This window comes from Xenia sp. Carnegie-2017, unplaced genomic scaffold (assembly GCF_021976095.1).
Source record: "Xenia sp. Carnegie-2017 unplaced genomic scaffold, XeniaSp_v1 HiC_scaffold_20, whole genome shotgun sequence".
In the NCBI taxonomy this organism is placed as follows: domain Eukaryota; kingdom Metazoa; phylum Cnidaria; class Anthozoa; order Malacalcyonacea; family Xeniidae; genus Xenia; species Xenia sp. Carnegie-2017.
The window spans coordinates 7747947-7869842 of NW_025813483.1; the positions used below are offsets into that span (position 1 = coordinate 7747947).

General features: G+C 34.8%; 3 protein-coding genes and 5 long non-coding RNA genes across 11 annotated transcripts in view; 4 read left to right on the plus strand and 4 right to left on the minus strand.

Annotated features, from left to right (window-relative positions):
* Nucleotides 1-927, plus strand: part of LOC124440962 (syntaxin-binding protein 5-like) — a 79483-nt gene extending 78556 nt beyond the window's left edge. Inside the window, exon 27 of the mRNA XM_046991387.1 lies at nucleotides 613-927. Coding sequence (XP_046847343.1) covers nucleotides 613-750 — 138 coding nt within the window. The 3' untranslated portion in view covers nucleotides 751-927. The remainder of the gene's footprint in view (nucleotides 1-612) is intronic.
* Nucleotides 928-4545: 3618 nt separating this feature from the next.
* On the minus strand, nucleotides 4546-5630 carry LOC124440964. Its single transcript, XR_006946831.1, has 4 exons — nucleotides 5546-5630; nucleotides 5012-5061; nucleotides 4777-4945; nucleotides 4546-4691 (listed from the first exon to the last, which is right to left on the minus strand). It is a non-coding gene; the product is annotated as an uncharacterized LOC124440964 (long non-coding RNA).
* Nucleotides 5631-39799: 34169 nt separating this feature from the next.
* Nucleotides 39800-103016, plus strand: LOC124441186. Of its 4 annotated transcripts, none has more exons than XM_046991617.1 (19): nucleotides 39807-40170; nucleotides 42606-42673; nucleotides 43591-43663; nucleotides 54516-54662; nucleotides 55537-55632; nucleotides 55905-55970; nucleotides 58396-58457; nucleotides 58672-58723; nucleotides 58828-58962; nucleotides 61910-62040; nucleotides 62624-62770; nucleotides 63103-63196; nucleotides 63431-63566; nucleotides 77315-77387; nucleotides 77596-77710; nucleotides 78622-78766; nucleotides 96144-96253; nucleotides 101738-101790; nucleotides 102408-103016. In XM_046991617.1, the coding sequence occupies exons 1-19, from the start codon at nucleotides 39987-39989 to the stop codon at nucleotides 102486-102488; spliced, it is 1968 nt and encodes a 655-aa protein (XP_046847573.1). In that variant the 5' UTR covers nucleotides 39807-39986; the 3' UTR covers nucleotides 102489-103016. The 4 variants fall into 4 exon arrangements, with proteins under 4 accessions (XP_046847574.1, XP_046847573.1, XP_046847575.1 ...); XM_046991620.1 differs by having other exon boundaries at nucleotides 39998-40142; XM_046991618.1 differs by lacking the exon at nucleotides 101738-101790 and having other exon boundaries at nucleotides 39800-40170.
* LOC124441189 lies at nucleotides 79352-79674 on the minus strand. Its single transcript, XR_006946900.1, has 2 exons — nucleotides 79644-79674; nucleotides 79352-79539 (listed from the first exon to the last, which is right to left on the minus strand). It is a non-coding gene; the product is annotated as an uncharacterized LOC124441189 (long non-coding RNA).
* LOC124441187 lies at nucleotides 80105-80635 on the minus strand. The gene is made up of 3 exons (XR_006946899.1): nucleotides 80557-80635; nucleotides 80203-80395; nucleotides 80105-80133 (listed from the first exon to the last, which is right to left on the minus strand). It is a non-coding gene; the product is annotated as an uncharacterized LOC124441187 (long non-coding RNA).
* A 2481-nt stretch (nucleotides 103017-105497) lies between the features above and the next one.
* LOC124442528 lies at nucleotides 105498-107016 on the plus strand. Its single transcript, XR_006947276.1, has 3 exons — nucleotides 105498-105987; nucleotides 106158-106352; nucleotides 106937-107016. It is a non-coding gene; the product is annotated as an uncharacterized LOC124442528 (long non-coding RNA).
* A 32-nt stretch (nucleotides 107017-107048) lies between these two features.
* Nucleotides 107049-109615, plus strand: LOC124442529. Its single transcript, XR_006947277.1, has 4 exons — nucleotides 107049-107080; nucleotides 107329-107397; nucleotides 107775-107846; nucleotides 109541-109615. It is a non-coding gene; the product is annotated as an uncharacterized LOC124442529 (long non-coding RNA).
* On the minus strand, nucleotides 108153-120222 carry LOC124442527. The gene is made up of 5 exons (XM_046993030.1): nucleotides 120159-120222; nucleotides 119919-120003; nucleotides 119547-119723; nucleotides 119445-119448; nucleotides 108153-108245 (listed from the first exon to the last, which is right to left on the minus strand). Coding segments are annotated over exons 1-5 (309 nt in total). The 5' UTR covers nucleotides 120200-120222; the 3' UTR covers nucleotides 108153-108243.
* Nucleotides 120223-121896: the final 1674 nt, after the last annotated feature.

Consider the following 121896-nt stretch of genomic DNA (forward strand, 5'->3'; position numbering starts at 1 on the left):
ATTTAGGTATCCAATAAAGTAACCAATCAATATCAGATAAGATAACCAATCCTATGTAAAATTGTGTCAAATACTTGTAATGTGTAGTAAAAGATTCACTATTTTTTAACCGAAGAAATGACAGCCGACATTCTGAAGAAGTCATTATTTCAAGTTAAAGTTGCAAAACATCGAACAACATTTTGAGGCATTTAACTACATAGTAGACTCATCATGAGCAGGCTGAGTTTGAGTGGAAGTGTTTAAAGTGTTTAAAGTTAATGTTACCACAGTATACAAACAAACAGTAGTCTCACTCCACTGTGCAACTTGGTGCTGTATATTCAATTATATTACTGGCTGACACCAGCATGCTACTAAGTGCTCCTATTAGTCAGAAAATGCAATTTACTGGCTGCTACTATGCTAATCACATGCTTAATAAGATATGCACTACCCGAAAATTTGGGTGGGACTACTGTTTGTTTCCATACTGTGATATTACTTTAGTTAATAGATCATCGATCACGTGGCAATCATATGTTTATCTAGATCTGCCTTGCTTTTATCAGTTCTTGTTGAGTAATCTAACAATATTTTCCCACATTGTTGTTATTTTATTTTGTCCTTTAGGCGGTAAAAGAGCGTGGGGAAAAACTAGAAGACTTAGATCTCAAGACGCAGCATATGCGGGATCAAGCCAATCAGTATTCAAGAAATGCCCGTGCATTAGCACATAAATTTAAAGAAAAAAAATGGTATCAATGGTAGGACAATAGGGAATTTTAGAAATGTTGCCGCTGAATTTGTCGACAATTTTAATTTACTGAACTATCTGAGCGTTATAAATTACAAATACAATTTTGCATGCAATGCTGTTGTATCATTGTACAATTATGTATTGTGAATTGCTATGTGAAATAATTCATTTGTTCTTTAGAGAGTAAATGGCTTTTTCAAGACATGTACCCTACGTCATAGGTTCATACATATCGTATAGGTCTATGCGATATTTAAGAAAAGCTTGCTCCTGCATACATCACATTCGTTTGAGCTTTCGCATAACTCATTTTGCAAATCGTAGAATCTTTTCCAGTCATGTATTTGCCACTCAAACTTGCAAAGTGATTTAGTTTGGAATAAAGCTGTATAATTTATGCGACAGCTTCATTGAACTAAACATAATTTAAATTAAACAAGACTTACCTGTAAGTTGAAGTTTAAGTATGATTTTATGAGTCGCCGTTGGGAGTGCGGAGTCACATCAGAATTGAAAGACTGAAGAGATGGCCACCAACAATGTACCTGGGTGGGCCAAATAACCTTACAATGGGTTGGGCATATGACTCCACTCCCACCTGCGACTCATAAAATCATACTTAAACTTAAACTTACAGGTATTTCCTTTAATTTAAATTATATTTCGTCACTGGTGACGTCGTGACGAAGTCACATGAGATTTGAAAGCTGTGGCCATGATTCAGTAAGCGCATGGATAGCTAAATATCTAATACATTATATCTGTTTGTACCAGTACAGTATAAAACAAAACAAGGTTATTAAAGCCCAACAGTTGTAAAGTCTATGCAACTACACATGTGCCACAATTATTCATGGCACTGGTTTCCAAATGTTTTCCACCAAAGTTTTCAGTAATAATGAGTTTGTTATAATACTTAGCAAATGTGGATCTAGAATGCCATGTGGCAGCTTTCATGATAACGTCAATAGGCAGTCCCTTGGCCTTGGCACAGGATACAGCAGCAACTCTCGTGCTAGCAGTAACTCTCGTGCTATGTGCCTTGAAAATTGCCGTGTCGATTCCAGCTAATTCAAAACCGACTTCATCCATCTCGAAATTGTATCACGTGAAACAGGCTTGAATGGTTTGTGAAGACTAAGAAATAGCTGAGAGCATCCTCCATGATGTGTCTCTATTTTTCGCCAATAAACTTTCAAACAACTAACCACACATAAATCAGGATCGTTGGGAAAATCCAGAAATTCTAAATGCGATAAGTGACGGCTTGGAGCAGACGTCTTTAAGAGATTGGTGAGCATGAAAACGCATGTACTGTCATTACAAACGATATTATCCAAACGAAAATTATGCAAAGTTTGACATCGTTGTCCTGAAAGAAGTCCAAGTAATATGACAAGTTTAGTTTCAGGGATAGTTGGGTACTTCACTCTAGAATCTTCAACCGTTTCAGAACTAAGTCCACATCCCATACACAGGTATAACGTGGAAGAGCTGGTTTGACTCGAATACTTCTTTTAATAACCGTTTTACATATGGATGCTGCGCAAATAGTCAGAGTCAATGTTGTGCTTTATGATTCGGTGATGTTCGGCAATGTGATTAGCTTTGTCTTGTTTCTTTGTAGCTCGTTTGTGTTCAGTAAGTCTTATGTTTAAGTTCCTGCCAGTTTCCCGATTTAGGAGGCGTGGCAGTCGGAGCAATTTAGTTTGTAAACTGCACCTTGTCATTCGTTGAGTTGCTCTCTGTCTTTTATGTTCGTTAGTACTTGTCGTAACGTTGTGATTGGTTTATGTGCGACACGTATGTTGTATGGTCGTAAGATACGCGAGATAGTCTCAGACGTACCTTTGAGGTAAGGTATCGTTGCTGTTGTTACTGAGTTCTTCGTTTCGTTGGGTTCGTTGGGTTTGTAAGTGTTGCGTTTGATAAAGTCAGAGTTATAGTTGTTTTTGTCAAAAACACGTTTGAGATATGTAAGACTTGTTTTCGTTGTGCAGAGTCTTACATTTTTCGTAAAATTGTGCACAATACATAATTTTAATGTTATTAGAATATTTTGAACTTTTATAGGTATTTTTTAAGACACTAAGTTTTTTTAATAAAAGCCTCAATTTTTTAAGTTTTTGTCTTCACCTTTATTAAGGCAAATAATTCTAAATAAAAAATGTTAATCCAATTTTTTTGTTAAAGTTGTTCAAAAATCATTGTTTTAACGTGATTAGATTTTTTTGTTATAACATCACTTATTTTTAAAACAATAGTATTTTTTAATAAAATGCTAGTTTTAACTTTTTCATCCTTTTTATTGTAAATTTATTAAAACCAAGCAATTTCAAAAAAAAAGTTCTAGTCTTACGCTTTTCGTAAATTGTGCACAATTCATGATTTTAATGTTATTACAATATGAACTTTATAGGTATTTTTAAGACACTAATTTTTTAATAAAAGCCTCAATTTTTAAGTTTTGTCTTCAATTTTATTAAGGCAATTAATTCTAAATAAAAATGCTAATACAATTTTTTGGTTAAAGTTGTTAAAAAATCATTATTTTAACGTTATTATATTATTCTGCAATAATATCACTTATTTTAAAAAGAAGAGAGTTTTTATAATAAATGCTAGTTTTTAAACTATTTCATTCCTTTTATTGTAAATTTATTAAAACCGAGCAATTTCGAAAAAAATTTAGTCTTACATTTTCGTAAAATTGTGCACAATTCATGATTTTAATGTTATTAGAATATTTTGAACTTTTATAGGTATTTTTTAAGACACTAACTTTTAATAAAAGCGTCTATTTTTTAAGTTTTTGTTTTCAATTTTATTAAGGCAATTAATTCTAAATAAAATTGTTAATCCAATTTTTTTATCGTATTTCAAAATTTTCATCAAAAGACTATAATTTATGCATTTGAACAGATTTTCCATAAAAAAAAGAACTTTTACAAAATAGAGAATCCACCCCTGAAAATGAATTTTATCATTTTTGAAAATTTTCTTCAAAACATTATAACTTATGCATTTGAACACATTTACAATTCCTGAAAATGAATTTTATCATATTTTCCACAACAAAAAGAACTTTTACAAAAATAGGAATTCAACCCCCTGAAAATTAATTTTATCATATTTCAAAATTTTCATCAAAAGACAAAATTTATGCATTTCAACATATTTTTCACACAAAAGAACTTTTACAAAATAAGAATTCCACCCCTGAAAATGAATTTTATCATATTTTCCACAACAAAAAGAACTTTTACAAAAATAGGAATTAAAGCCCCTGAAAATTACTTTTATCATATTTTAAAATTTTCATCAAAAGACAAAATTTATGCTTTCAACATATTTTCCACAACAAAAGAACTTTTACAAAAATAGGAATTCCAACCCCTGAAATTGAATTTCATCATATTTCAAAATTTTAATCAAAACACTATAACTTATGCATTTGAACACATTTTCCACAACAAAAAGAACTTATACAAAAATAGGAATTCCACCCCCTGAAAATGAATTTTATTGTTTTTTAAAATTTTCATCAAAAGACAAAATTTATGCATTTCAACATATTTTCCACAACAAAAAGAACTTTTACAAAAATAGGAAATCCACCCTGAAAATGAATTTTATCATATTTCAAAATTTTCATCAAAACACTGTAACTTATGCATTTGAACAGATTTTCCATAACAAAAAGAACTTAACAAAATAGGAATTCCACACCCCCTGAAAATGAATTTTATCATATTTCAAAATTTTCATCAAATGACTATAATTGATGCATTTAACACATTTTCCACAACAAAAAGAACTTTTACAAAAATAAGAATTTTAACCCCCCTCCCTGGAAATGAATTTTATCATACTTTGAGCCATGCACTTCAACACCAGATTCCACGGCAGCCACGAAAAAGTAATCAATGTTCATTCCTTTCAAAGCATCCAACTAAACAATAGCACCGATAGCATTAATAAAAATTGAACTGATCACAAAATAATTTTGTGCGTTTATTTTGACCCATTCAATATACCTTCTTCAAAATTTTTTCAACTCTCGTTTCTTGCGCGTTTCGTGGTCTAAAACAGAGCAATCTGTCTTTGCCCTATTTATATAGCCTTCTCGTTGGCTTTTATCCACGCAGCGCCATCGTTGTCCCAATTCAACATTTCTAGCGTGAAATGACAAAGACTTTAAGGAGTCTAAAAAAAGAATAAAAATGTGCATAATGTTAATAGAGACAACTTTGTGTACGTAGCTATTCTCACCATCGTTAGAAGCTTCTTCTTTACAAAATAATTGGTATCCATTCATTCCACTAAAAAGTAAATGAATTTTATTTTTTATTTGAAAATTTTGTAAAACTTGCAGTCTTTTGAAATGATTTCCTTTGGCTGACTATTGATGGACAATTCTACCGTTTTGAAAAGCTGAAAAGTGAGTGAAGAGTAAAGAAAATTTTTAATTCGTTATTGCAACCATGTGGAACTATCTTTTTCTTGAGTATTGAAATACTCAGGAAAGCCCTGCATAATTTCCGTGATTTAAGGAAAATCCGTATGCGAACAAACCACAATATTTACAACATTACTACGGTTTGTAGGTCTAAATTTGGCACAAATTATAGCACAGAGATATGCATGCTCACCATAAGGTGAGATTAACGAGCAGATATGGAAAAGTTATAAAACAGCGATGTAGACAAATAAGCTTTATAAAATAGATTTATATAGAACTAGAATACATCTTGGAATGAAAATGAACTTGTTGATAAATTATCACAATGGATAGCATTATTTTACCTTGACATGATTCCTATCCTGCTTAAAATGAACCAGAAGAGTCTATTTGGTGTGCAATATAGTCAGTGGCGTAGCTAGGAAAATAGTCTCTCCGCCATCCATCTCGCGCCGGAGGCGACCCCACTAGGGGTCCGGGGCATGCTCCCCGGAAAATTTGAAATCCAGAGCCTTGGAAACAGCATTTCCTGCGATTTCGAGGGCGAATTATTTGTTGTACAATAATTTATAAAACCCATTTTGTTAGCTGCATTCTTAATGTGGCAATCGTTGAAACTGCAACTAGTTAAAAGGTACTAAAGGTGGCTCAGAGAAACGTTACGCAGGAGACAATTGTCCCTAAAACATAATTTACTCATCACTGCCCTTGCATAAACAGAAGAAATTTGTATTAGCACAAAAATAATATAGTATACGACACTTCTAAAGTGCATAGAGAGAGATTTTTCTTAGCATTCTACTTGTTAGTTTAAACTTCTTTAGATTGGGGCAAGTAGACAGGGGCTTTATTCTTTAAAGTTATGCTTAATTTTCTCAATGAAGTACCATGTATTATACGAACAAATATCAAAACACATACTATACTCATCATTTATAAAGAAAGGCCAGCCTCCTGGTTTTTCTACAAATTTTCAACCACCTCGTTATGCAACACCTCTGATTCCTCTTTCTTTTCAATGATATCTTTGTGAATAGATATTCTACACAAAGAGCTAAGCCGACCTTGACCCATTCTATTTCTTAAATAGCTTTTACCCTTTTAAGCAAGAAAACGACCTCTCTACTGAAGCACTTGCCACTGCCAACACACCATTCAATTTTAACAAATTTACCACTTGACCTAAACTCGACTGAGATTAAATTTGAAGATGTATTTAAGAACGTCATTACTGCACTCTTTGTGAAAGTCCTTGTCGTTGTAAATGAAGGAAAGTTGACTCTCCAAAGTTTGGATGTCAAAAGAGGACTATACTTATCTTTGAGAAGATTGATCTTCTCCTGTGGAACTATGCCCTTCCATGTAGTAAATAGTTTAGGATTTACAAGGTCTAAAACTCGAACTGATTAATATCTTGAAATCGTTCACTTAACATGCCTTTAATGGAATCAATAATCTCAAAATAAAGCTGTTTGTAATTGTATCTACTATCTGCTCTGGTTGCTGGTGGGCCTACTTTTTCTAGTGCAGTTTGGTAAAACTCGGTGAAAGCTTGATCTGTGCGAAGTGACACAATAAACTGCTTGAAATTGTCAATCTTGCTTATGCCATAGTTAAAATGGGTTTCCTATTTTGAAGAATGGAATACAAAATTGTGGACTGTTCTAAAATCCTGTAAAAAACACACACTAGAAAACAAAAGAGAAAGCTATCAAGATAATGCAGTAAGCCACTTATTTTACTTAATGACTTATCATCCCACCCAGCTGGTTGTTCAAGTACCCTCAAAAATATCTAAAAGTTTTTCATAGTTTTTGTGCAATACATTGATTAATCTAGAGCGATAATACCATCTTGTTTCACCAGGGGCAGGAAACTCAAGGTTGTTAGATGTGAGAAAAGCTTTTCTTTTTGGGGCATTGTTTGTAAATGTGCTGAATGTAGCTATATTAATAAAAAAGATTTTAACAGGAGAAATTGATGAGGCTGACTGGCATAGGCCAGGTTCAATCTATGAGCTGCACAATGAACAAAATGAGCAAAAGGATATTTTGTCAACCAATGCTTGAACACCATTGATATGGCCAGACACGAAGCAATTCATCATATGTTTGTAAAACCAGTTTTTCTTTTATATTAGAATACTCACTAAGTTTATCTTTGACAACTTGTGATACTGTGGCATTTCTGTTCATACTTACATCCACAAATCCTAATTGCTCTCCATAATTTCACTTGCTTTGTCAAACCGAGCAATAACTTAGCTGCTCTTTTGTGAGACATCAGATGCTTCATCAACCTGAATACTATAAATGTGCAATCTATTTATTTCTGATTTCATCTTCAATAATTGAATCAAGACAGCTAAGACCATTTTGAATTTCTGGGGAGACTCCAGTAAATCTTCTGTCACCAACTATATCAGATTCTGCTAGTCTACTGTGCAGTCGACGCTCAAATACAGAATCAAACTTAGCAAAACATTCGAGCAAACTCTATAATTACCTTTGTTCAAGCTACCTTCGACTCATGACCTCTAAATGGCAACTCTTGCTTTGACAAATACAGCACGGCCTCAGTAACAGTTTTAAAATTTCTGATTTTGTCTTACCTCCTCATTATGACGCTGAATCTCATTTCTTCTAGAAGGACATAAGACAATCAATTTGTTCACTAGCTCCACGTTTTCCATGTTTTAAATGCAGTCAAATGCGATTTAGATTTTCATGCTTCTTAGCATCAGACATAATACTCCGCATATCGTAGCCATTCTTAGTCCACGATGGCGATGTTTTGGGGAAAACTTGCAGCTAAATCGAGAGATCGGAGCCAATGACTTATACCCAATCATCTAGATATCTAACTGCGTTGTCACGGTGAGGCAAATTTTATTCGCGGGCGCCATCTTGAAAGGTGGCAAAACATAACACGCAATATACGGTAGTATAGTTTACATGTCAAACTGACTCAAATATATGGTTGAAAACGTTGAAAAATCAATATTAAAAACAAACACAGGTATAACATCCTCAACTCTAAAACAACGCTCAAGAAGCACATTTTAGCTGCAAGCGCAATTTTCGATTTTTCATGGTCAAATCGTGCGCCGCGTATGGATGTACAAATCGCTTTTCAAAAGAGAGTAACATAGCTTCTCACAAATTCCCATTGAAAATAAGGACCTCTGTAAAAGATGGGTCATTGCTATGAAACGAAAAACTTTACCCCAAACGCAAGCAGCTTTTGCAGCGATCATTTTTGCACGATGATTATAACACTGAAAATGCCTATAAACGCAAGTTAAAGTTCAGTGTTCGCTTTTCCGAGAGACTACTATCTAAAAGTCAAAAAGAAAGCCCTGCTAGAAGAGAGACAGAAACATCATCACCAAGCGCTGAAAAGTTAAAATAGATTTGCTCGAGGAAAGTCTAATAGAAGAGACAATACCAACGCAAAATGCTGTAGCAAGTAGTCCCAGGAAAAATTGCGAAGAAAAATAAAAACTCTTAAGCAAAAGTTACGACGTAAGGAAACGAAAATTCAGTCGCTAAGTAGTTTGGGAAAAGCTTGAAAAGAGAAATTTATTTCGTCAGACGCAGCTTCAATTCTCGATAACAACCTTTCAGGAGTAGGTGGGGAAATTTTAAAATCAGACCTAAAGAACAAAAATCGTGCTACAGGCCGTCGATACTCAGACGAAGTTAAAAAGTTTGCGTTAACACTTAATTTTACTCCACGAGCGTACATTTTGTACGCACGATTTTACATTGCTGTCCAAGCGCTATCTGAAACTGGACTTCCAGTGTAAACTGTGAACCAGGGTTTTGATGATGTGTTTTCATTTCTACAAGAAAGCAAGAAATAATCCGGAGTATAGGGACTGCGCTCTTCTTTTTGATGGTATGTACATCAAGTCAGGGGTTGTTTACAACAGAAGTAAAGGAAATTATGAATTGTCAATTTTGGTGCGGATGTTGTTGCTTTGATCCAGACAAGGTTGCTACTGAAGCTTTGTGTTTATGTTAGTTATTTTACGAGGACATTGGAAATGTCCTATTGGTTACGTGTTATGAAGTGGAATAAATTCTTCAAATTTGAGTGCACTGGTTAGCAAATCGTTTCGCTTAGCATCTTCACATGGGCTAAATATTTACAGTGTGACTTGTGACGATACTGCCACCAATTTTTATTTCATGAAAGCCCTTGGTTGTGAGTTTGATCAAATTTGTCTGACATTAAATACTCTTTTAACTATGAGTCATATGAACACCCACTGTTTTTTGTTCCTGATGCTTGTCACATGCTAAAACTGGCAAGAAATGCATTGTCCGATCTTAAAGTACTGGTTTCGAGTGAAGGTAGTTTGATCAAATGGGAGCATATTGAAGTGCTGCATAAAGTTCAAGAGGGAGAAGGGTTAAAATTTGCAAATAAGCTGTCCACGGGGCACATTGAGTTCCATAGGCACAAGATGAATGTGAAAGTTGCAGCACAAACATTCAGCAGTTCAGTTGCAGATGCCATTGAATACCTGATGCTTTCTGGTCATCCAGCTCTTAGTGATGCGAGTGCAACAATAGAACTCATAAGGATTGTTGATCAACTTTTTTGACATATTAAACATACGAAGTCCATTTGGCAAATGTTTTAAAAAACCACTTTTTTTATGTGATCACAACACATGGAAAAAAACTTTGGAAAAGTCAATTGAATACCTTTTTTCCCCTTAAAACAAACTCTGGTGTTCCTCTGATCAAACATAGAAGAAAAACATTTGTTCTCGGTTTTGTAGTAGCAGCATCGAGCATTAAAGAGTTGGCTCACATTCTCCTTACAAGGGAACATGATCCTTTCAAATACATTCTGACATACAAAATGTCCCAAGACCACCTTGAGCTGCTGTTTGCATGAATACGTGGTAAGAATGGCTTCAACAAAAATCCAGATATTGTACAATTTAAGTCCAGTCTACGAAAAATTCTTTTAAGAAATTCCATCATTGGTTCCAAGCATGCAAACTGTTTGACTTTCGAAAATGAATCTGCTGGTTCTATTTTTTCATTAAAATGGAATAAAAGAAATGCTCCAGCCTTTGAAGTAGAAGAGATGACACCAAAGGACACACAATATGTCAGTAGTTTAGTTTCTGGATTAGAATCATGTTCACTGTCATCATACAAAGAAGCAATACTTGGATATATTGCTGGGTTTGTTGTAAAAAAGATAATCAATAGAATCACCTGTACTGAATGTGCAAGAGCTCTTTTGCTTAAGTCAAAAAAATCATCATCAGTTCATGATCATAATTATTCACACTTCCAAACTACTACATCTTTATCTTTAATCAGTTTGAAGAATCGTGGTGGTCTTGTTCTCCTTCTAATGGTGTGACCAAAATAATATTTGCATCTGAAAGAGCTTTTCAAGTCCTCATTCATGAAACTCGTTCAAAACAAAAATTTCCAGCAGGAGAAACTTGAAGACTATAATGGTTCATCTTATTAACCAAGAGCTTGCAGAAAAGAGCTTGTTTCCTGAACTCAACGAGCATGATGTTGATCACGAAGCAATAACTGAAGATCTACATTCATCACAGCTTATCAAACAGATCATTGAAAATACATCAATTTACGACTTTCGACCTATGGTAAGCAATATAATAAAGATATTCTCCACAAAACAAAATTGGTGTTCGCCAGCAATCTACGAAGCTTGTTTTATTTCAAGGAATCTAGTCGACTTCGATGAACATCTACACCACAATCAAGGAAATGTAAATCCTAAAAAAAAATAATTAATGGTTTATTGTAAATAGTGAAAATAAGCGCATTTTTACAACGATGCAGTCATATTGTTAATAGATGGGTTCCACTCAGGGTTCACAAATCACTAGTGATATGGGTTTCCCTATACTTGTTCCCATTCCTACGCTTGTTTCAGGGTTTCCCTACTGTGGATTAAAGGATTTCCTGACTTAGCGGGAACAACACAATTTTGCGAAACAAAACCAAATTTCAGTATTTCAAAATTCGTGATGGATCCAACAAAATATAAAAATCTACTTTAGTATGTTAAACATTCCGTGTATCCCGAGTGTTTTACCAAGCAAGACAAACTTGTTTTGCGCAAATTTTCAAAAAAATTTGAATACGATAAAAAATTAGACTCGTTGTTGTACTTGGAGAAGACAAAAGCAGGCACAGTTAAACGCTTAGTTATAAAGATCAAAAGTCAGGGTTTTCGAAGAATGCCATTCGGCAACTTACGCACCACAGTGGAAGAGACAATACCTTCAAGAAGATACGAGATGGATATTATTGGCCAGATTGTTACAAAGACACAGTTGAAATTGTAAACTATAAATCTATTACAAAATAACCAAATTGAAGAATGTTATAAATGTAATGAAAATATATTAACAAGTGCAACAGTAATAACATGAAAATTTTAAAATGACAATCATATTTTACAAATCTTTGATGTTTTCCTAGATAAAACAATGGTAGATGTCAGCGTAATGCAGCAGAAAAAGTACGTGTGACGTTCTTCACTCAGTCAAAGTGGTTCCTCGAGTATGGTACCTGATTGGTATTGATCTCATTGATGCACATACAAAATCAAAAGGGAAACAAATTCCTATTGGCACAAACAGACTATTTCACAAAATATGTCGAGGCAATTCCAATTCCAGATAAAACAGCTACCAGTGTGGCCAAAGGTCTCTATTCCACTTTCTGCAGACATGGTTCTCCTGCCCACATTATTACAGACCAAGGACGAGAGTTTGTGAACCAGGTAATGAAATACAATAGTTATTAGCTAATATATTTTCAATAATTGACTAGTACTCTTATTACTTTCATGGATCTGTCTGGTGAGTGTGATTAACACTCTAAAAGGGCTATAAAAGGTTTACATTTAGGACTTATTTCCTGAAAAATCAACAGTAAATTTGATTTACCAAAATTCTGTTACTTCTTACAATAACAAACTCTTTTTAATTATTGAGAATGACATTGGTTAGCTTGTTTACTTAAAAATATATGTTTTAGGTGAATGAGGAATTATCCACAGTTTTTAAAATCCATCATCGCATTACTTCAGCATACCACCCTCAATCAAATGGCCAAGATGAAAGAACTAATGAGACGATTAAAAGTATTTTTAAATTAACATGTATACTTAACTTGTATTCTTATAGACCAATTCTGTTATTTTTCTATTAAGAACTCTCAAGAAAGTTATGGATAGTAAAACCGACATATGGGATGAATATATAGAAGGAGCACTCTTCGCAATTAATACAAATCACTCTGCTACCACTAAATACAGTCCATTCTATTTAATGTTTGGAAGAAATCCAAGATTTCCCTTTGAAGCTGAGAAATGTGAGACAGACCTCACTGAGGAAAATGACATTGCAGAGCTGATGCAGGTTGTGAACAGTGAAGTAGCCATAGAAAAAAACATGAGCAAATGTCTCAAATGAGGGATAACATATTCCCATTGTTGACTCCAACATCAAAAAGCCCAGAAAAACAACAAGCATAGTATCAGAAAAAGGGTAAACCTGTATGCCAAATCAAGGATGGAGATACTGTCTTGCTTCGTAACATGCCAGAAAACAAAGAAAGGGCATAAACTGGAAGATCAATGGAATGGCCTGTATAAAGTTATGGAGGTTGATGTAAATAGGGGTGTTGGCAGGTTGTTAAATCCATTAACAAACAAAGCTGGAAGACAGCAATCAATTAAAAACCTGAAGCTCTACAAACAGGAGTACAATAAAAAGCTCACAAACCAAACAACTTCTGCTGTTTGTGCACAGGTAGAAGAAAATTACACAAAGGTTGAAAACAGAAGAAACTGACAAAAAGGGAAGAGAATGGAAAAGAAACTGGAAGAGTTTGATGAAGAAAACTGGATGAAGAAGAAATAAAGAATGAAGAAAAAGAAGAGGTGGAAAGAAATTGAAAATGGAATTAAAGAAGAAAGAAGATGGAAGAGTTGAAGGAAATGAAGAAAGAAGAAAAGAAGGAAAGAAAATGAAGAAAAGAAAGGAAGAAGAAGGAAGGATGGAAGATAAGAAAGAAGGAAAATGAGGAGAAAAAGAAAGAAGCAAGCACAGAAGAAATCAAGAAAGAAAAAAAAAGATGATAGAGGAAGAGATGATAGAAGAAGATAATAGAAGAAAAGATGATAGAAGAAGGAATGATGGAAGAAAAGATGAAAGAAAAAGCACAAAAGAAAAAAAACAGCAGACGCAAACAACCAAGAATCAATGTCTTGAGCAAACAGGCCTACAAAAATTTGATGAAAAATAAAAGTATGGAAAAAGTGCCCTATTACACCTTTCATGCATTAAGAATGATTTAATAAACAAATTAGAATGCAAGAAAATGCTGGCGTTGTGAAGTTTTCAAATCAGGTTTCAGCAAGAGTGCTCCAAACCTAAAAAGAGAGACCTATCAGTAAATGTCTTTTTGGAGGATTTACTGAGAAGCAATCTGACCTTATTCTAAGTAAACTTCTTTGCATGGTTTCCATCTTCTGGAATAGACTTCATTACCAAAGTTATCTCCCTGAAGCTCTTACACTTCTCAGTCAGGCCATTTTAAAATTGTCTTATTGTGAAGCTGAAAGCTAGCTAGAATTTGGAGGACAATATCATGTACAGGAACTTCAAAAGAACTGGGAAAAGCAAAACAAGAGATGCAAACCAACAAAAACAAGCATACCATCAAAGAAATTCAAGCATGATCACACAAGGAAGCAGCCATGTGAAGAAGATGAGTGCAAGATTGTGAAGGAAAGGAAGTCGGATGAGTTTACTAAGCAAGATGAAGACACCAAATTATCAATTAAATGAAAATGATGAAGACGTCATAATCAAAAATGGTCTGTTTACAGACATTCACATTGGCAAGGCCCAAAATTTGTTGAAGCAACAATTCCCAAGCATGGAAGGCCTCCAAGCAACAACATTAGGTATGGTGCAACAGTTTGATGTCATGAAAGGTAAATTCATTCAAGTTCTTCACACTGGTGCAAATCACTGGATATGCATTAGTAACATTCATTGTAACCAAAATAATGCTGTTAAACTCTATGACAGTATGTACTCAGGAATTAGTAACACAGTTAAAAAGCAATTGCTAGTCTGCTATACCTTCAGTCAGAAAATGTAATCGAAATCTCAATTGAGCCAGTCACCCAACAGACAAATGGATATGACTGTGGTATATTTGCCATTGCTTTTGCTACATCATTGTGTTATGGACAGGATCCCAGCAAGATAACTTTCAAAAGGAGGAATATCCGAAGTCACTTGTGGAATTGTTTTACTAAAGGCAAAATGCATATGTTTCCATCTGTACCAAGAATGTCAAGCCCTGAACAAAGATCACACAAGGTTCTTATACCAATTTACTGCAGATGTCGCCTTCCATATGTCAGGGAGGAAGATGACATGGTTGAATGTGTCAGTTGTCAGAGCTGGTTTCATAAACACTGCCTTGATGTCCCAGAACTATTTTTTAAAAAAGCAGAAATAAAATGGAAATGTAATCCACATTGTGGTCAAAAGAAGTAAAAACAGGTTAAGTGTGTGTTATGTGACTGATAATGAAAGTCGATTCTTCTTCTGAATTATTAGTACTTTTAACTATATTGCAATTTGTTTTAACATTTGTTATGTTGTATTCTTCGAGGGGTAAAAAAGTCTGATTATATCACAAGAAAAGATATTGTTACAAATGTGCGTAATTGTTGACAGTTTTTGACACTACCCAGTTTTAATAAATCATTTTATGTTTGAATGAACTCAAGACAATCTAAAACTGTTAAATTACAAGTCTATTCAAAAGTATACGTTCAATGTACTTCGCAATACAGAATGAAAAAAAATGGAAATCACAACAACAAATTTATATGTCAACGGTATCTATGAAGCATTTCATACGTAATTCAAACAAGATGCCATGAAATACCAATAAAGACATAATATTTTAGCTAGCAATAGCTGCTCATCTCACCTTTATAATGTCTGGTCATTACTTCCATACATGTCCTTTTAGAAATACCAATTTCGTTTAAGCTACGTGGTCTTAATTTATTTCGGCCATATATCTTAGTGTTTTGGGTATCCTCACGGTGGATGCCCAAAACACTAGTGATTTAAGCACGGGATACCAAAACACGGGGATACCCATATCACTGTGACACCGCCATTGTGCTTTTTGCCACCTTGCAAATGGCGGCCGCGTAGAAATTGCCTCACTCATTACTATAGGTTAGCACTATTTTCCACCCAGCAAACCGCCCTTTACTTTGAAATATAATATTTTACACAATCGGAAATATATTAAAGATGGCGGCTAATGGGAAGAACCAAAAGCTAAAAGGAAACCATGCATGCACTGGTGCTAGGCCGTTTTGAGATGGCGAGTAATTTTATATTTTTCTAATACAGTTTTTAATATCAACATATGAAAATATTTACAGATAAATGTTGCAGTATAAATTTCATGCAACCACTTGTTATATAAACCATAAAATATGTCGTTTTCGATTGTGTTATATAATATTATATGTAAAATATTAGATTGTAAAAATATTATATTGTGTAAATATTATATTTCAAAGTAAAGGGCGGTTTGCTGGGTGGAAAATAGTGCTAACCTCATTACTATACAAATTTGGCTGAGTCAGGTATCTAGTAGAATGGGTACTAGACATTGAGTTCTATAATAACTGAGGGAAACGTCAACAAATTAGTATAAATTATTAGCGCGGCCGTGTGGTCAAAAAATGGCGGATTTTGTGGTCAAAGTCAGCGGAGAGTCGCGGGCTCATGAAATAAAATTTTGTCGCCCATTCTGATTTGACCACCACAATTGCGAGTATAGAAAATTTCAAAACTATTTATTTTCCTAACATAAACACTTTTTTAAAATTTTATTTATTAAACTGCCAACTTGTGTGGTTTGCGGATGCTGAAATAGCGACAGAAAAGGGAACATTTCTTGACTCCGGTAAGTAGCACAGTATTAGTTTTACTATTTTGTTTTTAACACGATACTTGAAGAGTGTTTCTACTACTAAGTTTTAATTTAAAGTTATTTTGGTCCAGTCTGGTTTGTTCTTCACTTAATCGCTCGCCAGATGTGGCGAAGCTGTCAATTTTTATCGAGTTTTTGCATCCATCTTGTATCATGATCAAGGCATCAAGCTAAACTCTCCTGATTTGAATTGAGTTTACCTCCCAAAAATGGGGCATAATTTGTTCATATTTTTTTTGAAAAGATGAAGGGAAAGTTTACAATAGAGTTGCGTTGTAATTGAATGCAGTGCCATGCAAAACATTCATATTGACCTGCTCACCACTGTGTGACTTCATAGCTCAGTTGGTCAGAGCACTGCACCGGCACCGCAGAGGTCATGGGTCGAATCCCTGAGTCACCTGATTTTTCAGGTCCTGAGACGATTGCTTAAATTGTCCAGCAAAGTGCGAAGATCATATCTTCATTTGATTTCAAAACACCGCACTGCATAAAACATTCATAAAAGTAGTGTGTTGAACAATGTGCTAAGATTTGTTTCTACCTTGAAATTTTTGTTCAACAGTAGCTTATGATTATATCATTAATATGCATGAAAAATTAAACATATTATTGTCTCATCTCATCAAATCCATAATTGGCATGATACCAGGTGATCCACAAATTCACATTGAATTGCATTGCATTACAATGAAGTTGAATATAGAAGAAGCAAAAATAGATGGGAGAGAAATTCTTTGTGTCTTATGAAGAATTAGTAGAAATCAATAAAAACAATTCTTTAAACAAATTGTAAACAAATTTAAATTTGCTCATGGTCAAGCAACCTAGTCAAAGAAGCGAAGTCTGTCTTCAACATGTGACCTTTCCAATTATTTAGTTTCTTTGTAAAATACTATTTTTGAGAAACTTGATTTGTAAGTCTTTCATTAATATTTTTACCAAGAGATAAAAGGAACTAATTCAAAGGCTTGATGTAAAATACAAAGATTTAACAAGTTGTTTATCATCGATTCCCAAATGTTAGTTTGTACATATAAATAATTAGTATTGGTAGCTGTGTTGTTTAAGAAAAAGAGTAGTATTGCTCGAAGGGGTTAGCATTTTGAAAAATTATATCTTGTTCTTGACATATATACACAATTCCAAAAACTGTAAGTAATGCACAATAATATCTATAGAACTTGATAAATTTCTTCACCTACACTGTCAAATAACTATTTTGCCTTCATGCAGCAATAGACAGAGGTTTTTGTCAGAGAAACCAATGCACTTTAGTTTCCAAGTTTGTAATTTTAATGGAAAATTAATGTAGTTCTGTTCAGTAATAGATCCAAGATTCTGCCAAGCTGTTTACAAAATACAAATTACCAAGCAACAGTATCATGGTGTTTTGAATTGTTTTCTTTTTTGTAGCTCTTCAAGTTCAACATATTTTCTTTATGAGTTTTCAGTAGATTTATCAGGTAATGACAATACACTTATGATACTTATCCATGGTAAATTTTCAGTTGACTTATGTCGTAGGACTGAAGCAAACATTTTATCGCTTCCTTAGAAGCATTTTTACACAGATTTATCCATTTGAGCAAGAAACATAGTTGCACCAAACTGTTTACAAACAGTCAAACACACAGAAGCATGAAATAATGTATAAGTTCGACGAGATTGACAGGTCTATTAATGCCGTTTGATTTTCACTTTTAAAAGGTTAAATGTCATAAAATAACTTAAATGTTACAGTCAAAATATGCGTTTCTCTACCGTCGATTTTCTTTATTTTGATGTGTGTGTACTGTGTTTTCACGCAATGCTGCTTCAGCATGATGCATGTGTCGGTATTTTTTTTTTTTTTCACTTGTTATCGTTCATATAAACAGTATTGGAAATCAGGAGGGAGTGAATATTGAAAAAAAATTTTAAAGTGGAAGTTTTGACCACCAAAATCCGCCATTACCGCCATGTTTTTGACCACGGGGTCCAGGCCCCTTTGCCCCTCCAGGTTTTATAGAGCTCAATGGTACTAGATCATTGATCGGAGCACAGAAGCAATATTGAAATTCGTCACGTGAAACGTGAACTGAAAGATAAATATTAAATGTCACCATCGTTACGCGCGAATTGTTTTATCGTCTTGCCGCGAAATACGATTTTACCCACTTCAACTTTTTGTAAAAACATCATCGTATGCGCATTGTCAACTTCTCTTGTTCTCCTTCCATTGTATTGCTCTATAATAAAGCTAAATGTCTTAACGTTTTAAGTTCTTTATTATTCGTGAAAAGCAGTATGTGGAATAACAATACGAAGGTATTGCAAGTTTAATTGCTTCATCACACTAAGCATATGCACATACATTAACTGAATTGCAAACACAACTTTCGCTGCAGAGTAAGTCAGAATACATGAAACTACTTGACAACTGCCGTATTGGCAATATTTTGGAAATAATTGGTAATAATTATAACAATATCAGCAGTGTTATTATAGTATTCTAAATTTATAATAAGCTACTAAACATAAACATATTCTGACTTACCCTGAACTTCCACTGCATTGCACTACTTGCAAATTTTATGCAGTTATTTAGGTTATTTTGTTCAGACCTTTGCAGTGCAATGGGGATGGGGGTGCAAGGCAACATGAATATAGGCCCTGAGATGACATAGGAATAAAGTTTTGCATTAAAAATTCATAATATAGAAATGGAAATTAGTTTTGTTAATTATATGTACATAATTTATTTGGAGGTTTTGTCTCTCAAAAAAGCTTCAAAAAAGATAGAGCCCGTACTGAGCAAGCTAACTAGAGGTCAGGCTTTTGAGTCTTTGTTGCCATAGATTGAGAAATGGTTTACCAAAGGTGTAAACTGCAGTACAGATGATGATTCAGTTGTTGATCCTTGCCATGTAACATCTATGCCAAGTATGGACCAGTTGCAACAATGGCGAAAAATAGTTGAGGCATCTGGTACAAACAAAGGAGCATGTATCAACACATCACAAGGAAGGCTAGATATCAATTGCATCATCAATCTGCAGAAATTTCACATCTTAAAAAGCATACAAGTAGAAGTCGAAGAGGAAATTGCCTGGTTTTCACGACCATTGAACAAACCAGACATGGTGGTGGAACATCCATCAGCTGCTTCAATTACAGCCTTCAGAAGCTTTTGTAAAGAACCCCATATAGTGAGATTATGAGAGAACGAGGATTGTCATCCAATGAGATGTCCAGGTTATGTGTTGACAGATGGGTGTCAAGTGACCACATATGCTGGTTGACAACAAACCTAAACCAAAAGAAAACAGATACATATTACGTGTACCTCAATGGCACAAACCACCCACAACAGCCCAACACCATGCTAAATATGAATTCATTTCAAAATTCTGTTTTGCCATAAATGTTGGTAGAAAAACCAATGGCGACACATTCCTTGGAGATGATTTGCACCGCGGAAACCATTGGGTACTTTGCTATGTAGACACTAATGACAAAAACATTACATATGGGGATTCATTAGGCTGGCAATTTCCAAACACTCTTCTAAACATTTTAGATAAATTCATCAAGGCACATAATATTTGCGACAGCACAGCCAACTACTCAGTAACAATGACACATGATCCTGATAGCAGATGCCAGGTTAGAGGAGGACACAAGTGCACAGACAATTATTCGAAAGCATATCCATTCCAAACATGTAGCAATGTTTGTGGCGTGGTTGTAATGATTATGATGGCTATATCAAGCATGCAACTAAATTACAAAGAATCTGAAGTACAGGAGCTTGCATCGCAAGTTATGAGCAACAACACACAGGAAGAAAAAGACAAAACCACACTAAAGGAAGCAGTTAAGCGACAACTTTTGGATCTTACCATATTACTTGATGCATGTGAAGACAACGAAGCAATAAAAATTCTCAATAATAAGATAACAGCAGCCAAAAACTTATTCATTGCTGTGAAAGAAAAAAGATGTCAATTACCCTTGAAGTTGGTCACCAGATCACCAGCAAATAAACACATCACACCACAACGTAAGTTCAAGTCAACAAAGAAAAGAAAAAGGACATGTAAAGTTCGATTTGCTAAACCAAACAAAGAGGAAATTGCCACATTATTTACAAGGGTAACAGAAGGTGAGAAACAATAGTAGTCTATTGCTTTTAGTCAATTGCAAAACTAAAATATGCTCACCAATTTCAGATTCAATCAGAGAACAACTGGAAGGTTTTGGTGTGTCACAAGAAAATATTGAAAAGGCTTTTTCATCCAAGAAACTGTTAACTGCAAGAGACATTCACCTGGACGATGACCATCCACCAGCAGAGGCACTTGGTTATGTTAACCATATTATGAAACCATATTTTGATGAAGGTGCCAAAAAAGATAGCAGTAGCTGGTATGTTCTGCAACAATGATATGTTAATTTCAGAGACTGTTATTTTCTAGAATATTTAACATTCTTAAGCATTACCTAAAGTATTCTGCCATGAGATGAAGTACTATTATTATAATATTATATATACAGGCGGATCTAGTAGGCACCATAGGCAAGTGCCTATGGTGAAATTACCAAAATATACTCTGACTTAGATTCGATACGAATTTATCGAATTATGAAACTATGAATAGCACTTTATCGCAGTCAAATCATCTGACTTTTGTTTAGAAATGTTGTGCAATTAAATGACGTAATTTTGATATGAATCGTAGTCCAGATGCGTATGATTATCTATAAAGCTCCGTGTCGTTAGGCAAAGCAGCCATTTTGCCCTAAGTCAAGGCTGCGATCTAGCCATTTGATTGGTTGTTAGCAATTTGCCTAAACAAGATGAATTTGCCTAACTTGACATCGTGTATAGGTATTCTGATTGGGCAATTTTTGCAACCGTATGCTTTCATTGGTCAATTTTTTGCCTAACTTGAGCAATTCCAACCAATTGCTGTTGATAAGCATAGTTGAGCTAGGCAAATTAGGCAATTGAAAATTAACATACACTCGTATTGTTTCTGAACAGCCCTGTGCTCAGTTTACGGTTTGTGATATTTTATAATGTCTTCATTGTGTTGTGGTAATTTATACGAGACTGCTCAGTCTGCGTTGGCCAAAAACAATTTAAAATGCCTTAATGAGCTTTATTCTCGTTTATTGGTCGACGTTCGACCTATGTTTACTAACGAGCAGCTGTTAGATAGAATTTATGACCCCGACCATACTCTGTGTCGAAATTTTGAGCTGAAATATATGTGCCAAAGCACGCTCATGACGGAAAGACTTGTACTGCAATAAGGTAAATATATTATAATTATATATATCGTATTGTAGTATTTATATATACGTGTAAAATGGTTAAATCTCAATTCGCTAGGCTATATCTTTGTCTACAGTCAGCAATTCATTCATACAATGCAATCAATCTACCAAACAAAATATTAATTTCTTTTCTTGAATATTTTTTAAGATCTGAAGCTTTGGCAACTGCCTCTACAGTTGAGCTCCTAGTTCTGGTAGGTAACAATGCATTGGTCCCTACTTTATGAATTTTAACATCGCTTGAGCTATTTATTCATGCTGCTTTTTATGCTCAACACCCATGCTTTTTGTCTGTTATAAGTGAGCACAGTGATTACTTTGCCCAAAGCTTAAACAATCTTTTGTTTTGTCAGTGTCTAAAGAATGTTTAGACACTGGATATACAACAGATGAACGGGTAAAACAGGAGGCTATTTTAAATTGTAATGACCAGAAATGGTCATCTTTCTTTGTATTTTGGGCCTTTCTTCTGTTTTAGGTAGAAAAATTCATACTTTTATCCTGATTCTGGTAAAAGTAGATATAAATTGTTATTTAATCGTATTGTTCTCAGCCCCGGTTATTAAGCCAAAGAGGTTTGATGCTATTAATATTTTGTTTTGTCATGAAGGATCTGTACAACCAGGTGAGACTTTTCAGTCTCTAATCATTTTGTGCCTCTCATTTTCCATGCCCACAGGTTGAAGCGAAATTGTCTAATTCCTGTACACAGTCTAATTCTAGCAGCTCAACAACAGAGAAACGAAAATTTGTCAAAATTTTTCCAATATTGCACCCAAAACAGTTGATATTTCAAATTTTTTACTTCAACTAATAGGCCTGCTGCCCAACCAACTTTTAAAAGGATGCCTAATGAGAGTTTTTCTTCTGCTGCAGCTCTTGCTCAGACATTAAATAAAGCCAATAGTCTTTTGTTTCACACATCATCCCAGGAACTATTGCCTGGTATTCCAACTTCTGGTGATATGCAACCTGCTGTTTTAACCCATAATTTTGATGTTTCCATAGGGAGAAAGTTATGGATAATTCTGAAATATGTCATTTGATAAAAATGTATATAAACCAGATAAAAGTATCATTTCCTAAATCTAATGGCAGATCATTTAGGCATGATTGGCCAGACCAGCATGAATGGCTTTGCTATTCACCTTCACAAAATGGTGCGTATTGTCTATCGTGTTGTTTTATAATAGATTCCCAGGCAAGGCCAGTGAAGTAAAAAGTTGTTTACTGAACCTCTTCAAGATTGGAAGAATGCTAAATGCTCTTTCACTCAACATGCTGGAAAAGTAAAGGAGGGAAGTCGATTTGCATGCATCCACATCACCAATTTTGATGCTTTATGTTCCTAAATATCAGGTACCTTGCAGCCTATCGAGATGATCATGGATGCTGGTATCAAGAAAGAAATAGAACAGAATAGGGAAATACTCCATTCCACTATTGATCTCTCATCATTTTGTGGACGTCTAGGGTTTACTCTCTCGTGGGCATCGATGATTCCAAGTATCACCCTACTGTTGGTTGTTATTCATCCAGGGGCTGGTGTTCATTGAAACACCCACCATGGAGTTAGAGAGGGATAAAGTTTTAGAAAACATTTAAAGAATTGTGGTAAGAATAGAAGTTATATTTCTAAAACAAGTCAAAATAAAATCATTAAATGTTGTGGCCAGGTAATCAGTAATCAGATTATTTCTGATATCAAAAAGTAAGTTTTTTCTGTTATTGCTGATGAAGCATCTGATTCTTCACATAAAGAACAAATGTCTCTTGTTTTGCGCTTTGTTGATACCGATATGAATATCAGGGAAGAATTCATTTCATTTCTATTTTGTAAGTGGGGACTAAGTGGTGCTCAACTTGCCAAGCTACTTTTAGAGGCTCTAAAGGAACTGACTTTATCAATAGATGATTGTAGGGGGCAAGGTTATGATGGGGCTGGTTCAGTTGCTGGTTGCACTAATGGTCTAGCAGCTCAAATTTTAAAGCTTAACCCAAAGGCTCTTTATACACACTGCTATAGTCATAGGTTAAACTTATCCATTTGCGATTCTTTGAGTATACGTGTTATCAATGATATGTTGAAACATGTTAGCAATGCCACTAATTTTATTAAAATTTCCCAAACTCGCAATATTCCCTTTGAAAAACATATACGTAATTCAGAAACAAACTCGAAAAAGACTAGATTAACAGACGTTTGCAAAACTAGATGGGTAGAACGTATCGAAGGTTTAGATACATTCCAAGAGCTTTTTGTACCTGTATACACCTTCCTTAACGATATGTCTGAAAATCTAGATGGTGAGTTCAAACCGTCGCTTCAGTCTGATGCCTCATCTTTGTTTCAACTTATTGACAGGTTTGATTTCGCTTTAGTTATCACGAGAAATATTCTTGATTCAACTCTTCCAGTAACACAGTTATTACAGGGTAAGAGTATCGATATAATGGATGGTATTCATTTAATTTCAACTTTGAAAACTGAGGTGGTGAACATGAGGAATTCCTCTGATTTTTATCATGACACCTGGTATGACGAAGCGCTTGAACTGGCAGCAAAAGTTGGCATTGAAGAATGGAAACCAAGAACAGTGCGCAAACAAACGACCAGGGAAAATATTCCCCACACAACCATTTCTGAGTATTATAAACGTGCAATTACTCTTCCTCTACTAGATCATTTGCAATCTTCTTTAGAATCACGATTCGACCTTGAGAGTGTGAATGTCTATAAAGGCCTTAGCATTGTACCGACGAAAATGATGTCCATGACAAGAGATGGGGTGGATTGGAAAGAGCCATTCAAAACTGTGGCTAACTTTTATTATGATGATTTGCCAAATCCTTTGGCCTTAGATGCTGAACTTAGGTTGTGGTACACTTATTGGGAGACCCACTGCGGCCTCCTTCCTGATAACATTGCCCAGACTTTAAAATCTGTTCATTTCGCCGGATTTGAAAACATTAAAATTTTACTACGTATTTTAGGAACGCTCCCATTACCTCTTGTGAATGTGAACGATCTATTTCTTCCCTTAGGACACTTAAAACTATCAGCGAAGTACCATGGTTGGGGAACGCTTAAATGGTTTGGCCTTGATGCAAATTCATCAGGAAATTGTACCAGATATTGGTGAGGTTATTAATACTTTTGCTGTTGGAAATACAAGGCTAAAATTTGCATGAATTTATTCATATCCTAGTTTTTTATTTTGTTGAAATGTCCATATGTTAACCATTTATTGTGCGTTGTACACAATAGTAACGTCAATAGAATTTGCATCAAACTAATAGCTCGCCCGATAAAGGTTTTTTTCCCTATATACATTCCAATCTTAAAACTGCTGAGTACGTGTATGGTACTCGGCCGTTGTCGACATAAATTTACTTTCACAAAAATTGTTAAGCATAAATAGAATAATTTTTCCTTACACCAAATTTTAGTCTTCACAAAGACTCTTTATACAAAGCTCTATTTTGACTATTACATTACATTTACATTCTGCTCATTTGTTGGCAAATGAGAGTGCACATTTTAGGTGGGGGGTAAAGGGTTGGAATTGACTGGGATGGTGTGAAAAATTGAGCAATATCACATCCATGAAATATCCCATATAGTCACCCATTTCTAACCAAACTCCTTTTTCAAAGGTGTGTAGGCGAACTTCTGGCGCCATAACCAGTCTGCTTAATTCGGCTCTTACAGGGCTGTCCATGCCGGATCACGATTTTTTGTTTTGCGTTAAAGTGTTCCTAGGCATGCTGATGAGCCCTGATATGGGGCGAAACAGTCTTGTGTGCATTCAATATTCTGAATAGTGAAAATCAACGACCTTGTGATATGTAAGTATAAATATACAATGTTTTTATGTATTTATACGATTGAGATCTACAAGATTCTGCATAGCTGAATGATTAGACTGTTTGATTTAAACAATTTATCGAAAGCATAAATAGTGTAGTATGTTTTGCAAAGTATGACGTCATAGGTTTAGCACTGAATGACGTCATAATGTTTTGCCTATGGTATCCAAAATCCTAGATCCGCCCCTGATTATATAGTAAAAACTCTGCAAAATGATTGGAGATGCAACTCTTGTGATCATGCCAAATTAGGTAATATGATAATGTGCGACTTTTGTTCTACCTGGCACAACTGGTAAGTTGTGAAAATTGTTTACTTTTTTCAGTCAGGGTGTATTATTCAGGGAAAATTGACCTTTGTTGCAATTCCAATGCCTGATCATTATTCTAAGCTTTTTAATGCGTAAAACATTGTCAACTAGAGGTGATAATATTACACGCACACATGCTTTATAGCTCCTGGGAATTTAACTATTTAAACTAATTGCTATGCACGAATTTGATTGTACTAGTTTACACACCCTTGGGATTAGCACTACTGATCAGACATTGAAATTTTAAAAATTGCCAAATTTCTTAAGATACAACCTGTATGTTCAACTAATTCAACTGCAGAATATATGTGGTTTACTTCATGTGAATTCTAGGGAATGTGTCAAGATAAACGATGAGGACGATGAATGGTTTTGCCAGTACTGTGAAAACTTAAATAATGATAACGACGAAGTATAAGGGCCAGGGCAAATATAAAATAAATAAATTCTTTCCACTTTGTTGTGTTAATGCATTTGTAAAAAACACTTGAGAAAAACGACGATTTTTTTGAAAGCAAACATGTTTCGACATTATCAGAATGCCATCTTCAGTGCAGAATGGTTAGTGTTAAGTAATATGATACGTAATATGATATGAATAAATTAATTACAATGAATAGGATTGTGATTTAGTTACAAAATTATAATATTTAAAAGGAAAAGAAAAATAAGTATTAAGAACTTATAACAAAAATATTATTATAAAGTAAATATAGTGTTGTAGTGGTGAACTTGGATATTTGTCGATTAGTTTTAATGTAGACGAGAAAGTGGATTGATCGATTTAAAACAGGAAGGTGAGAATTTTCACATGAAGGAGATAGGCTTGAAGATGTTTGTAGATAGTGGAGTTTTGTCTGTGTGAGTATGTTCCTTATCCTGGTAGAAACATCTCGAGCATACCACACAGACAAAACCCACTATCTACAAACATCTTCAAGCTCTCCTTCATGTAAACAAATTCTCACCTTCCTGTTTTAAAATCATCGACACTGATCAATCCACTTTCTCACTCAAAATCAAGGAAGCTCTACACATTAATAAAACTAATCCCGACTTAAATATCCAAGTTCACCACTACAACACTATACTTACTTTATAATAATATTTTTTGTTATAAGTTCTTAATACTTATTTTTCTTTTCCTTTTTTGTAAATATTTTATAATTTTGTAACTAAATCACAATCCTATTCATTGTAATTAATTTATTCATATCATATTACGTATCATATTACTTAACACTAACCATTCTGCACTGAAGATGGCATTCTGATAATGTCGAAACATGTTTGCTTTCAAAAAAATCGTCGTTTTTCTCAAGTGTTTTTTAAAATTGCTGCTAATTAGAAATTAATGCATTTTTATTTGAGACAGTGCATGGGATGAAGTGTTAATAAATTTAAATACTTACACGGACACTTACCAGACAAAATACGAATAAACGACATCGTTTGGTTTGGGAAGAGAAAATTTATTTAGGCAAGTGTTTTGCCGTGTTTTACAAATAATGACGTATTATACTGAACCCACGCATCAAATTTCAATATGGCGTCTGTGCTCCGATCTCTCGATTTAGCTGCAAGTTTGGGGAAAACATTAGACATGGCCAACAAAACACTTTCTGCAAGGTTGTACTGCCACACAGCCAGTCCTTCGCCTCATACCAATCTCTCTGAAATGCTCTTCCCTTATTTTGGATAGTTAAATCAGGAGTAGGCCGTTCATGAACGATAACATTCTGTTCGACCGACGATCGAGCAGAGAACGGTTTAGCTAATAAGCTATTTACTAAATCAACATCAATTGAGCAAATCGCAGTCGCACTTGAAGACATTGTGTCATACACAAATACAAAATAGCAATTTGAGAGTAAACACAATGGAAAATTAATACCGACAATGACACGTAATTTGATAATCACTAATCGCTGTACTCGTATTAAAAGGTCGAATAATTACAACCTCCGCCAATTTAAAATAGCGGGAGTTCGACTATAAAAACAGCAGATTTGAGCATGCGTCAAGTCCCTTAGCCAACCAGAATTCAAAACTTCTTATATAGAATTATATTGTATGTTCCGCCCTCTGAAGATGGGCGGAATACGTGGAGAATCGCGCGAGTATGCAATGTGCGAGAAAAGGCGGTTGCTAGGTTACATAACAAATCTTGAGATTTTGCTGTATTACGATTACGAACCACCTAACAAAAGCGTAAATATGAACGAATAAAACATAATATTACAAATTGTTCGTGAAATTTTTTTGGGAAATTTCTACTCCCGCCGGGCGGGAGTAGCGGGACCGCTAGCTACGCCACTGAATATAGTCTAGTTTGTTTGAAACAACGCGAAGAGAAAAGATAAGGTTATGTTTATTAATCACCAGACCCCTGTCGAAGGCCGTGCTCGGTAACCATCAAAGGAGCCTGGCCATTGAGTTCTATAATAACTGGAGCGGCTATCTCAAGCGCGGCCTTAGATATCTGACAGTGAACTCCATATATATATATATATATCTGGAATGATAACGACAATACATTTTATAGATAAAAAGTTGAAGCCAAAGTCCTAGTCTCTTGCGTGGTTTGTACGTCAGTTCCAGTCCGTCAAAGTCGAATATTCACGCGGTTTGTACGTCAGTATCATTCCCCTGAGTGCCAAACATACACGGCCAATATAAATTTGAATACAAATTGCGAAAGCATAAAGATATAAACAACATCACTACAAACAACACGAGGCCAACTCTTCGCAAAAGGCTATTTTTTACAGCTGAAACTTTACTACAGTGAGCTCGTTGTAACTTACAACTTGTAACGAGGAAAAGCCAACTGAAAATTACACTGTATGCTAAAAAGACAATACAATAGAAAATATGACGAGAAAATATTCAAGCATAAATTTTTCTTTCGTCGGAAGGTAAATTTTCAAACGGTGTCAGACAGTGTTTGTCTTTTTTTGTCATTTCAGTGGATTTAAAGATCTTTTTTTCCGAAGAAAAAAGAAACTTGAAAATCAAGTTTCATAAAAATATTGAGTCTATAACTCGCATTTTTACTTTTTACAGAGCGATTGTATTTTTAGTCGATTTTGATAGTGCTTGAAATACTAAATGGTTGTCATCTCGATATCAAAAATTGAATATCCTTAAAGACTTTGCATGTCATTTTTTTGACTCTGAAGATGACTACCGCTAAGGTTGTCGAAACGTCAGTCAACAACAACAAAAACAGTCCTTCTCTTTCGCACAATCTGCGCGAAGTGCTGGTTCACTGCTCTCGAAACTTCACTCGAACGATGGGACTGTATTTTGACAATTGTATTTAACACTTGATAGGATATTTACAGTGGTTTGTGCACGATTTTCCGTTCCAAGCGTTGGTTCTTCGCGATACGGAATGATTAAATTGATCTCGTTAAGATTACGGACAACCGTCAATCCTACAACTGCGTTTTCGAAATTTATTGCCTTCTGCAATACAACTATAATTCATCAATTTTGTATGACCAGTTCATACACCAACAACTACAACTTTTCCGAACTCCCGAACCAACGCTTGCAAGCTCTTATTTATATTATAATTATTAGGATATGATTTTTGGGCGTTTGCATGACTTGCAACACGCCATTCCGTTTATAGAGTACCGTCATTACCTACATCCTACCGCAATGCCACATTGGGTAGAAAAGGTGTTCCTAAATATTTTGAATTTACGTACAGGATTTCCACTGAAACCACAGTTTAGTATTTATATACGTATTTGTCTAGTAATATATGACTTAACATTTTACATAAACATAATATCCGTTATATCTTAGTATCAAAAATATGACACAGTCACACACTACATAACATAACATGACAATTTACAACATTCTCAGGACTATACCAACCTGGACGATCTACATTTACAAACATGTAACGATACTCCCGGGTTCAAACCATTTACGTTCCAACAAAAACAGTCCTTCTCAGGACTATACCAACCTGGACGATCTACATTTACAAACACGTAACGATACTCCCGGGTTCAAACCAAAGACTTTGATATGTTTTAAAGGAAAACCGCAGCGTAAGAGCAGATCGACTAAGTTCACCTCATCTTCCTTCTCGATTTATCACTTTGATTCACTTTCCGTGAACCTTTTCATTCCAAAAATTTCGTTATTTTTACGCTCTGATCAAGATCCGAACTCTACCATTACCAAGGGACAAATGATTTAAAAAATTAAAAGGAACACGCGAGAGACTCTAGCCTGACGTGTGATGACGAATAATGACGACAAATATTTTTTTGGCTTCAATTTTTGGCTTCGGTTATCATTCCAGTTATTCAAATGTCGAGTTCACTGATATCTGATGATGCCAAAAAAATGGCGGATTTCGTCCGCTGCCGCTGAGATTTACCGAAATTGACCGCTTTTCGGAAAATTTCACAATTTCCCACTCCCTCCTGAGGAAAGAGTGAGGAAAATGTATATGTGTATTTGGGATTCGGCAAGCAATTTTTCGATGAAAATCAAGGTAAAAACCTTAAATTCATAACAGCGAGTCAACTGTGGTTGTCAGTTATCTGCTCCTACGAGGATGCATTTATAAATTATAACTATCGACAAAAGACCTATATGTCGGCTACACATGTATGAATGCAGATGTGCGTCGTTTTCTTACCAGCGTCAAATTTGTTTGATCGATTAAACTCTTTAGTCTATACAAAAAAGTATATCATAGTTCATCTCCACAGTTCACGAGAGAGAAGTTGTTATTTATATCATTTTATGCAATGGGCAAAGCTTTTATTATTGTATTTTTACTTGTTTTTTAAAAGTACATATTAAATCTCTGATATTTACGGATTTTCTGTAATTGAGTTTCATATGAAATTTAAAAGACTCAAGTCACATAGGTTTAAATGAAAACAAACAATATTGTATAGAAATTACTTTGTAACCTTTTTGTGATGTTCTGAGGTGCAAGTGCATCAAATACTTGTAAAGCACATTTTTGTTGTTGATATAAAAATGCAAATAATCATCAAAACACTTATGCTTCCAATGGTGTTTATAATTATTTGTTTTAATTTTCCTTTTCACTTGTTTTGTTTTCCTATATTTGCATAAAGTGCACTATATTTGAATGACACACAGTTTTCACCTCAATAATTTAGTAAGCAGATGTGTGTTTCCATCATCTGGTGTTTCACAAGAATGATGAAGTGCAGATAGATGTCATAAGGCAATAAAACCAAATGAAGTACATACCTATAGTGTTTTTGCTGCTAAAAGCTTTAGAAATTAGAAAGTTATTGATTATATAACCTCTATATCATCAATTCATGATAAGAAATAAGAGCAAAATTTGTAGAAAGCTTTCGAAAACTTTCTTTAAAAGCAGCAATAATGCATATGATAAATCTCCATTCTGTTAATAGGTAAGCTCAAATTTTTCTTGAAGAAATATAAGAAATATATAAGAAATACAGTACTTTAAAGGTTCATAATTTAATCAGTATAGTGCATTAGATATTAACATTCAAACAACATCCTAAAATATTTTGATAAAGATATGACATGATTTAAACATTACATAAATGGCTTATACAGTTTGAAGCTTCACATCTATCGAGTCATCAATTCAGTACAAATGTTTCATAGACAAACTTTATGGCCTTCCATTTTACATGTTGTGAATTGACCATTGCATCAAAACACACATTTCTTTGGATCATGAACTTTAACTCAAAGCATTTAAGGCATCCTTAGTGAATCCATTGTCTCCATCCAGAATTCCACATCACCAAATAACTCTGGATAGCAGACAAAATCAATTATTTTAGCATTATCATTTTTTAGCCTTCATCCCAGCTTTCGATCTTCCCTCATGTTGTCAGCAAATAGAACAACAGCCAATCAGGGTTACTGATCACTTTCGATACTTAGCAAAAGCAGGTTTTGCTTTAGGGAAATTATTTTGCAAGGTAATACGATTATGCATTAACATGACAGAAAGTATGCAGAATTTTACAAACAAAACAGGAGAACATCATATTTGGCTCGTCAGTCTTACAAAATACGATCGGTAATATGTATTTTATGGCTTTCATGGATGTATAATTGTCGTTGACGGATCAAAACAAACACTATTCACCTGTGAGAAGCGATATGTTCTTTGTGGAAATACGACATCCAACACTGAACGATTGAAGTGTTGGCATTATAAAGAAATGCCAAAAGATATCGCAACAGAATAAGGAACTAACGATCCATATTCTGATATCATGTTTGTTTTGAAAATTCTTTATAATTTACTATAGATAGGGAGGTTTTTTCAAAGCGATCATTTCAGCGACGTATTTCGCTGAAATGATCGCTTTGCAGAAAATAATATTCTCGACCTCCCCTGGTGTCTATAGTAAATTATAAAGAATTTTCAAAACAACACGATATCACAGAATATGGATATCGTTAGTTCCATATTCTGTGACGATTCTTTTGGCATTTCTTTATAATGCCAACACTTCAATCGTTCAATTGTTGGATGTCGTAGTTTCCACAAAAAGGAACATATCGCTTCTCACAGGTGAGGTAGTTGTTTGTTTTGTTAGTCCGTCAACGATTGAAAAGCAATTATACATGCACTTGAAAAGCCATAAAATACATATTAAAGATTGTATTTTTTAAGACTGACTTGAACGCCAAATATACTGGTGTTTTCTTGTTTTTGTTTATAAAATTCTGCATACTTTTCTGTCATTTGTTAATGCATGAAATCGTAAATTTACCCATTTATTTGCAAAATAGTTTCCCTAAAGCAAAAAAAGACCCTGCACACATTTTGCTCTGTGATTACGTGTCAAAAAGAAATGATCAGCCCCAACGGTACCCATGATTTGGTGCAGAGCTTGTTATGTTCTATTTGCTGACTACATGCAGGGAAGATCAAGGAGTAAAGATGACTGGAAGATGTTATTGACCAGGCAGAGTCTTAAAAAATGATAATGCTGTAAAGATAATTGATTTATTGTCTGCCCTATCCAGAGTTATTTAATTTGATCGTGGTCAAATTCTATGGATGGAGACAATGGATTCACTAAGGATGCCTTGAGTGCTTCGAAGTTAAAGTTCATGATCCAAAGAAAGATGGCAAGAAGGTTGTGTGTGTTTTGATGCTTAATGAAATGTCAATTCACAAACATGTAAAATGGAAGGCCATAAAGTTTGTGTCTATGTAAACATTTGTACTGAGATTGATGATGACTTGATGCAGATGTGAAGCTTCAAACTGTATAAGCCATTGGGTTTTATGTAACTTAATGTTTAAATCATGTCATATCTTTATCAAAATATTTTAGTTGAGTGTTGTTTGAATGTTACTAATATCTAATGCACTATACTGAAGCATTAAAGATTCAGTGATGAAACCTTTAAAGTTACTGTACTGTATATTTCTTATATATTTCTTATATTTCTTTAAGAAAAATTTGAGCTTATTTACCTATTAGAGTACAGAATGGAGATTTATCATATTCATTATTGCTGCTTTTTTAGAGAAAAGTTTTTCACTTTTCAAATCTTTTCTACAAATTTTTTGCTTCTTATTTCTTATCATGAGATTGATGATATAGAGGTAATATAATCCAATAACTTTCTAATTTCTAAAAAGCTTTTAAGCTTCTAGCATAAAAGTACACTATAGGTATGTACTTCATTTGGTTTTATTGCCTTGCTATGACATATCTACTTGCACTTCATCATTCTTGTATGAACAAAACACAAGATGTGGATACTCAGAGAACAAAATGCACTACCAACTGCTTATGAAATTTATTATTGAGGAGAAAACTGTGTTAATCATTCAAATTATAGTGCACTTTTATTGCAAATATAAGAAAAACAAAACAAAGTGAAAAAGAAAGGTAGAAGTATTAAAACTACAAATGAATTATAAGCACCATTGGAAGCATAAGTGTTTTGATGATTATTTGCATTTTGCCCAATTCATATATCAATACAACAAAATCAAAATGTGCTACAACTTTACAAGTATTTGATGCAGTTGCACTTCAGAACATCACAAAAAGGTTACTTAAAGTAATTTCTATACAATATTGTTTGTTTTCATTTACCAAACCTATGCAGACTTGAGTCTTTTTAAATTTCATATGAAACTCAATTACAGAAAATCCGTAAATATCCAGAGATTTAATATGTACTTTTTTAAAGAAACAAGTAAAAATCCTACAATTGTGGCGAAAAAAGCCCTTGCCCATTGCATGAAAAGAAGCAAAATAGCAATGATAACAAATAAGCTAAATTCTCTCCAGTGAACCACCGTGGAGATGAACTATGATACAGGGGCGGATCTAGAGTATGTCAAATCCGTCGCGCGACTGATGTTTGAAATTCAAAAATTACCTATTTATATTAATTAAAAATTCATTAATTATTCTTATTTTCTTATCGCATTTACTTCGTGATAAAAATCCAGCTTTGTTTATTATTGAAAACTAATGACTAATCAATGAATATCTCCTTGGTAACCAGATCAGTTGAATTTTAATTGACCTGGAATAACCGACTGATAAGCGGGGTGGCTTGACTGGTTCGACGGATAAAGGAGTCTATGAACGTCAAAAACGTATATTTTATTGGTCAATAGCCAGATCAGTGGACAGTCTGGAATGGTCTCGACTGATAATAAGGGTGGCCGGACGTATAAGGGAGTCCAATTGCTATCTTACAATTGGTTCATTTGAATTTTTGCTTTATTGTGATTGGTTTGACGGATTTCGACTGATAGCCAACTGAACTAACATAGTCAAGCTCACTGTCTGAATTGAATGTTTGATCGTTTTATAGTAATTTTTATAAGCATGATAGAAACTAAACTACAATCAGATGGAATTTATGGGAATCTTTTACAAATTCATATATTGACATGAATGCTGCTGTCCAAAATGTGAATTTTTTCAAGAGGGTGGAAATTTATGGATAAATTTTAAATGCTTGGCAAAGACGATCTCGCGAGCGACATTTCAGTCATTGATGTTCAAAAGAAAGACAACATTATTTTGAGTTTTATCAGCAGAGATTTACATCCAAAATCGTAAGTAAAGGACAAGTGAAGTGTATGCATGAATGTAATCAATGTTAGTTTTCTCAAATCTTAAACAATATGTAGTATAACTGTCCAATGATTTTTCAATATGAACATAATAGCCCAACATAATACTTTTAAGAAAGCCATCACAATAATCAAATAGAGAAGGATTTATTAATTACGTTTCGTCTTTAACTTAAGACATCTTCAGATTAATTGTATTAATATATATACACGAGGTTTTAAATACAAGCATATAGTATGGGGTGTTAAATTACATGTGAGAGGAGTAGGAAATTTAGATGGTGGAATAAGTGAGGATGGCGGTATATTAAAGAAGGTGAAGGGGGATTGAGTTGCCTTGGGTGTTAAGAGAGGGTTTAAGTTTGGATATAAGAAGGCTTTCATGAATCATAAGGTCATAATTGTCGGAGGAGGAAGAGAGAATTGAGAAATCATTAAAATCGGCAAGGTGAGATGTATTTCTTATATGAGAAAGAACTGCAGATGGTGGTGGACATAAGGAAGGCTTCCCTGTTAAGGGAGAGATTCCCAAGTGTTCTGATATTCTGGTGTGTAAATGACGCGTGGTTTGACCCACATACGATGCAGAGCAGCATCGACACTTAAATGAGTATACAACACCAGATCTCAGGAGCTTGGGAACCCTATCCTTAAAAGGAAAGAAAGAGGAGAGACGCCTGGAAGAACGAAAAAACAAAGCGAACGTTGATATGAGGAAAGGCAGCATTGCAGAGTCGAGTGATTTGAGTGCGAATCTGAAGACAGTGTAGGCCAGTGAAAGGGAGACAGAAGTACATGATTTTCTTAGGAGCAGTGTGAATAAGATCTTTGGGTTCAATTGTATTGTTGAGGAAGCGGCGAACATGATTGTCAAATATGTATGAAGGGAAGTTGTTTAAGGTGAACAATTTTCTAACGACTTCTAGTTCGGTATGAAAGTGCTCATAGCTGGAACAGAGGTTGAAAATTCTGTGAAGTAAAGAGGAGATCAAGGAGCGTTTGTATTGAATGGGAATGAAACTATGGAAATTGGTGAAGAGACCAGTGAAAGTGGGTTTACGATACATGGAGGTGGAAAACTTGCCGTTTGAGCGAGTTATTTTTACGTCAAGAAAGGGGAGCGTGTTGTCTTTTTCCAGTTCAGATGTAAAGGAGATGTTAGGATGTTGGTGGTTGAGATAGGTAAGGAAAAGAGGTATGTGATCCAATGATCGGAAGAGTAGAAAGCAATCATCAACGTAACGTTGGTAAAGAAGGGGTTTGAAGGTGGAGGGACAGTTGTGAAGCCATGAATTTTCATTGAAGGCCATAAATATGTTCGCAAATAGTGGGCCTAGGGGGCTGCCCATAGCCACACCATCAATCTGTTGATAAACTTGGCCGTTAAAGAAGAAATGACAGTTTTTGACGGAGAGGGAGAGAAGTTGAGTGAATTGTGAACGGTCAAGGCCTTGAAAGGACGGCTAAAAGTCCTTCGGTCAAGGCCTTGAAGGCTAAAAGTCCTTCGTCAACAACAATTTTAGAAGCATCGATCTGCTTACCATACGCCATATTGACATAAATCGCATCACACACTCGCATCATAAACAAATGTTTGGGGTTTTTCATTTTATGATCATTGATCATTCAATCATTGGACAGTTATACTACATATTGTTTAAGATTTGAGAAAACTAACATTGATTACATGAGAAGCTGTTTACTATAACCTGTGACTTTGAGTCTTCTGATCCATGAAGCTTTTTATTTTGACAATTTGACTGGAATGGTATTAAACCTGAGTATTTCACATACATGGAATGTTGTCCCATGTCACATATTGTCCCCTTTTCTAACTGAACACCTCATGTAGAGATGTAAAGGTGTGTTAATCTACGGCTCATACCAGATTGTTTGCCATAAATTCCAAAGGGCTATTGATGTATGAAAAGTATTTTCTATGAAGTAAAAATGCCCTCCTATGTATGCAGATAAACCTTGAAATTTGGCAAAACAGCAAAGTATTTTTCATGATCACTAGGTAAGTTTTTTGATGATCATTATAATTTCTAAACTAAATTATTTCAGATTTACATTTAAACGAGCTTTGATCATATGAAAATATATTTATCATAACCAGTAAGCATGACACATGAACCAATTTTAACATTCATGTAATTATATAATTAAAGACATGTTGGTTACATTCTGTTTGTATTTGCAAATACAATGCTACTAGTGATTGCTATATAGCACACCTTGCATATACTTACAGGAGATAATAGTCTAGTGAAATGCCTAATAACCATTTATGGCATTAAGCTGTCCTTAACTGCAAATTTTCACTCTGATAATTTTTGCTTAACCTTTGGCAGAAAAAAATTTTGAGTTTTTTCTCAAAAGGTGAATTTGCTGGCACTGATGTGGAGATGGGTAAAGGGTTACAATAAACTTGCATGGTTTGAAGTCTGAGCTTTTCTATATCTATGAACTGTCACTTGTAGTACCAAATTTCTAACTTAACTAAACTCATTATATAGAGGTTTGAATGGGGGTCTCTAGGGGGGTCTTTGCCTGACAACTTGGTAGAAATTTTTAAAGACTATATCTGTTTTTGAATAGCATTATTGTAAAATAAATTTTACGTTCCTAGACATGCTAATGAGCCATATATTTGGCATGATAATGAGCCTAAATATTTGGCAAAACATTCAAGTATTGTTCACTTCATATTTTTTTTTTGAAAAAAACGTAAGCAAAATGTGTTGTTTTTACGCAAAAACGATGCCCACAAATACATTTTGTATTGCTCTAAAACGCTGAAAATGGCATTTTCAAGGCTCTGAAATTCAAAATTTCTCAGGGGAGAATGCCTCAGACCCCCCAGGTGCAGAGCGCCTTCGACGTTTTATGACTGATGTTTGAAAAATCCTAGGTCCGCCCCTGCTATGATATACTTTTTTGTATAGACTAAAGAGTTTAATCGATCAAACAAGTTTGACGCTGGTAAGAAAACGACGCACATCTGCATTCATACATGTGTAGCCGACATATAGGTCTTTCGTCGATAGTTATAAATGCATCCTCGTAGAAGCAGATAAACTGGCAACCACAGTTGACTCGCTGTTATGAATTTAAGGTTTTTACCTTGATTTTCATCAAAAAATTGCTTGCCGAATCCCAAATACACACATACATTTTCCTCACTCTTTCCTCAGGAGGGAGTGGGAAATTGTGAAATTTTCGGAAAAGCGGTCAATTTCGGTAAATCTCAGCGGCAAAGGACGAAATCCGCCATTTTTTTGGCGTCGTCAGATATCTAAGGCCGCGTTGAGATAGCCGCTCCAGTAATTATAGAACTCAATGCTATCAGCCAGTACTTTTTAGCACTAAAATACGGCTATTAGCCATATGCTTAAGACGAAGCGGGTGTACTTTTCTATTTATTTGTATTACAGGATCTCAGTTTTTGCAATATTTTGCCTTTTAATCGTTTCTGTAGGAGTCAATTTTCTTCATACAACTACAGAAAGATAGGAAGAATATGAAACTTGATTCGCAAGGTTAAAGGAGTGAACAACCCTACAATACACAAGCTTGTTCTAAATAAGACGACGGATTTTTGTCTCAAAATTGATTTGAAATGTAGAATTTATCATCGTAGAGGAATTTAGGGTAAAAATTACGTTCAGTCAACCATTTGTATTCTTATCAGAAGCAAAAATGACAACTTTAATTTGGTAAGTCTTTAAAACTATATAATATAACTCATATAAGACTACTTGGTCTGTTTGTGGGTTCTATATGTTATTAAATTATTTCTTGTTAATAAGAACGAGTTTGTGTAATCTTGGTCAATGTTTTACTCGACATTTTTGAGGGATATGAACAATGTCTCGAACAAATGCTGCCCATATGATTTGGGAAAACATGTTCTTTTCAACCAACTGAGCCAAAAAAACTATTTATACAGAAAAACATAATGGGATGTTTTGAGTATGTTTTGTGAGCACTGGTTTACTAATAAGTAAATTTGGCAAAAAAAAACAACTCCTAAACTGCTGCATTATTTTGTATTTGTGGAGTAACTGAACAAGTCTATTATATCATGTAGTTTTAAAGACATGCCCAATTGAAAGCTTATCTTTGATTTAATCTAGTTTAATTTAAAATCTTTTTACAAATGGCCAACATCATACAATGATGCTTTTCAGCTAGGCTTTTTAGCAATAATGAAATCTATATATGATAAGAATTCCCAATTGCTATTGTTCATTGAAAATACTTCCTTCTCAGTAGTCTTTACTTATCAGGAAGCATATTCCAATTTCCTATATAGCTATTGAAATATTTCTGTTGCTTCTTATTTAAATTTGATTTAAGAGTATTTATTAAATTTTAACATCTAGTCATACAAGTATTATAATCATAAAAGTGTTTTGGTCTTGAAATAAGTAACAAATTTTTCTAGTGTATATCCTATTGTGCCGCTAACACAGAGGAAAGTACAACCAGGTCAGGTACCAATTTGGGTGCCTGGTCTTGCAGGATTTGAAAAGAACTATTAGAACTTTTATGGTTCATGTATATTTCTCCACACCAGAGTGATCAGACAACCAAGTCCAAATGTATTCGATAGCAGCTTTTGCTTCTGATAAGAATGTAGATGGTTGACAAACATAATTTCTAAACTACTTTAGTCTAGGATCATTATATCTTTACTTCGCATCGATTTTCAGTGAAGAATCATACGCCTTATTCTGAAAAAGCTCGAATATAATATCAAAATTGTTCACTCCTTCAAATTTGCGAATCAATTTTCACAGCGTTACGAAGTCGTAATAACCGCAAATTTTCTTCAAAAGTATTTTTCTTATCTTTCTATAGTTGTGATAAGAAAATTGCCTGGATCAGAAGCGCGTAAAAGGCAAAATATTGCAAAAACTGTGATTCTGTGATACAAATCTATAGAAAAGTGGGTCCCCAACTTTGATTCGGGCAGATTTATTTCCGGCTTCAATTTTAGCAATTAGTTGCGTTATCCAGTCTATTTCAGATCAGTGGTCAATGGTCATTTATAAATTGACCGTTTAATAAGACCCCTCAATGGAGCATGGAGGTTGTGCGAGATTTCTGGTTAGCTCGTAATAAGATGTGTGCATTAGTTGAAATTAATAAATTTTTGCAAAGAAAGGACAAAGACTCTTTGCCAATAGATGCCAATTGTTCCTTGCTGTTTGCTAAAATCTTCTACGAAAATGGAGACTTGGTACGTTGTGAGGAATTATTAAAAAGAGGTAGATATACGACAGACTTTGTCCACTTAAGAAACTGTTTTTACTCTTTAAGACAAATTCTAGTAATAGGAAGTATTGACGATAGATGAAATGAATTCCTTCTTTTTCCGGGTCCCCAGCTGTATGCCTGCCTGGGGAATGCTGTGAGACTTTAGATTAGTAAGCGTGTTCTTTGCCATTTTCGAACCTTAAATTTCTTTAATGTGAACATTTCTGTTGTAAAGAATAAACTGTGCAGTGTAGTCATTGAAGCATCATACTATCATAGACCAATTTCATTTAACAGACATGGCTCAAAATCTGGTTTGGAAAAGCTTATTTAGTTGGTTATAGGATAAATCCCCCTGTTAAAATTTTGCAAGTCAGTTGTACTTGTAGAATTGACTTGTAACAGATTGTGTACCATGTTTACTATTGCAAGAACAGTATTGCACTCGGATAAGTTTATCATGATACATTAGTGGCACAGTCACGTTTAGCGGATTTAGGGTAAGCCAAAATAAATTACTGCAGCTTATTACATATACCAAATATATTCACATTTCCTACTATGTTTGAGGTACTTCCATTGGTAAAATTTGATATTTTAGATGGAAATTCAAAACTAATAGGGTTGTTCTTAAAGAACTTTTTTATATATTGCACTGGATTAACCGCTGGCACTGTGAGTTGTCATTAAAAATAATATAGGGTGTATTTATTGTCTTTTATTCTCTTATTATTCTTTATATAAATCAGCTCCCAAGCTATAATCCATCAAGTTACATTATATTTAAAAAGATTCATATTAATTTGAATGTATGAATAATAAATCCATTAATTTTAAAAGGTTCAACATTTATTTTAAAGACCTTTGAACTTGATTATTTTAACTGTTTTGAATAGTATGAAAAATTTCAGGGAGTAAAACAAGCTTGAAAACTTTTAACTGAACAAGCCAAACTTTTGAAAGTACCATTGATAACATCTTGTTTACTAACACTTTTTCTTTCTGTTTGTATAAACCATTATAAAAAGCTGTGTATATTTAATTTAAGCACAATGCCTTTATAGTTCATTTAAATCATTCATAAAATGCTTAAACGTACTGTGATCATTAATAACTGAGCGTAGCATTAGTAAAAAGTATTGCAGGATTTCTTTAAGATCATCAAATTAAATAGTGACATGTCAAAAATATATAGATGAGCAACATTCATTAAACTTAACGAGTAAAGTAATGACGTTAGTGTGATAAAATAGCCTGGATTTTAGTATAAATATCTTGGGAAGTGTGAGATATATGGAGAGTAGAGGTCAGATTGTTAGCCTTCTTAGGGGATGTATGGCTCAGCAGCATTAACCTATAATAACGTGTTTGATACTCAAACACAGTTTGCGATTGAATGGTTTTTCCATTAGTTATTAGCCACAATAAAATTGTTTGAAGTTAGAGACTTCACAGTTTGTTGCATGTTTTTGGCAAGGCATGAAAATAATTTTCAATTTTTAAAGTACATTGATTTTGCAGGGAAATGCAAAGTACCAATCCCTTACCTCTCACCCCTCACCAAGTGATCCCTTACCTCTCACTCCTCACCAAGTGATCCCTTACCTGTCACTTCTCACCAAGTCGTCTCTTACCTCTCACTGCTTACCAAGTGATCCCTTACCTCTCACTCCTCACCAAGTGATCCCTTACCTATCACTCCTCACCTGTACCTCTCACTCACCAGACCACCACCTTATCCTCTCACTCCTCACCTGATCCCTTCTCTCATATCCACCTCTCATCCTCACCAGTGTCTCACTTCCACCATTCCACTCACCAACCTCTCACCTCACTTGTCTTCACCTCACCAACCCTCACTCCCCAGTGATCCCTTACCTCTCACTCCTCACCAAGTGATCCCTTACATAGCACTTGTCACCTGAATGACCTGATGATTCCTTCCCTCTCATTCCTTACCAAGTGATCCCTTACCTATTACTCTTGAACAAGTTATCGTTAACCTTTCACTCCTTACTAAGTGATCCGTTCTCTCTCAATCCTCACCAAGTCATCCCTCCTCTCTCACCCTCACCAAGTCATCCCTCCTCTCTCACTCCTCACCAAGTCATCCCTCACATATCACCAAGTGATCTCTCACTCCTCATGATAATAAACAGTACTTGAAACTTTTGTAAAAAGTGCACAGTATGTTAAGTGAGATTTACTTTGAGCATTTACGTAGCCATGGAATTTCTATAAAAATCAAATACTATGTGCAGTCATTATAATGAAAGAGGCTATTAGCTGGGTTTATTAGTTTTTGGTCATGTTTCAACAGTTGCTCTCACATTGTGTATATGTGAAAAGCAGGATATTTAATTTTTACCTTCGTAAGTAGCAAAGAAGTTTAAAATACGCGTTTCTTTTCAAAGCTTGCTGAATCGATGATGTTTGAATTCTTTAGTTGAGTTTGAAGCATTTGATCTGACGCAATTGATATTAGAGAACAACCAGCTTATCCTGAAATACTTGGTTAGTATAAAATGCTATTTCCTAGCAATTTCTTCAGGTGATCAATGATCATCACATTTGACAGGAGTGTACAGATTTTCGAAGGAGGGGTGCATTGTTATTCTAGTTAAAGTTGCCAGGATGTTGGGCTGTTGTGGATTTTTAAGACGAAAGAGTTATTAGCTTTTTGAAATTTTTTTTTAACCTTTTTATGAATAAATAGTGTGATAGTTATACATTACTTCTTTAAGTAATCAACAAAGCGTCCTATGTATCCAAATATTGCCAACTAAGATCGAGTAAAATATGAATACAGCAAATGCTTTTATAGGCGTAGAAACAGATTTAAATTTGTTTTCCGCAGGGGGGGGGGTGTGAGGACTGAAGTTAAAGAGTGGTTGATTCGACTCTTATTGTTTTGAAGATGTAGAGTGCATTTTTACCTTTCAAATATTCTAGAGTCTTGTACAAACGAAACACTGTGTAGCGAAAGTAACAAAATGTTATATTAATAATTTGTTATTGCAGCAGTATTAAATATTTAATCTCGAATTTTTGAAAAACTCTTCTACAGTTGTATGCACACGAAAGAAACAAAGTTTGAAATTAACTCCTGTCAACTCAGTGGCACTAGCTCAAATTTCTTATAAGTGGGCGAGATAGTTTTCCACAACAAGCAAAGAAGTGCCGTGTTTATATATTTTTTCACGTGCAAACATGAATCCACGCTATCGATCTATCTCATCTTAGCTGTTGACATCTGTTGGGTGTTGTATATAATGTCTGAGCCTGCTCAGATGGTGTGCATGGTCAATTGATGCTCATGATTGCTGCTCTCAAAAATTATTTCTTTCCTACGCCCCTGTTAGTATGATAAAGATTTCGTTAGATTTTACCTCTGAATTTATTTAATTTTCTTAACTATTGCGGCATTTTAGATTTGTGAAACTATCATTGATAATCCCAAGGCAATAGCTACGTCTATGGGCATACTGTTGGAGAAACTACAAGGTTGGTTGCACTAAGTTTTCCTTATAGGCCATTTGCCAATCTTCAAAAAGTATATGGAAAACAAACTTTTTTGGACCCTCTCGGAGACTGTAGTATAGCATATTTGCATCATGAATGACAAATGTTGTCATCCAGATAGCCTGCAGTTATGGAGGAAAGTGGTTTGGTTTATAGTGACAACTTAGTCGCCATCTTGAATTTCGCCTGTTGTATAAAGGTTAACCGCAATAGACCATTGAGTTCTATGAGACCTGGAGGGAACACGTCATCGAAATTACTATAAATTATTAGCGCGCGGCCCGTGGTCAAAAACATGGCGGATTTTTGGTTGTGAATTAAGCGGAAAGACGCGGGCTCATAAAATAGAATTTTTTTCGCCCACCCGGATTTGACAACCACAATTGCGATTGTATAAATTATCAATGCCAGGCACAAACAATTTTCAGAAATTTATCTATAAAACATGCTGCAGACTTGTGTAGTATACTGATGCTGAAGTAATGCCAGAAAAGGAAACATTTCATGACACCGGTATGAAACCTAAGATTGTTTACCATTTAAAGTGTTCAGGGTTTTGTTTGTAAGTCAATACTTGAAGTTTGATGGTATATATGTTGTGAATGTTTTTACCCCTAAGTTATAATTTAAGTTATGTTTATCCAGTCTTATTTGTTCTTTACTTAATCGCTTGCTAGACGAGGCAAAGCAGCCAGTTCTTATCGAGATATGCATATCTTAAAACTCCTTGTTTCAACTGAGTTTACCTCCAAGAAATGGAAGATTTTTTCATGATATTTTCTGAAAATATGAAGCAAATATTAAGAACAGAGCTGTATTGAAATCAAATGCATTGCAGGATTAATTAATGAACTCTTTGGTACATGTCGTACAATAAAAAATACCTGTATTAAACAGCTAGCTTGCACAATTTGACAGATTATGAACAATCATGATGATGGTGTGTAAAGGTTTGCTTTATGCTAACAGTTTTATAAATGCCATCTTGTGTTTCTGTAAAAGAATTGTTATAGTAAACTGGTTAATACATCAAAACCAAGATAAAAACTACTTTGTTGGATTATGTGCCAAATTTTGCTCCTACTTTGAAATTTTTTCCCAAGAAAAGCTTATGACAACATACATGAAACATTCAAAGGCATGTCAAGTTGTTTGAACTTAGAAAAAATTAGTATAGGTAACTATAATTTGTAAGGACACAAGAGAAAAGTAGTGCAAGAAGGTTAGCATTTTTGAGAATTAATACGTTCTTCTTGACATACATTACACAAGGCCATAATATTATAAGTAATGACTGTACAATAACAACTATACAACTTGTTAAATATCTTCACCTACATTATAATTATTTAATTTCATTAATATAATTTCTTAAATTAACACTTAAATTTAAGAAATCGTATTTTCAATGGGAAATGAACGTAGTTCTGTTCCGTAGAAGATCCATGGTTGTCATAAACAATGTTTATGACAACCATGATCCAATGTTGTCCATGATCCAATGTTGTAGAAGATCCAATGTTGTCATAAACAATGTCTAGTTTCTAATATCTTTGCTCATATCAGAACCAGCAACACGATTATAGAATTTCTGAATTTCGTTCTTTTTCTCTCCTAGTTCAAGATATTTTCTTCATATGTTCTCAGTAGATTTATCAGAATATCGTTATACCTTATAAGACACACAGAGTCGATCCTACCAAAGCAACTCAAAAAAATTACATACCTACTTATAATATATTTCCAGTCGACTTAGGTCGTAGGGGTAAGCAAACTTTTTCTCACTCCTTTTTGGACATTTTTACTAAGACTTACCCATCTATTCAAGAAAGGCTTTTGCACCAAGCTGTTCACAAACAGTCAAAAATACAAGTATTGTGCCTGGGATTATGTATTAAAGCTTGACGGCACATTGACAGTGTAAAAAATGCCGTTTGATATTTCTAATATAGCTAAAGCATTACTTGACAAAATACACGTTACTTTACCGTAGACTCTTTCCTCATTTTAATGTGCGTGTCTATTTTATGCTTACGGTATCGCGGCTGTTTTCGCTGGTTGTCAGTAATATAAGCAGTAACAGAAATCCGGATTCCGGAGGGAGCGAATGTTAAAGATTTTTCTCAAGGTGGAAGTTTTGACAACCAAAATCCGCCATTACCGCCATCTTTTTGACAACCTGGTCCAGGCCTCTTTTCCCCTCCAGGTCTTATATAATTCAACTGAGCTATGAAGTCACACAGTGGAGAGCAGGTCAATATGTTGGGCTGATGTTTTCCCGCGAAAGGAATGTCATATGCAAGAATGTTATATGCAGTGCGGTGTTTGAAATTAAATGTAGATATGATCTTCGCATTGTATATAACATTCTTGCATGTGACATTCCTTTCACGGAAAACATCAGCCCAACATATTGACCTGCTCTCCACTGTGTGACTTCATAGCTCAGTTGGTTAGAGCACTGTACCGGCATCGCAGAGGTCATGGGTTCGAATCGCGTTGAGTCACCTGAATTTTTCAGGTTCTTGAGACAATTGCTTAAATTGTCCAGCAAAGTGCGAAGATCATATCTACATTTAATTTCAAACACCGCACTGCATATAACATTCTTGCATATGACATTCCTTTCACGGGAAAACATCAGCCCAACATATTGACCTGCTCTCTACTATGTGAATTCATAGCTCAGTTGGTTAGAGCACTGTACCGGCATCGCAGAGGTCATGGGTTCGAATCGCGTTGAGTCACCTGAATTTTTCAGGCTCTTGAGACAATTGCTTAAATTGTCCAGCAAAGTGCGAAGATCATATCTACATTTAATTTCAAACACCGCACTGCATATAACATTCTTGCTAGACTGTTTCGTAATGTATCCGATCAAGTTTTATAAGATAGAGAAACAAACACACAGCGATCATTTTAAGCATATATTTGAGTGATATCGATGAGAAGTCGCGAACTCATTCACCGATAAATGTTTTCATAAAACGGTCACTTGTTTAAATTCATTGTTTTATTCCTAGAAATATTGTGCTATGATAGTATTTGCCTCTCGAATGATTTCCTGTAACTGAAGAAAACATTCTCAGTGCAGCTGAGGTGTAGCGCTGGAAAGAATCGAAGCAATTACATTCGTATTATTGATCCATCTATATCATGGAGTAAACATTAATCTTTGTATGATCCAGTGTGTTTGTTTAGTGTTTATTGCGAAGATTTTTTGCGTTTGTTGGTAATGAATCATGAAATAATCTGTCAGTTTAAATTCAGTATAATCAAATGTATAATAGTGTTTGCTATTTCAAAATTTAACGAATATATTAAACATTTTATATGGTCACTGCATTTTAGAACATAATGAAAGTGAAAGTACAAAAATTTCCTCATATTCACATTATACTGCTTGGAACATTACTGTACTGCCTATTGAAAAGATCATGCATGAATCATGTTCAAATTAAGCTGTCAAATCAACCAGTAAAATTGATTAAATGTTCTGTTTTATTTACGTGATACACCAATCAAGTTCAACAAGCTAGATGTTAACATAACACAATATTTTCGGCAATAAAATGATGAAATTGACCAAGTGAGCATATTACACAAACTGTTATCTGCGGATAATTTCCAGGCTTGTCAACGAGTTCACTCAAATATGTCCTCAAAATTATTGCTGCTGTATGTTTGTCTTTATAATAAAACTTGATTGCATGATTTTCGAAACAATATACAGGTAAAAACCATAAAAAATCTCATTTTTGCAATACAATCTATAGTGTGTTTGCTCGTGACGTCACAGCTTTTCTGTCCGCCATTGTGGGGGAGCAGTGAAATCATTGAGTTTTATTATAACTGGAGCGGCTATCTCAAGCGTGTCCTTAAATATCGGAGGCTGTCGAAAAAATGGCAGATTTGTTCCACTACCGCTGAGATTTACTGAAAAATACTGCTTTTCTGAAAATTTCAACATTTTTCACTCCCCCCTGAAGAAAAAGCGAGGAATATATCTGTGTGTATTTGGCATTAGGCAAGCAATTTTATGATGAAAATCATGATAAAACCCTAAATTTCCTAACAGCGAGTCAACTTTGGTTGTTAGTTATCGGCTTCTACGAGGATGTTTTCTATTACTATCGATTTACTATCGATTTACTGTCGAAGGAGCTATTTGTAGGCTACATATGAATGCAGATGTACGTCGTTTTTTTTACCAGCGTCAAACTTGTTGGCTCAATGCCACTGCTCGATACTCTCTAGTCTACACAAAAAAATATGCCATTGTTTATCTCAACGTTTCACGATCGAGACAAAAGTTATCTTATTCGTTGTCATTCCATGTGCTTTTTTTCATGCATTGGGCAATGGCTTTTTTCGCCATAATTCCAGGATTTGTGTACTTGTTGCTTTATAAAAATAAATAATAAATCTTTTTTGGTATTTACGGCGTGACTTATTGTATATGATTTTCTGTAATTGAATTTCATATTACATTTTGTTGGCTACAAATCAATGCTGACGCGCGACGCAGCGAAGTAAACATTCAAACTTGTTTGCCCGATTAAACTTAACGGTTTATTTCAAAGAAAAAGTATATCGTGGTTTGTCTATATAGTTGCCGTGAAAAGTGCTAGCTCATTCTGGGTCATTCATTGTCATTACTTTTTTGCTTTGTTTCATGTAATGGCGTTTTTCGCCACAATTGTATGATTTGTATTTGTTCATGCATGCCACTATGTATAAATGAATAAATGGTTAGAAAGTTACTGCTTTACTCTATGATCTATGATTTTGTGTGGTTCGTTTTCATATAACTCTCGAGAAGACTCAAGTTAGCATAAGAGATGATGGGTGGTAAATGTAATTGATAAATTAAAATAAACATTGTATGCAAATCATCCAGTAACCTTTACGATTTTTATGGTCTCCTGAACTGGAAATGCCTCAAAAACTTGTAAAATTGCTGCACATTTTGATTTTGTTGTATTGATATTTGAAATGGGCAAAATGCTAATAATCATAAAACACTTGTGACTTGTATTACAATGATTACTAAAATTATATTTGAAGCCTGTGAATACAAAATTGTGTTTTTAATATTTCTTCCCTTCTTTTCTCTGTTTTATGTCTTTCCTATTGGCAATATAAGTGCACAATTTGAATGATTAATACAGCTTTCATCTCAATAATAAATCTTATGACCAAATTAAACACCATTTGCTATTAGATTTTTTTCATGTGAATATCTAACATCTGGTGTTGTCAATACAAGAATGATGAAGTGTGTGATGAAGAATTTGATAAAAAAATATTTTGGCAAAAAAACCCGAATGAACTAAGCACATTTGCTATACTTTTATTTTAGAAGCTTAAAGCTTTTCAGAAATTATAAAGATATTAAATTGTACTACCTGTATCTCATCTATATCATGAACAGGCTTGAGAAGCAAAAAATTGAAGAAACACTTGGAAAATTCAAAATGTTTTCCAGTTTTGAAAAAAGCAGGCAATAAAGCAATTCATACATATCCATTCTGTGCTATAACAGGTAATTAGCTCAAAATATCATTTAAGGCAAAAACTGAAATTAGGAAGAAATATTTTGTACTACAACTTTGAAGTTTTCTTTAATGCTTCAATATAGCATTCATTACATATTAGAAGCATTTAAACAACACTCTACTGAAATATTTTAATAAAGATATGACATGATTTATCCAAAAAGTGTGTCATCAATCTCAATATTAATATCCACATAATTAAACACAATCTTAATGACCATTTTACAGTTGTGTGAATTTACATTTCATTAAGTATCCAAGCACGCACAACCATCTTGCCTTGTCATCTTTCTTTGGTACCTTTACTTTACTTTCAAAGCATCTAAGGCATCCTTAGTAAATCGACTGTCTCCATCCATAAAATTAGACCATGATCAAACAACTCGTGTAATAATGTTGAAACAGAATTGATACGGCATCATATTCCAGAAACACTTTGCAAACTGATCATCTCTTCATGTTGTCAGCAAATAGATCAAATCAAATTCTGCTACTTTTTATGGTTATTATTTGGGGTGGCAGTTTCTTTATGTTATCTATCAACTTAGTAAACTGCACAGACTCTATTTTGGCATCAGGGAAACTATTTTGCAAATAATTGTGTAAAATTATTGAATTTCATAACCAAAAATAGGTATCAGTATATTTGGTACGCAAGTCAATGTTTTTAGATTTTACGCCTTTTTTAAGTGTATATAATTGCTTTTCAATCTTTAATGAACAAACAAAACAAGCAAATATCTTAACTGTGAAAGCGAGATGTTCCTTTTTGTGCACATTACGATATTCAACAATTGAACGATTAAACTGTTGGCATTAGAAAAGAAATAGCAAAAAAGATGTGTTTGTTTTTCATAAATTCTATATAATTTACAGGGGAGGTCGAGAATAATTTTTTCTGCAAAGCGAACATTTCAGCGGAAATAAGTCAATTGGCATCCATGTTTTTAGCATCATCGCCCCAGTCCACTTAGCCTCTCCAGTTATTATAGAACATAATGGGATTGCCCCATATAGATTATAAATAAGACTAGAGGTGGCATTGATAACGTTTTTAAGGAACGTGTGAATTGGGGTGGGGGGTTTAGGTCCCGGATTAAAACACGAACTAAACAAATGTTTTTTCCGTCTGCTTTTTGGATTCGTTTTTAATATATTGAGTAAATTTTTTGCTCTATTGTACGAGCATACAGAAAATTTGTCACTTTAAAGTGTTACTAATTGTATTTAGCGAGCGGTTATTATGATTATGTGTTGTTTATAATCTCCGTATACTTTGTTTGCTTTAATTAATTATACGCAATGAAAACCTATGTTATTCTTTTCTGTTTTTACAACCCACATATTCACATAGTTTAACCGTTTTTAATGTTTTTCTGGTATGGATGACAAATATATAGGTTTTTTTAAGTCGGTTAGTAGTTGAATTAAAGACGAAAAAGGTCTTTTTATCAAGCAATGGTTTACAGACTTATAATTTACTGAATGAGTGTAAAAGCAAAACAAACAAATTTTGCCAAATACGAGTGGCTTAAACCATCTAAAATTACGATAAAAAGGCAAGAATTGTTCAGCAATTAGATTGTGATAGTATTCACTATAGTATTTACGCATATTATGTGCAAAAAACTGAAAAAATCATAGTTTTCCACTGTAGCTTAACATCTGGGAATGAATTTTGCCCCCCAAAAAACGCGTACCATATTTTGAACTATAGATGTTACGATGCCACCTCTAGTCTTATTTATAATCTCCAAGGATGACCCCACGTGCGCTACTTATAGATGTATTATACGTCAGCAATCTATGTTTAAAATATCTATGACCTTTTTGCGCTATTCAAACAAGTGGAAGCACTAATATGTTCGCTACAAAGTTAGGACATTGCTTGCATTTCTATTATATAAGAAATACAATGGTTACCACTAAGCGTTGTGCTTGGGGCACATGTGAAAATGATTTAAGATATCACGAACATATGAAATGTAATAAAAACGGCGATGAGGTTTTCTTTTTGCACTTCCCTGGAATCAAACATCACAAACCAAAGCTATAGCAATAGATCGCGCATGTCATCGAGGTGAGGAGATAGTTTTAGATGTACGAAAGATAGCTTCATATGTAGCATTCACTTCGTTGGTGAAAATGGGCACATGCTATTGACACAAGCCCTAGTTTTAAATAACTACTAACTGTTATTCCTCGATTTTGCAAATATTTCTTCAACTCGGGAATTTTCATTGAATTTAATTTGTTTTTCGAGGAATCCATAATAAATGCAGAAAACAAATCTCTACATCTACTTGCGATTTTACTGTTTAAAGGCCCATTTCCACTTCATTCGCAATTCGTCAATCGCATGCGATTTTTTCTGATTGGTTGCCCACTCGGGTTCGCATGCGAACGTTCGCAAAAACTCAAACATTGCGAACATGTCAAATTCGCAATGCGAACGTTAGCATGCGGTTTACGAATTGCGAATGAAGTGGAAATTGGGACTTAAAGCATCGAGTTCTATAATAACTGGAGCGGCTATCCCAAGCGCAGCTTTAATTAGCGGCTGATGCCAAAAAAATGGAGGATTTGTTCCATTATCGCTGAGATTTACCGAAATTGACTGCTTTTCCGAAAATCTCACAATTTCTTACTCCCCCCTTAAGAAAGAGTGAGGAAAAAGTATATGTGTTTTTCGCATATTTGGCGAGCAATTTTATGATGAAAATCACTGTAAAAACATAAATTTCATAAAAGCGAGTCTACTGTGGTTGCCAGTTGTGGGCTTCTACGACGGATGCCTTTTTTAACTATTGACGATCGAGCTATTAGTTGGCCACATATGAATGCAGATGTGCGCGTCGTAACTGTCGTTCATTGATTTGCTCGATATCAAAGTGTGTAGTCTGCACGAAACAAAATATATCATATTTTATCTCAGCAGATCACGAGAGAAATGTTAGCTCATTTATTGTCATTAGTTTTTTGCTTTCTTTTATGTGATGGCCTTTTTCGCAACAATTGTAGGATTTGTTTTTGTACATGCATCTCGCGTTTCGTAAATGAATAATGAAAAAAATATTGTATACAAATCACGAGAATCTTTGAGATTTTTGTGGTCTTCCGAACAAGAACTGCATCAAATACTTGTCAAGTTGTACCATATTTGATTTCGTTGTAATGATTGTGAAATGGCAAAAATGCAAATAATTAAAACACGTAAATTACAATAGTGTTTATAATACTTGAATACATGAGTACCCAATTGTGAATTTAATACTTCTCTTCTTTTTCTCTTTTTTATGTGTTTCCTATTAGTCATGAGAGTTCAGAATTTGATTGACTAATACAGCTTTCACCTCAATAATAAATTTTATACCCATATTTAATACCAGTTGCTATGGGATTTTTCCCTTTAAGTATGCAACACCTGGTGTTGTTTATACAGGAATGATGAAGTGCATGTACACATGTAAAAATAAGGCAATAAAACCAAATGAATTAAACAGATTTTGTGTTCTTTAATGCTAGAAGCTTAACAGCTTTTCAGAAATTATAGAGTTATTAAACTGTACTACCTGTATTTGATTCATATTATGAAATGAATTAAGAAGCAAAAAAATTGAAGAAAAACTTGGAAAAGTCAAAGCATTTCCCTGGTTTAATAAAGCAGAAAATAAAGCAAATAGCAAATGTCCATTTTGTACTGTATTAGGTAAATATTTTTTCAGCTAAAACGGAAGTTAAGAAAAATATATAGCACTGAGGTTTTCATTACTGAATCTTTAATGCTTCAATATGGCATGCATTACATATAAGTAACATTCACACAACATTATACTAAAATAATTTAATGAAGATGTGACATGATTTTACAATTTAGTTATACAAAACACACTGCATGGATTGTAAAGTTGCAGTAAGTCATCATCAATCTCAGTATCAATATTGACATAAGCACAAACTTTATGACCTTTTTACATGACATTTCATCAAGGATCAAGACATACATAACCTTGTTATCTTTATTTGGTACTTGACCTTTACTTTCAAAGCATTCAAGGCATCTTTATTAAATCCATTATCTCCATCCATAAAATTAGTCCAAGTTCAAATAACTGTTGGACAGGGAAGCCTGTAAATCATTTACCTTTGTTGGTATTCATCCTTAGCATTTTGCAGTTAGACTCTGTCTGGTCAATAGTATCTTCCAATTGTCTTAATATAGTGATCTATGAAATAGTGGTACTGCAGCATATTCCAGAAACATTTTGCTATCCGATCATCTCTTTGTGTTGTCAAGAAATTGATCAGAACAAACTCTTCTCTACTTCATGGGTTCTCTTTGGGAGTGATCGTTTCTTCATAGTATCTGCCCACTGAGTAAAAAGAGCAGAATCTTTTTTCACGTCAGAGAAACTATTTTGCAAACAGATTTACGGTTTTCACACATTAACAAATAAATGGAAAAGTATGTTGATATTTAAAAACAAAAACAGGAAAACATCAGTCGGATTTTATCGTTCAGGCGGGCGTCATTTACAGTTCTTGCTGTCTGATCACCAAACAGTTTGCAAGTAAAAAGGTCAAGCTTGCCAACAGTTTCTTATATCACCCCGTCTGATGTTCACAAATCAGAAAATGTTAAAATAAATTGTTCGTTTGCTCGTGCTAATGTTAGTGCTTTTTCCTTCGCCTTGCGTATAATCGCAAGCTAAATAAGTGTAGTGTGCACTTTAAATAGTGCGTTTATTACAAGAAAAACGAGGTAAAAAGTATCTGTAAATGCGTAAAATGCCGGTAAAGCTGAACAAAGGCGTAAAATTCATAATTTCCAAAGTATAGTTGATTTGACTGTGATAACTGTTCTATTCAAAACGTTATCGGATGTTGCTGACCGTTCGCTGTCCACTGAAAGTGCGCACAAAAATACAACACTTTAAAAACGCTTAATCGAGCATCGCTCGTGCGATAGTGTTAAACGTCCGGGGGCATGCTTCCCCCGAAAATATTTGAAATAAGAATTTCTAAAATACTCTAATAATTTTGGGGAGGAATAGTTCAAACTGTATTTCTCAAATGTATTTCTTCAACCTAAAATCAAAATTCCACGCCTCATGTTCATTTCTGCATCCACCAAAATCAATAACTGGGGTGCCCCCTTCTCTCCCCCTGCCAGCACACTGCGGAGTTTTCATATTTAAGAGCTGTTCAATTTTTATATGAAATGTAATCCAAAGTAGTTGTTACAGTATTGGGTCTCTGCTATTCTTTATTTAAAGGGCTACCATTTTCTGATGTCTGTGAAGTTGAGCTCAATGTATGCTTGAACTATGTTGCCATTGTATTTAATTCAACGGGCGATGATCGTCTCGTTCCTGGTGGATACAACGTATGCCAGGCGGCCATTGAAAGAACTTTGTGTAGAGGTAAGTTTAAGGAATCATTTTGGGAAGGGGAAGAAATCTTTATGAACTTTGAGGACTGATTTTTCAAAAAACATGTTTGCGTATTAAGTTAAGCTTCTGCAATGGAAATGATTCCTCAAAATGAATTCTTTGGGAAGGGGAGGTGCCTTTTGATAATGGGTTAGATATAGCGTGTATAAGTGAGGTGTGAAGTGTCCACTGAAAATATTGCTTATTTTCACTGTGCCTAGAGGGCTGTAGCAAAAATAAAAAAATAAGTTCGATAAAATGTTTTAGTAGAATCATATACTAGTGTTCTTTTTCAAATGAGTTAATTTCATTGGGTACTGCAGTCACTATCTATTATTAAATGGATAGCAAGTAGTGGAGCAATAGATAGCTAGTAGCGAGAAAACTTGGCTGCTGACCCTGCCGTCTTGCGTTTTACTGAGTTTTCTGACCATAAACCTGATTGTTTACTTAAAAGCCATTCTAAAGAAGGGTGAAGTTGCCGCTAATTCTAACGTTAAGATATTTCCACGTGAAATAAACAAAAATTCGCTGTTCGTTCTTACTCAATGCATGTTTACTTGTGAAAACGTAGAAGACCATTTTTTATAACGAACGCTTTGCCTGCGTGAGCGGAGCGGGCACTTTTGAGCACGGGGGCTATAAAGCAACGTTGGGGCTTAGAATAATTATATTTTCAAGTAATCTCAAAGACACTTCAATTTTATGAAAAAAAACATCGCGAAATATTGGACTAATTGTATTCGTTATCATTACTAACAAATCGCTATTGATTTACATGTTTTGTCGTTTCATTTGTCAGTCTATATACAGTTTAGCGTGCTTTGTCAAGCGGTCAACCACGTATGAATCTTTGCTCTTTTAGTTTTTGGAACAACGCAAAAGGTGTGTTCTACTTCGTATTTAGTATTTGAAGAAAATATCCGACATTATTACGTTGATGGACAAGAAGGAAAACACAGTTAGTAACGACGATTTTTTCATTAACTGATTATACACAAATCTTTCCGCCTTAATACTGCAGGTTGTCTGTTGTCACACGAACTTAATGTATATGCTGTGCCCTATGCCAGTTTCAATGCTGTATTTTTCATGTTCCAAAGACAATATCGTAGTTTAACTTTGATCCTTTATCGTCTTTCGTTTGTAATGCTTTCAATACACGAAACTTTTGAAATGGCTCTAAGGAAAATCAAAGTGACCATTCAGTTTACCTTATTTCATGTATTTTAGAGGAACATAAGGAAGTGGCGATGTTGCTTGTTATATTTATTTCAATCTTGATGATAAATTCTCACGGTAGCTATATAAAATTTTTGTTCATAAATTTGTCGAACAGGTTATAAAGTTTTCGGGGTACATGATACAGTTGGGCTGACTGTTTTAGAAAAAATTCAACAACTGCACTGTTGTTAGTGATGATTCGAATGAAAATCGAGAAACTTTAACGCTCTTAAAAATGTGCCACGTCACCAAATGACGTCTTAGTTTAAGATATATAAATATCGATGCCAATAATATATAATTATAAATCACTGTAATAATTTATTTAAAAAAGGTTTTTTACGAAAGCAAATGTTTATCAGAATCTTAATTTTTATACACCATTACCATTCTTTAAAGTGCGTATAAACCTTACGTGGTTTTTACACTATCCAATGTAAGTGGTGTCAAAGGCCATATTCCAAACTTTTGCTTTAATCGGACAAATAGTTTGCGCTGTAAAGTCCGTCAAAGTTGCGAAAATACGCCAATTTAAGCGCTTGGTTTTAGCGCTAAGTGACTGGGCCTGCGCGTCCACCTGACGTCATCTAAGTAACACGGGTCTCAACTGTCGTAAAATAATATATGAAAAGCATAGCAAACTGTTTTCATGTAAGGCCAACTCAGTCTACTATAACGGGCTGTTTTAATGTTCCCTGCCCATAAAGCAAAGGCCTTCACTCATTCCTTTTAATGGTCCGCCATTCCTGTAGAAATAAGTGGCTCAACTCAGGTATTGCTCTATGCTCAACACATGTATTTTTTAAGTTTATCAAATATATTTTGAGGTGAGAACAGATTAATTCGATTCAGAAAATGCAAATTTTAAGCACTTATATTTCCTGAAAGACAAATTTGTCCAGTTTGACACCTCATACGAACTGTCTTCCTTACATGACGTCACGACATGCACTTGATACCAGACCCCTTAGTGAAAAATATATACAGCAAATTTGGATTTTTAACAGCGATTTCCCAAGATAGATTTAATGTAAATCAAATTATTTTTTTGAATTTGTTAATTTCATGAATTTTTCTTTCAAACAATACTAAAATCCTGTAAGGTTTATATGCCCTTTAAACGCTTTTTACTGCATCCCACTGATATGTATATTAGACTGGATAACGCATCACTTGTGAAAATTGAAGCCGGAAGTTCGATCATTTGCTACTGGCTTCATGGGTATCGATCCCACTTTACTATACTTTTGTATTACAAAATCACAGTTTTTACGTTTTTATTCCTTTTATAAACTTTTGACAAAGATAAAATTTTCAAGAGGTGTAGAGGAAAACCAGAAAGAGAGTTTTAACCCTAAAGCTGTGTTTTCTTGGCTTTGTAACGAATGAAAAATAAGATGGCAAGTTTTATTGAAATTTGAAAATTGAAGGTAACAAGGACAATTTCAGTTGTGCGAGGCATTTTTAGAAGATGAATACTGAAATTACAAGAAAGTACGAACAAAGGTATTCAGATCTGCAATATATTCATCGATATTGCAGTTGTTCATAAAGGAACTGTTTTAAAACCTTGCATCGTATAATGCAAGGTACTTTTGCATATTTTGATGATGTTGATGTACGTCTCGTAGAGTTTGAGGATACCGTTTTCAACTTCTATTGTTCACAAAAATGTCTTTCTGATTATTTGTCTATGTCGATTTGTTTTGCTTTCTCACTGATATAATAAATACGTAATTTGAAGTTATTATGATATTAGCGATGTGAATAACAAAGTGTCGATAAATAAGTAAATTTGTAGCAATCTTCCATAAACGTCATTGCAGATAAAATTTTGGTAGCAGTAGTAGGATTCTGTAATATTTCTACATTTTTTAAGAAGCAGCATCATATAATCTCCAGTTTGTTTTAAAACAATGCAGGTGGACCTTGTACCATCTCATATTTCTGCCATTATAAAGCCAAGAAGAGAAACTTTTTAGGATTAAATATCTTTGCCGGTTGTTTGTCTCTTTCACAAAAACTTTGCTCGAATCAAAAGTTTGTAGAACTATTAAAAACGAAAAAACCGTGATTTCGTAATACAAATGTATTGTAAAGTGGGACCGATACTCATCACGAAGATCATAATCAAATGAGCCAACTTCCGGCTTCAATTTTCGTACTATATTTTATACATGGATGCGTTATCCAGTGTTATATACATATCAGTACTACATCCACGATTCAAATTTATTTTATTTTTCTGTCCGTTGTTTTGCGCATGTTAATCGAAGTTCCAAAAAGGTGTTTAGATTTGTGCTGTACTGCCAAAGTTCTATATCTTGTGGTCTGTATAACAACTATTTTGTGACTAAATTCTCGTACCGAAAAATTGCGTGGCCTATTTAGCGGTTGTATCTATTTTAGTAATTTAATGCGCCTGTTGCTTTTGTCTTCAACGTTCTTTGTTGCAATCGTTGGATTTATTAGTGATCGAATTTTTTTTACGTTTGCCTAGTGTTTGAATCGTACAATCTCATGATGAGTCTGGCTGACTGTTATCGGTCAGTTGAAAAAAATGTGAGTTATTAATTTTTCATATGTTTTCACAGTTACATGTACTGTTAGACGTTTTTCGTAATTTTTTTCTTTCTTCGTTGATAATTTTGGATAGTGAATAGTTCATTTTTGATTGCATCTAGAGTAACGCGATTTTTAAATTTTGTTTCTTCGTTCGAAGTTTTCTTTATTTTCAGAAATTTGAATGGTTTAGTTATTTAATAATGTGTTGTAGGTTGAGTTGAACTCCATATTCACTTTAACAGCAGGCGCAGAGAACCTTGAAAGTAACATGATTCTTCTATATTTTTTGAGTCGTCATCATTGTCTGAGAAGTTTCAAATTTTTACAATGTAATGTCCATTTTTTACGAAATATTATTTTCCTGAAGGTTGCTTGCTACCGACTATCCACTTTCTCCTGAGCTGCTCGTCATTCATGTTAAATAAGAAAACAGAATGTTTAAAACATTGTGATAAATGTTTGAGTTTTAAAGCAGACTTTGTAAATGGACTTTTTATGAAAGGTAACGAAACACTGTGTTTTGCTGGAAGAACTTTCTGTTTTGGCAAGGTTACAAATGTATGACTGTGCATTAGAAATTTATATACAATAACTGGAATATACATTCGAGAATGCGTTATATAAGAATTTAAGCGCGGCATAGTACATCAAATAAGAAAAACAAATTAATGTCTATGTCGTGAGTAAAGTTTACATAATGAGAATTAGACATATGCATTTATATGTTTGTAAATGTAGATCGTCCAGGTTGGCATAGTCCTGAGAAGGACTGTTTTTGTTGTTGTTGACTGACGTTTCGACAACCTTAGCTGTAGTCATCTTCAGAGTCAAATGAGGAGTAAACGTCAGGTTAGCCGTATTTGTTATCTGGTTCTTACGTCATTGTATTGTGTGTAAGTCGTTTGTAAGAGGCCGGAAGTTGCTGTAATCTGTTCAGGGGGGTTTGTTCCAAGTTGATATACCAACTTTCTAATGTAAGCCGTTGTCTATAGTCAGTACTGTAAGTAATGCATTTTGCCGAGTCCCAGTCAATGTTGTGCTTTGTGATTCGGTGATGTTCAGCAATGTGATTAGTGTTGTCTTGTTTCTTTGTAGCTCGTTTGTGTTCAGAAAGTCTTATGTTTAAGTTCCTGCCAGTTTCCCCGATATAGGAGGTGTGGCAGTTGGAGCAATTTATTTTGTAAACTGCACCTTGTCGTTCGTTGGTTTGTTCTTTGTCCTTTATGTTCGTTAGTACTTGTCGTATGCTGTGATTGGTTTATGTGCGACACGTATGTTGTATGGTCGTAAGATACGCGAGATAGTCTCAGACGTACCTTTGATGTAAGGTATCGTTGCTGTTGTCACTGAGTTGTTCGTTTCGTTGGGTTCGTTGGGTTTGTAAGTGTTGCGTTTGATGAAGTCAGAGTTATAGTTCTTTTTGTAAAAAACACGTTTGAGATAGTTGTTTTCGTTGCATAGAGCGTCCGGTGAATCACATATGATTTGTGCACGTCTTGTTAATGTTCTGACTGTGTAGCTTTGTGTGATGTAGGGTTTTAAGATGATTGGTCTAGTAGTCGGTCAGTGTGTGTTCGTTTGCGATAAACTGTTGTTCGTAGTTTCTGATTGTCATGTTTTACCAAACAGTCGAGAAAAGGAAGAGTTCCGTTTTCTTCGACATCTTTGGTAAAATGTATGTGGCTGTTCTGTTTGTTGATGTGAGTGTGAAAGTCATCAATCTCGTCTGCATGTAGTGCTGTGATTGTGTCATCTACCTATGGGAACCAAAAAGGTAATGCATGTTTGTAAGTCGTGAGCACCCGTTCCTCTATAGATTGCATTACAATTTCAGGGTAGCCTCCGCTTTACAATCGTCCTCTATACGTGACAACAACTTGACAAAGGACGAGCAACAAGCACTCAAACGACTAAAACACGTCAACAACATCGTCATTTTACCAGCAGACAAAGGTCGCGTGACTGTGGTCATGGACAGGAATGATTACTTCGACAAAATGGACACCATTGTTAACGACAGACAAACGTACGAACAAAACATAAGCTACAATCAAATCAAAACATAAGCTACAATCCACTGAAACTTTCATTAAAAAACTGAGCACTATACAAATACCGGACAACTATATACTAGTGTCTTTTGATGTGAATTCACTGTTCACCAGTATTCCACTTAATCTGGCACTTACTTGTACAAAAACCCTCATTACAAATACCACGGACGTACTGCCATTACTGACAAAAGACATTATTGAGCTACTGGAGCTCTGCCTCACCTCGACTTACTTCCAGTACAAAGGTACGCACTACAAACAATTACATGGAACAGCAATGGGCTCACCCGTTTCTGTCGTTATTGCCGAAATTGTAATGCAATCTATAGCGGAACGGGCGCTCACGACTTACAAACATGCACTACCTTTTTGGTTCCGCTACGTAGATGACACAATCACAGCACTACATGCAGACGAGATTGATGACTTTCACAGTCACATCAACAAACAGAACAGCCACATACAATTTACCAAAGATGTCGAAGAAAACGGAACTCTTCCTTTTCTCGACTGTTTGGTAAAACATGACAATCAAAAACTACGAACAACAGTTTATCGCAAACGAACACACACTGACCGACTACTAAACCAATCATCTTAAAACCCTACATCACACGTACTATCGAACATAAAGGACAAAGAACAACCCAACGAACGACCAGGTGCAGTTTACAAAATAAACTGCTCCGACTGACACGCTTTTATATCGGGGAAACAGGAACTTAAACATAAGACTTACTGAACACAAACGAGCTACAAAGAAACAAGACAAAAGTAATCACATTGCCGAAAGTCTCCGAATCACAAAGCACAACATTGACTGGGACTCGGCAAAATGCATTACTTACAGTACTGACTATAGACCACGGCTTAAATTAGAAAGTTGGTATACCAACTTGGAACAAACCCCCCTGAACAGATTACAGCAATTTCCGGCCTCTTACAACGACTTATTCACAATACAAACGATCAACTAAAAACATTACACTTCACACTAATTCACAATGGCAATACACAGTTGACACCCACACATTTCCTGTACAAACAATACAATGACGTAGGAACCAGTTAACAAATACGGCTAACCTGACGTTTACTCCTCATTTGACTCTGAAGATGACTACAGCTAAGGTTGTCAAAACGTCCGTCAACAACAAGAAAAACAGTCCTTCTCAGGACTACACCAACCTGGACGATCTACATTTACAAACATGTAACGATACTCCCGTGTTCAAGCAATTTACTTTACATATAGATTTAGTTAGTTCTAGTATGGTTCTCCTGAAGACATTACATTTACATGTTTTATTTAGTCATGCATGAACATGCAATATTACGGTAGTTTGTCGAAATCATGGAAACTTTATTCTTCACTATTATTTCTCTTCTTCGCAGCATTGTTATTATACGAAAGCAGACAATATGAAAATGCATTGTTGTATCTCGAGAGAATTGTGAGCTCAGCTAATGGAAGTGGTTGTCTGCCTAAATTGCTGAATTTTGTTGGTTGTATTCTAGCAAGACAGGTAGCTACGTTTGAATGTGTGAAACAACCTTCTTATGTTATAAAGTATGTTATTGAGATCTTATATTCATAAAATAATAGATTTTAAGTTGTTCTTTGGCTGTTTTCGTTTCGTCTTACGTAAAACATTTTACTTTTCACTGCTTCTGGAGAAAAAAGGATCAGCGTGAAAGAAGTCCTTTCAGCATCAATATATTGTTCCATGAATAAACAGTTGTCTTTCTGACTTCTTGTCTTAATTGCATACCTCGTAAAGTTTTTATTTACTATGGGTTTTCTTCTAAACTGGCAAAACTTAAAACAGTCATTAAATTTTATAAATAGCTTGAAGTAGTTGACTTCATCAACTGGCGATGGTGCTATAGGTGTACATTGTCATGTTTCGAAGATATACTTTTCTTTCTTTCTACTATTCTATTAGATCATAAAGTTTGAAGTCAATTTACAGAAACATCTTAGTTCGGGAAAAAACTCCTGCATGCATTACTACGAATATTAGCGTAGATTAGACAGTACATTTGAATTTGATTGAGTTTCCAAACCATCATTAAATTGTATTATCTTTCATCACTTTGCAATTTTAGGAAAAGTATCATTCAGCGCTGTTAAAATTCCGACTGTCATTTTTCATTGATAAAAACCACTTGGAGGCTCTTTACAACTGCTCAGTAGTTTATCGTGAAATGTGTGATACTGTTCTTGAATTTAACATGTGGAAATATCTCTATAAGGTTTGTTTTTCTTTGCAAGTTATCTGATGTTCGCTGATAACGTCGTATTCTGCACCAAATTACGACACGATAAAAAAATTTCCCCTGATGTTGGCCATTTTTTCGGATTGTTAAACAGTGATTGGACTATTTTTTTACAATTTGAGAATGTGGAGTTGATAGAAATGCGCGGTGTTTTCGTAGAGGGAGATCATGACGCAAAGAAGAAAGTCGTGTCCCAACAAAATTATAATGGAAAAAGAAAGGGATCATTACACACACAAGAACTTTTCGCAGTTTTTTTTGCGTTACAAATTTAAAAAATTTTTTTTCATGTGTCTATTCTGCTGTAGATTTTGAACGCAAGGCAACGATGTCCGAAGCAGCGCTCACCTTCTTCATCAACTTTATTGGATCATATTTATCGTCAAGTTTTTGATGTACTAGGTTTGTGTTTTCTATTTTCAATATTTTGATTGTAACTTACAACATACACTAGAGCAGAATGAGAAACTCTCAAAACAAAAGAACATCTCTCGCATCATAGACGAAATACTGTCCTTAAACTTGTATGTTCATATTCGTAGAACTGCTCATATTTGTATTTCCCTTGTAAAGATTAGTTATGTAAAATTTGCCGTCATAATATAAATAACCATATGTTTTATTGTTTTACTAAAGGTCGTATCAACTCAGAAGATAATTTTGTCATTTTCACCGACATAAGTGGTGTTACGAAGTACAATAGACAAAATTCAAAACTTGGTTTGTCTTCTGTATTGTTCAAATTGGGCAGCACCTGTTTGATGTTACGACGGTAAGCCTTTCAATTACGAATAATATACAACAGAATACAAACTAATACACAACGGTAGACAGTAATAGGCAACGATGTATTTCATACCACTGTATGGTGTTAATTTTGGGTTATTCTTTTTTACTGACAACTAGTCACTATCTTAGTCCAAGAGTAAAAATTTCATACGTACAGCTTCGTACATACACAGGCGTATTAAAATAGTGTGCAACCCTTTAAAAATCACCCGATGTTTAGAATTTTCATGAATCAATTTTCATGATTGACAATTGATCCCCAATGAGCCATAAACCGAATTCTAACACAATAATACATAACTTGCCAATTACAAGGATGAAATTCGTTTTTATCATTTACCTACATCTCCAATCTACTTGATATCTGATTTCGCTAAAAATTCTATAGTTACAAGTGAGGCAAGCCGCTTTCGTGAAAGATGGCACAACTGACGATATTTGCGTGTAATATCTTCTTTTCCTGAATTGATATACAGTTACAATGTTGATAGGCTAGATTTGATTTTTAAAATGTTTGATTTGATTGGTTTTTGAAACTTTCTTTGACCTTATTTCTTTGAGTTTTGAGTTTTGCTTTTCGCACCTTTCAAGATGGCGTCCTTGCCTCACCTTTACACGGTAGTTAGACATCTTGGGGATTAAGCTCGAAATCAATGGTTTTGATCATACATATTATAAACATAGATTGCTGACGTATATACAAGTTATACGCTCTGATATGTATATTGGACTGGATAACGCATCTCTTGTGAAAATTGAAGCCGGAAGTTCGATCATTTGCTACTGGTTTCACTTTACTATACTTTTGTTTTGCAAAATCACAGTTTTCGCGTTTGTATTCCTTTTACAAATTTCTAATTAAGGCAAAATTTTCATGAGATCTAGAGGAAAACCGGTTCAGAGTTTTGACCCTGAAGCTCTGATTTCTTGGCTTTGTAACGAAAGAAAAATAAGATGATAAGTTGTATTAAAATTTGTATGTTGAAGGTGACGAGGACAATTTCAGTTGTGCGAGGGATTTTTAGAAGATGAATACTTAACTTAGAACAAAGTACGAACAGCGGTATTCATATCTTCGATAGATTTATCGATATATTGTTGGCTTCGTAAAGACTTTGCTTCGTAAGTTGTATTCATAAGATGGCAAGTTGTATTGAAATTTGAAAGTTGAAGGTGACGAGGACAATTTTTGTTGTGCGAGGCATTTGTAGAAGATGAATACTTAAATTACAAGAAAGAACGAACAAAGGTATTCATATCTTCAATATATTCATCGATATTGAAGTTGTTCACAAAAGAACTGGTTGAAAACTTTGCTTCGTTTAATGCAACACAAAAAGGTACTTTCGCATATTTTGATGATGTACATCTTGTAGAGTTTGATGATACCGTTTTGAACTTACTATTGTTCATCAAAATGTCTTTCTGATTATTTGTCTTTGTCGATTTGTTTTGTTTCGTCACTGATATAATGAAGACGTAATTTGAAATATTTCCACACTGTAATATTTGCACATCGCTGTAATATTTCCACATTTGTTAAGAAGCAGCAGCATCATTTAATCTCCAGTTTGTTTCAAAATAATGCAGGTCGACTTTGTACCATCCAATTTTCTGCATTATAAAGTCAAAAAGACAATTTTTTTAGAATTAAATATCTTCGCCGGTTGTTCTGTCCCTTTCACAAAAAATTTTGCTCGAATCAAAAGTTTGTAGAACGAATAAAAACGCAAAAACTGTGATTTTGTTACACAAAAATATAGTAAAGAGTGGGACCGATACCCCCCAAGAAGGTCATAAGCAAATAAGCCAACTTCTGGCTTCAATTATCATACTATGTTTTATACATGGTGCGTTATCCAGTATATTATGCATGTCGTTGTTTCGACATCTCACGATGCCATCTTCAGTATAAGTGAATAATTGCATAAATAATACAAGGTTTATATAAAAGTAATATGATACATAAATTTCAACAATGATAAGGAAATAAGATAAATTAATGGGGAGCGTCCACGCGTGTTATAAATTGAATATTGTGTTGAATTAAAAAACTTGAACATTGAGGTCAGAGTTAGTTTTGTTAATGTGGAGTGCTTCTTTGATTTTAAGAGACAATGAGGTGTCGGCAGTGTCGAGGATTTTGAAGCAAGAGGGTGAATAGTTGGTTTTACATGAGTGAGATTTAAGAAGGTGTCGGTAGATATGAGAGTTTTTGTCTGTTGTTGTATGTTCCCGGATTCTGGTGGATAAATGGCGCGAAGATTCGCCAATGTATCGGGAATTACATCCCGCGCAATTGATTTATATCCAAATTCATATACCACCGGGAATATCCAAATTCAAATACCACCATGTATCCGGGAATTACATCCCACCATTGATTTAATTGAATATCTGTATAGAAGCGTTTCGTAATGTTTGTAAGTCTGCGCTGTGTGTGTCGTGAGTAATAGTTTTTAAGTCTCCGATGTATGGTAGTTTGAAGTATAAAATTGTTATTTTGGAATTTTCATTTGTGTTGGTCGTGATCGTCGTGTCAGGAGTTTCTATGTCTAGTTTGAGGTTGTTGCTTTGTTGGTTTTCGAGATATCGTTTTACGGTTCTGTTAATAAAGTGTAGTGGGAAGAGTTTCGTAAAAGAGTGGATGTGATGTTTTTTATGTCTCGTCGAAAGCCATTGTTCGTTCTGTTAAGTTCGTATGCTCTGTCGATTAGTGTCGATTTATCTTATTTCCTTATTATTGTTGTAATTTATGTATCATTACTTTTATATAAACCTTGTATTATTTATGTAATTATTCACTTATACTTAAAGTGCTTATATTACGAATTTTAGCCCCCCTTTTTTACGAGCTTAATTGAAAATTTGGATTATTTGAAGAACTATGTCATGTCGCTGGACTTAAACAGATAAATATAAGTTCCTTAATTTTGCCTCCAAAGTCGGGTACTATTTGCGAATTTTTTACGACGCCATATTGATACTTGTGACGTAGATAGTTGAACACGTCTGTTTCCGTCAATATAATATTATATTATAGGAGGTGATTTTGTTGTCGTTTTTCTTGTCTTAAAAACAAATAATGACAGTATTTTCAATAAAATATTAAAAAACAAGTTTTCCGGAAAGTATGGCCTGAATTCAGTGCTCAGATAATTCGAGTTCGATGTCTGAATGCGTATCTGATTCGAGCTCGGAATCCGTGGGTTATGTCGAGCATTTAAACGACTTCGCATATGACGATGAACCGCTCGCAGGAGATGGTGATGAAGTGCATACTCCAGATGATCCCGATGGAATTCTCCCTGCGACATTAGAACAACGAAGTGATGGCGTAATTCCACTCGGTGAATGGTAAGTTGTTGTTTTCTCCTGTTTGTAATATACATAAAGTTACTTTATAAACCACAATGCTCCAACGTTTCAGGTGTAATTGTCAATGCTGTCATACCGATTTGTTAGAAGGCGCATTAGAGTACAGATGCTGTAAGGAAATTGGACCAGCTTTGCAGAAAATGACATTCGATGGCAGCATTGAGAAAATATCATGCATAACACAGCATGCCAAATTTGGGCCTTTAGTTCATGAGGCTGTCCTTGAAAACGTCGGGCCACTATTGAGAGATAGGAATGGACGTGCTTATCGCCGCCAAGCATCACAATCATTAAATATGTAAGATTGTAAATTGTATGAGAAACAATGTTATCATCAACATTGTTTCATCAACAATAATTAGTCCAACCTATTTATTTACTTCAGGTACTTGAGAGCTGTGGCATACAGATGGTTGATGCGATGGTTTTGTGGGTCTATGGGATGGGAGAATACTCGGCCTTTATCTGCTTGTGTTTACCACTATATTCGGAAAACATATCCAAGTGGTAACACAAAAGGTTAAATACCATCAGAGGGGCGATGATGGAAAGGTCTTTTAACTTGTGCACTGTAGAGACTGTTGACCTTCTTTGCTGAGTTTAGAATGGTCAGGAAATATGCCTAGATGAAAACCAAAAAGGAGATACATGGATGCACTACATAAGTTGACATGCAGTTTAATGGTTTGAAACAAGAGTAAACAATAAAAACAAATTGGTGCAACTACTGAGATGGCATCATGAGATGTCGAAACATGTTTATTCTAAAAAAACTAGTCGTCTATATTAAATGCACGTTAGTAATAGTGCTTTATGCAATTATGGATACATATCAGTGTTTAAACGTAGCCGGCCGTAGCCATTGAGTTCTATAATAACTCGAGGGGCTATCTCAAGCGCGGCTTATCGGATCGCTGATATCGAAATAAGACTGGATCTAGCATCTAACTCGAAGTTAAAAAATAAGGAGCGCCGCCATTTCTAAGGGAACAACTTTCGAAATTATGTGGCAAATATATTCTGCATTTATACGAGAATAATCAAGAATTTTCAACATGTAACTACATGAAGAAGAGCTAAAAATACGATGAAATAGATGAAATATGATCAAAATGCCGTGATTTTTGTCATCGGTAACTCTACTGTGGTATGGAAAAACTATGGAAAATAGCCCACAACTGCATGGAAATACCTAGAGTTGTTGGAATTGTAGTTGAGAAGTACAAACTGATTAGATAATCATATTTACGATCATAAACTGATCAATCCTTTAAAATTACAGGCCTTTTTTAGGAGTGATTCGGAGTGAAACCTGTATGCGTTTTGTTTTATACAACGGATTATTCTTTCTGACTTGAAAAGTCAAAAAAGTTTTCTTTAAACAAGCAGCAAATAAAGCAAATGACAAATCTTCATTCTGTACTCTATAGTTAAATAAGCCCAAACTGTTTCTTAAAGCAAAAACTGAAATAAGGAAGAAATATATAGCACAGTAACTTTTAAGGTTTTATCATTATATTGCATGTATTAAATATTAGTAACATTCAAACAACAGCAAAGTTTTTGCTGTAACATTAGTAACATTCAAACAACAGCAAAGTTTTTTAAGCAAAGCAAAGTTTTCAACCAGTCCCTTTGTGAACAACTTCAATATCGATGAATATATTGAAGATATGAATACCTTTGTTCGTTCTTTCTAGTAATTTAAGTATTCATCTTCTACAAATGCCTCGCACAACAAAAATTGTTCTCGTCACCTTCAACTTTCAAATTTCAATACAACTTGCCATCTTATGAATACAACTTACGAAGCCAAGTCTTTACGAAGCCAAGAAAACAGATCTTCTGGTTGAAACTCTTTACCACTTTTCCTCTACGTCTCATAAAAAATTTGCCTTAATCAGAAGTTTGTAATAGGAATCAAAACGCGAAAACGGTGATTTTTTAATACAAAAGTATAGTACAGTTGGACCGATACCCCCATGAAGCCAGTAGTAAATAATCGAACTTCCGGCTTCAATTTTCACAAGAGATGCGTCATACAGTCCAATATATATATCAGTGAATAGAGCATTGTTGACATAGACGGCAGTTGGAATATTGTGCAATTTGCTATCTTCTGACACCGTTGAAAAGGGTGTCAAGCCAATCACAGCTCAAATATTTTGTGCGAGTGATGCCATGAGACCTGGATCGACAACCTAGTCATGATTTTGTTGCGTATTTACTGTGACATCGCTGCAGATGGGAAATAGTAGAAAAAGATCTTGCCAAAACAAATGATCTTAGAAAAAATGCGTCATCCGATAGCAGGGTTATACATACTGGGGGAAGAATACGTATAAATTAGAAGCTCATATCATATTACTTCATTTCCGCTTTTTTCTTTATGCATTTATATAGTGTTACATCCCATTAATTTCTTTTATAACCCGTCGAAGGCTGTAGACAGACTGCCGGAAGCTTGTTTGATAAAAAAATTTATATCAGTAACGTTTGACTGCATTATCCATGATATTCTTATATATAATATCTACAATGGTCTCTTACACTGCTAGTTTTGATATTCTGCGCCAACTAAGTCGAAGTTTCAGTCGTTTGTAGGGACGTGGCAAAGACCTTCAATTTGGGGGGTTGTAGCAAATCTTTACCTGAAGATTTTTCCAAATTTACCTGAAATTCTACTGTTTTCCTTATATGCATTTCGCCGAATTTGAGAAAAAATTAATGACATAAAAATTTTCTATTTTAAAAAATAAATGATTTGTATTAAGATATTGTATTCCATGATGATTTTTACATGCAATATAATGATAAGTAACATTTAACAAGTAACAAGTAACATTTCTGACCTAAAAATGGTAATAATGATTACGGTCTTAACAACCATAGGCATACGTGAGCTTTAAGTTTTGAGAGTGTAATGATTTAATTGCCCGAATTTCCATTGTAGTAATTTTTAATCTTATGCAGATTTTGTAATATCAATTGGTCGTGTAAACTATTATCCACCGATTTGTAAGTGAAATTAAAGGACATATTACCATACAAACGTCCTACTTCACAAAAACATTTTCTAGATTTATACGTCTATACGCCATATTTAGTTTTATGAAGAAATACATAACTTTATGCTCAATTTTCCCTTTTTCCTCTACTATTTTGCCCAATTTTTGCAAAGTTTTTAAAATTTAAGGGACAGTTGCATCCCTTACTCCTCATTTCGTACGTCTTACGTGCTATCAGATAGTCTATTACTTCATGTACACCATGTTGATAAATTTTATAGATGTAAATTATTATTTCCCAAACCAACTATGCTTTACTGATATCCTATAAGCAAGGATTGATAATTTTAAAGCAACAACTTTGCGCGTGGTCAAATGAGCCGAGTAAGTCAGTCCCCCTGTGGCCGACCTTAGCTAGCCCCTATGTCGGGAAATTAATGGGGCTAGCCGTGCATTCACTGAAAATATAAGCATGACGTATAACAGTTATAGATGAGTATCCATAAAAAAACATTCTGGAAAAAAAATTTACTTTTATTACTGAAGATGACTTAGGCGTAGTCGTCGAAAGTGGAAACGTAGAAATTTGATTGAATGTTTTGTTTACTTTGTCTACTTTGTACAAAGTATTAATTGTGTATGTATTTTATACTGAGTAAGCATACAGCAAAGTATAACATATCACTGTCAGTGTTGTACTCTAACTATTGTTTCTTTGTGTATTTTATTATTAAAGGTAAATTTTGCATGATGATTTTAAACTAGCATCAACAAATTGCTTTGTCATACCTGTTACATGCCAGTAATTTAAGAATGACAAAAAACGCATGCGCAGCAGCTTAATGTTACGTACAATAGTACCTATTACTTTTTTTTTACCTTTGGGAGCACTGGTCACTCTATAAACTTATATCGTAAGATAAATTGATTTGGAGGAAAGCAAGGAAAAATCGCGCTAGTTAAATGTCGTACCGCACATTTTTCTAACATCGAATTATCTAAGTTGATGATAAATATTGTGTTTATGTCAGTATTGCAATAGTTTAGCACTTGATTTTCACCTGATTTTTACCTTATTTTTACCTGTTTTTTTGTTACAATTTGTTTTGCACCCCCCACACCCCCCGGTAGCGACGTCCCTGATTAGGATATTTAAGAAGGTATTTCTATCAAGATTTCGAAGCTGAACCAACTTGTTAATGGTTTTTGGTACATAAGAGAGCTTGAACAAAGCAAAATTGGAATAACGACGAAGAGCATGATGTTGTGACTTGTGAATTTTCAAAGTTGTCATTTCCTCATAGTCAGAATAACATATATTGCTTTGTGCACCAGTAAGATCAGATTCTGACGTTGTTACTTGCTTTAGATGATAAAAATCACTCAATTATGCTTATGGCCCTTATTTTCTTAAATGGAATTAATATGTTGGTCAGTCACTCAAGGCTCATTAAAATGACCTCGTATTTTCATTGAAAATAAGCGATCTCCTTAATTATAAAAGGAGCTTGCTATAACACTGCAGCTGCGTCCTCGATGCTTTGTGCTTATGCTTCTTATACTCCACATTTATAAAACAATTACCCTAGAAACTTTATAAACAAAATTATAAACAAAATACAAAACACAAACCGACAAAAGTAACAAGAAACCCGACGAAACAGTAAAATAATCACATTACAAAACATAAACGGAACATGAAAAATGACTGCAACACTTCTTCGACGATTCAATATTAACGTCGCCCACAAACCTCCACAAAAACTCAAATCATATTTAACCAAACATAAAGACAAAACAACAATCCATGATACAACCGACGCGATCTACATGATACCATGCAAAGATTGCTCAAAACGATACATAGGCCACTAATCCGCTAATCCAATTAGACGCTCTAAGCGCATACAAATAAAAAACAACTGTATATAACTTCCTATATCTTTCTGATGAAGCCTCGAAGCACCGAGTCGAAAGCTTAATAAAATATATTTTACAACAATCCGGAGTACTTTCATTTATATATATATATATGTAAATGTTAGGAATGACGATACGTTACATATGTATTAAAGTATTATTGATCAGATGATCATAGTGCTAGTCACATGATCTATTTATTGTATGCTAATTTTACATTTTCACACTTTAACTTGTGTTCAGTTCGACACCGCATGGCTTAGATCAACGCTCTTTATGTAACTTAAACTATTAAATATATGTCGTTTTGCTTCTGCTTTAACAATAAATTAACAGGTTATGGGCCCAGGACACTAGAACGTCTGGGTAGTATCAAAGATTTGAGTTTAAAGCAATGAAATGTTTTAAATAAAACGAAGTGAGACTGAAGCGTGCAACAATATGGCGATGTCACCCGACTTTGTATTGAAAATGACAAAGCTGAATGGGACAAACTATCGCGATTGGGCATTTAACATGCGATTACACCTCGAAAGTTTAGATCTATTTGAACACGCCGATGGATCTGCAAAAAGCCCTGCTGATGATGCTCCTGAAGCGGTGAAAAAGAAGTTCATATCTTCCGCGAAGAAGGCGTGGACTTACATTTGTTTGGCCGTCGAGCCTGAACAACAAATTCATGTCCGGAAAACGAAAACAGCGAAAGAGGCGTGGGATGCCCTAAACGCCCAATTTGCACGAGAGTCAATTTTGCTGAAAATCAAGTTAAGGCAGCAATACTTTTCCTGCAAATTCCAGTCTGGAAGTAATATGTTGCAACATATCAATCACATGCGTTCACTTCATGATCAAATGCGAGAGATGGGGATAAGTGTAAATGACAAGGAATTGGCGATGACCTTGTTGGCAAGTCTGCCTGATGAGTACAAACCTCTGATTACCGCATTAGATGCTGTTGGGGAAGATAGCTTAACGTTTGAAAAAGTCAAAGGCATGTTGTTGAATGATGTGGACAGAATGTGTGATGAAAAGAAGTATGAGGATGCCTATTCCGTTCAAAGAGGTAGATTCAACAATGACAAGTCAACTCATGGAAAAGGGAAAGATCGAACTGATTATAAGAAACAATTTCAAGGAGTTTGTCACAATTGCAAGAAAAAGGGACACTTTGCCAGAGACTGTCCAGAACGTTATAAAAGAGGGAATAAGCAACAACATGGTGATCAAAATAAGGGATCCGTCCATTGTGCGGAGAAAGATGAAGCTGATCTTGATCAAGAAGCTTTAATTACATCCAACTGTGGAGATAATGTCCACTGGATTGTAGACTCTGGGGCTACTCAGCACATGACATACCAAAAGAACTGTCTATATGATTATGTGGATTTCAAGAAGCCATGCATTGTAAACCTAGGTGATGATCGAACCATATCAGCGTATGGAAAAGGATCATACAATATTTTGGCAGATATCAATGGTCGTACCCAAAATATTAGTCTTCGTGAAGTACTGTATCTTCCAGAATTAGGAAAAAACTTGTTATCTGTAAGAGCAATGACAAGATTGGGCGCCTCAGTAAAGTTTCAAGGAGATGAATGCTTAATCTCAAGAAATGGAAAGTTATTGGCAAAAGGTGAGATATGTGGAAAATTATTTGTGTTAAAAACTATCGGTGACGAGCAAGTCAATGTTGCGAAGAAAATGTCTCAGGGAGAATTATTGCATTGTCGGTTTGGGCATTTGGGATATGATAACATTTCGAAACTTGCTAAAGGTAATATGGTTAAAGGAATGAATAATTTTCAAGAAGATGAAATCAAGTCTGTGTGTGAATCATGTATTATGGGGAAACAACATAGGACTCCCTATCCAAAGAACGACCCTCACCAAGCAGAGAAGTCATTCGAAATTGTTCACAGTGATGTGTGTGGTCCAATGGAGATACCATCTCTTGGAAAATCTTTATATTTTGTCACATTTATTGATGACCTTTCCCGATATACACAAGTATATTTCATCAAACAGAAAAACCAAGTCCTGGAAAAGTTCAAGGAATTTGTAAACTATGCTGAGAATTCTGGGAAGAAGGTGAATATCTTGCGCACTGACAATGGAGGTGAATACTGCTCTAAAGAATTCAATTCATACTTGAAAGAAAAAGGCATAACACATCAAACCACTGTCCCCCACAATCCAGCACAAAACGGAGTGGCTGAACGGATGAACAGGACACTATTAGAAACTGCTCGATCGATGATGGCTCATGCAGACATTCCCACTGAATTCTGGGCTGAGGCTGTGAGTACAGCAACCTGTATAAGAAACCGAAGTCCTACTACTGCTGTGAAAGAGGTAACACCATTTGAATGTTTCTTTGGTTATAAGCCAGATGTGTCAAGCATGAAGATATTTGGTTGCTTAGCATATGCCCATATTCCTAAAAGCAAACGAAAGAAATTAGACGCTAAATCCTCAAAATGCATATTTGTGAGTTACCCTGAAGGTACAAAAGGATTCAAATTATACAATCCAGAAACAAAGTCATTCATCAAGAGCCGAGATGTAATTTTTGATGAATGGAAGTTTTACAACTTTGACAATAAAAATTCAAACACTACTAATACATTTGAGATACAGACACCTTCTATGCAAACAGATGATGATAACGAAGAAAATGATGATCTTGCTGTAAGAGAAGATAATATTTTTAATCCTGAACCTAATAATCCAGTGGGAGAAACTTATGAAGAAACTTTTATGCAACAAGTTAAGAATCTGAATTCGCGAAGAGAACGAAGACCCCCTGTTAGATACCCCGATGAAGAGTTATATGTTGCAGATGATCTCACTGCAGATATTAACGAACCCAGGAACAATGAAGCATGGTCATGTGATCAGAAAAAGGAATGGATTGAAGCCACTAATGCTGAGTATATTTCACTGATGGAGAATAAAACGTGGGAGCTGGTAGCTTTACCCAGTGGAAAGAGAATGTAGTTGGAAGTAAATGGGTTTTCAAGGTCAAGCGGAATGCTGATGGATCGATTGAGAAATTCAAAGCGCGTCTGGTAGCCCAAGGATACTAGCAAGCTGCGGGAGTTGATTTCCAGGAGGTATTTACTTGCTCTGGCTAACTCTCTGGATTGGGAAGTTCATCAGATGGACGTAAAGTCAGCGTTTCTACAAGGAGATCTTAATGAAGAGATTTACATGCGTCAGCCAGATGGGTATGTTGATAAAGGTAATCCTAATCATGTATGCAAACTGAAAAAGAGCTTGTATGGCATAAAACAAGCAGCTCGATGCTGGAATTCCTCAATAGATCATTACTTGAAGATAAGTGGGTACAAACAAGCCGATTCAGACCAATGTTTGTATATGAAATCAATCAAAGCAAAGGATGGAAGAATCAATTTTGTCATCCTGTCTATTCATGTAGATGATATTTTACTTTTCTCTAACAGTATCGATATGTTGAATAAAGAAAAGTTATTAATTGGCAAACGATTTAAAGTTCAAGACTTGGGTGAAGTGAACTATGTTCTCGGCATGGTAGTTAAACGTGACCGGAAGTCAAGAAAGCTGACCATTAGCCAACCAAAATATCTTGAAGGTATTCTCAAGAGATTTCAAATGGAAAATTGTAAACCTGTTAGTACACCAATGGAAGTAGGAAAACAGTTTTGGGCATTATCCGAAGATGAAAAGCCCATTAATGTTCAAGAGTACCAAAAGATGATTGGATGCCTTACATATGTTTCTACGGCAACACGTCCCGATTTAGCAAGTGCAGTACGAATTCTGGCAAGATACATGTCTAGACCTGGAATGGAACATTTCAAAGGAGTAAAAAGAGTTTTAAGATATATTAAAGGGACTATTAATCATGGTCTAGTATTTAAAGCTAATGAAGAAAAGCAAATGATTATTGGATATTCTGATGCTGATTGGGGAAACGATTTGGATACTAGAAGATCAATATCTGGGTATGTGTTTCAAGTCAAAGGAAGTACGGTAAGTTGGTGTAGCAAAAGGCAAACATGTATTGCAAGGTCTTCTACCGAAGCTGAATACGTCGCACTAAGTTTAGCTACACAAGAAATTGTATGGTTGAAGAAGCTCCTACAAGATGTGAATGTAAGATCAGAAAAATCATTGGTTATTTATGAAGATAACCAAGGAGCTATCGAACTATCAAAGAATGCCAAGTTTCATAACCGCACCAAACATATTGACATTGCATTTCACTTTATTCGAGAGAAAGTTGGGAATGGGTCAATTGATGTGAAGTACTGCCCTACAGATCAAATGTTAGCCGACATCATGACCAAAAGTCTATCCAAGGAAAAATTTATAAAATTCAGAGAACAATTGGGAGTTTCTGAAATCAATTAACTTTAGTCTTGTTTAATAATGATATCCTCAAGTGGGAGTGTTAGGAATGACGATACATTACATATGTATTAAACAAAGTATTATACATCTGATCATAGTGCTAGTCACATGATCTAGTAAGCACTATTTATTGTATGCTAATTTTACATTTTCACACTTTAAATTGTGTTCTGCTCGACACCGCATGGCTTAGATCAACGCTCTTTATGTAACTTAAACTATTAAATATATGTCGTTTTGCTTCTGCTTTAACAATAAATTAACAGTAAAATCTTGGTGTTGTTTGTAGTTTTTTTGTCCTTTTTCTTTAGTTGTGAGTATATGATGGATATGTCGATATGTCTGTTTATTGTGTCGTTGTCTTTACTGTACCAAGCTTCTTTAAATTCGCGAGCGTGTTTAGTCTGTAAACTGAATATGACTACCGCTAAGGATGTCGAAACGTCAATCAACAACAACAAAAACAGTCCTTCTCAGGACTATACCAACCTGGACGATCTACATCTACAAACATGGAATGTCGTTTTATAATAAATTTGCTATATTCTATATGTTATATGTCAGAAAAAGTCAGCGTTTTGACATAAAATTATAGCTCTCAAGTCGTGTAAGCCTTTTGCCCACTGAAAACAATAATGTCAACATCTTAAAATGACTGCTCGCTGCTGTATTCCTTTTGTTACAGCTTATTTTTTTCAGAAAAATGAATGTGTCATTAAAAATTCTTTTATATGACAATCGTTAAGTGTAAAAACATGACATGTTCAACGTAAAACTCACACACAAGCCATATTGGCTTCATTTTATCATATGGCTTTTGTATTGGAGTTATCGTTCCAGTCTTTTCACTGAAACAAACTCAAGCGCCCAGTGGATTGTCGTCGACAATAACTCATGAAGCATTTGAAAAAAAAGTTTTAAAAATTTTATAGTAACCTAGAAAATATGCATATCTTATTAAAAATATGTGTTACTTTTAAACATGGTTGTTTCTGCAATGATTTGATTTTATATTTCTTTGTAACATCAGTTATTCCGAGGCGTCGCGATTTTATGGAAAACTTGTCAATAATATTAATGAGAAACCCGTTGATTTAAAAAAGGTAATTTTTTGTTTTTTTACTTCATCAAAAAAAAGAAGCTGTTGACGCCATTGAAAGGAATTTCATGCTTAGGTGTCTGCAATGTGCTTTTGCCGCAATTCGTGTGTATTATTGTATTCAATTGCTTGTATAAGGATAAATTACGGTTAAATCATGCAAATTCTATACAGGGCGTCCGTTTCAAAGGGTTGCATTCTATTCCTCTTAGTGTGGTGTATCTAGTCTCGCAAGAATCTACGTTGACTTTACCGAGTCTTTGGCGTACTGTGGCAGATGGAAGGATTGTCTTGTCGTGTGTGAAAAGTTCTTGAAGAAATTTGATGGTATTGAAACATATTGTAGACTTAAGTAATCTCGTCAAATTTTATATTGGCAATTTTCCAATTATACAGTGGTGTTCGTCGGCCTTACAAATTTTTTTGTCGAATTTTGAAGGTTTTTGAAAACATTTGGAAGCCCTCTTGGCCATAAGCCTTCCGAACGAAAATCCATCACTGCCGTTTTTAAGAACGGATTCTGCTTTTTGCATGCCATCCCTTGTTTTCAATTAAGAAATAAAAGATGTTTACTGTGTTTGCACAGGCTTATACAAACCGAGGAGAATTTTGAGAGAACTCGAAAGCAGATCAGTGCAAGCCCGAGACCGAAGGTCGAGGGTTGCACCTGCTCGAGAGTGCAACTGTTTGATTGTTATGATTGATTTGATTGGTTGAGCTCAGGTGTGTTTTGCACAGGCTAATGCAAACACAGCTCTAGACCAATCAGCGAACGCGTTTCATTGTGTTTATTTTATGATACCGTTTGATGCACTCGCAGTTAGATGGGCCTCAAATTGCTTATAATACATCAAGTATCACAGTAGAAATTTTGTTGGAATCATAAACTTAAGTAGGAAAGGCCACCCACAATAAGTTAGGCCTTTCCTGAGAGGCTAATCCGACTTGTTACATGTTCTGTCCCATGAACACAATGAGCCACAATATGACAACAGAAATATGAAAAACTAAGGAAACGTCTTTATATCCAGGTCGAGCTTCTATGAATCCAAATTTTATGACTAATGCACAAAGATATGTTGTACAGAAATTTTGCTTTCCTCTGAATTACTAATAAAGTTGGATTTAGTTGGTTTACTAAAGATTTTATTACCAGCATTATTCACTTACGAATTTTTATTATAAAGGTGCTTCGAAAACATTTCGTTTTTTTTTATGAGATACTGTTTGCTTTACAGCTTCCAACATAATATGTAAACTACTTACTTCCGAAGATGTTACTGCGTTTGATAAAGGAAAAGACTTAATCAAAATCATGGTACAAAAGGCCGAAGCTTTGAACAAATTGAAGAAACTGATGGAAGCTGTCGATTGTTATGAAAAGTAAGTTATTAGCTATTTATCTGTCGATGTGTAGGGAAAAATGATATATGATACGAATTGTAAAGAGCAAGTGCCTGCATAGTAGCATACTAATTACCAAGTTCACGTACATATCGCTTTTTGAGCTCGTTAATCCAAAAACAAAGCCATGGATAGATTTACTGCATTTTACATCAGAGGGCTACAACTGCGCATAATCTGATCTTTCATCTTCCCCAATGCAAATATAAAGAAAACTCATGATATCAGCGAACGCCCAAGTCATTGTTTGCCAGCCCTACAAACTCTGATCACATGAAATAAAACAAATTTATATGAACTTCCTTATGACATTGGTCAAGCTTCCAGAAATTCGTGGATATTCGATAAACACAAACCTTGATAGGGAAAAGTGAACATTTAGTTGTACGATTGTGGACAATGAAAAATGCAATTGACCCAATAGGCCGTATTCTATGGTGGATTATTGTTCAGGTTCAGATGCAGAAATTCATGACTTAGTAAAAACAACATAGATGTACTGATATGTACTCACTTAATATAAATCTGCCTGTTTACACCACGAAAACCTGCAATCAAGACAGCTAGAGCCATCAAAAATTCGACATTTATTTTCTATATCCGCCATATTGTTTTGTGTGAAATTCGCTAAATTTGCTGGCTCATATTCAAAAAACGGTGCTAAATAATGATTAGGGATCAATCCTTCTAAGTTAATTTGAAATGATATGTTTAGCTATTAATCTTCCATAGCTGCTTGATGGACAAAAAGACTAAAAAATGAAAAAACAATTCTTGAAATTGAATTGTGAAGGAGTCCTTCATCTTATTGTGTAAATAATATAACGATAATAAATTGGCACATGAGATTGCGTACTCAGAATCCTTTGGTCGCCATCTAGTTCCTGCTGTACACACTGCTGAGCAGTGCATTGAAAACGTTCATGAAGTTTTCATGTGTATCGTCGGCATCATCGTAATCGCTATCATCGCACTCATCCGGCTCTTTTATTGGGCCGTCATCTTCAGAGGCGTAGTTACTGAGGTCAGAACAACCGCAAATGTTAGTACATTGCAAACCAGACTTCACGCACGAGCATCGAAGATTCTTGCAACCAGCTTTACACTTGCATGTCATGCACTCAAGTGTATCTGGAGCAGAAGGTCCAGTCATCCAAAGAATCTCTAACTGACCATTTTTCATGTGCCATCCATGGCTCACAGGAGGTTGAACATTAATGTGCGATTGCAAACTATTCTTCCAGATGGCTGCTTGGTAGTTGGCTCTCTTAATGTGCAAAAGCAGGCTATCTGCATTCGGGGGAAGGCATTCATCCGAACACTTGCCAGATACAAAGAGAGTGTACCTAGGACCGAAAGAAATACAAAGCAAATGCAAAAAAGACAATAGTAGCAAAAATATATTTTATATTTACCTTGAAGCATTAACACGCGCTGAACTCTTATCGCCATAAAGAAGACATACAAATTTATTTAAAGAAAGCACTACTTCCTTAGGAAGATCAGATGTCGAACGAAGTAATTTAAATGTTTCGATAAACTCAGGGTTATCATGAAGTACCTTCCAAGGTTTCCCTTTTCCCGTAAAGGCACTCGTAGAATCGCAGCCTATGCCGAAAAAAGAAATTATACCAATTGTAGATTGTTTGTAGCGCATGAGGCTTTTTACTTTTCATTTTATGGTGATAAAGCCTTGTTTTTTTTCAATTATGCAAAGAAAAAATTACAAGGTTTTATGGATGTTTGCTGGACATATAAATTGTACTCACCTGTGAATGCATGAAATGACGGTAAGCATTGGCACAAATCCTCGCCGAGTCCATCTGATATTGATGTGATATTTATGGCTCGAAATTTTTTACCAGTTCCCGTCAATAAATAAAGATCTTTAACAATTTTCTTCTGCATGGCAGTACAAATTACAAAAACATCAGTATCGGGGGTTTTGACGATAAGATGATCATAGGTTTGCGCTGCATGCTTTACATGAAGTAGCAAGCGAGTATCTGCTTCTTCATGGTTACTCTCGAGCTCAGGAATATTTTCTGGAATAACTGGATCACTTGCTGATTTTCCTGGAGTCAGCCGAATGCACTTAGTATTGCTGGTTACATACAAGCAGGACAGACCAGAGAGCTGTGGTTATAAATAGGTACTCCAATAATCAGACACAAATGCCATAAGAGACTCTTTGTTCTTACCAGAGCTCATGAACTTTTTCCACTGCTTTGGTAATATTTGGTCTTTGCTAAAGATATGGACAGTCTGTGAACCTTTAGAGAAAAATAGTGAAACTATTTAAGGACTAAGATTGAAAGATTGTTCTTATTTAAATCAATTATACCTTGGACGCTGGCTCGACGTGATCTCTCCGTGTTTTTAATGCTTATCTCAGGATACGTATCACCCACAAAATCCAATCTTGAAACTTTCCACTGCTTTGTAAGCTGGACCAAGAAACTAAAAGTGGAATCAGCAAACTCACCAAATGTCTTCCACTTGCCCTTTAGAACATGAAAAACTGCCATTGCATCTACAAGTAACGCACTTCCATCTAGGTTTTCGACATTTGCATGCATTGGTTGTTTTGCAAAAGGCTCCAATATTTCAAACATCTTTGACTTTGCAGTCTTCACCATACCTCCTGAGACAGTAGCAAGTGATAGCGGATAATCACTAAGGCTGTAAGACAGCAATTCTTTCAGGTTTATTTCACGGGTTTTCGACAAAACAAGCAGTTTTGCAAATAGCAAATTTATTCAAATTTATGCAAACATCAATTTATGCTTTGTAATGGCGGGCAAGTGAACTATAAAATGACTTTAAAATGAAGAAAAATCTCTTGGCTTATGTAAAAATCTAAAAATATGGCAAACTATTGTCGTTTTTACGGATGTTGATGATACGAAAATAGAATTTAATAAACAATTCACGGTGACATGGTAACCGGATTAAATTGTAGCGTATGCTTTGGACTTTTCTCAAGAAAATCGACCCTTATCTTCTGTGTAGTACAGTACGATGTTGATGAATGATATGCGTCTCGGCAAGGACTGCTTTATTTTATGTACCAATTATGTATAATGGACTTGGGCAAACGAAACTATGAACTCTTCTCAAATTGATTCAGATTGTGTTTTATGTGCAAGGATTTAAATAATTGAATGGCCTTGCTTCTACAGAATTTAAAACTGAGAGATTAAGGGTAACAAAGCAAAAGGTCGTTTCGTTTCTCTTTATAACAGCTGAGTAAAATGCTTGAAAGAAATGTGTCTGTACAGACATAAGTCACACATATTTGTAAAAGATGACAGTGATGGACTTTTTCTTTATTAGAAAACATTTCTTTGAGTCATCATAGTTAGTAGCCATGTAATCTAGCAACTGTCTTTTCTCTGCTTGTGACATTTTATATTCACAGCTGTAGACAAAACCCTTTTTTGTTCTTAATTCTGCCTTCCAACAACTGAGTTATAAAATCTATTGGGTATATTTATTAATGAGCCTTAGCTATTAAACTTTTATTTATGCCTTTGTGATTTATTAGCCTATCTTTGTCTAAAGCTTGGGAGTTTTATTCATTTTTTTCTACTTTTTAAATCATCAAACAGTTGCTAGATCTTTATTGGCAGGCAAGATTGTATGTACATTGAAAATAAGCATTTTTACATAGAAAATACTTGATGAAATATCAATAAAACCCACTAATTGACTGTCATGTATATTTTCTTCTTGTGTAATAAACCATGTGCAATGGATAATGTATATATGTCAAGCAACATGGACCTTCACCATGCATGCTGATGAAATGTTTTAAAGTATTTAAGAAACTAAAATCATTGTATCTCATGCAGCTGATACACAAAAGAGTAGTCATGAATAAAAACTGTTGTAAAGCTCATGTATCTATATGTATTATCATTGGTATACTTAGAACAACATTTATACTGTAGTACCTCTTTGTTTTAACATAATCTAGCTTTATTTTCCATAGAGCAAAGAGTTTATATGATGCATATGATATTCAATCAAGCAAAATGCATAGGGAAAAACCCGTAATTTGAATATTTGATACATCCAAGGCTATAGGATTCATTGCTCGAATAACATTCTTTCTTTTTTCTGTCATTGAACGAATTGTACGTATCTGTAAGACAATGTAGCGAGTTATGTGCACTAATCTTAAAGAAGTGGCTCTATCTCAATGGAGAGTCTCGCTTATGAGTTGCAAAGAGCTACCGGACGCAAGAAAGATAATATAAAATGCAATTGCTCTTGTGTAAAAAAGGATATGTTATGTGGATAAATTGTTGGCTGTTTTTCGTCAGCAAAACTTGGGATGTTTTACAGCACTGACGAATTAGTACATTGTCCATAAAGCTCTTATTCTAAAAGCATTTGCCATGGAAGATACATGTGTGATTAAAAATTCAACGTAAAACCTTATTAATCAACATCTCGCCCATAATTGTCGTTGAGAAGATAAGCCGCCATATTTAACTGTGTTTTGAAAAGTTAACTATGCTCCATAGCATAGTTAACTTTAATTACCTTTTAACTGCATTTAGCGCTAACTGCTTTTTTATACAACCGACTTAACCGCGTGGTTAAATTTAACTACTTTTTAACTGCAAAAAGTGTAGTTAAAAAGTAGTTAAGAGCTTTATACAACTGGCCCCTGGTAGATTGTAGCTTGTCAAACTACTTCGATAGGCTATGCCTCTATACTCCTTGAACCGGGGAGTATCGTTACATGTTTGTAAATGTAGATCGTCCAGGTTGGTATAGTCCTGAGAAGTACTGTTTTTGTTGTTGTTGACTGACGTTTCGGCAACCTTAGCTGTAGTCATCTTCAGAGTCAAATGTGGAGTAAACGTCAGGTTAGCCGTATTTGTTATCTGGTTCCTACGTCATTGTATTGTTTGTACAGGAAATGTGTGGGTGTCAACTGTGTATTGTCATTGTGAATTAATGTGAAGTGTAATGTTTTTAGTTGATCGTTTGTTTGTATTGTGAATAAGTCGTTGTAAGAGGCCGGAAATTGCTGTAATCTGTTCAGGGGGGTTTTTCCAAGTTGGTATACCAACTTTCTAATTTAAGCCGTGGTCTATAGTCAGTACTGTAAGTAATGCATTTTGCCGAGTCCCAGTCAATGTTGTGCTCTGTGATTCGGAGATGTTCGGCAATGTGATTACTTTTGTCTTGTTTCTTTGTAGTTCGTTTGTGCTCAGTAAGTCTTACGTTTAACTTCCTGCCAGTTTCCCCGATATAAGAGGCGTGGCAGTCGGAGCAGTTATTTTGTAAACTGCACCTCGTCGTTCGTTGGGTTGTTCTTTGTCCTTTATGTTCGATAGTACTTGTCGTAATGTTGTGATTTGTTTATGTGCGACAAGTATGTTGTATGGTCGTAAGGTACGCGAGATACGTTTCAGACGTACCTTTGATGTAAGGTATCGTTGCTGTTGTCACTGAGTTGTTCATTTCGTTGGATTCGTTGGGTTTGTAAGTGTTACGTTTGATGAAGTCGAGTTATAGTTTGTAAGTGCCAGATTAAGTGGAATACTGGTGAACAGTGATTTCACATCAAAAGACACTAGTGTATAGTTGTCCGGTATTTGTATAGTGCTCAGTTTTGTAATGAAAGTTTCAGTGGATTGTGGCTTGTGTTTTGATTTGCTTGTAAGTGGTTGCAGTATGTCAGTCCAGTACTTGGAGAGTTCGTAAGTAGGTGAACTCAAAATGATACAATTGGTCGCATGGGTATTTGTGGTTTGTGAAGTTTTGGTAGTCCGTATAGTCTGGGTGGTCGTGGTACTGACCATCTAAGTCGACAGTAAAGACGTTCAGATATAATGTTAGATTTTCTCATAGAGAAAATCTTGCTGTTAAGTTTGCGTACTAGTGATGGTGTTGGGTATCGTTTGAGTTGTTCGTACGTTTGTCTGTCGTTAACAAGGGTGCCAATTTTGTCGAAGAAATTATTCTTGTCCATGACCACAGTCACGCGTCCTTTGTCTGCTGGTAAAATGACGATGTTGCTGTCGTGTTTTAGTCGTTTGAGTGCTTGTTGCTCGTCCTTTGTCAAGTTGTTGTCATGTATAGAGGACGATTGTAAAGCGGAGGCTATCCTGCTTCTGATCTCGTCTTTGGTTGTCTCTGACAAGTCTCTTTGATACGCTAGGACAGCCTCGACACTTGATACCATCGTCTCAGTCGGGAATCGTCTAGGTGTTATGGAATGTTTTAGTCCGTAAGATAGTAGTCGTGTTTCAGTTTCGTCTAATGAGCGTGAAGAAATATTCCTCACCCAGTTATTGTCATGTTTATGTCTTGTACGTGTTTTGTGCGTTTTAAGCGTTCAAGTTTTTGTTGTTGTTTGATGTAGTGTTGTGTCTCTGTCTTGTTTGCTCGTTTCTCTGCAATAGTTTGTATCGTAGAAAGTAAAGTATCACATACTGTCGTTGGTATGAGTTCCTTCAGTTTGTTCAGTCTTTGTTCTTGTTGCTTGATGTAATAGTTGATTCGTCTGTGACAGTCGTTAATCCGTGCTCGTATCTGTCGTCTGCTAGTGGATTTGATAATCTAAATAGCCTCTTGTGTGTTTAACAGGGACTTAATTCTAAGTCCTGCTGGAACGAGATCGTCCTCCTGGACGATCTACATTTACAAACATGTAAGGATTTACAATGTCGTACAAAGATAGAGAGAAATTTACAGAACAAAGAACTGACATCGACTTTCGATGAAGTGATGAAGGATCGTGTGGACGACAGACTTACAACGACTTACCTCGAGATCTGAGTGTAATGTGTAGATTTGAAGGTTCATAGAGAACTGTAGAAAAAACTGCGTAAGGAAGTCCAAACCGTATTCGACAGATTAAGCAACGACCCAACGAGATTGGTGGATTCGTCGGAAACAACAGAGAGAAGGGAACGATCCTTACTTTTGCGAAGTTGAAGTTGAAATTGGATTAAAGTTGAACAAAGATGACTTGTTCGTATGCCATAGAAGAAGTCATGGACAATATACAATCATGGGACACCTCCCATCGTTTATCCTTATAACTGCAGGACATTCGTCTAAACATCCAAGGGACTCACACAACTTTGGCTCGTGTTTCACGCGCTTTCCTGAACTTTCGCTTTATTCCTGCGTTGTTGGATCAGGTTATGTCAACAAGAAAGTCATTAAGTAATTGTTTGACTCGTACCTGATAATATCAAATTCATATCAGCAAGAAGTATTGATCGAATTTCATGCTTTAATTTTACTTTATATTGGACGATAACAGCATATATAAGGCAATCTTATTTTTGAATTTATGTGAAAATACTTGTGAAAATACATAAATGTGAATACTTATCAGAAATAGCAATGTGTATAGAGACATTTTAAAACGTATAAATAGTAGTTTCTCTCAGCATTATCTGAATATATTTGAACAGGTAGTCATGTAGGGTAAAATTAGTTCACTTCCGATACCAATGCCAATAAAAAAGGTCCACTAATGTTAAACCAATCAGCGCTTTTGTTGACATTTTTGTGTTATTAGCCAATCAGAATGCGTTAATTGACTAGAACATAAACAAACCAAGCACTTTTTTCAACGAAGTTGTTGCCATTCGTTATTGATTTTCTGAAAAAAAAACGTTTGCACATGATAAAGTGACTATTTTTCTTCAACTTTGCCGTAAGGATTTTTTTTATTTGTCCTAGATCGCAAAATGTTTAAGCTCAACATACGTTATCATTTTGCGTGTTAATTATTACCCCTTGTCACGTATAGAACATTTATTACATTGTAACTGATAGGAACTTGTCGTATTCCACAAATATATATAACCATTTTGGCAAAATTCAACTTATTCGAGCAAATATAATTTCGACTTTCTTGTAATTTGCAAATAATTTAGAGACAAAGAAGCGTTTTGTATGAGCGTAGGAAGTGGCTAACGAATTTTGTCAATTTATTCATATTTTCGGAGATCGTCATTGTTGTAAAAGTTTTATTAAATATTTATTATATCTTCTATATACTAACCTAAGGAGGTTTTACACAACACTGCCAGGGTTCAATGCAAAGGCTCCTTAAATAATGGGCATACTTATTTACATTTACGTATATTTAAATTTCGTAATGAATTCTGTTCATTCACCCTAACAACAAAAAAAAATACCTAAACATATATGTAGCTGAATTTAATATAACTGTCCTTAACTAACTCAAGGTAATAGAATGACTTTAATAAATGTTAGTTGATTCGTTCTGTTTTATTATATTTTAATCATAAGTTAATCGATCTGGTGCTCTTCTTCTTTCCGAGCGTCGTAATTGCGACGACTGCTGTTCAACACTCTCATCATATGAATTTGTTCCTCTCACTTCTTCCGTTGGCGTAGATATCTCTATCTTTGCGTCTTCTGTGGGACGTATTGTAGTGTCTTGATCCTCTATTGGAGGGGCAGAAGTTGTTATACCGTCTTGAAATCCTAAGTCTCCTTGAGGTGCTAAGTATTTTGTTGATACGGTATCCTCTCTTCCATCAGCGTGTCCAATGTGAGCATATTGAGGGTTTGCTTGTATTAGATGTACTTTGTCCACTAATGGTTCAAACTTTGAATTTCGCGCTTGACGTTTTAATAGAACCTTTCCTGGTGTAGCTAACCATGAAGGGACAGACACCCCGCTCGTTGACTTACGTTGAAAAGAAAATAATCGTTCATGAGGAGTAGCGTTTGTAGCCGTACATAACAAGGACCTAATCGAATGGAGTGCATCCAGCATCACCTCTTGCCAGTGGTTAATGGGTAGATTTTTCGATCGTAAAGCGAGGCAAACTGTTTTCCACAACGTTCCATTGAATTTTTCTACTTGGCCATTTCCTGCAGGATTATAACTTGTTGTTCTACTACTTGAAATACCCTTCTGTAAGAGAAAACTCTTTAGTTCAGCACTCATAAATCCTGACCCTCGATCAGAATGAATGTACGTAGGCATACCAAAACCGAGAATAATTCTGATAGACAAGCAACAATAGTCCGAGCGCTAACATCTTCACATGGGAACGCAAATGGGAATCTAGAATACTCATCTATGATAGTCAATATATATCGTTTCTTGTCCGTACTAGGCAGCGGACCTTTAAAATCTAGGTTCAGTCTTTCAAACGGCTGTGTTGCTTTTATCAGATGTGACTGTGCAGGTCGATAGTATTGGGGTTTACATTCTCGGCAGTCTCTACATGATTCGGTCATGCGCTTAATTTCTTCTATCGAAAATGGTAAATTTCGGCTTTTTACAAAGTGACTCATGCGAGATACTCCAGGATGACACAGTGCTTTATGAAGTTCGAAAAGTTTATCCAGTGTAAGCGACATAACCTTCACTCTCGATAAGGTATCCGCTGGTATATTTTCTTCTCCTGTTCTATATACTATGTCAAAATCATACATAGAAAGTTCCAATCTCCACCGCATTATTTTATCGTTCTTAATCTTACCATGACGTTTCAAATTGAACATATAAGCTACTGACCTCTGATCCGTTACTAGTTTGAAATGTTTACCTGTTAGATAATGTTTCCACCTACGAACGGCCTCCACGATAGCAGCTGCTTCCTTTTCTACTGACGAGTGTTTTAGTTCTGAAGCATTTAGTGCTCTTGAGAAGAATGCTACTGGTCGTCCTTGTTGATTTAATGTCGCTGAAAGTGCAAATTCTGATGCATCGGTCTCTATTTGGAAAGGATAAGATTCATCAATTGATCCTACTACAGCATTCTCAATATCATTTTTCAGTGAATCAAACGCTTGCAACGCATCATTTGATAATGGAAAAGCTAAATTGTGAGACAAAGGTCTGATTTTAGTTGAAAAATCTTTAATCCATTGGGAGTAATATGAAAACAAACCGATGACACGCCTTTGAGCTTTTGCATCACGTGGGGCTGGCAGCTCCCGCAAAGGTTTTAGTCTCTCCGGATCTGGCTTAATCTCTCCTTGGGATACAACACTTCCCAGTATACTAATCGAAGTTACTGAAAAAACGCACTTGCTTTCATTAAATGTTAGGTTACGTTTCCTCGCTGCTTTCATAAAAAGTTCCAAATTTTTATCATGATGCTCCTGATTGTAACCGCATATAGTAATATTGTCTAAATACGCGAAAGTATCTTCTAAAGCGTCTTCGGATATGAAAGTATCCATTGATCGTTGAAAGGCCGCCGCTCCATTAGTTACACCAAATGGGATTTTACGGAACTGATAAAGTCGATGGTTAGCTTCAAAAGCCGTGTACTTTCTCTCTTTATTTTTGATAGGTACTTGATGGTATGCACTTTTAAGATCTACAGTGCTAAAGACACTATATTGGGCAACTGCGTTTACTGTATCATCTATTCTTGGCATCGGATAAGCGTCCAACTGAGTAAATTTATTAATTGTTTCAGAGTAATCGATTACTAGTCTTTTCTTTTGTCTTTCGTTCTTGGTTACAACGACTTGGGCTCTCCAGGGAGAGTCACTTTCTTCAATAATCCCTTCTTCAAGCAATTTCGACACTTCTGTTGCGATGAACGCTCTGTCTTCGGCACTGTATCTTCGTGATTTTGCAGCTACTGGTCTACAATCTTCAGACAAAAATTGAAACAACGGCGGTGGCCCTATATTTATAGTTGATAAACCACATATCGTTAAAGAGGGCGATTTTCCCCCATACTCAATAATTATGCTTTCATGTTTTTCCTGCCAATTTTGTCCTAATATCACGTTCGTACATAAATTTGTTAAGACAAACAGTTTTACTTTCGCATACTCTCGCTCTTTAAGTATAATATCTGCAAGACAATAGCCTTGAATTTTAGAAGAAAACGAGGATGCAGCCATTGTTACTTTCTCTTGAGTTGTATAAACGTTCAATCCCAGATTACTTGCAACTTTAGGATGTATAAAATTATGTGTACTTCCCGAATCAATTAGAGCTTCGCAAGATTTTCCATTAATCAAGACATCAATACAGGCTTTCTTTAGTGACTTTGCTACTGTATGTTTAGTTGATGCTAATGCTATATACGAAGCATGAGGAGCGACCGATTTACATACTCTTTGGAAATGTCCTTTCTTTTTACATTTATAACAATAGGCGTCTTTAGCCGGGCATGCGGAACGATGGTGTGGTCGATTACCGCAGAAGAAACATTTCGCTGATCTAGAAGAGGCGGCAACGTACCTTTCTATGCCGTTGTTCTCTTGATGTCCGTCAGATTGATCAGTTTTATCTTGGTTTTCGAATGCCCGTTGATTAATAAACGAATTCTCCCCGTCCTTGTTTGATAGAGCAGCAGCTGTTATTGGAATTCCGTCTGCATAAGTTTCAGCAGTTCTCTGTGCTGTATCTAAGGCTCGGGCTTGATCAAAAGCTGTCTGAAGGTCTAATGTTTTATTCTCAAGAAGACGTTGGCCGATGTTAGTTGAAAGAAGACCTGCTATAAACGCGTCCCCTACAGCTTCGTCTCGATATTGATTTGATGTCACGCTACGAAAATTACAATCTTTGCTTAGCGATTTTAATTCTTGCAAATACTCATCCAGGCTCTCACCAGATTGTTGTTTACGAGTAGCTAACTTATGTCGCGAAAATATCTCATTAGGAACCTTAACATAGAGATTTTTTTAACAATTCTATAGCTTCCTCGTAGGTTGTCGCTTCACAGAAAAGTTGATAAACGTCGGCAGAAACATAATTGACTAGAACCTTTAATTTGTTCACTTCTTCGTTAGGTATAGCAGCTACAAAATTTTCGAAAGTAGCAAACCAGTGCAACCACGATCTAGCAGCGTCTTGAGCGTTAGGATTGGTGTCAAAACGTTGTGGTCTTAAAACTTTCTCCATCACAGCATAAGATGCGGAAGACACTTGATAGGATAGACTAGTGAGAGCACCGAGATTCTGAGTGTTGTGTAAATTGTTGTAAAAGTTTTATTAAATATTTATTATATCTTCTATATACTAACCTAAGGAGGTTTTACACAACACTGCCGGGGTTCAATGCAAAGGCTCCTTAAATAATGGGCATACTTATTTACATTTTTACGTATATTTAAATTTCGTAATGAATTCTGTTCGTCATTCGGTGAAGTTTTGACAAAATTTAAAGGCTGTCCATCTTCACTGGACATTGTTTGTTGTTAAGAATAAGACTTAAAAGATAGAAGAATAACTTGAGGAGGAGAAGACTTCTCAAACTGATAAAAGCATTTTGAGATTTCATATCGACAACTACACTTTCAAATAAGAAGTTCTCTTATGGGTGGTTTGTTTTGTGTCTGATATGCCTTTTGGGCTACTGGGCTATTATGTGTATGAATGTTATGACGTGTCAAATATATCAAGGTTTCTTTGAAACTCAAAGCCCTGATTATTGATACCAAATTGTTTCAAAATCCTAAAGAGTTGAATTTTGAATAATGTGAGCATACCATTATATCCATTAAAACCATTGTATTATGTAAACCAGCAAAACCATTGTACAATTTTGTGTTTTGAATGTATCTGAACATGGCCTACTCAAATTACACGGCCTGATATCTTGCCATAGCAAGGCCAAAAATGCAAGGCCATTGAATTTTGAAGATCAAGTGTAGCTTACATGACGTTTCTGGCGGTGCTCTTCGAAATTTTGATCTTCTTCCTTCAAAATTGTTCATTGGCCTTACTTTATGGTATAATCTTGTAGCTAAAAGTCTAGCGATCATTTCAAGAGTTTATTGGCTGAAATTGGTTCATTTTTCGCCAAGAAATCATAGTTTATAAATTGGTGCGATCGGCGGTTGTTTTGTTTATCACGCGCTCGTCTTCGTTCGAAAATTTTAGCTCTTAAATCTATCGTGGATTATCTATATTTGGTATCTACGTGTTCCTGGTACTCTCTACATTTCTACAAGATTTTTGGAGTCGAATTGTATACATTTTTTCTTTTATTTACGAAAATCGTCAAACCCAGAATTATAGCGATGGTGCTTCCTATTTTCAACGGCGTTCTTCCTACTCCAACTACGCATTAATTGGAAATCTTGGTATTGGTTCTTCTCCATCCTGGGACATCAATACAAACAATAAATCGATCAAACTTAAAATAGAATGGTATGTTGAAAAGAACAATAACAGTTCTCATGAATTCCCTAAATCTCTACTTAACATACTATCAGCCTACAACCTTGTACAACCTACCTGGTCCTCCTCCTTTGCTGAAGAGAAACTGTCTTTCAAGTTTGAATGGAAACTACTCTCTGATGCTACTAACCAACCTGAACAAGTTAAAACTCCATCTACTAACTTACCTTTCCATACTCCTGTCTCTGGCTATACATCAACATCTAAATCGTATGTATATTCACCACCTGTGAGATGAATTCTTCTTGTTAGTTGAGTCAGGAACATGTATTGTGTTTAGGTTTGTCCTTGGATTTAGTTTGTGTAGATGGAGTATTTTTCCTTTTATGAGCAAAAGTACCTGGATGGTAAGGAGTGTATGGAGGAGTGAGAGGATTTAGAAAAGCAGCAGCATGATTGTGGAAGAGTTTGGTAGGAGTTGTAAGATTGGGTGGTGAATATACATACGATTTAGATGTTGATGTATAGCCAGAGACAGGAGTATGGAAAGGTAAGTTAGTAGATGGAGTTTTAACTTGTTCAGGTTGGTTAGTAGCATCAGAGAGTAGTTTCCATTCAAACTTGAAAGACAGTTTCTCTTCAGCAAAGGAGGAGGACCAGGTAGGTTGTACAAGGTTGTAGGCTGATAGTATGTTAAGTAGAGATTTAGGGAATTCATGAGAACTGTTATTGTTCTTTTCAACATACCATTCTATTTTAAGTTTGATCGATTTATTTTTTATATTGATGTCCCAGGATGGAGAAGAACCAATACCAAGATTTCCAATTAATGCGTAGTTGGAGTAGGAAGAACGCCGTTGAAAATAGGAAGCACCATCGCTATAATTCTGGGTTTGACGATTTTCGTAAATAAAAGAAAAAATGTATGCAATTCGACTCCAAAAATCTTGTAGAAATGTAGAGGAGAGTACCAGGAACACGTAGATACCAAATATAGATAATCCACGATAGATTTAAGAGCTAAAATTTTCGAACGAAGACGAGCGCGTGATAAACAAAACAACCGCCGATCGCACCAATTTATAAACTATGATTTCTCGGCGAAAAATGAACCAATTTATGCCAATAAACTCTTGAAATGATCGCTAGACTTTTAGCTACAAGATTATACCATAAAGTAAGGCCAATGAACAATTTTGAAGGAAGAAGATCAAAATTTCGAAGAGCACCGCCGGAAACGTCATGTAAGCTACACTTGATCTTCAAAATTCAATGGCCTTGCATTTTTGGCCTTGCTATGGCAAGATATCAGGCCGTGTAATTTGAGTAGGCCATGATCTGAACGTATTTGAAGCTGCGACATCAGCAACATCTTTTTAAGCTAATTAGAATGACTTTCCGGCTTTAATATATCACTGATTGTTATTTTAACTTTGCAAGTTTATGTTTAAAATTTAGTTAAACAGCACAGGTTTGTTAGCTATTCATATCATACACTGAGAGAGCTTTTATTTTTAGCGTAACATTCTTCAATAGCCCTGGAGAACGCTATGTTTTTGTGTTGCTATTGAAGTTATAAAAGGAATAGTACGTTTAGTTGGTAAGGAAAATTGGTCAAATAAAACTGACAAATCTTGTTCCATTTCAGGAGCATGGTAATGTTTGGCCCTTGACTGAACTTCACGTGTTTTGAATGTGTTGTTATTAATGAGTGAATCTATCTATACTGCATGCATTTTGAAAATATATTTAGTTTTTGCCATAGTTTATAGAGCGATTTGTAGTCATAAATATGCTTGTGTTTTATTTTCCCAATAAGATTATTTCTTTCTATCACATCTTTTTCTAGTTTGATGGAGGTAGCATTATCTTGCCTAAGTTTTAAAGTTGAACTTGCAAACTTAATTTAAAATGGGAGATCTATTAAAGCCAGAAATAGAAGTTACACTGTAAGTAATTCGTTTAACTAGACGTATGTTGATGCCGCAACTGCAAATATGTTTAGCTGCATTTAAAATAAAAGCTGGTAACCTACTCAATGATCAATTTTTCATTATATTTTGATTTTACTTTTTTAATGAAATTCATGGATGCCCACATTATCCATTTAGGACTTCGAAACAATTTAGTACCAATAATCAGGATTTCGAGTTTGAAAGAAACCTTGATATTTTGGATACATCATAACATTCATAAACACAATAGCCCATTAGCCCAAATGGTATATCTGACACCAGCCACCCATAAGAGAACTTCTTATTTGAAAGTGTTGTTGTCGATATGCAATCTCAAAATGCTTTTATCAGTTGGAGAAGTCTTCTGCTCCTCAAGTTATTCTTCCATCTCTTATATCTCACTCTTAAAAACAAACAATGTCCAGTGAAGATGGAGAGCGTTTAAACTTTGTCAATACATCACAGAATGGTGATCTCCGAAAATATGCATAAATTGACACCCAATTCCGACGATCATGCAAAACGTGTCTTTGTCTCCACATTACTTGCAAATTACAAGGAAATCGTGATAATATTTGCTCAGATAAGTCAAAATTTGCCAAAATGGTCATATTTATTTGTAGAATACAAGTTCCTATCTGTTACTATGTAATAAACGTTCTATACTTGACAGGGGTAAAAATCAACACGCGAAAAGATAGCGTATTTTGAGCTTAAATATTTTGCGATCTAGAACAAATCAAAAAAATCCCAAAGGTCATATCAAGAACCAAATAGTTGAAGAAAAATACTCACTATATCTTATGCAAACGTTATTTTTTCAAAAAACTCAATAACGAATGGCAACAACTTCGTTGAACAAAGTGCTTCGTTTTGTTTATGTTCTTGTCTATTGACGCATTCTGATTAGCTAATAACACAAAAATGTCAACAAAAGCGCTGATTGGTTTAACATAATTGGACCTTGTTATGCCAATACCAACTGACTTGAGGCGCGTACGTATTAAAGCCGTAAATTGGCTCATTTGCTTACGACCTTCGTGGGGGGGGGTTCCACTTTACTACTGTACTTTTGTATTACAAAATCCCACTTTTTGTGTTTTTATTTATTCTACAAACCTTTGATTCAAGCAAAACTTTTGTGAAAGGGACAGGAAGACCGACTGGCAAAAATATTTAATCCTAAAAAGTTCTTTATTCTTGGCTTTATGATGTGATACCAGAGAGTGATTACAACCGTGAACAACCGTGTTTCTAATTGACAAATAAGCCATAATGAATGCTGTCCTTTGAATCAATGTGTTACTTTATAACCTGTAACACAAAATCTTTTCATCAGACGAAATTTGTTTTTATGTGATTAGATAGCAACTATGAATATGTCTTCTTGACTTCATTTTTAACATTTATGCTTTACTCAACCTTTTTTTACCGTAACAGGTAAAATTATTTTAGATTTTTTTTTTCGTAACTTTTTCGTAACTTTCGAAAGAATTCGTAACTTTTTATACATAGCGTCTCAAATTTTACTCCTCCAGTCCACTATTACCTTCTGAAAAAACAACCTTTACTAAGTGTCGCACTTTGCCCCAGGAATTGGGGAAAGTAAGACACATCTACTTGTCTAATATGAGTGAGGAAAGCCGTATTTGCATTTTTGAACGATTTTTTACAGTAATTTGTATCAATAGGAACTTTGAGATTCACTGTGCCAAATTTCGAATTAAAATCTTTAAAAAACACTGCTAGACTTGCTTTTTATGAATGTTTTATTATAACTATAGGGTCCACATACACCATTTCAAAGGACACTATTGTATCAAATGTAACCAACTGTGATCAAGTCTTTGTTCTCTCGTGCTCCTATCTAATATATGCATTATACCCACGTGATCATTAACCAATCATTTAACGTAATTATTGCTAACTAATTAAACCAATTAACTAATTTCTACAATATCCATAAACGTGAAAAAGTGTCGCAATTTGCCCCAGACTACTATAAAGGACTCGTTTATTTGCATTATATGAAGCATGTTTGACTCAACAAGTTCTGTTTGTTTTGATAGCTTTAGTTTTTGTCTCTATAACTTAAAACTTAAAATCTCCCGCTACAAAAACGACAAAGAATTAACGTTTAGGTATTGGTATTGGTATTACAAGTAGAATTTAGCCCTCTGAACTCTGTTGTGTAGGAAGATGGAATTTAAAGATTTAAAAAACGTTTTACGTGGAACCTTTTCTGAAAATGCTTACATCTTATGTCACGTAATGTTTATCTTCATAGTTCTCTCGATGTCATTAGCAAAAGTCTCATGTTTTGTCAAAAGACACACTTGACGTCGGATTCTGATTTAGAAGAACCAACGAGTAAGAAGCAAAAGAAAGAAACCAGGGGCAAGTTTTTTTTTGTGCAGATCTAGTTTTGTACGAACTGTTTTTCTATTCCCTATCTTATAAGTAAATTCACTGCTTTTCGATGGTTGATGGTCGCGAAAAGTCGTCTAGAAATAACGTCGGCATGCGTCCATGGAGGAACCAGCTGAATTTTACAACATAGCTAGTTTATATTATATTTATCATTTTCCGAAGGTATGTCAAATCTTAAAGTTGCACATTAAGGAGAAAATGAGCGTTGTTTGACTGCGTTGTTTGACTGCGTTGTTGAACAACGAAGTCCGCCATCGTGAAACAAAAAATCGCTACGCTTGCACATAGCCTCGGAAATATCAACACAAGAAATGAGTTAGCAACTGAAGAAGTCTTTGAAAAAATGTGAAGTGCAACAGCTTAAAATTTTCATCACAAAGAAAAACTTGAAAAATCTATGTGATAAAAAGTAGGCTAATAGAACATCGAATAATGTCTTTTTAAAAATATTTCAAAAGTATATATATCAACGTTTTCAAACTATTGTTTCCCCGAAGAAACGAAAAAAGAGCATTTTGGTTATGCTTGATTGAACCAAAAATCATCAATACCATGCTCCGAGTATATTTTTCTACTTCGGTTTGTTAATAAAATTGCTAAGTCAGCCGTGAGTCCTGATCCATTGTGGAAAGTTATGACTTTGAGCGTCTTAGTCGTCTATGTTTCTGTGCAGAAGCCTTCTTGTCTGCGTCATTACTTGCAATATGAGTACAGAGTTGGAGCCTTGTCATACTGTATGTACAGTATACTAAAACAGTAGAAGTACTTTGCTCAACTAGCAATATATCACTACAACGACAAAGATGTCGTGTGCACTGCAGACAACTGTGAATGTTGGACGTGACAGCCCAATTACAAGGTTAATAGACAGCAAAGCTTAAAAATTGAAAATTTGACTCATAGCTCAACAAATGGCATAACATAAAGCAAACACGATATCTCAGATACCATCTATAAAAATTATTGTTTAATTTTGAAATAACAAATCGCTCTATTTAGTTTGAAGCAACATTGATAAAATAATTCATACAATATGCATTTCTTATCTTATCGAAACAAAAAAAGTCAACGTTGAATCACAACTATTGTGAGTAATATTTGATGTAAGTTTCGAGTAATAAACTCAAATTGAAAGGAAACGTAGCTTTGAAATTCGACTGGTAACAAATAATCTCACATATACTGAATTACAAGTCGCCGAAACTGAAAATTCCGTATATTGTCGTCTTGTTTTTCTTTGTCTCATTCTTATTTGCCTGTTCTGTTTTCTTCGCATCATTTGGACAATAAAAAACTGACTTAAAAAATTGCAATGGAATTTGCAGAGCGCCGGTATTGGTACAAAACACTCTGAAGAGCGAACATTTTCAGCGAAAGACAAATTGTCAACGTCAAAGTCGTCAATTAGCCCCAGAATTTTCGCGGATTCCTGCGCCATTTCGCCTTATTACATGAACGTTTTCTCTAATTAGCAGTAAAAAAGTAAATATAGACCAAGAAGCAAGTGGAAATGATGTTAATTTTGAGTTAGCACTATTTTTGATATGCATAACGCAAAAAACTCGTCATCCGAGCGAGCAACTTCAGCTAGCTTCGTTGTTCGCAATTGTTTACAAAGTGACATGATTGTAAATGTAGATCGTCCAGGTTGGTATAATCCTGAGAAGGACTGTTTTTGTTGTTGTTGACTGACGTTTAGACAACCTTAGCGGTAGTCATCTTCAGAGTCAAAATGACTACCGCTTCATTTTGACTCGGAAGATGACTACCGCTAAGGTTGTCGAAACGTCAGTCAACAACAACAAAAACAGTCCTTCTCAGGACTATACCAACCTGGACGATCTACATTTACGAACATGTAACGATACTCCCGGGTTCAAACCATTTACTTTGTTTACAAAGTGTAGTGAAAGACCTTTCACCCCGACGCTACCTAATTGGTTTTAGGAAAGACTCTCTTTGCTTTGATTGGCTAAGACGTTAAAACATAACATTGATTTCACGTTTCTCTGATTATATATTCAACGTAAAATAATCGATTTTTCTCTTGAATGTGCAAGTTATACGATTGACATACATGCTAAAGGTGATAAGTACTACTAGAGCAACATGATTGTCAAAAAATTTTTTGGTTTCTCGATGGACGCATGAAAAAATCACAATTTTTGAAGTGGGCCCATGGCCCAATATGTTGGGTGTATGAAAAAAGTATGCTTTTAAAAAAGTTCTTTAAGCGGAATAAGCAATAACTTTGGTAATGCTAACTAGCTACTTTAACGTTCTCTGTTACAGCCGTCACTTAAATTTTGAAATAGCAAGCTTTTTACCATGCTGTGAGAGAACTGTTATTAAATGTTCTTTAAAATAGGCCTTACGCGTAAAAATGAATCATCAGCAGAACAATTTAAATGCCCCTATAGTCCGTGATCTGTGCCTCAAAAATATGCTTTAAAAATGAGTTTCGTTGGACACCTCAAGGAAGGTCGCAAAATTTTCAAAATAGATAGAAAGTCACTTGCTGTTTGATATTCTTTTTATTGTCACTTCTAAAAAGCTGCAGTTTTTTAGTATTTCGCGGTTGAATTTCAAAATTCCTCGCTCCTTCAATTTTGAATGTCGCCATTTTTTTTGTGCGGAACTCTTTGTATCTAACTGCTGTTGTCATGGTGAGGCAAATTTATTTACGGGCGCCATCTTGAAAGGTGGCAAAAAGGCGAGACTCTTTAATAAAGTCCAAGTAAAATGTAAGTTTTAAATGAAGAATTCTGTCGAAAATTTTGGAAGCAAACCTAAACTGTCACCTTTGCACTTATGCATCAACATAGGAGAAGCCTGTTTTAGACCTAAATCTTGTCAGTTTTAAGAACTCATGGTTAAATCGTGCGCAACTTCACTTTTCGAAGGATAGCAACGCATCTTTCCATAAATTTTTCCTTAAACACTAAAGCTTGGTAAGAAATTGATCATTACCACTAAAGAATTTTTTTTAATAAGCTTTTAAAGAGGCACGTCATTATGCATAGGCCTAAGATAAATGTAAAAATTGTAGAACAAACATTTAGCAGCTTACAGCTATGTTACAGATTCCATAAAGTACATACTTTTCTGATTAACCTGCTTTAAGTGATGCAAGAGCAAAAATAAAGTTTTAAAAGTATTGCTATCAGGCTATTAGACTCACTAAACACAAGAATTACTTTGATTCAATGTTTTGACCACTCTTTCTACAAGGTCACTCCACATAGGATAAGTGAAGTCCATTCTTTACTTTGGAAGAGTAGAATTCTGAAATTTCTCTTTTTAAATATAGAAGGACAACATTTGTTTGGTTTTGTAGAACCTACACTAAGCATTAAAGTGCTTGCTCACTTACTTCTAACAGAGGATCTTGTCTCCATTACATTCCAATGTCCCAAAACCATCTTTAGTTGCTGTTTCCATGCATTGATTATATAAAGAATGACTTCAAAAATAATTCCGATATTCTTTATTTTAAATCAACATTATAAACTTTTTTCAAAGGACACAGAGTAAATTAGTAAATTAGTATGTATAGATCATAACTACATTTCTTGTTCAGAAATATATATACAGGATCACTTTTTCAATCAATGTGCCAGAACTCTTTCACTCTCCTTTTCATGGTATGACAAAGACAACTTTTATCTATGAAAGTCCTCGCTAATCAAATTTACAATAAAACAAGTTTCAACCCAAGCAAAAAACCCCAGCTTTCTGGCTTCTGAAATGGCTCACTGAAAAATATTCTTTCTTGAATTGTAAAACATGATCTTGAGCATAAAGCCTTAACTGAAGATTAACAATCATCACAACCTATGAAAGAGATTGTTGAAAAATACAAAAGTTTACCACTTCTGACATATTGTAAACAAATAGTAGCTAAGTTTGTTCTAGGAATCATATAATGTTGAGTTCTAGCTTGGTGTTTTGAGATTTTATGCTTCTTAACTGAGATTTTTAACTTCTTTTTGCAAAATACCTCTCAGTTGTATACCGAATGCAATAAGAATGACTTTAGCAATATTTACATTAACTCTTGATTAGCAATAGAAGTTTATGGAACTTATATTTTTTACCAAGCCGCGCTTTGGCCTTTCTGTTTACAACCACAAATGGATATTACTCCTCCGGATGAAAATGGGTGGCAAACGAGTGACAAGAAACTGTCTGAAATCGCATGGATGACCATTCCCCTAGCGCCGAATTCCCTACTTGACAACGTTCATTGTGGTTGTAAGACTGGCTGCAACATGGCTGTAACTCCCAACGTTGTTCATGTAACAAAGCAGGAGTGAAGTACACAGATGTATGGTCGTGTACTGCATGCACGAATGTAGATATTGATGACGACAATGATGTTAAGGAAGAGGAGTTTTTAGATGATGACATTGACGACGAATTCGAGACAGACCTTTAAAAAAAGCGCGCCTTGTCTTGCACAATACTATTATAACTTTCAAAATATTATCTTCGCAACAATTGCTAAAATCCAACCTAATGCACGAGTGAAATATGTATTTCTTTCAGACATTTTATTTATTTTGCCAGGTTTATCGTGCGGAATAGCTCTCTATTAGGTCTGGCACTAGCACACAAAATATAAATAACATGAAGTTTCTAGAGGAAAATGGCGGATTCCGAAATTGTAATGAGCTACAAATTTTAAAATTTTAATGTAATATAGCAATAAAACTGCAGCTTTTTGGAGATGACAAGAAGTAAAACTGCGTTAAGCATGTAAAAGTCGTTCTGTCTTGAATTTTTCACGACCTTCCTTGAGGTGTCCAACGGGAATGAAAGAAAATCGGTCACAGATCACGGACTACTAGAATGTACTGTAATAACTATCGAATCTTAAACGATTCGGCGCACGCGCAGGCGAACGTAAGATCTTATAAACTTGGATTTTCTCGTGTTTTTGCTTATCATACTAAGTTTTGGTTTTTGTAACATCATATGAAAGGATCTTTTGTGCATCTTTGAAAGTTTGCATTAAGATGTGAAATTTGCTATCGGGTGCACCAAATTGTTTGAAATTTTAATCGTTTGCGAACACGGTCCATCTTTTGACTAAGGATATTGTTAAATTATTTTGCGATGATCAATTTTTGAGCGCCAGGCCTGTTTAAAAAGACTTTAAACAAACGTCTATTGCTGGTGTAAAATCTTTGTTGGAAAAACTTTCGTGTCTTGTTTTGGAGAGCTTTTTCCATAGTAAAATTTTTACGTACTCTTTACAAATATGCGCCCATGCATACAAGCAAGGGAATGGAAACTTAAAGAAACCAATTAAATGGTCTTGCTATGCCAGATTAAAAGATGTTGCTTTGCCATATGGACTAAAGATTGCTTTTACAGTTCGAAAAAGATCTCCATGTTTGTGTTTAATATTCTTTTCGTATTGACTAAATAAATCTTTATTGAATCTAGTCAAAAGCGAGAATTTTCAACATGTGCAGCTACAAGACTTACAACAACTGAAGGTTTTAAAGTACTTTATTATTAAACATTTCAGTATATGTTTAAGTTTTTTTCTTCGAAGTGAAATTCACATACCTAAATGCAAACACCCTTGAGTAGTGTAGTTTCTTTACTGGTTGAAGATATTAACGTTCGATTATTTCTTGATACTTGCCGTGATTCACATTCAGGTGTAAATGCGTTTTCATTCTACAAGACCTGACTCTGATTGACATAGGACAATGTTCCTAGGACTAGTGCATTGCTAGCTGGCATGAAAACTCTGTTTTATGTCAGTCCTAGATAAATCTTGATCTTTTTACTTTACTGGCTAAGTTGTTCCTTAGTCAAGTTCAAACCCGTGGTATTGTTAGGAATGACGATACATTATATGTGTATTAAACTAAGTATTAGATATCTGATCATAGTACTAGTCACATGATCTGGTAAGCACTTCTTATTGTATGCTAATTGTTATTTAATCCCTTATTATGTTCTTCTCGATACCGCATGGTTTTGGACAACACTTATTATGTAGCTTGTATTATTTAATATATCTTGTTTTGTTCCTGCACATTTGAATAATAAATTAATAGGTGTGAACATGGTTTATATGATTTACTTTTTTATCGTTCTTTAGGCATCCGCTTTGTATTACCAGAGCCTGCTTCTTCCATCAATTAAAGGAAATGAAGAAAAATTTGCTTCGCACTCCCGATGAATTCTTTGCCAGAGAAACAGCGCTGTATTGTTTTTAGTTCAAAATAACTGCTGACACACGCACAGATTGTCAAATTTAATATTCATATTCAGACATTTTGTTGCTAATAACTAATACAAGATAACTGATTTTCTTTGTTAAAAGTAGATATATGAAACCATTTTGTTAAAAGTGGTTAAAAGAAACAGTTACTGCGTGCCATTTTTCGTTATTTGACCTGACTGAAATATTATTTAACTGCTGATGATGAATTGTTTTATGACCATGCTTGGTTATTTCTTGAAGGATGTCAAACATTATGAACAGGATCGTAAACATGAAGTCAAAGGTTTTTATATTTTTTCTGTAGCCCAATACTTTAGTTGAGTATCAACTTTTCCGCTGAAGCAGTTTCTTGAAGTTTTGGCGCTGACCTCTTCACAACTTGTTTTATAAAGATTTTTCAAATGCATACAGCTGTCAGAATCATTTTAAGTTTCAGATAGCATAGAATAAATCTTTGTATTTGCTGGAAAGTACACATTATTCTAAGGTGTCGTAGATTAATAAAATCACCTTGCTTGCATTGGGTACATGTACAATTGCCAAATTTGACCTTTGTGGTGAAGAAGGTGTGTACATAAGTAACCGTTTATCAGAATCTGATCAGACTGTTGAGCACCTATGTACTTGTCAGAAATTTTTGAAGTACTTCAATTGATCCGAAAACTGAAAGTATCTTTGTTTTTTTTCTCTCTCTTGTAATACTTATCGAGAGTTTTATGAATTTCTTTTCACTACTAAAGCTCATATACGTTATTTTGTACTTTCTTGAATCTGAACGAAGCTTCTAATTTTGTCAACTAATGTCAAATAACTTTCACTCTTAAAGTTGTTGTATTGACATCTGACCATTTACATATGAAAGTTTCAGACATTTTCCAACGCTCAAAACTTTTAATCTTTATCCAACCTTATATATTTTTTGCTAACAATATTGCATTTTGACCAACTATTTAACATTGACAATTATTCGGGCGAGTGTGTGAGGTGGGGCTCACACCACCCCGTGACAAACCCTAATATAATCAAACAATTGCTGTAGTGAAACGCAATTAAAAGTACACTCAGATTACTTTTTTCATACACCCAACATATTGGGCCATGGGCCCACTTCGAAAATTGTGATTTTTTCATGCGTCCAAATGAAGCGGTAGTCATTTTGACTCTGAAGATGACTACCGCTAAGGTTGTCGAAACGTCAGTCAACAACAACAAAAACAGTCCTTCTCCACCCGTTTCACCAATTCTAAAACGCTTAAAGCGTTTGTTCTAATTTTTAGAAATGCGTTACGAAGCGTCAATAAAATGTATTCCGCGCATTCTGATGTATGGGATTCACGAATTTATGAAATACTTTATTTAGTCATCTTTATTTTCCTGTTCTGTGATCTGGCTATGGTGGAAAACGTTCGATGTTCAGCTTCTTATGATATTTTCTTGAAGGATTATTAGATCTTGAAGGATTATTATGTTCGAGGAATGATTTCAACAGCAGCTAGTATGAGGGATGTCATCCAAGAAGCTGCGAACCAAGCTAATATCACGTTTGAAAGAGTCAAAGTAAACAGAATACACGAGTTTATACTTTTTACCCGCGCTTTCTTTTTCATTAGCAACGAGTGATCTTCGCCTGTATTTTTTGATCTGATGGGTTTAGTTATTGTTGCTGTAACTGACATTAAATATAGCGTGCATTTTATATCTTCTAATTATACCCTTAACTTATATAATAGACAGTTTACAAGATGTCAGAGATATATAAACAGATATACTTAGGATTTTCCCTTTATTGGGGAGAGCATGGTTTATTTTCTGACTGTACCACAATACCAGTGTGTTTATATTTAGTATTGCTTGACAATTGAAAATTGCAACGTTTGCTGACGATGTTTGTAAAATTTATTCTACTGTTAAAATTTTAACTTGGCCTATTAAACGTACAATTCTTATATTTTTATACTCACATTTGTTTTTACTATGTACTATAAAAAACAAGCTTGTTTTTATTTGTATTCAACCCTCTCGAGCTTTTTATCTTTCTCTGTTGTCAGATGTAATATGTATGTACCACTGGTTACTATATCTTTTTGCATTAAATCGATCTGTAGTTTTCTTCAATAATGCAATTTCTCCTTTATAAAAGTAATAAGATTATAGTATTTACATACATATACTCCATTCATAATATTCATATCATAGTATAGACTATAGAGGTGCCACAGGTAGTACATCTTAAAAAGGGGTGGGAAAACTTGGTAATTTTTCTATTTTTGAGTATGCCTTCAAGACTGTTGATCACAAATTTTTCGTAGTATTCTGAGTTTGTTGAAACTTAAGGGCAGGCATTCTGTAACATTCTCACAAATCTTATAATCAGAAAACCTATGGTTTTCCCTCGATTTTCCCTCAACAATGGTTTTCCAAAAATTAAATTATTAAATGCGCATTTTCTCTATAACACATTTTTAATGCCCACTGGTGTTTCCCTTTTCCATGAAAGACTTGCCTGGGATTCATGCTATAACAAACAGGGACCTTATCATTTTGCAAATAATAATCCTGAAATGTAGGTTAATTTGAGAATATTACCATTAATTAATTGTTTTTTAGAAATCCATAGTTTTCACAGCAAGTGAAATTTTGCGTTGTATGAATAAATGACTGAGCAGACTATGCTGTATTCATTGCATGTTTTTGAAAGTTTGCAAATGACAGAATCGTTGCAGCTTATGGAGACTCAATAATGTTGAATCTACCTTAAATTGTAAATGCTAGAGATGTTTTTCTAATTTCTACTCTCTGCTAGTCACCCCATTATTATGTATATAATTGCTTTGAAGGTTTAATTGCATTGGGTGCATGCCATTGAAGGTGATCAAGGCAAAACCTAAATTAATATACCTTAACAAATTTTCTTATTAATTAGGTTAATAGTCCCTAAAAATTTTTATCTTGTGCAGGAATAAGTCACATTTTTTACTTTTTTGGCTCTCCTAATTTACGAATAATTTGAGAAAGAAGTTTCATATAGATGGTGGTTCGTAGTTACATACTTAATGAATTCTGTTACTGGTGAAATAAGCTCATGCTTATGGCAGAATTTTCTAATGAAATTGTTTGATTGTTTGGTTTGCAAAGAAGCATTTATATTTTTTAACATAATAATTTTTTGTTGTTTAGACTAAGTTAGCATATCCTATTCTTCAAATAACTTGAAGGCTTCATGTTAGAACTCTATTTGTTCATACACCATGTAGTAAATAACCTTGGTTAACCAGGTTAGCTACAAGAAAAAGAGAAAGTTTTTATTTTTATTTCTTCTAGAAATGGATTGGGAATGAAAAGCAGTCCAGAAAAAGAAAAGCCAGCTCTCATAAAGATGAGGAGTTAAGACTGTGCCCTTCAAAGCGTAGAACTACAGCATATAATCTTTTTTGCTCACATATGCTGAACTCAGGTTCTGATCTATAAACTGTATGTTTTTTATGGCCTGTACAATATGTATCATCTTTATTCCACCAAAAGTGCTAAGACAAAACCTGTGCAGTCGTCGCTTAAACCCAAAAGAGTACTTTGTTTCTTTCTGTTGTTAAATGCCTTTTGTAAGTATGCATTTTGTAATTTTAGAGGAATGCAAGCAGCTGAGCTCTAATTCTGAGAGGTTGAAGTTAGCTGTAGACCACTGGACAAGTGTTAGGGGCAGAGGAACGTGTGATTTGGGCAGAAAGAGCAAAGGCTGTTCAAAGCAATGACATTCATGACTTGACAGTTAAGCAGCGCACAAACCAAGTAAAAAAAGGGAAAAAGCAGCTTTTGTCACAGGTACAGCTGTTATTACCCACTGTACATATGTACAGTATTATGATATAAGAGAATGATTTTTACTTTGATTGTTTGTGCGTGGATTTAGTTGAGCATCTCTATAAACATAACGTGATGGTTTGTAAATTTCAATCCATTCTAAAGGAAAGACAATTTACCTAAAGAAAACTTCTACTACAAAAAAATTTGTAAAAGTTGTTCTGAATTGTTAGAAGTAGCAAATAAATGCTGAAATTTAGCCAAGTCTACTGGGTTACAGATCCACAAAGTTAGCATTTTGTAACGTTTGCAATTTTACTGTGGAAAATATTAGCATTGATAGACCAGTGTCATGGATGTGAAGGGGGAGTATTTTGTAAGAAATTTTGCAATCCCATAGCTTTAGATAGATTAGGGTGTACGAGGGGCTCTAATTTCCCCACAAAATAATAGTATACGTATCATAAAATAAGGCCAAAGCAATTATGATAAGTGTTTAATCTAACACATTGTAGATGTGTTGATTTTTATACTTTTTGTTTACTTAGAGAAAAATTTGCTGAAAACTTATGCTGTGTAAATTCAATTAAATTTCTCTTTGCTAGCTTACTTACTTAGAAAGTCTTGGTTGTGAAGCAGTTGTTTTATTCTTGGAGCCTGGTGATTCTTGTCTTCAACAGTTTGGAACAGAAAAGGAATCAACTTTTGAATAAAATGAAAAATTGGTGTCAATTTCGTTGAGTATTTGGGTAAGTGCTGTACCTACACAGTTATTTTCAGAAACTTGTGGGTCTTGGAATACCAGTGCATTATTTCTCAAGCATTAGTGCTGTTCCAAGAATGTTTATTCAGTTGTGCCCTTCGGTTTCTTTTGAAAGTAAATTGCTTTCAAAAGTAATCACTTGGGCTCAGCTGGATATATGAATAATCCTCTCCTCCTTTCCATGCATTTTACACGAGCTTTATTTCTTTATCAATGTTTTTTTTTGTTAAATAGATTCTCCAAAACAGGTTGTCAGAAAGTACCGGGTGTGTGATGTGATAAAACTATTCAACCAGAAATACAGTAAGTGCAAATTGCATTTGAAATGATTTTCCATTTTCTGAGCTTGTGTCATGGTTGATATTTTTTAGTCCATTTTATACACAATTCCTTTTTTGACAATCAAGTTATTTTAAGTCAGCATGAATGTTTTACACCATTGTGAAACATTTCCAAACTTATTAAATCAAATCATAGGAAAGAATGCTGTTTCGTAAAAAATTAACAATGTGCATTACAGTTTACATATTTAGGAAATAGCATTTATTGTGTCTGTCCTCATATTTTTTGTACGTGTTAAAATCTCTCCCCCCATAAATATGCGCGGGACTTTTTGTTATTGTCATTGATTGTTGCTAGCTACATTTATGTATTACCCATCATTGTAATTTACTTCGAAGGTGAAGCTTGTGGGAAAATGTGCCGAGTACCTTATTTAAATGGAGGATTTACTGTTACTGGTTTGCCAGAAGGTATTACATTTAAAAAACCCAGTCAGTATGGTATTAAACAGATTTCTAACATTATGAAAAATACGCAGAATATTCATTTCAAAATAATCGAATCACCGCTAGTAGAAAAAGTTTTGACAGAGAATCGTAAATATTCTGATCAAGAGACAGAATGTTACCGATCTGTGTTGAAGAAAGTTGTTTTTGAAGAAGCCAAAGTATCAATGTGCTTGATATGTAACAAGCTGATTGAAGAATGCGATTTGGTGGTAACTGATATAGATTTGACAAAGTCAGAGCTCGATTTGTTGACTGGGAAACTTAAAAATTTTTTCAAACCTAATGCCTTTGCGACTCTTATTGCCAACTGTAAAAGCAGTCGAACACACGAAGGATACATTCTTCCGGTTTATACTGACTCTGATGAACCGTATTGGCTCTTATATTATCCTGGTGCAGCTGAAGGCATTGAATCATTGTCTACTGAAGATAAGACGAGCTCAGAGCTATATTATAAACTCATTAAAACCCAGAAAACAAACATTATTGGATTGAACCTAATCTGTTACCAGGACAAAGAATTAGGAACTTTAAGGTTAAAAACCAAAATTTTTACATCCCAAATAAGCATACCTTTCGGTTTTCACACGTCTGTTCTGGAATGCCTTGCTAAACAGGATTTCCTGTAGTGTGTTAAACTTTTTTTTGTATAGCATGCTCATGTTGTTACCAATAATTGTATGCACCTAAAGTATTCGTATTCTTATATTACGCACGAGTGTAGTTTGAATGTTAAGAAATAACTATCGGGGGAAACGAGTAAAAAAATTTCCAAATGTTCTTGTTTACGTTTTGTTGTTTTTCTCACGCTATTTCAACACCACGTCTATTGTCTCCACTATATATTGCCTTTGCTCATTGCATTTATGCCAACTTGTGATTTTGCATGACATTCAGATACCAGACCAAAATACTTAAGAAATTTCCTGGAATACTCAAAGTTTTGAGGCTCACAAAAGTCTCAAAAATCTCTAATTTTGAATCAGTGAATTAAGCCCATTTTCGTTCTTTACCAATTTTATTTGTGGATTGTTTAATAAAGCTTCGTAGCTACCCCAATGATAAGTAAAGTCATGTGGCATTTGTCAGAAAATGGGTAAAGCACATTGCAGGTTAAAGGAATAACTAAAAAATATAGACATTGTCAATTGTTAACCCATTACCCCTTATACTAGAGTATACCATTTAAAAATAAAGTTTTAGAGATTTGGCAACAGTTTTACAAAGTTATTCTAATGGAAAAGCAATCGTTTCAAATAAAATATGCAGTTTTAATCGCTTTAGTAATCTATGTTTTTTTTCAAAATCTGTTTACTCTCCATACAACGATGGAATGTGCTGCAATGATGAGTTGCAAATGAATTTGCAAACATGTGAAAGATTGGTAAATGTGTTGAATAAGATTGCAAATAAAGATTAAAAGGAAATTTTATATGAAGTTTTGTTTTCATCTAATGAGAAACGTGTTATCTTTGAACGTGATTCAGATAATAAATTACGTTTGAAAACACAAAAATCATAGCATGTTGTGGATGAAAGTGGAACTGTTTATGTTAATGATGATGATGATGATGAGATGATTGTTTCAAACCCACTGATCTAAATGATATTGCAATGATTGATTGGACGGATGAGTTTTACAAAATATATTTCAGAAAAGATGACGATTTAAAAACTATATCACAAAAATTTCGACAATTTGTTGGATTTTGTCGTGATTTATTAAAAAGTGAAGAAGAAAAGAAAAAATCAAAGGAAAGGAAGCTAAAGAAGAAAAAGTAAAAAAGAAATGGCAAAAACTATACCAAGTAAAAAAAGACAAAAAGATATTGAAAATAGTAATGAAATTTAAGCTATTTATGTATTGAAAGAGTTTTCTAATAAATTGGATATTCCAATATATGATTGCATTGGTTATCATAGTGAATTTATGAATGAAATTTTAGAGGAAAAATTGGAAAGAAATATGATTTTGTAGAATTTTATAACTAATATGGCAGTGATAAAATTGAAAGAACATATAATGATATATTTTTTTTCAAAGCTTGATTTTCATCATCCTCCAACGTTTGTGAATGATGGTGATGAGGAGAACGAAGAAGAAAACTAATAATTTAATTAACAATGACTTTATGAAAAGAGCTGCAAGATTATTAAAAGGTGAACATTTAAAAGATAATAAACAAAATATACATAATTTGTATCAAAAATAAATTTTTAAATATAAATGTATGAAAAAAAATTATGTATGGACTATTGATTTAGCTGAAATGAAAGATTTGGTAAGATATAATGATAATTTGTGTTATTTGTTATGTGTAGTTGATGTTTATTCAAGATATGGTTTTGTTCAGTTATTGCAAAATAAATCTAGTAAAAATGTTACGGAAAAATTTGAAGATATTGTATTGAAAGAAAATGAATTTCCTAAAGAAATAGTATCACACGAGGGAACTGAATTTCAAGGGATTCGAAAAGAATTGTCAAAAAAATATAATTTTACAAATTATAATATTTATAATCGTGAAATTAAAGCTACTCATGCTGATAGATTTATACAAACAATAAAACAGATGATTGGAAAAACTATTGACTTGTTGCAAACAAGAAAAGAAAAAAAATTTACTTATGAAAATACTTACATTTAATTGTGGAAAGATATAACGAAAATCCTTATCGTGAATTACTTTCGGACAATCTTTCACCATATGATGTTTATTTAGGCGGAAAAAAATTACATCAAAAGATTATCTAATATTATGAACAAAAAAAGAGGTAAAAATTTAAGTATATTAAAGAAAAATGATAAAGTGCAAATTTCAAGAATTAAAAATAATATTTTTGAAAAGGAAAGTTTAAGACAGTAGGTTAATGAGACTTTTTATATAAATAAAGTTTTTTTGACGGATCTTGTTACTTATAAGCTTTGTGATAACAACGGTGAAGAAATTCAAGGGAAATTTTATTGTGAAGAATTAAAAAAGGTTTCAAAATGAAAAATATTACATTAATTTGTAAAGTTAATAATAAAAATTGTTAAAAAAAAACTATATTAATCATTTTGCTACAACATTACCTGGTCAAATTGATGCATTAAAATTTTCGAAATATTTTATTCAAACGGATGTTACTACTAAAAATATTGATATAAGTTTATATCCAATTTTAAAGTTTAATTTACCAAGAATTAAAATACCATTGGGAATATATAACAATAAAAAAAATTTTATCCCTTTTGAATGATTATTTAAATGATTATAATATTTTTTAAGAATAGAAATATTAAAAAAAATATAATTTTAACAAATGGATATACTTGTTACTATGTTCAAGGGAAAGAATCTTATTCTAATTAGGGTAAAAATATGATTTTAAAAATTATATATGGATACAACCTATAATAAGCAAAATACAATATACTGACTAGGCTTCAGGAAATGATACAATTGAATTTAAATTAAATTTTTCAAAAAAATAAAGTTTTGTGTTGGGTTAGACAAAGAAGTAATAAAATATACATTTGACTCTGGATTTGATTCTAAGAAACGTGAATTTGTAAAAAAAATAAAATTATTTCATTGTCCATATCTTCCTGATGAGACAGTTGGAATCAATAAAATGTTTATATATTGTGACAAAATTGATATAGAAATTGTTGGTAGTTCAAAAAGGGAATTGTTATGTATTGTTCCTTTACATTATGCAAATGAAAGTGGAGACAATTTATTTGTGTACAATCCTCCAATTATAAAAAACAATTAATTTCTTCATTTATTAAAAATTTAACTATAAAAGTATTGCATCATCAAGGCAATTATACCATTTGATTCTATAAATATAACGTTGGAATGTCAAATTGATTTAAAAAATGGAAATTAAATTACGACCTATTAAATTACTGCAACATAGTGATACTTTATCTCGAAATTTTTTATTCCACAGATGGATGTATTATATCCATTTAATTTAACAGGAATTAATAAAAATAATATTTATATCGAATAAAGAGTTTAAAACCAAAAAAACCTCAAAAAAGGAGTAGTATTAAATTAAATATTTATTCAGCACTTCCATATAATTTACTCATTTTACAAGTGGAAATGTACAAAAATCCCAGAACTTGGTGAAGTAACTAATGTGCAAAATTGTTTACCAAACAGTATAAGAAATTCCGATAGCAAACCAAATAATATTTCATCTTTTTTATTATTACATAAAAAACTTTTTTTAATTTAAATGGTGAATTATCTAAACTAGATGCTAGTGCTAAATTTAATTTACAATCAATACATATAATGAAATATGAAAAAGGTCCTTTGATTCTATTTTCATAATATATAATATTTGAATTGGAGTATGATGATTCAGATAATAACTAATTACTAACAAAGAACTAGATATACTTCTGGACTTAAAATTTGAAGAAACTAATGAATTTCAATGAAGATAGTAAAAATAATTCGTATAAATACTATGGAGATGTATTAGAGGGTAATAGAATGAAATATTGTAATCCATATTATAATTATATAAAATATAAATTTAATTCTATCACTGAAAAAAGGAATTTTTTAACTGATACTGCACTTAATTCTTTATTATAAAAACAATTATCAAAATATGTTGTAGAAATATAAACTTCCTATATATATATATATATAGGAAGTTTATAATTATGATTTTCCGTATAAAACAGTGCTCGATGAGAGCAGAGCGTAAATATGTGTAGTGGTGTAGAGAAAAATCACAGAACTACAGATTCATCCCGACAAGCCTGTTTCGTGATTGCTCACTCTTCAGGGGATTTAATGAATAAAATACTTAAATGCTTAAAATATATATACAAGATGACGGAAGTTAGTGTATTAATCAAGGTGTATAGTTTCAAGTTAGATGACGCGAGTTAGAGTATTAATTGAGGTGTATGGTTACAAATTACATAGGAATGTTTTGGATCTATGGCGGCAAGAGGAAACAAGTTCGTTGCGTTTATTGAGGGATGATTTGGATGGTTGGTAGAGGATGAAGAATTTTTCTTTGAGGCAAAGGTTGCATCTTTTACTGGTGCTGTTGTATGGTTTGCTGTGTGTGATGATGTTCCATGAGATGTCGTGGTCGATATTGCTGTCTTTAAGGGTCCAAATGTGCTTACTGAGCTCGGTCGAGTTTCGTAGTTTTTTGTGGCGGAAAGAGGCAGTGTGATTTTTATGTCTAGTCTTAAATTCGTTTTCTGTAAGTCCAATGTACGTCTCAGTTGTGTTATTGTCTTTGCGTTTTACAGTAGCTTGGTAAACAACGGATGACTGCAGGCAGTTTCCGTTAAGTGGGCAGTTTTGTTTTTGTCGGCAGTTGCATGTTTTTGTAAGTGTCTTTTTGTTCGCGGTGTTGTCGTTAGTTAGGACTAGACATAGAAATCACACTGCCTCTTTCCGCCACAAAAAACTACGAAACTCGACCGAGCTCAGTAAGCACATTTGGACCCTTAAAGACAGCAATATGAACCACGACATCTCATGGAACATCATCACACACAGCAAACCATACAACAGCACCAGTAAAAGATGCAACCTTTGCCTCAAAGAAAAATTCTTCATCCTCTACCAACCATCCAAATCATCCCTCAATAAACGCAACGAACTTGTTTCCTCTTGCCGCCATAGATCCAAAACATTCCTATGTAATTTGTAACCATACACCTCAATTAATACTCTAACTTGCGTCATCTAACTTGAAACTATACACCTTGATTAATACACTAACTTCCGTCATCTTGTATATATATTTTAAGCATTTAAGTATTTTATTCATTAAATCCCCTGAAGAGTGAGCAATCACGAAACAGGCTTGTCGGGATGAATCTGTAGTTCTGTGATTTTTCTCTACACCACTATATATATATATATATATAAAGTGCATAACAATGTGACCTCCAGCTATCACCCTAGTAAAATGGTGAATGCTGCACTTGGGACACAGGATGTATGATTACACATTGTATGGATTGTTTTGTAGAGTGCCCAGAGCGCTCAAACCTATAAAGTTGAGCTTTGCATATAGCGAAAGCGTTTACTATTAATAACTTATAATTATATATATATACACGTGTGTATATGGAATTATTCTAACTCGGTGTCTGATTCAAAATCTGAAAATTGAAGCAGTGATTCGCAGTCAGTCTCGTTATCAACTGAACTGGTTTCAATCTCTAATGTATCCTCAATTACGTTTGTTGGACGCAAAATAGATAATGCATGCTCTGCTTCTCTCTTGAAGAATGGTAATTTACTCTTACTAGCTTCTGTTAAATAGTCATTTAACATATGTTTCAGTGAATACAGTGCATTATTTAATAAACGAAACGTTATTATGAGTAAAATTATGTATGGCGGCGGTAGAAGTTCAAATGGACTTGCTCGAAATAAGCCGGATCATACGAGATATAACAGATATACACGCGATTAAATTGATAAAAGAAGAAGCCCTTTTGATGCTTGATGGTCAACGATTAAAGTGGACAGGTGACCTGACATCTTTGCCAAATTTTGTCGAAAACACCGTCGGATTGGTGGGCATTTGGAAATCGCCCGGAGGTAAATCAAAAAAGTTTGCTAGAAGCGATCTAGATTTGATTATAACTTGGTACCCGGGCAAGCTAAGTACAATGTCTTTTAATGGAAAGGACGGAGAATCATTTAAGAATTTGTTGATAAGCGTCTTGGAGTCTTCAAGCGCTAACTTGTCTGAAGTGCAAGATAAGATTAACACCGATATTGAAAATAAGCATGAATCTGCTGAGCAAACTATACGTGAAAGCTGTGAGACACGGGGCGAACTTGCTAAATCTGAAACGCGAAATTTGCCTGTATCGGCTTTTGACCAGTCGACAATCAAGGAGTTACAGGACTTTATTGATAGTTCCTTTCAAAAACTTTCCTCACAAACAAATAAAGACGATTTAACGGAATCTCTTATCGGCGCAACTCCATGTCGAGCCGAAGACGCTGAAACATCCTTAGAGGACAAGTTTGATGAGTTTAAAAATCAAATTGAATTAACGGTGTTTAAAATGGTGGCAAAAATTTCAGAACAAAAGCAAGTCATACTTAGAAACAAGCAAGATATATGCAAATTGACAACAGAAAATTTGAATCTAAAGTCACGCTTAACAAAGATGGAAAGTGAAGTGCTTGTTTTGTCACATGCCACGCCAACTATTACACCAAAAATTCCTTTAAATGACGAAACGACTACATCGCAAAACAATGTGCCCTTAATTTGTAATGCAAAACCTGCTAATCTCGAGACAAGCGTAGGCGTGCAGGACTCAGTAAAATCCCCTGCAGCAGGTCAAGGCTGCAAGAGTAGAAGAGCGACTGAAGTTCAAATTGATAAACAGCTTATTGAGTATCGACGAAAGGAACAAAGCAAATATCAGAAAGATTTCCCTAGTAATAAATGCTTAGATCAACTTGAGTCCCAATTACATGAATATCAATGCAAGCAGCGGAATAATTATCAAAGCTGTAAAGTCAGCGAAACGATTAGCACTCAAAACCAGCAGACGCAAAGAAATGAAATTCCTAGCAACGAACTTGTCTCTCAGAATACCGAGCATCAACGAAAACATCAGAGCAACTTTAATTCTGAATTAAATAAAGACTTAAAAATCACACGAAGTGATAGAGTAATGAAGCGAGTACATTCGACCGCACCAGGCCATAAACAAACCCCTTTTTGGCATCGTCAGTCTTTCCAACGACGCCCTTATCACCAATACTTCCATCAACAAGTTCCTTTGCAGAATCGTCAGTTGAATTCTTGGCATCTTCAGCATCGTTATTCCCATCAACAGAAATTACCAATGGAATTCAGCCTGACGAAAGAATTCAGAGAGGAACAGCAAAAGTCTTGGAGAGAATACCTGTGCTATGTAAAAAAGGCGACAGCCAACAACACCAACACGATCAATTTATAGTGAAAGACATTTTTAAAGAAAAAGAAGATAGTACATTAGAGTGTTGTTTGTCTATCACACAATCGCTTGAGTTCGTTCGAACAATACCTACACTAGTAAGATCGTCTCTTAATCCAAGCGATCATTATAACTTACGTTCCCGTTGGAGACCGTCTGGTCATAACAAAAGCAATTGTATTATTATTCCAAGAGTATCCTTTAAACGTTGTGGATCACCAAATGTATTTGTACCATCCATAATGTTGTCTAATATCATGTCGCTGGCCCCAAAAATCGATGAACTACATGCGTACATTGCCAGTTCAAGTGTGGATATTCTATGCATCGTGGAAACTTGGTTGCAAAGTCATATTGATGATAACATTGTTTCGCTACCCGGATATAATTTAATTAGACGCGATAGACGTGAACGCATTCATGGTGGTGTTTGCGTCTATATTCGAAATACAATTAACTTTAGCATCCTGCAAGACTTTTTAACAAATGAGTTCGAAGCATTATGGTTAGATCTTAGACTGACCCGCTTACCAAGAGGTGTGTCCAATATTATTTTATGTAATTTGTACCACCCACCGGGGGGCGAATGATGAGGCTATGATCAATTATCTTTTTGAATCACTACAAACAGTTGAAACAAAATTTCCAAATTGTGGGATAATTATCTCGGGCGATTTTAACAAATTGAACGTTCGTCTGCTAAAGAATAGTTTCCAATTGCGTCAGATCGTAAATTTCCCTACTCGTGGCAATAATAAGCTGGATTTGATTTTAACAAATTTGAAAGAATTTTACGATTCTCCAATTAAACGTCCTCCCTTTGGACTATCCGATCATGTTACCGTAGAAGTGCAACCATTAAAAAGATCTGAAAACTCTGGGACAAAAGTAGTGGTAATGTCAAGGGATTTGCGACCATCCAAACGTTCGGCCTTTGGTAAATATTTAGAAGAGGTTAATGTCGAACAGTGGGTAGGAGGAAATAGTGACGACAAAATGAAAAATAGTGATGACAAAATGAAAATGTTAGAGCTCATCATTAACTTTGGTCTTGATTTCCTACTCCCCACAAAAAAGAAAGTGCTGATCAATAATGAGCCTCCTTGGATGACCAAATCGCTAAAACAACTGATCCGCCGAAGGGAAAAAGCTTTTGCACAAAAAGACCTTGACTCCTTCAAGAAATTAAGAAACCAAGTAAACCGAGAAAGAAAATCTTGTTGGAAACGTTTTTACCAAAACAAAGTAGAGCATTTAAAATCGTGCTCATCTGCAAGTTGGTGGAAGGAAATCAAAAAGTTAAGTGGTATTTCACCGTCGGTTTCTTCACAGGAAGATATGATGTTAACCTTGCAAAATATTGATAATGCACTAACACCCTCTGATCACTTTCCTGAGCAACTTGCAAACATGATCAACGAATCCTTTCTAACACCCATGAAAGATTTTAACCCACTGCCCCAACATTTATGCTTTAATAATGAGAATGATTACCTGTCACTGAGTTTACTGCTTTCAAGATGTTGTCAGCTCTTAACGCAAGGAAAGCAACTGGCCCAGACGGTATTCCCGCCTGGGTTCTAAAAGAGAATGCTGATTTATTGGCCGCTCCCGTGGCAGATATTATAAACAGCTCCTTTAAAGAAGCCCGGTTACCAGAATCATGGAAAAAAGCAAATATTACACCGATTCCAAAGCAGAAACCTGTACGAGATATTAATAAACACTTAAGGCCTATATCACTTACAGCGATTGTATCAAAAGTAGCCGAGGAGTTTGTTGTGGAAAATTATGTCAAGCCAGCTGTACTTAAGAAGATAGACTCTAATCAGTATGGGGCAATTCCAAATTCAAGCACAACTATAGCTTTACTTAGTATGTTACAGTCGTGGAATAAAGCAACTGATGGTAACGGGGCGGCCGTTCGTGTGTTGTTATTGGATTTCAAGAAAGCTTTTGATCATAACTTATTGGTTGAAAAACTACGTTCATTTGATATACCGAAATGGGTTCTACACTGGATTATGGATTTCCTCTCCTTCAGGAAACAAAGAGTAAAGCTGAAATTCGATTGCTTTTCAGAGTGGGAACTCGTACCAGCAGGTGTTCCGCAGGGCACAAAATTGGGGCCTTGGCTATTTTTGATAATGATTAACGATCTCAAGTTACCAAATAATGAAATGTGGAAATTCGTGGACGATACCACTGTTAGTGAAGTAATTGAGAAAGATAAAACAAGTAACTTACAAAACCAAATGGACACATTAGCGAACAGCATCTCGCGTGATAAGTTCCAGTTAAATCAAACCAAATGTAAAGAGATGCGAATTTGTTTTGGATCTAATACCAATGACCTTCAACCAATTACCATCAATAACATTACACTGGATATTGTCCAACACGCGAAAGTTTTGGGATTGGTTATAGCCAGTAACCTTAAGTGGAACATCCACGTAAATGAAATAATTAAGAAATGCCGTAAACGCCTCTATTATCTTATTCAACTAAAACGAGCAAATATCGAAGTCAAGGAATTGCTCCAATTTTACAAAACGTGTATAAGACCTGTCTTGGAGTATGCTTGCCCAGTGTTCCACAATAGTCTGACATTGTATCTGTCAGATAACCTAGAGTCAGTCAAAAGCGAGCATTAAAAATAATCCTGCCTCATCAAGAATATGAAAACGCTCTGCAGTTTACTAATTTACAACGCCTTAGCGAAAGGAGGAATGATATAACAACAGCGTTGTTTCAGAAGATAGTAGCAGATTCCTCACATAAGCTTCATGACCTTTTGCCTCCTCGTTTAGAACGTTCAACTATGGAACTTAGGACTCAATCTTCATTCAATACTAACTTTAATACCAAACGTTTTAGAAATAGTTTTATAACTTTTAACTCATTGAAGATGTAATTTAGTTAATTTATTTATGTATGTATTATATGTAATCTTAAACGTATTTCAGCAATATGGCTGCCAGTTTTTAAGAAATAAATCATCTATCTATCTATCTATCTATGTTAACTAGATCTTTCTTAAAATTTGCTACAGTTCCTCTCAAGATTTTGCTCTGAACTTCCCCATTAACATTGATATAGGACTCCAGTTCTTGTTTCTTGTCCAAGTAATAGGTAGGTAGGTCACTTTGCAGATATTGTAAAAAATACTAAGAAGTAAGGCAAGCCTTTTGACTATATGGATTGTGCATTTTTTTGTCGCCACTTTCTTTCTTCTCTCAATGTTTTCAACCTGTTTCGTTACTCTAAAAAAATACATCAAAACAAATTTAAACGATAATATTACAACGAAACGACTATTGGTTTAAGGAGATTGAAATTGTTCTCAACCCTTATTCACGAGGTTTTATCAGCGACAAAAAAATGCACAATCCATATAGTCAAAAGGCTTGCCTTACTTCTTAGTATTTTTTACAATATCTGCAAAGTGACCATGATCAACTTCCTGAATACAAGCAATCTGCATTCTATAACGAAATGATTTCGAATAATTTGTTTCTCATCCAATAATTTGTTTCTACCTTTTGATCGAAGCATGTCATTTACTTCACCTTCCTTAAACTCATGACAATCCTTAACAATAAAAGGCTTCGTAATATTCAAAAGTACATAAAATAGCAAACTCGAGGGAAGACAATTTCTGAAATTCAACTACATTTCCCAATACTTACAGTTTTAGCTTGTTCAGCACTTGAAGTGTAGTTATCAACAAATGAATCAACTTCTTCTTGATTGTGGAACAAAATGGAATTATGCCTTGACAAGAACTGAGCCTTCGCTGAAGTCTTTTTTCTCACAAGACCAAAACAAGCATCCATTGATTCAATCAGAGTACCAGCTTCATCAGGCTATCAATGGATGAAATGAATAACAATGATGCTCTTAGAATGAAGATATCAACAACTTCCCTACAACTGTTTTTAAATATTGTGTTTAATGGTTAAATGTGTACAATTCCGCAGAACAAATGTCTATTAAATTTTTAGAATAAGAAAGCTAGCTTTGAACGAATTGCAAGAGATGCACAATTATAAATTTCGTACTTTGGGACAAAGAGGGCACAAATATCTCCCTGGGACATGTTGCTTTACAAGCGGGTAACCATTTCTCAACAAATGCCGATGATACCTGCGAAATAAAGAAACCACTAAAAATTCAATCATACACTATTACCAGAGCAATCATGAGACTTCACGATCACATCCCTCAGTCTTTCTACAGTACTTTTCGCATCTAAGTTTACACAATAATTATAGTTTATGAAACTAATTTATATTACAAACCGAAACTCATCAAATGAGTTGCTGTTCAGTGTTGAATACATGTTCTTAATCTATAATGAAATAAAACAATTACAAGAATATACACATGTACAACAAGAGCAGGAGCAGGGTGAAATATTTAATCTTTTGTAATGTGCCTTTCTATGAAAGATTAAGGTTACAGTTCAAGAAAACCAAGTTTTTCTATGTTACGCTAAAAATAAAAGCTCTCTCAGTGTATGATATGAATAGCTAACAAATCTGTGCTGTTTAACTAAATTTTAAACATAAACTTGCAAAGTTAAAATAACAATCAGTGATATATTAAAGCCGGAAAGTCATTCTAATTAGCTTAAAAAGATGTTTCTGATGTCGCAGCTTCAAATATGTTCAGGTCGAGTGGGCTGTAGTTGAGGGCAGGAAGCCCGTGTTGTATTATTTGAGCGATGGGCCCAAGCGCGCGTTTGTGTGCGAGGAGCTCCAACTGGTGCCCTTTGGGACAGAAACACCGCCGGCTTAGACGTTGGGGTCCTGTCACGCTTTTATTCGCTGTCGCGTTTTTTATTTATTTATGGAAGCGAAGCTTTCACTGTCACGCTGGCTCCTGGTACTACGCGCACGGAGCCTTGCGCTTAGCCGTGGAGCAGCTCTTCTACGAAGGCATCAAATTCTTCGCCTATGGCACCTGCTTCCCTATGCCCGTATGTTAGGGTAGAGATCCCATCGGCCGCAATCCAGCGCTTCGTGTCCAGCGGACTCAACGATGTCTTGTTGACATGCTCGCCGAAGATCTGATGCCCGAGACTGCGCAGCATATCCATACCGTGGCGGAAGCGCTTTCCTTTGAAGAGCGCCTCTTTATACTGAGCATGACGGATATGCTTTTTCACGACGGCCTTTTTAACGCCCTTGGCTTTGCGCTCCTCGAGACCATCGGCTTTCAGGATAGAGTACATCTTGGGACTGAGTCCTACAAGCTCGGCGATAGGCGCCCCAGCGCACTCGTCCTTCATTTTCCCCAGCACCTTCTTGTTGGCCGTGCTGAAGAGCGGATGTTCTTTGGGGTAGTTGCTGGTGTCTTACTGACCGGCGTTGCACCTCATGTTGGCGTACACGTCCTCAGTCTGGATCTCCAGCACAAGGCTGTCGGTGTCGCGGTGTAGAGGAGCTCTGCAGCCGGCCCGCACTGCGCCTTGAAATGGTTGTAGTACCAGTCGTACATCAGATGCTTCGAGAGGTCGAGAATGCTCATGCCGACGAAGACCGGTCGGTTGAGCAGCAGACTGCTTTTATTAATGTGAACGGCTGCGAGGTCTCCGGCATCACCAAAGATGAGATGCCGATTGTATGTCGGCTTGGCGATAAGTTTGCGGAGTCTCTCGTTCTCGCTTGGCCGGAGCAGCTTCACGTCGACACCGCTTTCGGAGGTTCTCCATCGTCTTGCCAAAGACGCTGTTGTTCAGCAGCTTGTAAAGGTTGACCTCGAAGTCGCTTTTCGCCTTCTTCCGCAGTTCGGTGTTTTTCCGGATGTAGGGCTCCATTCATGGGCTCTGGTCGAAGCGGAGCGCTCTGCGGATCTTTTTCAGGCGCATGCCAGGCTTCAGATAGAGCTGCAGATTCCGGTAGTGCAGGACGTATCGGGTCTTGTCACGCAGATTGGGGACCAGCTTTTCAACCTCTTGAGAAACACCCCCACACATCTGTTTGAGGAGATTTTGCTGGTAATCCTACATCCACGCGCCGTCGACCTTCTTGCGTT

What these genes read in the sequence shown, in the direction of transcription:
- LOC124441186 (XM_046991617.1), top strand. Translation starts at nt 39,987, where the DNA reads ATGGAGGTTGTGCGAGATTTCTGGTTAGCTCGTAATAAGATGTGTGCA. An exon ending in GTTGTATTCTAGCAAGACAG is followed by an intron (nt 62,041 to 62,623) that starts GTAGCTACGTTT and finishes TTGCAATTTTAG; the next exon opens with GAAAAGTATCATTCAGCGCT. An exon ending in GTTCTTGAAGAAATTTGATG is followed by an intron (nt 77,711 to 78,621) that starts GTATTGAAACAT and finishes TTTGCTTTACAG; the next exon opens with CTTCCAACATAATATGTAAA.
- LOC124442527 (XM_046993030.1), bottom strand. Translation starts at nt 120,199, where the DNA reads ATGTATTCAACACTGAACAGCAACTCATTTGATGAGTTTCG. An exon ending in AACTCATTTGATGAGTTTCG is followed by an intron (nt 120,004 to 120,158) that starts GTTTGTAATATA and finishes TTTATTTCGCAG; the next exon opens with GTATCATCGGCATTTGTTGA. An exon ending in TGTGCCCTCTTTGTCCCAAA is followed by an intron (nt 119,724 to 119,918) that starts GTACGAAATTTA and finishes ATCCATTGATAG; the next exon opens with CCTGATGAAGCTGGTACTCT.